General features: G+C 42.3%; 4 protein-coding genes across 6 annotated transcripts in view; 2 read left to right on the top strand and 2 right to left on the bottom strand.

The window, feature by feature from the left end:
* chst15 (carbohydrate sulfotransferase 15) overlaps window positions 1–43,105 on the top strand; it is a 66,611-nt gene extending 23,506 nt beyond the window's left edge. Inside the window, exons 2-9 of one of the 2 annotated variants that reach the window (XM_084078050.1) lie at window positions 8,550–8,656; window positions 11,515–12,192; window positions 15,101–15,440; window positions 21,805–21,948; window positions 27,436–27,595; window positions 32,028–32,184; window positions 37,590–37,737; window positions 42,436–43,105. In XM_084078050.1, the coding sequence (XP_083934176.1) occupies window positions 11,713–12,192; window positions 15,101–15,440; window positions 21,805–21,948; window positions 27,436–27,595; window positions 32,028–32,184; window positions 37,590–37,737; window positions 42,436–42,641 (1,635 nt within the window). In that variant the 5' untranslated portion in view covers window positions 8,550–8,656; window positions 11,515–11,712 and the 3' untranslated portion in view covers window positions 42,642–43,105. The remainder of the gene's footprint in view (window positions 1–8,549; window positions 8,657–11,514; window positions 12,193–15,100; window positions 15,441–21,804; window positions 21,949–27,435; window positions 27,596–32,027; window positions 32,185–37,589; window positions 37,738–42,435) is intronic. The other variant, XM_084078049.1, reaches the window with a different exon arrangement.
* Window positions 43,106–66,033: 22,928 nt separating this feature from the next.
* cpxm2 (carboxypeptidase X (M14 family), member 2) lies at window positions 66,034–116,134 on the top strand. Of its 2 annotated transcripts, none has more exons than XM_084079242.1 (14): window positions 66,034–66,857; window positions 70,474–70,575; window positions 77,401–77,510; window positions 84,319–84,458; window positions 90,160–90,244; window positions 93,237–93,387; window positions 93,981–94,069; window positions 102,968–103,091; window positions 103,562–103,758; window positions 105,619–105,798; window positions 108,276–108,573; window positions 109,269–109,408; window positions 112,850–112,949; window positions 115,563–116,134. In XM_084079242.1, exons 1-14 carry the CDS (start codon window positions 66,482–66,484, stop codon window positions 115,829–115,831), a joined length of 2,361 nt encoding a protein of 786 aa, XP_083935368.1. In that variant the 5' UTR covers window positions 66,034–66,481; the 3' UTR covers window positions 115,832–116,134. The 2 variants fall into 2 exon arrangements, with proteins under 2 accessions (XP_083935368.1, XP_083935367.1); XM_084079241.1 differs by having other exon boundaries at window positions 66,035–66,878.
* Window positions 69,556–69,711, bottom strand: LOC311060878 (mitochondrial import receptor subunit TOM5 homolog; the record flags this gene model as incomplete). The annotated part of the gene is made up of 1 exon (XM_084079244.1): window positions 69,556–69,711. The coding sequence occupies one exon, from the start codon at window positions 69,709–69,711 to the stop codon at window positions 69,556–69,558; it is 156 nt and encodes a 51-aa protein (XP_083935370.1).
* A 13,481-nt stretch (window positions 116,135–129,615) lies between the features above and the next one.
* On the bottom strand, window positions 129,616–142,383 carry LOC311059671 (G-protein coupled receptor 26-like; the record flags this gene model as incomplete). Its single annotated transcript, XM_084077689.1, has 3 exons — window positions 141,535–142,383; window positions 138,663–138,776; window positions 129,616–129,844 (listed from the first exon to the last, which is right to left on the bottom strand). The coding sequence occupies exons 1-3, from the start codon at window positions 142,203–142,205 to the stop codon at window positions 129,616–129,618; spliced, it is 1,014 nt and encodes a 337-aa protein (XP_083933815.1). The 5' UTR covers window positions 142,206–142,383.
* Between the last annotated feature and the right edge of the window lie 1,796 nt (window positions 142,384–144,179).

Below are 144,179 nucleotides of genomic sequence, written 5' to 3'. Positions count from 1 at the left end.
CAAATACCGCGGCCAACGATTCCCAAGCGGTGGGTCGCGAGGGTATTGCAAGTGCAAAAAAAAATATCAATTTGGACCTCCTCTGGTTCTGTATTCCTTTATCATATTCTTTTGGTGTAGCCTTAGGTTGAAGATTTAAAACACATGCTGCACGGCAACCTTTTTTAATGCATTTGACACAACAATATCACGGTCTAATAAATACTGTCTTAACTGACAAACAGTTTAATTACTGAAATGATCATCCGCGTCTGTCAACCTGCCGTCATCGTACTACAGCCCAAGACTATCAAAGCGGCTGAGATGCGGGTGGACCTTATTACTCCCATACGGCTTTGCGCATACCCATAATGCAGTTCGGGATGTCCAAGATGGCGGTATCCGCGAAACGGGTTATTACAATGTGTAACTACTGTAGGGCTCTGGTCATGGCATAATTTACTTTTGATTGATAATGCTTTGAGCCCGGTCAATATTTATCATCTGTATTTCACACCACTGTGCTCCATCTGTCATACACATTATCCACAATGTGTGACAGCTAGGCATATATGTGTTTACCGTTTACATCGTGTGAAAATAGTGAAAGCGTTTTTTTTTTTGCCTGATGAACACCTAGAAGGTCGAAACGTTGCATACATAAAAAGTTTGTTTTTTTGGAGCTTGAGAACAGTGTGCGGACTTTCTTCTTCTTATCCAAAATAGTGAAAATACCTGATCTAAAACCTTCAGTGCGACACTGCAAAGAGATTTTGTGTTGAGGGAAAAAAAGAAGTGGACCAAGTACAGACCCCTGGGGGACCCCGTTCAATGAAGTATATATAGGTTTTGAAGAGTCCCGGGTCAGAGGTCATGTTTCTAACACTGCAGTTGAGACGGGAGCATTCAAGGCCCATGTGGAGATAACTCACACTTGGCCAGGTCTTCAGTGGGTTCAAGGCTATAGGGGCTTCACCTGTTCCCCAGGGACGTGCGTCCAACTTCCTGCAGATTAGATTCTGATCCCTGGTCAACGGTGGCTGTGATCCAGCGGAAACATGATGGACGACCTCTCCCTGGGTAATATGAAGAATGAGTGTTCTCTGAGCCACAATGAATATTGATCCCTCGCCCGTCTTGCTTGTGTTACATGGATATGATTTACATTATTGGATTTGGTCTTGACAGAGTCCCCCGGTGGGGGTGGGGGTGAGGGGGGAAGGGGGGGGTAAGGGGGTGAAGGAAGTGACATATTTGAAGTAGAGCCTGACTGCTAAATCAGGTTGGTTTATATAATGGGCTATATATAATTTGACTTTGTTGATTACATTTGTATCAGCAATTATTGAGAGTGTGTGTAATACTCTCTAAGAAACACCCTGTTCATTTGTGGGATGCGTTTAGACTGAATTGTGGGCGTGCACTTCTGTTCATATATATATATATGGTGGGGGTGTGGCTGGGTAAAGGGGGCGTGTTTGGTAAATAAAAAAAGGCTCTGCAACGCGTCATGATTGGTTGTCATGTCTGCTTATTGTAAGCGACATTGCCCTTGTTTTTCTGTGAAGGTGCTTGTAAAGACTGGTGGTTGCGGTTTGTCCCTATTTCTAAAACGTTGTTGATATTTGGTATGAGTTGTTGGTTGAAATATTGATATATTTCACACACACTCTCACATTGGATATGTTATCCAATTAATTCTTGTTGCATTGTGCATCGAAATCTAAATGATATCAAAATGTTCCTTTTTCTTCTTTCTTTTTTTTTACAAAATATTGTCAAAACTTCAGTAATCGTTGGTCTAGGCGTCGGACCCAAAAATCTGATATTGGTCGCGCTCTAGACATATTTTAGAAGGGTCATAGGGTTCCTCACATGCCAGCTTTGTTATACTTTGGAGAGACGGCCCACTGCAATACCAGTTCCGGATGCTCTATGCGCGTTAATTTCATGCCTCGCTGCCTCTCTGCGGCCCTCCCTCTGGGGTGTATTTACTCCCACCAATGACAATTATTCATTAGATTTAGATCTAGTTTATTCTAATTATGTGGCCAAGATGTTGCTCCACATTGTGGAGGAACATCTTGGCCCTTTAAGATGCGCGCAGCAATTTAAAAGACGGACGTTAAATCGGCGGAGGAGGCAGCCAGTGCCCGAGGAAGCGCAACGTCGGTTTCTTGGCGAGGCTGGGCTGCTTATCACCTTGCTCGCTCAGCCAGTCTGTGTTTTAGCATGTGTCTCATGGCTTGTTCCACCCTTGCGGTGGCCTCAAGCTGATCTTTAATTACCACGAGTGGCCTTGCGGAAAAAACATTTTCAGTTTTTTTTTTCATATCTCAGGCTTGCAGTGCGGGTTCTATTTTTGCCCGGGGGAGGGGGCATGCTTCTGCTTTACATATCCCCCCTCCTCTTTTCATTCATTTTTATGGCTGGTGGGGATGTGTCTTATCCCTGCTTTTGGTCAGACTGAATTAAATACGTGCATTTCCTTTTGGGAAGTGTAGACTGCCTTGATTTATATTTGATTCGATATTATGTTTATACATACATCAGCGTACTGTTTAGTTGTAAGTACGTCCATCCAATGAGCTGCAATGTTTACATGGTAATTAAGCTTTGGAGGGCAAAGGGTTGGAAAAAAGTAGTCCATCATAATAATCATAACCACTCCCACCCTGTATGATTCTTCTCACACGTTTCACACAGGGAAAAACAGCAGAGTTTAGGAAAGTAATCAGAGTCGGCTGGGGTGTTGAGTGGTCCGATGTGACCAGGTGCACCATAAGTTATCGTACTTGTCTCCAGTAGGAGTTTGCAACCACGGAAACTGAGGGCATCCTCTCTTAGTTATTCAGCAATCCAATATTTCCACTGAAGAAAAGATGTAATGCATAGCCTGTTCATGAACCACAAAACGTCATTACGCAGTATCACAGGAAACTGTGGTAAGTTGCTGTCGTCTACAGCTTCGAAAAGATTTCTGTTCGCCACAATGTTGACCCACTTACAGAGGGAATCTCAATTGAAAATGATGCTGAAAAGACACTTTGCATATATGTCTTTCCTCAGCAGAGAAGGTCCTTTTATGCCGGCGAGTGCTACATCTTTTATTATTCAATGTGTGACAACTTAAACTTCACTTATCTGCAGGAGCAACAGGCAGATTAGAGGTTGCGCCAGCCAGCCGCCAGGCCACAAAGACGTGCTGGAATGCGATATGAGGTTTAGGTTTTGGACCGGGCTCAAGTCGATAAGCTCAAGCAAAACCTAATATTACCAAGAACGGAAAACGAAAAATGTTCACGTCCTTAACCCATTAAGACCTGGAATGCATCGGTGTCATATTTAGATTTATTTGGCTATTCAAAAATAGCAGATTTTCTGCTATTCTTTTTAAATCATGGAAAGTTTGTGCAAATCTTTGGATATATATATATTTTTTAAAGCATTTTTAACTCAAATCTTTGCTTCTAGGGTAATCTCTTCTAAATCCTAACAAAGATCCTAAGAAAAAACTTATGTTGCTATAATATCAATATGACTTTTTCATGTCAAGGACCCCAAAATTATATGTATTTGGCCACGGACCCCCATTTCAAAATATGTTGTTCCAGGGACCCCCAGAAGCAAAGATTTGAGTAAAAACAATTGCTTAAAAAAACTATATATTCAAAGATTTGCAGAATAAATGAAACGATTTTTCAAAAATAGCAGATCTACAAGCTCATAGCGCGGCACTCGGTGCCGTGCTATGAGCTTGTATATCTGCTATTTTTGAATAGCCAAAGGAATCTAAAAATGACTCACATATGCGTTCCCGGTCTTAATGGGTTAAAGACACTGATGACCGGCGCTGATGAAAAGATGTGGGGTTTAATCATATAGCTGAGGCTTTTTTCTCAAGCGACACACATTACAAGAGCTACACGTACTGTATAACCCATTATGAGCCACTTTTGGTTCTGAAGCAATTTACTCAATGTGGCCCAATGACTGATCCTTTGCTCCCCGAAGCTGATAGATAGGGAGCAGTTGTTTTATACGTATACAGACTGGGAATTTGAAACTTGAACTTGAATTTAATGTGTGCAATATAACCTAGAACTGCAGGAGAGGCTCGTGAAACCACAGTGGAAACATGACACAATACCAGGCATAAGCAGCCTTCTGTGCCTGTTCACATCCCTTTTCCATTTGCAGCATAAAGGAAATTAAAAGAGAAGAGTATGAAGTGATGGAGTGCACTGAGACATTGTGTTCAAGTGACTTGGGAGATATTGAAAATAGAGTAGTAGCACAGTCTCTGTGCGCGCGGTCGTACCGCGAGGCAGCTCTGCCCATGAGGACTCCTGACCTACTCTGTTCTGTACCGCCGCAGAAAGCCTGCTTTAACCCAGCCACCCCTCCATCAAATGGAACAAACTCGCCTTTGTTCAAAAGCAGGTCTGTGTCCGCGTATAGCATAATTGAGCCATTTCACCTTTAGAGCCACTTAACCCATTAAGACCGGGAACGCATCTGTGTGTCATTTTTTTTAAATTCTTTGGCTATTCAAAAATAACAGATATACAAGCTCATAGCGAGGCACCGAGTGCCGCGCTATGAGCTTGTAGATCTGCTATTTTAGAAAAATCCTGAAAATGCGTGCTCATCTTTGAATATATATTTTTTAAAGCGAACATTTGTAAAATATTTCGTTTCTGGGACCCCCAGAAGCAAAGATTTGACTTACAAATGTTTGATTTAAATATATATATATATATATATATATTCAAAGATTTGCAAAATAAAATCACAATTAAAAAAATTGTGCAGATCTACAAGCTTGTGTATGAGCTTGTATATCTGCTATTTTGAAAAGCCCAAGAAATCTAAAATGACACAGATTATTTCCCGGTCTAAATGGCTTAAGTCGTCTCTTGAAAACAAACAAAACAAACAGGAAGAATAGAGTGGGGCTGGCTAATGACCCACCGCTCAGACAGTAAGCAGAATGTCTGCAGACTCAGGCCGTTTCAGGTTATGGCTTTATCTTCTACAGCGTACAGAGTGATGAGTGAACCCGACTGTCCGACGCTGCTGGCGGAAGTGCTATAAACTGGAGTTGCTGTTCCAATCTGCAGTCCCTGCTTATCCTCCCGCAGCCTGACCTATTGACATTTTCCAGTGAAGGGAAGTGGATCTTGGTTTAGTTCCACCACAAACAGGAAGTGCTAGTGTGTGCTGTGCCGTAGGGGGCAACACGTGTGACAGGAGAGGGCTCAAAACAGCACAGAGAGCCTGACATCAGGGTTCGATTTGCAAGGACAACAGAGGGGAGGGGGGGGGGGGGTGGGACATTTGCTTAACTACTCAAGCACATGTACAACACATGGTGCAAATAGACGATCTGCAAGCTTGCTTGTGAATCTGTTATATATTATTAATTCATATTAATTGATAACAATGACACATTTGCCCAACACAGGGATGCCAGGGTTATTGTGGTTAACATATTTTTTAAATTAAATAGTTAAATTGGATGATGCAGTAACATAATCTTGATTTATATTCGATCAGCACTGCCCTCGTTTGACAGTTTGACCTGAGTTTCACGAGCTGGCCGTGTTGTGCTGGATGGAACTCATTTGCATAAAGTTGAGGTTGAGTCGTAATTATGTAGATTCATATAATGCCTTTTCCGGTTGGGCCATCAACTCGCTGTGCTGTATCCATCATGCACTATCATGCACCATAGCCAAGTGAATGTGTTCCATCGACTTGACATCCGCCTACAGACCCAGTGTGTCTGCACCATACAGTACCTTCCAGTGTGAGGAATGGTTTAGAACTTTTTTTTTTGTTGTCCAGAAGAAATTGCTCTGACATTCTCCACGTGACAAAGCAAGTATAGTATGGAGGATACTTTTCTGCTGGCTATGATAGAACTGCACTGTAAAGATGCATATTTGTCTTGGTCTTCACAGTCAGTGTCAAAGCAAAGCAGGTTTTTATTTTCACAGCACTACTGCCAGTGCAGGAGAGAGTTGGAATACACTCACACTTCTATTGCTTTGGCAGATGGCTTAAACGGCAAGATATAAAGAAAAGATTACCGCGATGGAAGTCAACCGCAGATTTCTCGCACAAATAGCAACAAGACTGCGATGGCAACGACAGCAACAAAGAAAATTGTTAAGTGAAGAAAAGGCACGCTAGAGAGTGGTAATTATCTCCCAATGATTGGGTTTGGATCCAAGCCCATCTTTTCCTGAAGGGAGATGGACAGCTAACTGCAGAGCGAAGGGCAGACTTGACACAAAGCTGCCTGATTGCCTTATTCCCCAATCAGCCCTGCTGTGAATGACTACACGGAGAGGACCCTCTAATGAATTATTAAGGCCATGGCAATCCTTTTGCGACGCACGGGGGGGGGGGGGGGGGCTCACAGCGTGCATGCCTACTCCGTTGATGTTAGTTTGTGCCTTTCATTATGGGCCTGTCTGTGAGGTTGTGGTTTTCTGATAAGCCTGACTTCCGGTTGTTTTCCGGACTCCCCTGGGTGAGTGGTAATTGTATAGGCCGGGGTGATGAGTTGTTAATTCATGTTCAAGATGCAGAGATTAGAGAGCATCACAAACAATCTCCAGTAATGGTAAAAAGTCACGTTTGTGTGTGTGTGTGTGTGTGTGTGTGTGTGTGTGTGTGTGTGTGTGTGTGTGTGTGTGTGTGTGTGTGTGTGTGTGTGTGTGTGTGTGTGTGCGCGCGCGCGCGTGCGTGCGTGCGTGGGTGCGCTAGTATTTTAGTCATCTGAAATGTTTTACTGTTAGTCTAGTTTTAGTTGACTAAATGTCATAAAATTATAGTCGATTTTACACTTGGTTGCATGCTGAAAATAGCAGATCTACAAGCTCGCTGCGACGCATTGTGAGCTTGTAGATCTGCTATTTTCAGAGCGCAACTCCCGAGCGCAACCAAACATAAAATTACTCGTCTTTTAGTTCTACTGGATCTCTTCCCCATTAGTCCCTCTCCCTCCGTAACATTTTAGTTAATATATTTAGTCCCAGTTTTAGTCATCATAGCTTAGTTTTTATTTAGTTTTCGTCAGTGAAAAAAGGTATTCGACGAACATTCTTCGTCATAGTTTTAGTCGACGAAAACAACGCTGGTGTGCGGCGCGAGTGGGTGTGTTTGTCTAGGGGAGATTTTGGTGACGTTTCCCTGGCGTTTCCTCCAGGCCAAAATCCTGTCGGAATTGAGTTATTTCATCACGGGCTGATGGACGAGGGATACATATAAATTGCTTTATGAATAGACCAAATCTGTCAAAGTGCCAGTCCCCTCCTTGCTGCTGTTACTAGCTGGATCCCCTGAAGGCTGACATCTCTTGCTCTCCCTCCATATCGCTCACTCTCTCTCTCCCCCTTTGTCTGTGTCTTGATGGTGCGTTTCTTGGCTTCTTCCCGTCCGCCTCTCTCTCTCTCCCCGTCTCGTCCCAGCACTGCCCACCTACCCACTTATCTCCCTTTCCCTCCTTATCTTCCTCTAAAACAGCCTGAGGCTCACGCGTGAGCCATTGACATCCTCCTTGATGAAGGACACAGGCCGGTCAATAAGTGCTGATGGAACGAGGACTGGGGTGTATGCATGTCTACTCATGCCTACTACCAATGTGCAGTCCTAAAAGTGCTGCTATAACTCCTCTGAGAGTGTACAAATGTAAATGTTAAATGGTGCATTTATATAGCGCTTTTATCCAAAGCGCTTTACATAGATTGTGCATTACATTCACACACACACACGGCAGAGGAAACCATGCAAGGCACAACCTGCTCATCGGGAGCAATTAGGGGGTTCAGTGTCTTGCTCAAGGACACTTCGACACTGACTCTAGGGGAGCCCGGGATCGAACTGGGAACCTCACGGTTGCCATCCGGCTGATCTACCGGCCACTGTACCCCTGAACAACTGCCCAATGTAAGATGAATGAAACCAAATGGACCCCTAAAATGTGTTCCAAGCTCAGATTTACAAATAGATAAATGAAAGGATTTCACGGTGTAGCTCTCTGATTACATGGCAACATTTCCATGACATTTACTGCTGCCATTGCAAGCTGTGTCTGCCTTGTATTCCATTAAACTTCAACAACTTCTAAGTCTTGCTGCAGTTGTCATCTGCCTTTGAGCAACAAAAGCTGTTAAATGTTGGCCACGCCCTCACACGTGCTGTCAAACATAATGGGGGGAAAAATAATGACAATGTGAAGTACCGACGCTGTAAAAGACATTTTTATTTTATCCATCTTAATTTTAAACGCGTTGCTCTCGCCCCTGCAGTTGTCATTCCCAGTAGCTGATCGTAATTATAATAAATAGATAAATAAATCACGCTGAGAGGAGGTATCAATGTAAGACAGAAATAGAAAACATAATCCTATCCGAATGCTGATTTCAATCCAGCATGACAGGTTCATGCAGCGAAGCCTTTATTCCGTCACTTGCCCCTTTTTTTTTTCTTTTCTGTTTTTTCATACCTTGTGAAGTTCCAGGCAGGCAAACTTTATTCTTTTTTTTTTTTCTTCGCAGGTTGAAAATCGGTCTCCCCGGCGAGTGGGGCTCATTATCTCGGTGACTGTCACCGGGTAAAGAATAGGGAAGCGTTGCTGTGGAAGCCACTGAGGGCCCAGCAGGAGGTAAATGACATTACTTGGGCAGGCAGGCACTCTCCAGCCCATCCTGTTATCGGGATGGGATGGGATGGTAGGGAGGGGCGGGGGGGTGCGCCCATCAGCAGTCATGAGAAGGAACAGTGACTCACTCTGTCGTCTTTATCTTATGAGGGGCAGTGGTGTAAAGTAACTGAGTACATTTACTCAGGTACTGTACTTAAGTACAGTTACTGGAGTATTTCCAATTTTCAGTAATTTTACTTCTACTCCACTACATCTCAGAGGCAAATATTCTACTTTTACTACAATTATTTGAAAACTTTAGTTACTAGTTAATTTGCAGATATACATTATTAAATTATAAAACATACACTAACCATTTTAGCCCTATTTTTTACCTAGGCTGTTTGAAAATAGCCAATCTACAAGCTCACAACGCGTCGCGATGCGACGCGTTGTGAGCTTGTAGATCTGCTATTTTCAAACATTTTTGTACTTTTACTTTTGGTACCTTAAGTACATTTGGTCTTGGATACCAATACTTTTGTACTTTGACGCAAGTGCATTTTGAATTCCGGACTTTTACTTTTAACAGAGTACATTGCAGGATCGATACTTTTACTTAAGTAAAACATTTGAGTAAATATTCCACTACTGATGAGGGGTGTGCTGGAGGGCCGGCTTTTCCACGTTACGATATATCTCACCCTCAATCTCCCCCTTATTGCTGCATACGGCGCACTATAGCCTGCATATGCGGATGTATGCAGATGTTTCCATGCAGCCTCGTTAGCCTAGTCTCCAAGGCTAGCCCGTGACCCCTTATAGTCGTGTTGGGGCTCGCTGTCATTGTGTCATAATGCATTCGCTGGCATGCTGTCGGGCCGAGATCCAGACAGTACAAAGAAATCCCCCAAGGATGAAACAGACATGGCTGGGAGCCCACCTGGCTCCTCACCTCTAAACCACTGCGGTCCTCCGTTTTTATCTATAGGGGGACAGTTGATCCAGGTGACTTCACGGCCAGGACTACCATTTTCCTGATAATATAAATCCCTCCTGGGTCTGGACCAGGTATCTCACATATCCCTGTCTCTCCCCGGGAGGTGTTGGCTGCCCGGTCGTCTCGCGGCTTAGTGCGTCGCTGTTCCCCTTATCGCTCGCTCCACATTGTGGGTGTGGGGGGCCATGGAGTGTGTCCGTGCCGTAAACATGGATTAATCCATTAAGACCTGAGGCGATTCTTAAAAAAAATCTAAATCCTAACAGTTTTTCGGAAAAAAATATTAAAAAAAATATTTTCACGATTTTTCAAAAATAGCAGATCTACAAGCTCATAGCGCGGCACATAGCCAAAGACATCTAAAGTGACACAGAAGCGTTCCAGGTATCAATGGGTTAAAACAGCGAGTGAGAGAGGGATGTCAAACAGACTGGAAAATGAGTTTAACCGCGCTTATCGCTCAACTTTGGTCAAACCCGGAACTGGGTTGGGCAGTCGTTTTAGGCATGTGATGTACTTTTAATTAACGTCTCTCTCAAATTGTCCCTTGATCTACTAGAGGCCCACCCTGATCTACTGGTAGATCAAAGAGACCTGGTCGTCCACCTCTGATTTAAACAAATTATGGGCAAATCCTGTGTACACAAAGTGTGGTTGTTGCAATGCTTACTATGTGACTCATAGTACCAAATAGGTCAGTGTTTACATTCTCTGTGATGCATAAAGCTGGTGGTGATGTACAGGCTTATCTTAAGCTAAAATGATTCCATTGTATTGATTCAAATCCTGGAATATAATTGATTATCTGTAAAACATGTTTTGTCAAAATGATCATTACAATCTATATTTCATATTAGAGTTATCTTTATAATTTCTCCACATCTGTCCTAATGATTGATTGATCTTTCCTGTAGACACAGACTGAGTTTCCATTCTCCACTCCATGGCCGTTGCAGCCCCATTGTCCCACAATGATTTGATTTCTCTCACAAAGCAGTGTTCACGTCATTTTGTGTAATGTAATGTCATCAAGATTTTCCCACGACCGAGAGATATGATTTCACTCCGCGACACTGACACTCTCTGCGTTAGAAAGTGTACGTCTAAGCTGAAACGTGCGGGAAATCTAATCGCCCGTCTCAGTGTCTCTTGCCACTGGTTGCAACCGAGTTCCTGAACAGATTTGACTCATAAATGCAAGTCAGCACTTGAAGAGGATGTGACTAACATTCTGATCATACCCCCCCAAAAATCCACTCTCATTGCATGAATTAAAACTCTGGGGATGACTTCTCTAACTTCTGAAAAGAATGACTTCTTAAAAATGTACTTTTATTTTAAAATTCCCTTGATGTTTTATTTCTCACTGTACTGTCTGAAGGTGGTAGCAATGACATTGTTTGAGAACCCGACGAAGCTGAACTGTGACTGCAGACACTGACTGAATCTGTATGGGGTTTTTCTTTTAGTTTAGTTTTCTAACTCATTAAGACCGGGAACGCATCTGTGTTATTTTAGATTTCTTTGGCTATTCAAAAATAGCAGATCTACAAGCTCATAGCACGCGCTACAAGCTTGTAAATCGGTTATTTAAAAAAAAAATGTGAACATTTGTGCAAATCTTTGAATATATATACATTTTTAAAGTGAACATTTGTAACTCAAATCTTTGCTTCTGGGGGGGGGTCCCTGGAACAAAATATTTTGAGATGGGGGGTCCGTGGTCAAATAAATTTTTTGGGGGGTCCTTAGCATGAAAAAGTTTGAGAACCACTGAGATAGAAACACATGTTTTTCAGAAAACTGTTGTAGACATTTTGTAGAATCGGAACCTCTGCAGATCTTAAAGGGTTAACCAATCACTTCGCTCTCTCTCCAGGGAGTCATCAGTGGATGAAGTGGGCTGCTCCGACAACACCACCCAGTATGGACCTGGACGGCTCCGGACCGCTCCACCAACTAACACGCCGCTCCTGTGTCACGGGCTGCCTGTCCGCCACATCACCTCCCAGCGCCTGAGCTCCCCATATCCCCCTCCCCTCCCCTCCAACCTCCCCCGGGAGCCCGCTGACGCGCCATGGACTACAAATACAGCCTGCTGGGCTCCCCGGGCTCTTTGGAGGACTACCGCAAGAGGCCGCTACTGCTGCAGGTGGACCACGACGCGACGGCGCCCATGAGCCTGTTCGCCGTGCTGGAGCTGAAGCGAGTGCCGGCGTCGTCGGCGAGGGCGGCGAGGCAGCGCTGGAGCACGCTGGGCTGCTTCCGCAAGGTCAAGCTCTACGGCTTCCTGTTCGGCCTGGCCGTCATGTTCCTCATCATGGCCTCCTACATCCTGACGGGGGACAAGAAGGGCCTCCTCCTCACGCCGTCCCCCTTCCACTTCGCCAGCGGAAGCCTGGTGGTCAGCAGCCCCGGGCCGTTCGCCTTCAACCTCTCGGCGGCCAAGGACTACGCCAACATCAAGCTGGTGGTGAAGACCATCGCCTCTAAGGTGGAGTTCAGCAGCAGCAGGCAGCTGCCCGACCTCAAGGCGCTGATCAACAGCGAACCACATGTGAGTTACAACACGTCACGATGTGGGTCTGGATTTATTACAGTCAGGTGGGGGGGGGGGGGGTGAGGGATTAGGCCAGGGGTCCGCAACCTTTTTTACATGAAGTGCCATGTTTTTATTTTCTTGATAGTCAGTGTGCCATATCAACATTTAAGTTGCTGCAACCTGATCTCACACAACACGGTGAAATAGCACAGATTGACATTACAGTCTATGCACGGCTTTTCAAGTTTTCTAGTCGTCTATTTACGGAATTTTCATTCCGTGCTATTTTACCGTGTTCTGTGAGATCAGGCTGGTTTAATTATGGCAACACATAAAAAAGTAATTCCAACAGATTTGGGCTGTCCATATACATAGGCTACAAACATTTTCTTTCACATCAGGACATTGTAATGATCGGAATAACCCCCACCTATCTCCCAGACCTCCACCCCATCTTATTCATCAGTCAGAGTTTGCATACCTGGACATATCACGTTTTATTGACTCTGCCTTGTCTGCTTGATCTTTGAAAGAAAGAGAAAGTCCTTTCTCTCACACTTATACCAGTGATTACCCTTCCCTGTGCTGTGCCAATGATGGCACCCGTGCCTTAGGTTGCCTTACCTACCCCTGGATTAGGCGTTTGGATTGTGCTGGCAAATTGTTTCGTAAAGGCACACTGTGGGGCAATGCACATCCGAGTGATTTCATAAAGGTTATCTTTAAAATGTAATTAGAATGCAAAATGTGGCCGGGCGTGATATCAACTCGGGTTTTAATTAACAGTCTCAGACGTCTTCAAAACCGGAATTGTTGGAGACGCCCGAGAGAGAGATTTAAATCAGTATTCTTGCCTACAGGTTGGCCTCACCATGTTCCATCTAGACTTTACTCTCACACGTTGCCATTTCTAATTTCATTTGCGCGCCGATAAAAGGGCTCTGAAAACCTTGTGTAACACTCCAGGTTACTCCAGATAATTGCATGTGTGCTTAGCACCTCGATTTGTCCGGCCTCCAAGTCCCCCCAAGGGATTTGAAGCTCAAAGTCGTCCCACAGTCATCCCACAGTTTGGCCCCTGTCTTCCTTGGACCGCCTGCTTCAATTAATTCCTAATCCTAATGATAATGGGCTTTTGCCATCTCTATTTGGCAACACACCTAATTTATTATTGAGTGGGCTAATGAATAAGGGAACATGGTTCGGGGGGCGATCGATATTGAATGACCCCGCAGATTGCGCAAGTACTTGTCCTTAACCCATTGAGACCGGGAAAAACTATGTGTCATTTTTAGATTTCTTTGGCTATTCAAAAATAGCAGAAATACAAGCTCATAGAGCGGCACCGAGAGTGCCGCGCTATGAGCTTGTAGATCTGCAATTTTTGAAAAATAGTGAAAATTTGTGTAAATCTTTAAATATATATTTTTAAAGCAAACAATTGTAACTCAAATCTTTGGGGATTCTATCAAATGTCTTCTAAATCCTAACAGTTTTCTGAAAAACGTATGTTGCTATAATATCAGTGCATGGTGCTCAAACGTTTTCATGCAAGGACCCCCAAAATGATATGTATTTGGCCTCAGACCCCGATTTAAAAAATATTTAGTTCCAGGGACCCCCATGAAGCAAAGATTTGAGTAAAAAAAAATAGTAGCAGATCTACTTCGTGCCACGCTACGATTTTGAATAGCCAAAGAATAAAAATAATGGTTAAAGTGGTTAAACAGATGTGTTCCCGGTTTGAATGGGTTAAATGCGCTCGGTCTCATCAAGCGACGACGGGCGAGTTGTTGCATAACGTCGGACCTTGTGGCATTTTCACATAATAGAGACAGGAGTTTTGAAATGCGTGGGAGTTTATGAAGAGTGAAATGGGAAGCTGCCTACAGCCTGTCAGGAGAACAGGGCCACCTCTAGACCTGTGTATGACTCAGTCTCACACCTCCGGGCTCCGGTGGGAGCCAAGCTCTACCGTACGAAGGAAAAACATCAACGTAAACGAGATACATAGAGGAGAGTGACAGACAAGCTAAGAGAGGTGAAGGGAGAGAAATGAAAGGGTGTTTGTGTGAGTCATTGTATGTGTCAGGTTCATTAGTGTGTTCATTTTTGATGCTCCAGAGACAAAGTCCTCCTGCCCGCATGTAATCATAACGCTGAACTCCCACACAGATGGTGTCAGCTTACTGTCTATATGTCTGATATAACACAGTCCACACACACACACACACACACAATAGACAATCAACCTCAGGGGTACCTAGTGGCTCAGTCAGTTAACCCATTATAAGGCCTATGTTCCGATTCTACAAAATGTCTTCTAAATTCAAACAGTTTTCTGAAAAACTTATGTTACTATATCAGTGAATGACTTTTTCATGTCAAGGACCTCCAAAATTATATGTATTTGGCCACCGATGAGCTCACGCTATGAGCTTGTATATCTGCTATTTTTGAATAGCCAACAACGTATAAAATAATGGTTTAAGTGGTTATGCAGATGCGTTCCCGGTCTTAATGGGTTAATGCGCAGACTATAATATTATGCCCCTATTAAGCACGAGGGTTTGAATGCGTCTTGTTGCCTCGCATGTCTTTCTCCTCTCTCTCAGCCCTTGGGTTTCCTGTCTCTCTAATCTGCACTAAAATGTCTGAAATAAAGCATAAGATGCCAAAAATAACTTTTCAAAAAGGAAAATCAGCCTCAATATTTGTCCGATCAACAAGTGGAACTAGTTTAATCCTCCATCACCTATAGTATCTGAAGCTGGCATAAATACTGATCAGCTCAAGGTTGTTTTTTTTGTGTTTTTTTTTATACAATTCCTCTGAAAATGGCCTCCTTTATCTGGGAATGTGTGTCGAGACTCACCCGCCTTTGGGAGCATTTAAAGAGCTGTTTTTCTTTTGTCTTTTACAGCTGTTTTCAGTCATCCCCCGCAAATTCCTGCCCGGCGCGAAGAACCCATGCTGGTACGAGGAGTGCACCGGGAATATCACTACGGACCCTTACAGGACAAACCTCTATGCGCGCTACTCACGGCGCTTCCGCACCGTGTTCGAATACCTGAGGAACACTTTCCGGGAACACTTGTTTCACCGCGGCGGGAAATACTACCGCATGCGGTGCCTGCCATATTTCTATATCATCGGCCAGCCAAAGTGCGGCACGACGGACCTGTACGACCGACTGCGGCTGCACCCCGACGTCAGGTTCACCACTTTCAAAGAGCCACACTGGTGGACCCGCAAGAGGTTTGGTGAGTTTTGGAAACACTCCTCGTCCACTGTGGATTCTGCACATGCTCCCATGGTAAATGTGTTCCCGGGACAGTACACAATAACGCATAGGTGTTCACAGTGGGGGGCTGTGGCCACCCGGGGTGCTGCCAGGGGCGCCAGGGGGCCAATTGGAAAGTTGAGGAAAATGAAAAACAAACCAAAAAAACGAACCTAAAAACTGTAAGAATATATTTAGAAAATATTCTTTAAATTCAAATTCAATTAATAAGATTATTGTGCCAGTTTAACCACTTTAAACCTGACGTCCCTATTTGGGGCATGTCATTATTGCCAAACGATCGGCTATTTTCATTATATATACTATACTATCTTCTCCTCCGCGTCATCAGTGCCCATACCCTGGGTGGGGTTGGCGAAAGGGCCTTTCTGTGTGGTGTTTGCATGTTCACCCCGTGTCTCCTAGGGTAGTTAATACCCTCACAAAAACATGCAGTAATCCTGGTCGCTATACCGCCTCCCCCATGACAGCCGGGGTGCCTGATGGAGGGGAAAGGAACTGGTTGGAATAATGTGATCCTTCCACGCGCTACGTCCTACCGGGGAAACTCCCCCCTGTCAGGTGACAAGAAGGTCAGTTGGCTCTCATGCATTGAAGGAGGCATGAGCTCGGCCCTGGGCTCCCTAGGCTGTGGGGGGAGTGTAGCACCCAGGATCACTTAGAAAATTGGCACCGGGTGAAAAAAGGGTTACAAAATCATGGGATAAAAATGTAAAGGGTAAAAATATATACTATCCTTTCTTTTTATATGCTTTTTTCGAGCCATTTCTTAATATTGGGGCCGCAGCCAGCGGCTATTTGGGAGTCCTTGGCATGGAATAGTTTTAGCGAAACCCTTTGCGGAAAGCCCACAGGAATGGGCATGAGCACGTATAAAATAAATATGGCGCTATTTGTCATAATCTCCAAAGCTGTGTTAAGGCCAGGGCCCTATATGTGTTGAATAATTAAATATCAGAATTGCATTTTGCAGACTCTAGTGCACGGCAATTGAAAATAGAGTCAGCAAAGTATGAGAAGTACGTTTCGGCGACGACGCAGCTTGTAGCAATTTGAAAGAGTCCTCTGAGCGTCAAGCGCAAGGTTGTTTGTCAACATCATTGACTTGAATACCTTATGGACTTCCATTGTTAGCATCCTTCCAACAGATGCTTATATCCACCATATGTGTGAATGGTTGGCTAATTTACATTTCTATAGCACCGAGAGGGCTGTGTGTGGATAGGGGTTGATTAATGACCTCACAATCAGTCAAACTGCCATTTTCTTCTCAGCCATGCTACTAAGAACGATTTCAAAATCATTGATTTTGCTCACGTCTCGCCACTTAGTAACAAAGATTGGACGAAAATGTAATTTCTTATTTTGACACGGGAAATGGGATGAGCGGTTGCTACTTGGAGGGGAGATTGTGAATGTGATTCGAATGAGTTTGCAACAGAAGATTAGAAGCATGAGTATTACTGATGCAGTGCTTGCATGCACTGCAGTTAACCCTTTAAGACCAGGAAAGCATCTGTCTATATATCTATATATATATATATTTTTTTCTTCTTTTTTTTTGCAAATCTTTGAATATATATATTTTTAAAGCGAACATTTTTAACTCAAATCTTTGCTTCTGGGGATTCTACTGTACCTAATGTCTTCTAAATCCTAACAGTTAAAAAACAATAATGTTGCTAAAATATCAGTGGTTCTCAAACTGTTTTCATGTCAAAACATGTCATTATGGGGGTCCATAATGATATGGTTTTTTTTCGGCGGACCCCTCACCATCTCAAAATAGTTTGTTCCAGGGACCCCCAGAAGCAAAGACTTGAGTTAAAAAAATGTTATATAAATATATATATATTCAAATATTTGCACAAATGTTCACGATTTTTCAAAAAGAAATAGCAGATCTGCGTTATGAGCTTGTAGATCTGCTATTTTTTGAATAGTCAAAGAAATCTTAAAATGATACAGATGCGTTCCCGGTCTTAACAGGTTAAAACTAAAGGGTTAAAAACTCCCACGGCCTGCCTCGCGCACCGCGCAGGCGGAATCAACTTAAAAATGCTAATGTTCTACCTGAGAGTTGTTAGTTCCAATGTTACAGCTTTAATTGGGTGTTAACAAGGTTTAATGCTGTGGGTATTTTCCCACTTTGAATGCTAATCGTCTTGGTTTTTGTTTCTCTGCCTCTGCATGATTTTTTCCGTCATCATTAGCTGCCTCCTTTGTGCAAGGTCCCTATCTCGTAGATACACAGAGTTGTTCACATAGTGAGTGTGGCTCATTATGGGTTTGTCTATTGCACACGTACATCGTGCAGCATATTTCACCATTCTTTGTGACACACAGCGTCAATGCTGTGGTGGATAAATACCACTTGAAACGCATGAATGAGGCCTCACGTCATTTCCAAGCCTCTTCATGCACCACATTAAATCAGTGCACGGTTTCCTGTTTTCACTGTGCTGCCACACAATGTTGAGTTGTGTTGTTACTTGTAACTGTTTCTGTCCTCACGCACAGAGGTCATCATTTACTTCCTTGTTAGCCCTTGCTGTGCTTGCAGTAGAAATGCTTTTCAATCACGTCCTTTTAAAATACTGGATAATAAGTTGAAAGATTGTGTTCTGTTGAATGCCTGAGAATAATTTTGACACTGCCCTCAATTATTATCTTGTTCTTCAACCTTTTTGACTCGTATCTTCATGGCATCCTACTGGTCATTTCGAACCAAGTTCCATGAAAATTCTGCAATCTAGTCTCAAGTTATTTTGCAGTTTGTCCATGACCTTAGACCCAACAGATAATAATTCTCTTCAGAATAGATCAATCAATCTGACCATCATTTTTTTTTTTTATATTTCGCTATAACATACAGCCTGGGACCACCAGACCCTTGACTCTGTCCTCTCCAACGAAAACAGAACCCCCTCCCAACTTAATTATAAGAGTGCTATGCTAATTTTAGAGAGCAAAAGAGTACTCGACTTGATAGCAAATCGCTTTGCCTTACGAGGGGGACTACTCCATAGTTAACTTTACACCTTTTTAATTGAAGAGAAATCATTATTCTTGGCTCTTCATTGGAATTTCTTTTACTTGGAAGATCAACTGCTTCAAAGTCACTTTTTATTGCCCTCCATCAAACTGCTGTCGGGTTTCAAAGTGGAGTTATCAGAGGGACCCCAGCCGAACTGCCAACACGCTACCTCACACAGCTGGGCTTTCATGGAGCCTCAACAGCAGTGGTGGAAAGCAACTAAGTACTGTACATTTACTGAAGTACTGTACTGTACTGTACTGTAAGTACAATTTTGAGGTACTTTTACTTTACTGGAGTATTTCCAATTGTCTATACTTTTAGTTCTACTCCACTGCATCTCAGAGTAAAATATTGTACTTTTACTCCACTACAATTATTTGAAGACTTTATAGTTACTAGTTACTTTGCAGTTATAAAGTATTACATTATAAAACATACATTAACCACTTTAGCCCTATTTTATACCCAGGCTATTTGAAAATAGCCGATCTACAAGCTCACAACGCTTCGCATCGCGATGCGTTGTGAAATTGTAGATCTTATATTTTCAAACATTTTTGTACTTTTACTTTTGGTACTTTAAGCACATTTTGATACCAATACTTTTGTACTTTTACTCAAGTAAATTTTGAATTTCAGACTTTTACTTGTAACAGAGTACTTCTACATTGCAGTATTGATACTTTTACTTAAAGTAAAACATTTGAGTACTTTTTCCACCACTGCTCAACAGGCTGGAATTTGTCATCCACCCCTAGTGGAGAGATAAACTCAGAAACGGGATGTTTTTGAGCTAGAAAAGTGAGGAACACACAGTGGGGCCTTTGATGGTTTGGCTCCGCTCCCTCTCTCTCTCTCCGGCTCCCTTCTGGGAACTGTGAATGTGTGGGTGCTCTCATAGCGCTCCTCTCTCTGCGTGCCCGTCTGTGATGTTGAAAGGAGTGTGGTCATCAGAGAGGGGACCACGTTGTATAAGTGTAAAGTTGTCGGGGAGTGAAGCCTAATTTAAATTTGTCACAGAGCGCTCGTGTGGGATCTCAGGATCCACATGGGGACGGCATGGCTCCGATGTGGATCTCGGACTTCCATGTCACGAACCTGCTATGTCAGACATCTGTGACGTCAGTTGTCTATGTCTATGTCACATGTTTAAACATATGGCTTATGAGACCCAAAGGCAAAGTTTAGGATTAGGTCTCGGCCTCATCAGAGCCCCATTGACATCCATTATAAAATGAAAGAATATTTCAAAACGTATTGTGAAAAATATTAGTGGAGGTACCAGACACACAGACCCTGTTCTAGAAGGCTAGACTCTAGTCCAGAGGTCTTCAACAGGGGGTCCGGGACCCCTAGGGGGTTCTCAGAGTTACTACAGGGGGGCCGCCAAATCTTTGTGTGATAGGAACTTTTTTTTCTTCGTTTTCTTACATTAACCACTTGAACCCTAGCATCCCTACCCAGAGGGGAACATTAGAGTTGTGGGCTGATCTACAAGCCCACAACGCCTACCACAAGCCCCACGTTGTGGGCTTGTAGTACTGCTATTTTTGGCAAAGAGGGGGGAAAAGAGCAGACCAAGTACATGTTTTTTACAAGTATTGGGGGTTTAAGTGGTTAACTGTCTGAAAATATACATTAACATGAATCCAACACAAAGTTACACAATGATAGTGCTGTCAAACAAGTCTATGAAACTATTATATGAAATCTATGAAAAAGTTTAAAAACACGGTTTTATACAATATATAGTGGGGGTCCCTGCTTCATCTCGCTCTCAGCTAGGGGTCCTTGGCCTGAAAAACGTTGAAGACCCCTGCTCTGGTCAGTATGCTGTGAAAACGTAATGCAATAAATTAGCCCTGAGATAGACTCCATTTGATAAGAAAGAACCCAGAAACCTCACCCGAACCTCACCTCGGCACGCATGCTACAGTGCTCGCTGAGGCCCAGTTTTCCCAGAGACGCGGTTATTTGAATTGGATTATAGAGTTCAGTTCATTATTAGAACGCACCCAGAGGGTTCAGGCTGCAAAGCAGGCAAAACATTCTCTTCGTTTTTTGTTGTTTTTTTGGCAAGCCTTCCGCAGCACAGTGCAACGCCTCAGTACCATTTCCCAATAACTACTACAGGCACGGCTTTTGTTTTCACCCTTTAACTGAAACAGTAATTTGGATTCATGAATAATGGAGAGCCTTCGGCAGCGCGAGAGGCTTTCAGCTATCAGCTGTAACTCAGAACTTTTATCGACGTGTTTTAGGGAGATTATAGTGCAGATAGACAGTAAATCAGGAGATGGGGCTATGCGGAACAACAACACAAATAAGCAAACAACAGGGTAAAAAACATGTTGGTTTAGGTTTACTTATATACATTCCTTAACTTTTTCACGTTTACATACTGTACATACACTGTACACTGTTATATTTATACCTGTTAAGGCTCATACTGTACAACATGCAAATCCTGGGCAGTCTAAGTGCTGAGGGCCAAGTGAGGCCTGCGGTACTGAATTTCCTTCGTGGGATCAATGAAGCTCTATCTACATTCCACACCCAGAAACATATACGTATTATGAGTGGTCAGATTTATCTAAAATGAGGGGGCACGGTGGCACAGTCGGCAGTGCTGTCGCCTCACAGCTAGAAGGTCCTGGGTTCGATTCCCGCCGGGGACGCTGTGGGCGCTGGGGTCGTGTCCTCTCCTCCGCTTCATCAGAGCCCATACCCTAGGTGGGGTTGGCGAGAGGGCAGGTTCCCTCACAAAAAAACATGCGGTAATCCTGGTATCTATACTGCCTCCCAAGGACCCCAATGGAAACAAGACCGCAAGGACTTTTTAGACAAAGTGGTATAAATGTAATTGTGCTGTTTACATTTTTTGCCTAATAAAATATTCAATCAATCAATCCCCCTCAGCCGGGGCGCCCCTGATGGAGGGAAAAGGAACTGGTTGGAATAACGTGTTCCTTCCACGTGCTCCGTCCTACCGGGGAAACTCCCCCCTGTCAGGTGATAAGAAGCGGCCTGCTAGCTCCTCATGCATTGAAGGAGGCATTAGCTCAGTTCTGGGCTCTCCCTAGGCTGGCAGAGGGAGAGTAGCGCCCAGGATTACATAGCCCATTGGCACTGGGTGAAAAAATGGGTTACAAAATCGTGGGATAAAAAAAGAGAAGATATATCTAAAATGTATTTAAAATGTATTTCTAGGTTACACGCATATTTTGAGTATGCAGTATGTATTTGCATATGGAATCATAGTCTTCTCTCCATCCTCTTGTAGGTATCATCCGTCTTAGCGAAGGCTTCCATGATCGCTATCCAGTGGAAGACTACCTGGACTTATTCGACCTGGCAGCTTACCAAATCCAGGACCACCTGAACGCAAACTCTAGTGCAGCCTCCAGCCAACGTAACATCATCATAGGTAAATCTCGTTGTGATGTAATGATGGCCTAAATGTATTTCTATCAATTTATTTATCAAATCACCATCTTGGATTCTTTATTGTGTTTATCATAAACGTTTTTTTTTTTGTTTCTATGCGCTCTGTCAGAACCATAGACAGTAAAAAGTATGGACAACATTACGCCCATAGACTCTACAGACCGTAAATGAAGACTATTTTTCAACGATTTCAAATTCGCCATCTTTCTATATCCTATGCACTCTGAAGTAAATGCTATTGGTTGGGACCCGAGCGGGGGTGGGGAATGAATGCTATTGGTTGTGTAGCTTGTCAATCCAAATCATCACAAGGCCACCACAGTCCTCCTACAGCATACCCTACTTTATCATCAATTTTAAAATAATTGGGACCATAATTTACCAAAACGCATATCATGGTGATTAAAAGAAGACTTTAAACTAGCGACTGGAAGCATATAGTATTTATGACAATGTTTATTAACTCTTTGCCTGCCACCGACGAGATTTCTCATCGGATTCTGCTAAGGCTCAGCTTGCCATCGCAGAGAAAGACGAGATGTTGTGTTTTCAGTGGTTTTCCACCAGATGGCGCTGTTGTCAGCCGTATGAATGATGCTTTCACTGCCAGATGACATCCGACCCGGAATTGTCCCGGATGTAAAAAAGAAAATGGCTTGTTTACTTCCTGAGAGCATAGCCCTCTACAAGTGTATAAATGCAACAATGTTAATATGCTGCTCTCAGGCCACTTTCTCAATGCTGCTCTCAGGGCAGTTTCTCAATGCTGCTCTCAGGCCACTTTCTCAATGCTGCTCTCAGGGCAGTTTCTCAATGCTGCTCTCAGGGCAGTTTCTCAATGCTGGTCTCAGGGCAGTTTCTCAATGCTGCTCTCAGGGCAGTTTCTCAATGCTGCTCTCAGGGCAGTTTCTCAATGCTGCTCTCAGGGCAGTTTCTCAATGCTGGTCTCAGGGCAGTTTCTCAATGCTGCTCTCAGGGCAGTTTCTCAATGTTGCTCTCAGGGCAGTTTCTCAATGCTGGTCACAGGGCAGCTTATAGCCTTCTACAGGTATATAGATGCAAGAATGTTAATTTGCTGCTCTCAGGGCAGTTTCTCAATGCTGCTCTCAGGGCAGTTTCTCAATGCTGCTCTCAGGGCAGTTTCTCAATGCTGCTCTCAGGGCAGTTTCTCAATGCTGGTCACAGGGCAGCTTATAGCCTTCTACAGGTATATAGATGCAAGAATGTTAATTTGCTGCTCTCAGGGCAGTTTCTCAATGCTGCTCTCAGGGCAGTTTCTCAATGCTGCTCTCAGGCCACTTTCTCAATGCTGCTCTCAGGGCAGTTTCTCAATGCTGCTCTCAGGGCAGTTTCTCAATGCTGCTCTCAGGGCAGTTTCTCAATGCTGCTCTCAGGGCAGTTTCTCAATGTTGCTCTCAGGGCAGTTTCTCAATGCTGCTCTCAGGGCAGTTTCTCAATGCTGGTCACAGGGCAGCTTATAGCCTTCTACAGGTATATAGATGCAAGAATGTTAATTTGCTGCTCTCAGGGCAGTTTCTCAATGCTGCTCTCAGGGCAGCTTAAATGATATACATACAACAACATTAATTTGCTGATCTGAGGGCATTTTCTCAATGCTAGTCTCAGGGCAGCTTAGATCCCTCTACAGGTATATGTATGCAACAATGTTAATTTGCTGCTCTCAGGGCAGTTTCTCAATGCTGGTCTCAGAACTGCTAAACAGAACTGAAGACAGCTTTATAACCGCCTTATCATAAATACTGGACCTTGCTCTGTCTCACTCAGCCACTTATCCACTCCTCTGCGGCGAATAATGGAAGCATTGTTTTTAGCATTTCAGCGGACAGCGATAATATCCATGGCGGGGCGGAGGAGTCTCACAAACTTCCTTCCTGTATATCTTCATATCCTGCTCTCCTCGGCCCCCGCTAGCCCTTCCATCTGTCTCCTTTCCCTTCATTCGAAAACGCAATCTTAACCCATTAAGACTGGGAAAGCATAGACTGTGTCCTTTCTTTGGGATATTCAAAAATAGCAGATCTAAAAGCTTGTAGATCTGCTATTTTTTTTAAATCGTGAAAATGTGTAAATCTTTCAATATATTTTTTAAAGCTAACATTTGTAAAATATTTAGTTCCAGGGACCTCCCCAGAAGAAAAGATTTGAGTTAAAAATGTTATGTATATATATATATATATATATTATATATATGTTATATATATATATATATATGTATATATAAATATATGTACAAAATTCAAAGATCTACAAGCTCATTGCGCGGCACTCTGTGCCGCGCAAAGAGCTTTTTTTTAAATAGCAATCTGCTATTTTTGAATAGCCCAAACAAAGTATAAAATAATGGTTATGGCTAAAAAAAATAAAAAAAAAAGCTAAAAAAGCTAAAAATCGAAAATGACATAGATGCGTTCCCGGTCTTAATGGGTTAAAGAATTGCCCGGCCGGAGAGAGCGAGGGAGGGAGGGGGAGAGAGAGAGAGAGAGAGAGAGAGAGAGAGAGAGAGAGAGAGAGAGAGAGAGAACAAAAGTGATTTAGAGTTTGCAACAGTATAGCCTTTTCACGCTGGACGGAGCCGGTGCATTGAGCGCGACTTAGCATACCGCCCTGTTTTTGTTTCCCCTCTTTAAATAAATAATCCATGTGAGGGGAGGGGAGGGGAGTGTGCCAAAGCCCCTCTTAGTATTCACACCGTGCCCTGGGAGAGCCCAGCAAGGTGCAGGCCTACGGCCCAGAATCCTTTGGCTTTCAACGACCAAGCCAAAACCGTAGTTGGTGGGAAATGCCAGAGGCACGGCACGCCGGCCTCGCTGGCTGGCTCTAGCCATTTGTTTTGCCCTATTACAGCCTCTCTCCCCCCCCCCCCGTGGAGCAAAAATGAGCCCCGTTAATGGACACGGATGCTTGTTAATAGACTTGATCACAGCAAACAGATCCCCCCAGGCAGGGCCCCCCCACGGGCGAAGATTCATATTATAGCCCATTCAATCCGGGAACGCAGTCATTTCTTTGGCTATTCAAAAATAGCAGATATACAAGCTCATAGAGCGGCACCGAGTGGTTGCATTTGGTTCCATTTGTACACTCTCAGAGTTACAGACCCATAAGGGCCCATTTGGTTCCTAACTAGCCATCATTTAGCTGGGGAACCCCTGGAACTCCCTCAAGGACCCCTGGGGGTCCCGGGACCCCACTTTGAGAACCAATGCATTACATCTATGAGCTTGTAGATCTGCTATTTTTGAAAAATCGTGACAATTTGTGCAAATCTTTGAATATATATATTTTTAAAAGCGAACATTTGTGACTCAAATCTTTGCAAAATATTTTACAAATGTTCGCTTTAAAAAATATTAAAAGATTTTCACGAGTGCCACGCTATGAGCTTGTAGATCTGCTATTTTTGAATAGCCACAGAAATCTATAAAATAACACAGATGCATTCCCGGATTGAATGGGTTAAGCGTGATAGTGTGATATTATTTATGTGTTCGTTGTCTTAACGGTCATCACAGAAAAGTGGATCCCCGTGTACATGTGATCCCTTTTCCTCAAAGGAACTGGGGGGGGGGGGGGGGGGGGGGACACACCGATATAAAGGCTTGTTGTTGCGTTTCATCCCTTAATACATCACAGCACCACTTCAGAGATGGGAGGATGATAATGAAGGCAGACGCAGCACTAATGAGTCATGGATATCATTCCTCTCTCTGTCTGGAAAAATGTTCAGCTCTTCAAGTCGTTTGAGAAATGACCTCCTTTGACTCATTACAGGCTAGTGGTTCTCAAACTTTTTTTTTTGTGCCAAGGACCCCCGAATTGACACTTATTAGCCTGCGGACCCCCATTTGAAAAGCTATGCCAGGAACCCCCCCATAAGAGAAGATTTTTACGGATTTTTGCGGCAGTGATTCTCAATCATTATAATTTCAAGGACCCCCAGTTTGACATGCATTAGGCTACGGACCCACATTTAATGGCATTTCTATCTCTGGGACCCCAATTTATATTGTACAATCAATGCTAATGTAACTCTGAGAGTGTACAAATGGAACCAAATGGACCCTGACGGGTCCATTTGGTTCCATTTGTACACTCTCAGAGTTACAGACCCATAAGGGTCCATATGGTTCCTAACTATCCATCACTTAGCTCCCTCAAGGACCCCTGGGGGTCCCCAGACCCCACTTCGAGAACCAATGCATTACAGGCTATAGAAGCATCGCCACGCGATGGACACGGCTGCAGCCCCCCTTCCATAATTGTTTTACTCACAGCCGGTGGGCGTTTACTGTTTTGTCTTTCTGCCGAATTTGTGTTCAAAACGTGTTGTCCTGTGATCAGCGTTGTGTTCCTGCCACGGAGTCTCTGTCCTCTTCATTCTACAGTAACGTGGCCTGTCTCCCACGTTCCTGTTTGCATTCCAGAGGCTTTTTTTTGTGGCGAGCTGCTGAAAAAATGTTGTGTTTTCCAAATCAAGCGGAGCGCCAAGAGAGTGGGCGAGGTGCACCGTCGTTAAAATGATGTCTGTGTTATGTTGAATGCATAATAGATTATGAACACATGTGCCTGCACACACATGTCTGTATGTATTTGTATGAGCTAGGCTACAGATTTTTGGTAGCCTAGGGCATTGGTTCTCAAAGTGGGTCCTTGAGGGGGTACCAGGGGGTCCCCAGCAAAATTAGTTAATATAGCGTCACAATAATTTTAACCTTTTATACTTTGGCTATTCAAAAATAGCAGATATACAAGCTCATAAGAATTGCTTTTTTTTTTTAAACGTGAACATTTGTGCAAACCTTTGAATATATATTTTATAAAGCGAACATTTGTGACTCAAAATCTTTGCTTCTGGAGGGTCCCTTGAACAAAATATTTGAGAAGGGGGTCCGTGGCCAAATACATATCATTTTGGGGGTACTTGACATGAAAAAGTTTGAGAACCACTGGCCTAGGGCACGTGCACAAGTTGGTTGTGAGGGGCCTTCAAATGGCCAGCCTCTCCAAAAGGAGGGCCAAACAGTTAGCAAGGTACTGCTCAGTATCAGCTATTATAGGAAGCCGCTCAATTTGGAGGAGGCGTTGTTTCCTTTACCCATGATTGTTGTCTGCTGTGTTTGACAAGTATGCCAACATTATTGTATGTAACAATGTTCTGCCTTACATGCACTTTGTAACTAACTGGCTGTTTTCCCATTATCTGACTACACTGGCAGTGATTATGTCCTTTGTATAAGGCATTCTTGTACTTGTTTATGTGGACATAAATCAATATTTCAAGTGTGTGTGCGTGTGTGTGTGTGTGTGTGTGTGTGTGTGTGTGTGTGTGTGTGTGTGTGTGTGTGTGTGTGTGTGTGTGTGTGTGTGTGTGTGTGTGTGTGTGTGTGTGTGTGTGTGTGTGTGCGTGTGTGTGTGTGCGTGTGCGTGCGCGTGTGCATTCCCGCAGGAGAAGCCAGTGCGTCCACCATGTGGGACAACAACGCCTGGGTCTATTTCTATGACAACACAACCGAGGGGGTGGAGCCCCCGTTCCTCATCCAGGACTTTGTCCACGCCCTGCAGCCGGACGCCAGGTTCATCGTCATGCTCAGGGACCCGGTGGAGAGGTGGGGAAAATCCCTTTTTCCTTCTGCCATGACCCTTTTCACCACAACCAACCAGGCCAAATGAGTCCACTGTGCCACTGTTGGGAGTTGTGTGTGAAGGGTTATCATTTGGGTTTTTCCACTACAGTGGACCTGGAATCAGAACATCCCTTCAAAAAGCTACTGTACAGTGACTGGGGTGTCTGGTGGCTCAACCAGTTACTGTAGGCCTGTCCCCGACCAAGAATTGATATAGTCGAATCTGATTGGCCAAATAGTTGCCTATAGTCGACAGCCAATCTCTCAGTCGAATCATGCAAAAACAAAAAAGAAAGAAAAGGCAATAGAGGATCATTCCATTTGGGGGGTGCTTAATGTCTGATTTAACATTACTTGCTTGATTTCTCCCAATAAATCATGATATATATCCTATTTTTGGCAAACTATTAGTTAATTTATATAACAAATTATGCCAATCTCTCAGTAGAATCATGTTGTTGTTTTTTTACATTACTCGACAAAGTCATTGGCAGTCGAATCAGATTCCCTCGATCGATTAGTCGACTAATCCGACTAATCGAGGTCAAGCCTATAGTACACATTATGCTCCTTGTGAGTGCGAGGACCTGAGTTCGAATCCAACACCCATCTAGTCTTGACTGTCTCTCTACACTGACCTATCTGAAATAAAGCCGAAATGCCGAAAAGAAAATCTTGAAAAAGACAAAAAAAAACAACAGTAACCTCGCTGTATTTTCAGTAATGAGACAACAGCCTATTACTAAGGTCATGAGGGCTACAGCTACACGAGTTGACAGTCAATTGTGCATAAAACTGAAAGGTAATGACATGTAGGATTACACAGCTACACAACTGTGTATCTGAAAGCCGGCAGACCATGCCAGTTTTCTTTTTTCTTAACCCATTCAATCCGGGGATGCATCTCTGTCATTTTAGATTTATTTGGCTATTTTTGAAAAGTCTTAAACATTTGTGCATATTTGAAAATATATATATTTTTTAGAGGGAACATTTGTAACTCAAATCTTTGCTTCATGGGGGGTCCCTGGAACAAAATATTTTGAGATGGGGGTCCGCGGCCAAATACATAGCATTTTGGGGGTCCTTGACATGAAAAAGTTTGAGAACCAATGATTATAGCAACATAAGTTTTTCAGAAAACTGTTAGGATTTTAGAAGACATTTGTAGAATCCCCCAGAAGCAAAGATTCGAGTTCAAAATGTTCGCTTTTAAAAATATATATATTCAAAGATTTGCAAACATTTTCACTATTTTTGAAAATCTTAAAATTACACAGATGCGTTCCCGCATTCAATGGATTAAACCTGGGTTTTTTGGAATTACAAAATCAGCCCCAGGACAGAGACCTGTGTGTGCGTGTGTGACAATCCCGATGAGATGTGGAGAGAGGGAGAAAAGAGAGAGATTAGTCTCAACCTTTATTAAACACGCCCCCGGCAAAAAGCAATCAACTGAAAAGTTCGGATGCCTTTTTTCCAGTCTTGTCAAGGGAACATGGTTGGGCACATAACGTTAAATTAAGTATGCATGTCCTCCTCCTGATCTAATCTAGCATGCTCACATGGCACCTCTACAATTCTTCAAGACGGTGCACTAATATATGTAGTTTTGATTGATTGAAAGAGCACGATAGCACTTTCACAAACATACACACAGTGGAGGGAAAAGTACTCACATTTCTTACTTAAGTAAAAGTATCAATACTGCAATGTAGAAATACTCTGTTTCAAGTAAAAGTACAGCATTCAAATTTTACTTGAGTAAAAGTACAAAAGTTTTGGCAACAAAATGTACTCAAAGTACCAAAAGTAGAAAGTAGTCATGCAGAATGCCCCATTTCATAAGTTTTCAAATGTATAACATGTATAAAAAAACTTTTGAAAATGGCAGATCTACAAGCTCACAATGTGTCGCATCGCGACGCATCGTGAGCTTGTAGATCGGCTATTTTCAAATGGCCGAAATGTATATAGGGCTGAAGTGGTTCATGTGTGTTTTGCAATAATAATTGTAGTGGAGTATAAGTATTACATTTGTCTCTAAGATGTAGTGGAGTTGAAGTAAAAGTACTGAAAACTGGAAATACTCCAGTAAAGTAAGAAACACCTCAAAATTGTAAAATGTGCTTAGTTACTTTATACCACTGCATACACACAGAGGATAAAAATACAAGAAAGCCCCTAAGGCTTATTTCCATCGTGGATTGGTGCCAGCTTTGCCAATCATTGGCAATCTTTAACTGTAACATTTGATTAGAGTTTGGTCAAAAGATAGGGGAATGAGGCCCAGTGCAGCGTTTTAGCCTGTGAATGTGAACACATTTCTGCCTTGCTGTCGCTAGTCCGTGTCTCGAAGAACAAATTCGACCAGTGACAAACATAATGGATGTGCATAACAATTTAATTTGAGTTAGATATGACAGCAATAGGGTCAAATATACAAATTCATCAGAAATTGATTGGGCTCATTATAGCCTTTAACAATCAAAATTAAAATCTGCCTGGCTTCATGCCAAACTGTGCAGATGGAAATGCAATTGGAACCGTTATTAACCATTCTCAGAACCGTTCTATCGTGCCATGGTAAAGCCTCAATAGACTGTGCGTGTGTGTGTGCGTGTGCGTGTGCGTGTGTGCGTGCGAGTGAGTGCGAGTGAGTGCGTGTGTGTGTGGCCGCGGGGTGGCTTATTGCGAAAGCCTGCAAGGGATTCCCTTAAATGGGGATTCATTTTTCAGCCCAACCTTGATTCTTTGCTATGGTGGATGTCTGAACATGCACACCTTAATTGCTCTTTGTCAAATCACAGTCTGTGCAACCAAGCCCAACAAAAGAGTTCCAGAGGAAATGAATTGTATGCTCAATTAGTTTGACTGTGTAGTGTTTATTACATGAGACTTATTTACAACCAAGGCATTTTTTTTAACAATCTCTTGCATTGGAATGCTTGTTTATGTTTGTATTTCAACAATTCCTTTTCATACAATCAGTTCTGGATCAAATACTATGTTATCTGAACAAAAAAAAGTTTGCACTCATTATAGCGCATATCTACACCAATATACAATCAACAATCAAACAGTAAAGTTATGCCATTTCCCACTTAAATATGACCAATTATGTCTTTTTGACCTTGACCTCGATTGTGGCCAGAAAGTTAAATAATCTCAAAAGTTAACCACATAAGCCCAATATACTACTTCATCAAACGATGAATAGTGAAAAAAATTGGCAATCTACAAGCTCACATCGCTTGTGTTATGATAGATCTATCGTCGCAATTTTTAAATGTATTTTTAAACAATGTTTTAGCCTACAGTTTTGCCTATAATGACATGCCCAAAAGAGGGATAAAAACCCATGCATTCTCCAGCTTGACCTTGATTGTGACCTCGATTTCCACTTAATGTCATGAAAATACAAGTGATTTGGCTGACTGACAGACAGACAGTGTGAAAACATAACCCCCATCCAACTAAGACATTGATCTGAGAGATGATGATGTGTTATCTGAAATAACATCTGAGATGTAATCTTGAGTGTTTATTTTCTCCTCCTTGAAACATTTGACAGGTTTTACAACATCAGAGCATTTCTGATGTTGCCAGGTAATTCAATCCAGTCACAGATCACATAAAAAAATAATTAATTTAAAAATACTTTTATTTAATATTATGCCATATGGCAAACCTCACCCACCTTGTATCCACACAAATGAAAACAAGCACAAAGAATGATACTCTAAAGTAGGATTTGACACAGTTCAGTTGCAACTAGATGGCTTTGTGCAATATCTAATCCTGTGGGCTTTTAAACTACGATCAAATGTTTCAACACAAAACCTTTTGCTTATGTAGATGATTTTTTTTTCTTGTTTGAGCTCCTTTCTCCCTTACCCCTCCCCGCCTCCCCTCTTCTTCTTCCTCCCTTTCTTTTTTCTATGGAAATAACGGGACGTGCACAGATAGACTCTAGGTGGCGCTAGAGCACCTGCCCTTTGCCCTCTTGACCAGAAGTGCCCTTTTTTCCCAGTTTACAGCAGGGGTCTTCAACAGGGGGTCCGGGACCCTTAGGGGGTCCTCAGAGTTACTACAGGGGGTCCGCCAAATCTTTATGTGATATGATTTTTCTTTTTACCATAACCACTCGAAACCTAGCATCCCTTTTCTGAGGAGAACTTTGGCCAAAAATAGTAGATCTACAAGCCCACAACGCCTCGCGCTGCGAGGCGTTGTGGGCTTGTAGATCGGCTATTTTTGGCAAAGAGGTACAGGTGTAGAGGGAAAAAGAGCAGACCAAGTAAACAAAAAAAAGTATAATTTACTTGAGCACCTGCCCCTCAAAATGTCTGTGCACGCCACTGTCTGTAAACCTGTGACAATAAAGCCGAATTCTGATTCTGCTGTCTTGCAGGCTCTACTCTGATTACCTATACTTCGGTATCGCCAATAAGTCTGCGGAGGATTTCCACGAGAAGGTGTCAGAGTCTCTGCAGCTGTTCGAGGGATGCCTTACGGAGTACACCATGCGCTCCTGTGTCTACAACACTACTCTCAACAACGCCATGCCAGTGAGTGTGCACGCACCCACACACACCCCCTCGCTTTTGTCTCACAAAGCTGCATAGGGCCACCGTTCACCAAGAAGTGCTTAACCCATTGAGACCTGAAGCCGATTCTACATGTCTCCTAAATCTCAACAGTTTTCTGAAAAACGTATGTTTCTATATCAGTGGTGCTCAAACCTTTTCATGTCAAGGACCCCCAAAATTATATGTATTTGGCCACGGACCCCCATCAAAATATGTTGTTCTAGGGACCCCCCAGAAGCAAAGATTTGAGTTAAAAATGTTCGCTTTAAAAATATATATATTCAAAGATTCTCACACATTTTCACGATTTTTCAAAAATAGCAGATCTACAAGCTCATAGCGCGGCACTCGGTGCCGCGCTATGAGCTTGTAGATCTGCTATTTTTTAATAGCCCAAAGTGTAAAATAATGCTTTTTAGCTCAAATCTAAAAATGACACAGTTCCAGGTCTTAACGGGTTCGGGAACGCATCTGTGTCACTTTCTTTGGATTTCTTTGGACATCTCAAAAATATGTTGTTCCAGGGACCCCCAGAAGCACAGATCGGAGTTATCACATCGTGTGCCAGAGGTTTATTAAAATAGGGTACGTTCAGTGCCAGCGTATCTTCCATCCACGTACGCAGATATGTTTCGTGCTGTAGAAGCCCCGACGCGGATGTGCATGTGAACAAAGCGTGCGTGCGAGACAGCAGAGGGTCCCGACTAACGCCTGGAACAATAATATTTCTAATGTGATCCTCCATTGCAGAGTGATCGCCGATCGATCGAAAACGTCTCACTTCCACCACGTTAAAAATAAATAGGAGATATTAAGCTTTTAGTCAAGGAGTTAACATTGGAGCGGACGAACGGAAGCATTTTTGACATGGATCCACATCCGGCCTCTCCTTCTCAGAGACTCCTTGGATGATCCCAAAGTTTCATTAGAGCGCCCCACGTGGGAAAAATATATAAAAAGAAAAATGGGCCAAAAACGTTCCGGACCGTTTATGGCACATAACGCATAGCTTCTCAAAAACGGTCCGTTTTTTGTCACACAATGTGTTAAAAATGTTTGCTTTAAAACATGTATATAAGCTGCTCAAAAAAATAAAGGGAACACTTTGATCCCTTAATTCTTTTGAGCAGTTTTCGTTAGCATTATGTACACAGTTCATGAAAAAACTCAAAAGAATTAAGGGATCAAAGTGTTCCCTTTATTTTTTTGAGCAGTGTATATATATTCAAAGATTTGCACAAATTTTCCACGATTTTTCAAAAAATAGCAGATCTAGCTTTGTATATCTGCTAATTTTGAATAGCCAAAAAAATCTTAAAATGACACAGATGTGTTCTCGGTCTTAATGGATTAAGCGCAGTCAGAGAGAGAGAGAGAGAGAGAGAGAGAGAGAGTCAAGATAGAAGAGGTGGACAGAAGTGAAAAACCCCCTGTCTTTGTTAGCGGCACGCTAAAGCTTGTACTACTATGAAAAGAGTTGGCTGCTCTGTTAAAATCACAAGTCACACAGTCAACCCCCAAAGAACCAGTCTCTTTGCACAAAAAGAAAGCCTGGACTGATCTGCATCATGGAGCTGGTGGTAGACTCTGCTTCTCATGGTCATTCTCACACAGTCCCACACACTCAGTACCACCAGTCAGTATCTGGGCCTTAGGCCAGCGTTTTCCACAGTTGTCCTCAGGCAAAGTGGCTGAGCGAGGGAAGAGGGGGTGGGAGGGTGCCAACCCCTCCCCTCCCCACCCCACCCAGTGTTGAAAAAGCACTCAAATGTTTTACTTAAGTAAAAGTATCGATACTGCAATGTAGAAATACTCTGTAACAAGTAAAAGCCTGGAAATCAAATTTTACTTGAGTAAAAGTACAAAAGTATTGGTATCAAAATGTACTTAACTCATTCAGTGCCACTGGACGTCTAAGACGTCCAATGGAAAAAAATGTTCAGAACCCAAGATATGATGATTTGAAGATTTGCTGCTCCATTCACTCTTTGTTTAGTCTGGGAGGGTTAGCGTCGGAGCTTGGACAGCAGGGGCGCGGCCACTGCGTTGTGATTCAAATCAACAGCCAATGAAGAAAAGGGGGCAGGATCCACATGCAGTAGGTGTTGCATCTAAATAGGATCGACGGGAAGCAATTTCCCCTTGAGAAATTTCGGCCGCCATTGTTGTGTACTGCTGTTTGCCTCTCGTCGGACTTTTTAGACGAGTTGCACAGCTCTCAGACCGGTAAGAGGCGTGTCCGCTCAGATTCAGAGCGTAAGATACATCCCGCCCACAAATACCAGGGCTCTGGCCCAGAAGTTCCTCGCCAGAGCTGGCGAAAACTTCTGGGAACTCAGATTACTCTTTGTTTAACTTCTTACTGAAAAAGGCTGCATCTCGGCTCCTAAGCACTTTTTTTTTTACAATGAATTTTGGCTGTGGCACTCAGAGCCAAAATTCCATAAATAAGCTGGGCACTGAATGAGTTAAAGTACCAAAAGTAAAAGTACTAAGATGTTTGAAAATAGCAGATCTACAAGCTTGTAAATCGGCTATTTTCAAATGTCCTAGGTATAAAATAGGGCTAAAGTGGTTAATGTATGTTTTATAATGTAATAATTTGTATCTGCAAAGTAACCAAAGTTTTCAAATAATTGTAGTGGAGTAAAAGTACAATATTTGCCTATTGAGATGTAGTGGAGCAGAAGCAAAAGTACTGAAAATTGGTAATACTCCAGTGAAGTAAAAGTACCTAAAAATTGTACTTAACCCATTAAGACCTGGAACCTTGTCATTTTTAGATTTGAGCTAAAAAGTATTATTTTACTAATTATTCACTTTGGGCTATTCAAAAATAGCAGGTATACAAGCTCATAGCGCGGCACCGAGTGCCGCGCTACGAGCTTGTAGATCTGCTATTTTTGAAAAATCGTGAAAATGTGTGCAAAATCAAATCTTTTAATATATTTATATGTTTTAAGCGAACATTTTTTACTCAAATCTTTGCTTCTGGGGGGTCCCTGGAACAACATATTTTGATGGGGGTCCGCGGCCAAATACATATAATTCTGGGGGTCCTTGACATGAAAAAGATTGAGCACCACTGATATAGAAACATACGTTTTTGAGAATACTGTTGAGATTTAGGAGACATGTAGAATCGGCTTCAGGTCTCAATGGGTACTTGAGTAAACGTACTTAGTTACTTTACACCACTGCCCACCACCACCGCCATCTCCTCCTCCCCCTCCTCCTCCTTCTCTTCCTCTTCCAGGCAGTGCTTTTTCTCTCTGCTGGCCTCTCTCTCTCTCTCTCCGCCTGCCAGTGGAGGATGTTTATTGTCCCTTGGGGAGTATGCTCATTCTCCCTTCCTGGCTTAATTGTCCATCCACTAATATCTCCTCTGACTTATTAGACCATGTGAGATGCATTACACTACAGCCTTTCTCTGTGGAGCTGTGCGTCTAATGCACCGCCGCGGACCCTCCATAGAGGGTTTAACCCATTAAGACCGGGAACGCATCTGTGTAACCACTTTAACCATTATTTTATACTTTTTTGCTATTCAAAAAGAGCAGATATACAAGCTCATAGCGCGGCACGAGCTTGTAGATCTGCTATTTTTTTGAAAAATCTTGAAAATATGAAAATATCTTTGAATATATATATTTTTAAAGCGAACATTTGTAACTCAAATCTTATCTTCTGGGGGTCCCTGGAACAAAATATTTTGAGATATGGGTCCGCGGCCAAATACATATAATTTTGGGGGTCCTTGACATGAAAAGGTTTGAGAACCAATGATATATTATAGCAACAAAACATTTTTTTTTTTTTTTAACTGTTAGGATTTAGAAGACATTTGAAGCAAAGATTTGGGTTACAAATGTTAAAAAATATAAAAATATGTATATTTAAAGATTCACACACATTTTCAAGATTTTTCAAAAAAATTGCAGAACTACAAGTTGATAGCGCGGCACTCGGTGCCGCGCTATGAACTTGTAGATCTGCATTTTTTTTGAATAGCCCAAAGGAATCTTAAAATGACTGAGATGCGTTCCCGGTCTTAATGGGTTAATACAGAGATGAGAGGCGAGGTCGAACAAGACAAATCAACAGCGGCGAGAGAGCGCGTGATTGGCCTTTAGCGTTGCGTGCCATATTGTTACCGCAAAAAGGGAGGAGAGTTGTTTAGCTGTCTGGTCCATCGTATATTCTGAAGAATAGCACTTATAGTTTTAAGCCAAGACAGCAAGAGAGGCTGCAAAAGAAAAGGCCCAACACGCAGTGTTTCATCCTAATTACAGTCAATTACACTTACAGTCTCTGCAGATGCATGCTGCGGGCGTCTTAGTGCTCATGCCGCTACGCAGCTTATAGAGAAATCTATATAAACCGTTCCAACAGCCTCGGATTCTCATAATGCCTCAGCTTTATGGACAATCAGGCGGTCTCCAGACGACATGGCAGAGATCAATGGTTAATTTAGAATGAAATTGGAAAATTTAGAATCAAGTCTTGCCAACGCCGGGGGTGCCTTGCTCAAGGGGCACCATGCTCAAAAGCCTGAGATCTATTGCGGCTTTCTTATACAGCCGACAGCCAAGCTGACTAAACAGTTAAGGATCGGGACTTCTAAAGGTCAATTCTTTACACATTATGATTAAAGGGATAGTTCACCCCAAAAAAATACATTTTTTCTATCGATTAGTCACCCCATGGAGACTTGAATTCATGGATATTTTTTTTGTTTTTGTTGCTTTCCTAAGCCAATAATTTGATGACCAGTGGACCGGTAGGCAGCGGTTCCGGTAGGAGACACAAATTGATTGTACTGTGTGGAGATGATTTCTTTTTTTTGCTATTTGTCGTACGTCTGACAAAGTATATTGGGCTTAACTCATTCATTCACTGCCATTGTACGTGTTTGACGTGTTTTATCCCAAAAGGCCCAAACTGCCATTTTGGTGTTTTCAGTGTTTTTCCACTAGATGGCGCTGTTCGCTGACACACGAGTGACCATTTCATCCTCAGACACACAGAGATCACGTGATCTCCAAGATTAACTCCTCCATTCACTTCCTTGTTAATCGATTTAGGAAAAAGCCTGTATCTCGCCTCTCTGGTTTTACTTTGCATTTTTGACGAGACATGCTATATAATATAACAAGCGAACAGGGGGTCGCGATGACTTTTTTTCCCTCACAGACACGCCAATGATTTAGCAAACAATGTTTTATTTCTGGCAGTCAATGAGGTAAGTGGTTAAAAGCGGTGCAGGTTAGCCATTGCATGTATTGAATTTGTACTTTGTGTCTTTCTTTCCGCTTTAGGGGAGGAAATTGCCCGGACATAAATGGCAGTATCTCATATCGATTCTCTCATTATGTGTCTTGCAGGTCAGACTGCAGGTTGGCCTGTACATTGTGTACATAATGGACTGGCTGACGGTCTTTAGCCGGGATCAGATTCTGGTGCTGCGCCTGGAAGACCACGCCTCCAACAGGAAATACACAATGCACAAAGTCTTCAATTTCCTCAACCTGGGTGAGTGTGCAAAAAAAACATCCCGAGATCCATCATCGATAGTAGACCAAGAAGCCTCAATTGGCACGGTTAATACACTGATGTGGACACAGAAATATTGATTAATGTGATGTGTATTGTCCCTGGTAAATGAATGAATGAATGAATCTCCTTTTGGCCAATGATTCTACTCAGTGGCGTGCACAGACATTTTGAGGGGCAGGTTCTCAAGTAAATTATACTTTTTTTTGTTTACTTGGTCTGCTCTTTTTTCCCTCTACACCTATACCTCTTTGCCAAAAATAGCCGATCTACAAGCCCACAACGCCTCGCGCTGCGAGGCGTTGTGGGCTTGTAGATCTGCTATGTTTGGCTAAAGTTCTCCTCAGAAAAGGGATGCTAGGTTTCGAGTGGTTATGGTAAAAAGAAAAATCATATCACATAAAGATTTGGCGGACCCCCTGTAGTAACTCTGAGGACCCCCTAGGGGTCCCGGACCCCCTGTTGAAGACCCCTGCTGTAAACTGAAAAAAAACAACTTTGTTTTTATTTTTTTCAACACCTTTCAGCACCACCTACAGTCTATCTGTGCACGTCCCTGATTCTACTTTGCAGTGGTGGAATGTAACTTACTCAAGTACTGTACGAGTATTTCCAATTGTCTGTACTTTTACTTCTACTCCACTACATCTTAGAGGCAAATATTGTACTTTTAATCCACTACAATGATTTGAAAACATTAGTTACTACTACAGTAGTTACTTTGTAGATTTCGATTATTATTACAAAACATAACCACTTCTGCCCTATACACATTTCGGCCATATGAAAATAGACGATCTACAAGCTCACAATGTGAGCTTGTAGATCCGCTAAAACATTTTCCTGCATAATAAGTACTTTCCACTTTTGGTACTTTAAGTACATTTTGATGCCAATACTTTTGTACTTTTTTTTAAATTTCGAACTTTTATTTCTACTTTGCGGTATTGGTACTTTTACTTACGTACAAAATGTGAGTACTTCTTCCACCACTGCTATACTTTGTATGAGCCATAGAAGTTCTAGCTTCCTACAGTACAGTATATGCGGGAGAGACTGTGGTTAGAGAGCAGCAGTCATTCTTTCATCTGTGCACCGATCAATACGAGGCCAGGCGGTAACAGGCATACAGTAGGTAATGATGCCTCTCTAAGTCTATGTATGTGCAATATAGTCGAGGAATACACAATAAATGATTTGTAATGATTTGTTTTTCGCTGCTTGTCCCCTTGGGCTCTCCAAGGAGCATGATCTGAATCTCTCAGCTCCCACAGCAGATCAATTGGCAAACCATTATGCTGTCTTTAGTGTTTAACCCATGTGCCATCCCCGTTGAACCTATAGCTAAAGTCTGCTTCGTCTGCACTCAAAAAGCCACTCTCACTATAACCTCCACACACTTTGGCCTGGCTCAGCAGAAAAGGCTCCACCTTAAACTGGTGAAGGAAATAGCTTTTTAGTTAGGGGTCTGGGGAGGGAGAGAGGGATGGAGGGGGGTGGGGGGAGAGAGAGAGAGAGAGAGAGAGAGAGAGAGAGAGAGAGAGAGAGAGAGAGAGAGAGTTTACATCAGGGGTGGGCATCCATGTCTTTACGATCGATCGGTCGATCCCGAGGGGCCTTTTGGTCGATCGTGTGTGTGTGTGTGTGTGTGTGTGTGTGTGTGTGTGTGTGTGTGTGTGTGTGTGTGTGTGTGTGTGTGTGTATGTGCGCGCGCGTGTGTGTGTTGGCAGTGCCCTCTGCCTGTGCTGTGACAGCCGCTCACTCCGGAGGTTGAATTGCCCTAAAGCTCAGTTCTTCAGAGCCGTTGGTGTGATTATCTCCCTGCAAGTCTGAAATGAATCGGAAGTGAACAGATGCTGATGCTGTGTACTACTATGGAACAGTCCGTTGGACTCTGTTGCACTTTATTCTGAGCTACATCCATGGACCAGCTCTGAATGATCAATACAAGTGAAAATGTGAAAAGAAAAGAAGGAAGAAACATATTTTTCATTAATGTTTGTATACATTTTTGCAGATGGACTATTTCCACCGCGCTATACCACTGTACGATGAAATATAAATCAGGCTTAAGTGCTTAATGTGCTTTGAGAGAGCACTCGAAGGGGTGGGATGTCTCTTGGGCCTGTGTGTGTGTGTGTGTGTGTGTGTGTGTGTGTGTGTGTGTGTGTGTGTGTGTGTGTGTGTGTGTGTGTGAGATAGAGTTATAAAGAACGGTGTGTGTGTGCGTGTGTGCGTGTGCGTGTGCGTGTGCGTGTGCGTGTGTGTGTGTGTGTGTGTGCGTGCGTGCGTGCGTGCGTGCGTGCGTGCGTGCGTGCGTGCGTGCGTGCGTGCGTGCGTGCGTGCGTGTGTGTGTGTGGTTGTAAATAAATGGCAGTATAAGGAAATGCTATTAAGCAGTCAGGAAGGCGTTATTATGGATCCCACCGCAGTTCTAGGCAAAACCCGCTGTGATTGGCCAGTATTCATAATCACGCGTCAGGAAGCCTCCTCACTTCACCCATGCATAAACGCAGAGCTTCAATCCATAACTTTGATGTGCTACCTGGCAGTGTTGATTTCGTCGACTAAAACCTTTTTCACTGACGAAAACCAAACAAAAACTAAGCTATGATGACTAAAACTAAGACTAAATATATTGACAATTTCGTCAACTGATAAAAACTAGACTAAAATGTTAGCGAGGGACTAGTGGAGAAGAGATCCTGTAGGACTAAAAGACAAGTCATTTTATGTTTGGTTGCGACGGGTGTTGCGCTCTGAAAATAGCAGATCTACAAGCTCACAACGCGTCGCAGCGCGACGCGTTGTGAGCTTGTAGATCTGCTATTTTCAGCATGCAACCAAGTGTGAAATCAGCCATTATGACGCCATCAATTCCTGCCAAAATAAGTTTTAGTCGACCAAATCAACTGTAGATTTAGTTGACTATAATCTTCATGATATTTAGGCGACTAAAACTAGACTAAAACTAAAACATTTCAGATGACTAAAATATGACTAAAACTAAATGGAATTTTATTCAAAAGACTATGACTAAAACTAAAACAACATTTTCTGTCAAAATCAACACTCCTACCTGGTCTCCCACATGAGAGACCAAAATCGCTGCACCTCTGCCAATAAAGCTTCCCTGCTTGGTCAGGGTAGATATTGCACTATGAGCTTCAGGAAGAATAGTTGTCAACCTGCAGGTGTCCTTCCCAACACCAGGGTCTAAATGTCTCAATGGAGGGAGTGGGGAGACCCACCTCTAACCACTGCAGATGTACCGGTATACTTGTATACTGCAGTGGTTCTCAACCTGGGGGTCGCCAAATGATTTGGGGGGGTCGCCATATTTTTTGGTGAATTTGAAAAAAAAAAAGTTTTTTTTTTTTTTTTTTTAACAAAATATGTTATCTTTAATTCATGTTTTATCAGTTAATTTACTCAATTTACCCACTTTTTGCAAAAATGTTTTGATAATAAACAATTATCAAATAACCTATTATAATTAAATAACCTTTGCGCGCGCGAACGGGACCGCGCGCGTGCACGCGGGGGGTCGCGGGAAATAATATCATTATTTTGGGGGTCGCGGCCTGAAAAGGTTGAGAACCCCTGGTATACTGTATACTTGTATACTTTATATTCAATATTATTATAGTATTTATTGGCCTTCTCGTATTGTGGTGTGTCTACTAATGGCTGTAGCGTGTTCAACCCCTTGCAGGTCTCTTTATAAGGAAAGGTGCGTCATGCTAGGTGCGTCATGCTAGGGGCGTGACAGACTGAGAAGAGAAACACACAGTCTTTAGACCTTGTTTGCGTGCGGGAGATTTATTTTTGTCTTATTGTATTCTATTGCAAGTTCAGTTCAACCTGCAACAAGCGTCTATTATTCCAGTCTGTCCAAGAGTGACTCACACATAAAGATTGGTTAATGTTTTATTCAAATAAGTTCCAGATGGCAGCTTTAACAACTTTCAACATGGCATTCCTATTTTGGGCATGTCATTATATTGGCCAAAAATAGTCAAATAGTCAGATCTTTTGACTAAACAATAACTACATCGGATCCATGGGAGCTCCGGTTCTTTTTTCCATAACAGTTTTGGACATACAAGGTTTCTATCCGACAGCCAGTGGTGGAAAAAGTACTCAAATTCTTTACTTAAGTAAAAGTACCAATACTGCAATATAAAAATACTCTGTTACAAGTAAAAGTCCAGAATAAAAACATTACTTGAGTAAAAGTACAAAAGTATTGGCATCAAAATGTACTTAAAGTATCAAAAGTAAAAGTACTAAATATTTGAAAATAGCCGATCTACAAGCTCACAACGCGTCGCGATGCGACGCGTTGTGAGCTTGTAGATCTGCTATTTTCAAATAGCCTAGGTATAAAATAGGTTTAAAGTGGTTAATGTATGTTTCATTATATCATAGTTTATATCTGAAAAGTAACTAGTAACTAAAGTTTTCAAATAAATGTAGTGGAGTAAAAGTACAATATTTGCCTCTGAGATGTAGTGGAGTAGAAGTAAAAGTATTGGAAATTGGAAATACTCAAGTAAAGTACAAATACCTCAAAATTGTACTCAAGTACAGTACTCAAGTAAATGTACTTAGTTACTTTCCATCACTGCCAACAGCAAACAAATATAAACTGATATGTTGTGTGTGTTCTACCAGGGCCAGTGACGGAGCAGAAGGAGGCAGAGATCACCCACAGCCCGGCCTCCAACACCAGGCGTCCGGCCGACAAGAACCTGGGCCCCATGCTGCCCATCACCAAGGAGATCCTGAGGGACTTCTACACGCCCTTCAACGAGAAGCTGGCCAAAGTTCTGCGGAACGACTCCTTCCGCTGGGAGAAGGACCATTCGAAGCATATTTAAATGCCTGATTTTTATACCGTGGTTGTGTCACGCAACTAAGTATAAAATCATCCTTATAAACGACTGTCTCTATCGCTCAGAACGAGGAGGAAGAGGAAGGCGATGAAGAAGAAGGGGGTAAAAAAAAGAAACCACTGACACATCAACCGGCGATCATTATTTTTTTGGTTATTTTTGTTTCATCTCTATAAAGTGCCCATGAAAAATCGATGTTATTTAAATTATTTTTTTAAGTTATAAAAAAAAGTGGAGATGAATCAAATCAAGAACAAAGAACAAAATAGCACAACTGGGTTTGTTCCAATGATTTCCTTTGTGTTTGAGTGTGTGAGTGTGTGAGTGCGTGTGTGCGTGTGTGCGTGTGTGCGTGCGTGCGTGTGTGTGTGTGTGTGTGTGCGTGCGTGCGTGCGATATTGATCCTTTTTTGTGACCAGATGTACAAAATAAAACAGTGGACTCAAAGAGTTAAGACTCCTGTGTTGTCTGGCTTGGTTTGATGTGTTTTGTTTCAAATACAGTAATAAGGAGGTCAAACTGTGTTCCAGAGTCCAAACCACTTTACTTGGTGAATAGTTTTTCTCTTCATTTCTACTTAAATTTCTAATTAAAAACAAAAAAGTCTGGCTCAGGGCCTAAGTGGTCTCTCTCTCTCTCTCTCTCTCTCTCTCTCTCTCTCTCTCTCTCTCTCTCTCTCTCTCTCTCTCTCTCTCTCTCTCTCTCTCTCTCTCTCTCTCTCTCTCTCTCTCTCTCTCTCTCTCTCTCTCTCTCTCTCTCTCTCTCTCTCTCTCTCTCTCTCTCTCTCTCTCTCTCTCTCTCTCTCTCTCTCTCTCTCTCTCTCTCTCTCTGAACTGAATCTGAAGTATATAAACAAGGCTATGTCTCAAAATAGCCAAGTGAATAGATAACTTCTATAAGTAAATACAAAGAGTGAGAAGAAAGACACATTGAATATGGTATAAACAGAGTACACACTGGCACTGGACAAAGACCTAAGGGGAAGCACAGCTCTGATAATAAGGGTAGCAGTATTTTGTATACCAACACTGCCATCTACTGGTGGATGTAAAAATGGCATCGCACACGCTGACATCAATAGCCCATCTATGGCAAGGGTTCCCAAACTTTTCAGGCCACGACCCCCGAAAACAATCATATTTGAACTGGGGACCCCCCACCCTGACAAGCAGTCAAGCACTTGGAATTGTAGGCAATACACATTTAGTTTGACTCAGTTCCACAGAAAATGAAAATAAACATAGCCGAACATAAAGCTCACAAGGCTATTTTCACAATGTTTGCCTCTTACTTACGTAATGTTTGACAATTTGGCCAATTTGGTATTAAAAAAGGTCTTAAAAGTCATTAAATTGTACCCTGTATACACTTATACTGTAGCCTATATGTTGGTTTGTTGCACAAACAAATGTTGCACATTAAGCTAATCATCTGGGGACCCTCCAAAATAATTTGGGGACCCCCCAGTTTGGGGACAATTGGCCTATGGGATATATGCATACATAGGCTATATTACCCACTTCACCCCTATACATTTTATACATTTGATATACCTTGTGCATAATGCATAATGAGTACTTTAAGTATATTTGAATACTTTTGTAAGCTACTTTTACTCAAATAAACTTTGCATCACACCTATTTTTTTTTATTATTTCCAAAAAAAAATATCCCACGATTTAGATTTTTTTTCACCCAGTACCAATTGTCTAAACTGTAATCCAGCTTGGGGAGCATGGGGAGAGCACCGAACAGGCCGGCTTCTTATCATCTGACAGGGGGGGAGGGGGGGGGGGGGGAGTGGGGGGGGGTTCCCCGGTAGGACGTAGGACGTGGAAGGAACACGTCATTCCAACCAGTTCCTTTCCCCTCCATCGGGCGCCCCGGCTGACCAGGGGGAGGCAGTATAGAGACCAGGATTACTGCATGTTTTTGTGAGGGTACATACCTACAGGGGACACGGGGAGAACATGCAAACTCCACACAGAAAGGCCCTTTCGCCAACCCCACCTAGGGTATGGGCACTGATGATGCGGAGGAGAGAACATTCAGTGCCCACAGCGTCCCCGGCGGGAATCCAACCCAGGACCTTCTAGCTGTGAGACGACAGCGTTACAGATTGTGTCACCATGCAGAAGAAGCACTGAAGCAGGGATGGCTCAGGCAAAGCCTATAGGCTAATTGATACTTGAAAATCGTTTTTTTTTTTTTACAAGCGACACGGTAGGCTACATTTAAGTGAAAATGTTCAAGTGGCGATGTGAACATGCTCCCAATGTTGTATTTTCCTCATAATGCGGTAAGTGACCCTGATATTAAAGTTGTATTGAGGGCTGTGAGGCAATAACCGCGTAATTACCAGGATCAAGTCTGTGTAATGACTTCCTTTCCTCTGGTGAACGTCTTTCATAAGCGGCCAACAATTGCCAATTAAGAAACCGGATGGATTAAAAGTTTTGTAATTTGATTTTGAGGCTATTAGGGCTGGCAAATGAATTGTGTAATTAAAATTAAGACTTTCCTGACACCTCAGGCTGAAAAGACTTTCCCCCTGGAGCGTGAGGAAATTCTAATCTGAGGACAAATTCAACAACACACTTTAAATCACTTTCACAGTGTGTTGGTCGGAGAACAGGCCCTTGCCAGTGATTCAAATTGCCACCATTTCGTGTTCAAAGAACTCAAATTAAACTCAATCATTGTCATTTGGAGACTACTGCACCCTTCTAGAACATTGCTCAACGAACAGTGGTGTAAAGCAACTAAGTACATTTACTCAAGTGCTGTACTTTAATGTTGAGGTGTTTCTACTTCACTGGAGTACTGTATGTCCAATTTTCAATACTTCACTACATCTGAGGAAAATATTGTACTTACAGTGCACTACAATTATTTGAAAAGTAGTTTCTAGCTACTTTTTAGATTTGTATTACTAAACATACATTAACCACTTAAGCTCTATATATATTCCGGCTATTAACACAATATTTGTATACATTTTGAATACTTGAAGTGGGACATTCTGCATAACAAGTACTTTAACTTTTTGTACTTTAAGTATATTTTGATGCCAAACGTACTTTTACTAAAGTCAAATCTGAATACCAGACTTTTACTTGTAACAGAGTATTTCTACACTGTGGTATTGATACTTTCACTCAAGTAAAACATTTGAGTACTTTTTCCACCACTGTCACCGAATGCCATTAGGAGAGTAAAGTGCTTTTTCTTCTCCTCCCCAACAACAGCTTGTATTAGTAAACAGAGATATAGCCTGTTGGCTGATTTGATTGATGACTGTTTATGTTTTGTCAGAGCGCTATCCATGGTGCTGAATTCTTCTACCTTTCTCTTTAGCCTCTGGAGCCAGTCTCTGCTTTCTCTTTGACCTCTCTACAGTACTTTGCCAATACTATAGCCTAAAGTCACTTCCAACTTGCTAAAGTACAACTAGGGCAGGAGTTTCATGGAGGCCATGTGGTCCCTCAGTTTGGCACTGATGGGAAGTAACTAAGTATATTTACTCAAGTACAATGTTGAGGTATTATATATACAATTTTCAGTACTTTTACTTTTACTCCACTACATCTCAGAGGCAAATATTGTACTTTTTACTCCACTCCACTACATTATTTAAAAACTTTAGTTACTAGTTTGAAGATTTTGAGTATTATTACATACATTAACCACTTCAGCCCTATACTGTACTTTGGCTATTTGAAAATAGCCGATCTACAAGCGCACAACGTGTCGCTTTGCGACACGTTGTGAGCTTGTAGATCTGCTATTCAATCTGCTATTTAATACATTTTAAAACTCGTGAAATGGGACATTCTGCATAATACGTTCTACTTTTGGTACTTTAAGTACATTTTGATGCCAATACTTTTGTACTTTTACTCAAGTAAATGTTTTATTCCTAATTTTTACCTGTAACAAGAGTATTTCTACATTGTAAAACATTTTAGTACTTTTTCCACCACCCGCCCTACACGCTCTAGAGTCTAGGGGGCTCCCACCTCGTAGTGCTTTAGTGAAGCCTGTGAACAGTTGCACTTGTCAACAAGCAGTTCCACGTCCTGTGGGCCATTTGGCCAGTATATAGGACCACAATAGACCAGAATGGAAATAAGCTGTCAAAGCTTTTTGGTATTTATTGTTTTGACAGATGTGTGCAGTTGTGTGTTTATGCATATGATCTTGGTCAATAAAGATGACAAATCAAATCAGTCAAATCAAATTATTCCAGGGCCTGGAGTCATTTACAGGGTCTTCTTGGCCGGCCCTCACCGAGCCAGCATGGACCAGATGGAATACTTGAGTGTGGTGGCCGGAGGGACACCGTGAGTTGTTGTACTTTTACTTTCCTTCCTCATGGTGCCTGCCTGCTGCGGTACAACAGGCTGTTGATGACAGAGGGACTGGGCCAATGCATAAAATAAAATGCCTTGCTGTCTTTGCCCAGTGCGGCCGACGCCATTCGGAGTAATGACCTGCTGCACGCCAACCCTGGAACAGGGGTTGCCAGATCTGCTTATTATAATTTCCCCGCACAATTATATTTGAAAGTAGCCGATCTACAAGCTCACAACGCGTCGCGATGCGACGCGTTGTGAGCTTGTAGATCTGCTAATTTCAAATAGCTGATGGTGCTCATGTGGCCATGTGGCCCATAGTCGCTTCTTTTGGGCTGGTTTTCCTAGACCTGGTTGCTTGTTTCTCTCAATAGAATCTGGCAACACTGCCCTGGAACCGGCTGAGGATAACATCACTGCCCTGCCACCGGATGCTGTCAATGCACTGAATGGGACATTTTCAAGTTTAATCAGACTATTGATTGGTCTAAGTGGGTGAGATACTGACCTATACCGACGGGGCTCAGTAGGTGTTTTGGACTGCGACGGAGGCGCGTTGTCTCAAGCCAATTTTTTTTTTTTTGCGTCTTTCTTATATTATTTGACCATTTGGCCAATGTTTGACCAGTTGATGCAGTAATGGGCTTTTCTTCTTTTTTTCCTTTTTTGGGGGGGTGGATTTAAAAGGTCTTAAAAGGACGACTTCACTCATTTTCAACCTGTCTTCATACAATAAGTCCTCACTAATGCACATGATAATATGGCACCATTTTTGCCTTCTCAGTCTGTGTCTCAGAGGAGGGCTGTGGACAGTTCAGAAACCTGCCTACCAGTGACATCATCGATGGGGAATCCAAGCTAATAGAAAACTACAGGCTTTCTATTCCTGGAAAGTTAAAGGCATTTAAATCTTGAAAAATACAAAAACATTCCTAACGATGATGTCACTGGTAGGCGGGTTTCTGAAGTATCCACATATATCATATCTCCTCGTATGAGACACAGACGAGTAGAAAGAATTACACAAATTTATCAGGAGCATTAGTGACCTATTATATGAAGATTGTTTGAAAATGGATGAAGTGGTCCTTTAAATTGTCACTTCACTGTCATCTGATAACCCCCCCCCCCCCACTCCCCCAAAATCACGTGGGGACCCCCGACCCACTGATCTACCCGAGCAAGAGAGCTTGGCGGAATGTAGGCTACTGAAGTGCTTTATCCATTTTCTACACCAGAGGGCAGAAAGCAATCACTTACAAATACCATAGTCTCTGCCTGTTTGCTTTTCAATCCTATGCTCCATAATAACAGCAGTTGCACTCCAGTCCTGTGATATCTATTCTACCAGGCAATTTGCCAAATTGCATTCATGTCTCCAGGTGTCCGAGGTATGAAAAACAAATCTGCGATTAGAAAATTGGAATGAAAAGCTGCAGTCCTTAGGCCATTGAGACCTGAAGCCGATTCTACATGTCTCCTAAATCTCAACAGTATTCTGAAAAACTTATGTTTCTATATCAGTGGTGCTCAAACTTTTTCATGTCAAGGACCCCCTAAATTATATGCATTTGGCCGCGGACCCCCATCAAAATATTTTGTTCCAGGGACCCCCCAGAAGCAAATATTTGAGTTAAAAATGTTCGCTTAAAAATATACATATTCAAAGTTTGCACACATTTTCACGAATTTTCAAAAATAGCAGATCTACAAGCTCGTAGCGCGGCACTCGGTGCCGCGCTATGAGCTTGTATATCTGCTATTTTTGAATAGCCCAAAGTGTAAAATAATGCTTTTTAGCTCAAATCTAAAAATTACATAGTTCCAGGTCTTAATGGGTTAAGGTCCCCAGGCACACAAATTACATTTTCATGTGAATTTTTTTGGGAAGGGTTACAGTACATTAGTTAAGGATTTATTTTATTTTAAATATATTTTAGCTCTGTGCCTCGTCTCTTGACAGAACGTAGTAGAATGCCGTGTATAAATCTGAATTCTGCAATCTGTTCTTCTCACAACAGAGTGTAATTTAATGAAAATATTATTGGGAAAAAGTGATCTCAACTTATTTGCATATTTTGTTTTGGCGTGAAAGAGCCAGTTGGCTTCGCCGAAGACGTTCTGCCCCAATTAGTGCTCCAACCACCTTCAAATCCCCTTGTAATTCACAACTTACCACAGAACTCAATTTATGTCTGTCAGAACATATAGAATGATATGAAAAGCGACACACACACTGTTTGAGAAGCTTCAGCCATTTGTTTGAAATTAGGCATTCATGCTCTATGTTTTCGTGCAACACTGAATTGCCAATCTTTTCGTGTGTGGGAAATTCATATGGTCCTTAGTACGCTGGCGAGTTCTTCGGTGTGCTGTTAACTGTCTCACAGACCGGAGAATGATTATCTTTGTCACTCAGGCATGCGGAGAAACCAAAGTTTGCAGCTTGCAAAACAAGGAAAAAAAGGGAAATTTATATCTTTGTTATGTCTGTGTTTTAGCCAGTTTTAATGTTTTGTTTTTATATAACTCTATGAGCCTATAAGTGGACCCAGTGAACAAAGAGACCCTGAATCAAGTACAAATCCTCTGTATTCCTCTCAGAGCAGTGTAGGATATACCCTGCTGTGGGCTTTCTGCATGATGACACGGCTGTTCAGGGAGCTTAGGGACTAGAAAACACACAAGGCATTCTCTTACAATGCAATAGATCAAACACCTGCCCTTGCCAGTAGTCTCCTCTCTCTCTCTCTCTCTCTCTCTCCCCCCCTCTCACTTTCACTCTCTCTCACTCTCTCTCTCTGTGTCTCTCCCAGTACCTGGTACCATGGTGCCTCCTTACATAATAGGGAGGAGTGGTTCAGATGGAAGCAGTGTTTGTGAGCCAGTGAGGCGCAGTGGAGGAAAGTAACTAAGCACTCTACTTACTGTAAGTACTGCACTTAAGTACAATTTTGTAATTGGATTTTCCAATTTCCAATACTTTAACTTCTACTCCACTACTACATCTCGGATCCAAATATTGTGCTTTTACTCGACTACATTTGAAAACTTTAGTCAGATATAAATGATTACATTAGAAAACATACATTAACCACTTTAGCCCTATTTTATATCTAGGCTATTTGAAAATAGACGATCTACAAGCTCACACCGTGTCGCATCTGTCGCGTTGTGAGCTTGTAGATCTGCTATTTCCCCAAAAATGTTACTTTTACTTTTGGGACTTCAAGTTCGTTTTGATACCAATACTTTTGTACTTTTACTCAAGTACATTTTTACTTACAGACTTTTACTTGTAACGGACTATTTCTACATTTCAGTATTGATACTTTTACTTAAACATTTGAGTACTTTTTCCACCACTGAGTGTTTGTGAGCCAGTGAGGTGAAGACGCTGGCTGGCCATTTTCAGGTTTGATTTGTGGGAATCACAGCAGGGTGCTAGATGTGGCTTGCGGACATCTTCTCCCCAGTTTAATTTTTCCCTTGTCAGGTTGGATAAGCTTTGAGGCCGAGGGCTTCAGCTAAACAAGCTGTCGTTCCTCCTACCACTCAGACGTTTTTTTTCGTTAGTTTTTTTAACGTTCTCTGTTTTTACCCATATCTCTCATCCTATCGCCTATCCAAGCGAGCACACCCTCTGTCTCTCTCAGTCCCTCTCAGAGGTGGAAGAAGTACGCAAATATTTAATATATATATTTAATATTTAAATAATAAGTATCAATGCCACAATATAAAGACCCTGGACTGTGTCCAAAATGTTACTTGAGTAAAAGTAAAAAGGTATTGACATCAAAATATACTTAAAGTACCAAAAGTAAAAGTACTAAAATTTTGAAAATAGCAGATCTACAAGCTCACAACGCGTCGCGAAGAAGTAGAAGTATTGAAAATTGGAAATACCTCAAAATGGTACTTAAGTACAGTGCTTGAGTACATGTACTTAATTACTTTACACCATTGGTCTCTCTATTGCCGTTGGTCCCTCTATTGCCGTTTCTTGAATTGCTCTCTCAATTCAATTCAATTCTCTCTCTCTCTTTTGTTTTGCTGTCTCTCTCTCTCCCTGGTGCTGTCGCTCTGTTCAGTGTCTCTCTGTTGTTCTCTTTTGTAGAATCTCTCTCACTCTGTGTTGAGGTCTCTCTCCGTTTGCTGTCACCCTTTCTCGATATCTCATTCTCTGTCTGCAGCTCTCTCTCTCTCTTCTCCTGTCCTCATGGAGTCAGTGAATTAAACTTGAATGAATCACCGTAGTTGTAAGGACTTCACAGTGTGATAGAGGACAGCCGTTATGCAATAGACTATACCCTATGTCTCACAGTTCCTAACTAAAGCAGTGCATTGTGCATTGAAAAAAAAATATATATATTTAATTAAACAATCCTCATGAAACAGTAGCCTTGATTGTGGTACACTGTATGGGTTTATGGTACTGGCAAACCCCAAAAGTACAAACCTGACCATCCCTTTTTAGTAGTCTACCATCAGTGGTGTAAAGTTACTAAGCACATTTACTCAAGTACTGTACTTAAGTAAAATGTTGAGGTACTTTTACTTGTCTATACCTTTACTTCTAATCCACTACATCTCAGAGGCAAATATTGAAAACTTCAGTTACTTTGCAAATATAAATTATTACATTATAAAACATACATTAACCACTTTAGCACTATTTTATACCTAAGCTATTTGAAAATAGACGATCTACAAGCTCACAACGCGTCGCAACGCAATGCTTTTACTCAAGTACATTTTGAATTCCAGACTTTTACTTGTAACAGAGTATTTCTACAGTGCAGTATTGATACTTTTACTTAGGTAAAACATTTGAGTACATTTTCCACCACTGCCCTTAACCCCTTAGCACTTAAAACAGTTTTCCTGAGGATCGGTTTCGCTTGCTCTTTCTATGCACGACAGCTGACTCCATCATCATAGTGGGCATGACTGAGGCTCACGCAGCGCCTTTGAGTATCTAAAGATTCCATCACCATAATGCCATGCAAAATGCTTGCGGCAAAATGGTTTATTCAAGGAACTTTGTTTGATAGCTCGAGAAAATTCCCCATTAATCAATGTCTCAACTGGGAGACACCAGGGTGGTGTTTGGATGAAGGCTGTCCTCTATCGCTCCGTGAAATCCTTTATGACTATGGTGTTTCATTAAATTTAATTTGCCAGCTCCATGAGGACGGGATAATCGAGAAAGTTGCAGAAAGACACAGAAAAGACAGAAAGACATAGAGAGTGAGACACATTTTGATATAGTTTTAGTCATAGTCTTTTCAATAAAATTCCATTTAGTTTAAGTCATATTTTAGTCATCTGAAATGTTTGTTTTTGTCTAGTTTTAGTTGACAAATTATCACAAGATTATAGTCGACTAAATCTACAGTTGATTTAGTCGACTAAAATGTATTTTGGCGGGCCTTGATGGCGTTGTAATGGCTGATTTTACACTTGGTTGCATGCTGAAAATAGCCGGTCTATAAGCTCACAACGCGTCGCAGCACAACGCGTTGTGAGCTTGTATCTGCTATTTTCAGAGCGCAACACCCGAGCGCAACCAAACATAAAATGACTTGTCTTTTAGTTCTACTGGATCTCTTCTCCACTAGTCCCTCCCTAACGTTTTTTTATTTGTTCGAAGTGGTCAATATATTTAGTCATAGTTTTAGTCATCATAGCTTAGTTTTATTTAGTTTTTATGTAGTTTTCGTCGGTGAAAAAAGGTAGTCGACGAAATCAACACTGGAGCGAGAGACATTTCTCACTAACCGTAATGCCAATTTAAAATAATGGTTTATTTGAAAAGAACCTCAACCTTGAGATGTTCAATGTGAGGCCCCATCCCCGGTCAGGTGGTGCTTTCTCTCCGTCCAACATTTGTGGTAGTTAAACAGTTCCGCCCAGAGCATCTGTTTGTGATATAACCTACTATATGCAATGTTATCCCTTTTGGACACATACTGTACTGTAGAAATGGGCCCTATAGAAGATTCTGATTTACAGAATATTTCTGAGCATAATTGTGGTGCTCAAAAGGCTGTTATGTGGGTTTCACTTCAATTGCAAAGGAAATAAATAAAACGAAACTTTACAAAACGTACACGGATAAATCACAATCAACCAACCCACAAAGCAAAGCAATAGCTGACTGTAGTAACCTTGGAACATTCCGAGTGCTCTTTGATTGGCTTCCTACTATTTATTTGTGCAAACACATGGTTTTGTCTAGTCGTTGGGAGAGGTCTCCTGTGGCTGGATATTGATTGTACTGTACTGTTTCTATTGGACCAGATCTCTATCTGTGGAAGGATGTTCTAATCCAGATGTGAACTTGTACTTTTTTCGTCTTTCCCCAGGACTCTTGTCCTCCTGCAGTTGTGTGTGTGTTCTGTTTCTGTTACTGCTACGTGAGGTGAGCTGTGTGTGTGTGTGTGTGTGTGTGTGTGTGTGTGTGTGTGTGTGTGTGTGTGTGTGTGTGTGTGTGTGTGTGTGCGTTGTGCGTATGTGTGTGTTCCAGGGTCAATGCTCTTCATCCGCTCGCATCTCAGACTTCAGCCAAGTGTTTCACAACAAGCGCTGCACAGAATTCTGATGCGACTCCATCTGTGCCTGGGTGAATAATTTCCTCCCGAAACAACTCGATGTCCAGATGTACTTCAGGGTGCCCGTGGGTACAGTAACCTATACAGCCCGTGGATGTCAGCAGTGTCCAACTCCCGGCATAAACCTCGCTCTTCCTGTCGTGCCCAGTATAGCACTTAACTCATACTGGAAAACTATATATTTAATTCATATATATTTTGGTATTACATGATAAAAGAATCCGGAGAAAAATTGAGATCCCGCACACCGTCTTCACTTAAAGCAAAAAAGTATGTTATTACATCGTTTCGGTCTGCTCCTACACACCTGTCCCAGTAGGTGTCCAAAATGACCTTTTTTTCGCAATGATAAAAGATTCCAAAACACCCGAACACGGTCATCACTTGCTCAATAAAGAAAAAGTTTAATAGCGCAGCGTTTCGATCAAGGACCTTCTTAAAGCTCTAAAGTCGGCCAGGACACCCATGACCCTTTCAAATTGCATTATAAAACAAAATGTGAGACGCCAGAGGGTTAAGTCATTCAGATGCCTGAACAAGGTCCTTGACCGAGGGTTTTGTGCTATTAAACTTTTTATGATGATGCCTGACAAAGGTCCTTGACCAGAACGTTGTCTATGAAACTTTTTCTTTATTGAGTAAGTGATGACTGTGTGGTGTGCAGGTGTTTTTAACTATTTTATCTGTACATAACAGTATACTCCACCGATGCACCTGTCGCAAGGATTTTATCCAGATTTTCTTTTATCCAAGACTTTTGATTACCAGCATTATATTTATAACGTTTTAAACTTTCCAATAACATTTTCTTTGGGGATTCTAGACAGTTATTTCTTATAATGAAGATGTACAATATTTGTTTCCCTGGCACAACAGGGGGAAATATTAACACCAAAAACTAAATAAACAAATATCGGTATCAGGTCAAGAATTTCCATATCGTTGCATCCCTAGTTTCAGTCATAACGCATTTCGCTATCCCAATTAGTCACTGTCTTTTCACTGACACGCACATAAGGGTTGGTTTAGGTCACTTCCAACTGGAGCTCATCCCAGCTATCAGTGAAGAATTCAGAGAAACGCAGGTGTCCAGGAGAAGAGGAAACTGTAGCACACCGAGACGCAGGCCGCCACTTAGCGTAACGTTAAAGTGACCACCTCCAACAGCGTGACGAATAGAGGGAGAGCCATAGCTGTCGGTCACCTGCTGTACGGTAACTGAAGATGTACGTATGGTGTCCGGATGTCCTCGACATCCTCTCCTATCAGCAGGGCAGCTTATAGTAATAGTTTTCCAGATACGTTGACAGCTGCAGCATCGCTTTTGCCAGGGAGGGCGTCTAGGGAAGCCATAATAACTCGACAGAGATATGATGTTGTCATTGGAGGGTTATCAGAGCAGTTTTGCAGCCATGTGCAGAAACGCAGAAGTTCATAATAGCTTTGTGTCAACAGGTCTCTCTGCACACGGTCTTTGAATCAACAAATCGTTGTCGACAATTTATATGCTTAAAGGGATAATTCACCGCAAAAAAAAAAATCTATCGATTAGTCACCCCATGGAGACTTGAATTCATGGATATTTTTTGTTATTCTCGCATTCCTAAGTCAATTATTTGATGACCAGTGGACCGGTAGGCAGCGGTTCCGGTAGGACACACAAAGGAGATTAGTGGCTTAGGAATGCGACAAAAACAAAAAAATATCCAGGGGCGCCCACTGGCCTAGTGGTCCAGGCGCATACCACTTACGCTGGAAATCCAGCTTGACAGCGTGTCGCGGGTTAGACTCCCGATTCCCGACGACCTTTGCTGTGTGTCAAGTGAATTCAAGTCTCCATGGGGTGACTAATCGATAGAAAAAAAGTCATTTTGGGGGTGAACTATCCCTTTAACCCATTTAGACCTGAGACCATTTCTAAAAACGCCTTCTAAAAGCCAGTTTTCTGAAAATGTTCAAATTCTTACTAAAAAAATAAATAAATAATGGTGTTACTATATATATAGCAACAACTAATGAGACACAGAGGTGGCTCTCGGATTTAAGGTATAACAACGTATAGGTAGCAACAGGTCTCAATGGGTTAAATTGTGTTCCGTCAGGGATCGAACAGCCATCCCACCTCGCATTGGAGGAATGTCCTTACATTTCCCCTTTAGATCTCACACGTACTCAGCCGTTTTTTTGTACATCATCTGCAGCCTGAGAAATACCAGCCCACAGGCCAGCTGGCTGTTAACTCTCCTCGTATTGATTAGCTCGCTCTTAAGCCCCGAGCTCAGACTTCTAAACTCTCCACGTCTCACTCCATCACCGGGCCCGTAAGCTTTAGCCTACATTTCTCTATTCACTTCAACTGCCAAAAGGCAGGAGTAATTCAAGAAAACATGCAATCGGAAACTAGCGGCTTATGTTTCGGTACCTGGTCAGTCCAATAACAAAGGGAGGGGGGGAAAGCCGTGCGGCACTATTGTGCCGCACTCATCAGTATCTAGGGATATGAGACCTCCAGAACACACCGTCGGATGAAACAAGATAAGCCGACCGCCCTGTTTATGAACCTGCTCCACCGATCAAATAAAGTGCGCCTCAACTCAATTTCATATCCTCCCCATGACCTTTATTGGCAAATAAAGCAAAAAACACACTTCTGCATTACACAAGATCGAACGAATACCAGCAGCATCTGCATCCCAAGCGTTGGTTCACCCGGTCTCGTTCCAGCATTGGAACTATGTAGACACAGTAATCAAGCTAATTAAAACCACCACCGAACCAAAATGCTAGGGTTTATGTGGTTAACCGATTTAGACCGGGAACGCATCTGTGTGTCATTTTAGATTGCTTTGGGCTATTCAAAAATAGCAGATATACAAGCTCATAGCACGGCACCGAGTGTGCTATGAGCTTGTAGATCTGCTATTTTTGAAAAGAATCGTGAAAATGTGTGCAAATCTTTGAATATATATATATATTTTTAAAGCGAACATTTGTAACTCAAATCTTTGCTTCTGGGGATTCTACAAATGTCTTCTAAATCCTAACTCGTTTTTCAAAGACTTATGTTGCTATAATCAGTGCTTCTAAATTTTTTTTTTTGATGTCAAGGACCCCCAAAATAATATGGTCGCAGACCCCTATCTCGCGGCACTCGGTGCCGCGCTATGAACTTAACTTAAAATGACACACAGATGCGTTCCCGGTCTTAAAGGCTTAAAACAGTTTCGCGGTCATAGCATTAACTTGATGCATGAATAACACTGCTGATACGGACTGTAATATGCTTGTGTTTTCAGAGCGGCTGTGCAGAATCAGGCTACAGTGTTACATTTATTGGGCTGGCTGACAGTGCACCTTGGGACTCTTGCTGCTGTGTTCCAAGCCCGGACATCGGCCAAAAGCTGCATGGCCAACAGAGCTAACAAGACTCCAAGCGCACTGCTTTGCACGTGTGTCTGTCTGGAGGAGAACGAAACAAACCGCCGCCACGTCTAACATGGTTTTCCATAGACACATGGGAGCAATATCAATACTTCCAATGCAATCCCATGCTTTTATTATGCTACTTGGGGCGGCTGGAGGTTAAGAGGCCTTCTGAGGCCTTCCGAGGCTGGTAATCAGAGGGTCACCGGTTGGCTTCGAACCCTTGGCTCGAAGTGTCCCTGAGCAAAACATTTTAACCCCCTAACATCACCCCAACTGAGCAATCCGAGCATCTACTGGGTGAATGAAGAAAAGTAATTTCCAGTTGACAGTACCAGCCTGGTGAGGGCTGGTGATGAGGCCTTGTTCAACAGTCTGATGGTAGCCGAGTGGAAGCTGTTCAAATCTGGTGGTCTTGCCATTGATACTACGGTAGGGGTAGGCCTGCTTGCCTGGCCGTGGTCGTAGTAGGGGTGTGAACAGTTTGTGGCTGGGGTGGTGCATTCATTCAGTTGGATGGTGGGGGGGGGGGGGGTTGTATAGGAATACAAGAATCTCAACCAAGTACATCTACTTAAGTACTGTACTTAAGTACAATGTTGAGGTATTTTACTGGAGTATTTCAAGTTTTCAATACTTTTACTTCTACTCCACTACATCTCAGAGGCAAATATTGTACTTTTACTCCACTACAATTTTTTTACAACTTTATTACTAGTTACTTTGTAGATTTTGATTATTATTACAAAACACACCTTAACCACTTCAGCCATATATACATTTCGGCCATTTGAAAATAGCAGATCTACAAGCTCACAATGTTTCGCGATGCGACGCATTGAAAATAGCTTATAGATCTGCTATTTTCAAAACATTTTTATACATTAGAAGAAAAAAAGAGGTAATGGGTAATGGGACATTCTGCATAATGAGTACTTTTACTTTTGGTACTTTAAGTACATTAGTACTTTTTCCACCACTGATCTTAGCCCCTCAACCTGACTCTAATCCTATAGCCTTAAATCGTTATTCAACATACTGTACGTGTTGAATCTTCTCAGGCCTCCCAGCCTGTTCTCTGTATCTGAGAGAACAGAACAGTCAGAGACAGAGAGGGTCTGAGAAGCCTGCCTCCTCAATTCATGTCTGAAAAACAGTGCTGCTGCTTTGCTTTCCCCCTCTGGCTTTACTTGTCAACTGTAGTGAGTGGAAGCGGAGTTATGGAGCGGGGTGGGGGGGGGTGGGGTGGGGGTTCCGGGGGTGGCTGGCTGCAGACCTGGAGCACGAGCACACATACGGCCCAGTAGGCAGTTTGACGAGTCACGACCACCAGGCAAGCTTGAATCACGACCCATGCAGGGCCCAGCTTAGACCAGCTTAAGTTGACAATAAACCAAGGGCCGTCAGTTCTCTATCTATCTATTCATCTCTATTTCACCTGTGTAGCACGACACAAAGTGATTTCTGATAACATTTTGAGAGTGCAGCCACGCTGGAATCAGTTGTAATATTTTCAAAAGGTCACATATAGTACTTGACCATGCAATTAAATGAGACTATGTTGAGTTGACAACATCAGCATCTAGAAATGTTGGTATTTTATATTTTAACTATATACAGTATATAGCAACATCATACCTTTTTCAGAAAACTCTGAGGATCTAGAACAGTGGCTGGTTCTCAAAAATAGCAGATAAACAAGGCAAATACATATCATTTTGGGTGTCCTAATTGGCACGAAAAAGTAGCACGATTCCACTATTTGTAGAATCGGCCTCAGGTCTTAATTAATGGGTTAAACTAGCCTTTGCTGAATGTGAAATTAATCAATATTGAGCAACTTGCGTGGCTTATTATTACTGAAGCTAGAGTGTTATCAGAAAGTACTTTCAGAAAACACAAGAAAATACATTCTGATAATAACCGACGTCGGGTTCAGAAAGGTCGTGACACTGCATGCATGGGCTTTATATCTGCCAAGCAGTGCTCCAGGTTCTACTGCAAACTCCCCCGTCTCCATTTAGCGTGCACGGTGTGCAGGTACAGCCCACGAGGGCAACGAGGTTCCCTTGTGCCTAATTAAACCTTTAAGACCGGGAACTCATCTGTCATTTTTTAGATTTCTTTGGGCTATTAAAAAAAATCAGATATACAAGCATAGCGTGGCACTCATTTTTTTGAAAAATCGTGAAAATGTGTGCAAATCTTTGAATATATATTTTTTTAAAGCGAACATTGGGGGGTCCCTGGAACAAAACATTTTACAAATATTCGCTTTAAAAAAAGTGTATACAAATATTTTCAAGATTAAAAAAAACAGATCTACAAGCTCATAGCACGGCACAGAGTGCCGCGCTGAGCTTGTAGATGTGTTTTTTTTCTTGTAGATCTGTTTTTTTAAATCATGAAAATATTTTGATACACTTTTTTAAAGCAAATATTTGTAAAATGTTTTGTTCCAGGGACCCACAGAAGCAAAGATTTGAGTTACAAATGTTCGCATTCAAAATACATACAGTATATTCAAAGATTTGCACACATGATGCACACACGATGTTTCACAAATAGCAGATCTACAAGCTCCAAGCTGCCGCGCTATGAGCTTGTTTTTTGAATAGCTATTGTTGAATAGCCCAAAATAAATCTTAAAATGACAGATAGAGATGGTTCCCGGTCTCAATGGGTTAAACTTTTGTCTGTTTGAGTAGTAGTAGGGTTTCAACAAGGAAGCCCTGAAGTCAAACCAGAGAGGCATCTCTGATTATGTTTGCTTGGAAAGGATGTGAACTTTTTAATAAGCTCATTTACAGAAGTTTTGCATTTTATGTACAAGTTTCCGACTTGTTTTTTATCGTTATTATTCTGAGAGAGGAATAAAAATGAAGTCAAGTTGGCACTCTGCCCTGTAGTCCTTTCACAGAGAGCACAGGCTGTTACCAGTCAGAACGACAAACATTGTCTCTAAAATGTATGCACAGTGACAGTTTTAAATTTGAGTACACACCCTGTGTGTCACCCTTGAGGGATCATCCGGCACGCTGTGTGCGGTTGAAGCCATTCTTCAGCGGATTTCGTTTTTAAGTTTTTTTTTTATTGCCTGCCCAGATGTCGATAATGCCAGTAGTTTGAGATCCACCCCTCCTAATGAAATGCACATGCCTGGAGGAGACTCGCAAGGCAGATTCCAAGGTCGTAATATGGAAAATTACTTGTTATGGATCCATGAATATGTCACATTGCTTCTTTTTTTTTTTTGTTGGACATGTAAATAACAAATGATACGAGGTAGCGTGTCCTGGCTGTCGGGGCGGGGAAGGGATCTGTTTGTCCTCTGTCAACTCCCAACATCCGAATTCGTTAGACAGATGGGCTGCGAGCCAGTTTGACACACACAAACACACACACACACACAACCACACACACGGTTGCATTTGATGGATGATCGCAAAATATGTGTGCGTGCACGTGAGCGCATAATGTCTGACTTATACGTTGTTGCACGCTGGTGTCGCGCACAAGAAGTAGCAGATCTACAAGCTCACAACGTGTGATGCTGTGATGGGTCTGTGAGCTTGTGGATCGCTCATTTCCGGTGTCTGTGCCAAGCGCAACCAAGTATAAGTCAGGCTTAGGAGTGTGTGTGTGTGTGTGTGTGTGTGTGTGTGTGTGTGTGTGTGTGTGTGTGTGTGTGTGTGTGTGTGTGTGTGTGTGTGTGTGTACATAATGTTAGCATGTGAGTGAATCGGGGAAGCGTCAAGGAGAGAGCGGGGTTACCATCACTCTCCTCATGCAAATATTCGTTGGCCTGTACCCAGCGTTTCGAGAGGAACTCTGGGTTCATTACAGTCTACTTCAGCTGCACATTTCTCACAGGCACCAGCTTAAGTCAAAATCTGGGACACTGAGGTCGCATTGTTTCACAGTCAGGTTTTCCTCTCATCCTAAATTACCAGTAGCTCCACTCCAGAAAAAGGGGGAGGAAAAAAAAGACACACACCTCACTTTTCTTATAATCAGCTGCGTGGTAAAACATCTTAATTTAAACCCTGAGTCCACCAATCTACTATTCTGGGCTCAGAACAGTGAGCTCCATTTTGGTGCCCCATCTCATTTCCCCAACCCGTGACTTATTTCATCTGGTGAACCTCTCTCTCCACCTCCTAGATTTATATCGGTGCTGAATGTACCGAAAGCCAATCCCTCGTGAATCAAAGCAGATTCCCTATTCATTAATTATAAAAGGTGGCAACGCATGCAGAGGCAAACTGAGGGATTTTTAAAGTACGACTGCAGCTCTAACCCTGTCACTTCACTCCCTGACACCCAATTAATGAGAATCCAGCCGGGGATTTTCTCCTCTCTAAAAGAGATTATGGAGGGAGCAAGAAGCTGTCACTCCGCTGCCCTGGGTGCTCTTTTGTGAGAAAGACAGCCATTGTCACAACATCCCAGCTGGCTGGCTTTGTAGCTCGAAATGCGTGCCTTTGATATATGCCTGTTTGTTACCTTGACTTATTATTTTTTTCCCCAGCAATACAGTTTACAGTTACTGTACTTATTTTAATCATTGCTAAAGAGTGTTTGTTCAGTAACACGGGTCTGTCTCCCTGTCCCTCTAGCTCTTTAGTAAACCGAAAATGCATTTTCAGGTCGAGATACCAATTTAATCCAATCAGGAGAGAGAACCCATACAGGATACAGGATAAACAAGTGAAGACAGAAAGAAATGAGCAGACACATTTTAAACTGGAAGACTATAAAATTGAAGCTGATAAGTGGGTACTCTTAGTTTCGTTTTAACCCAAAAAATTTAACTTAGGCCTACTCTAATTTTTTTTCCAAAATAGTTCTAAAACAGCTAAAATAACAGATCTACAAGCTTGTAGACCGGGAATTATATAGCTATGTTTGCAAAGTACTGTATAAAGGTTTCTCCCAGCAGGATGGTATGATAGACAGTGAGGCGTGACCTTGACCTTTTTGATCCAAACGTTCTTCATGTCCTCAGGGCAGGCTACAGATCACTCCCACCTAGTTTCATGAAAATCGAGCCATCCCCTCCCAAGTGGTATTGCTTGCAGACCGATTGTGACTTTGATCTTTGACAAAAAAAATGTGTGTCATCTCCTTGGGCAGCCTACTGATCATTCCCAAAAAGTTTAATGAAAATCTGTACATTTGGTCTCGAGCTATTTTGCTAACAGACAAATGGACAATAAACGTTTTCAACTTTTCATGATTTTTTTAAATACATTAATGCCCTACATCATCATACAAGAGTGTCACACAACAGTAGTGAAAATATGAGATATACAAGTTCACAATGTGTCACGATGCTACGTATTGTGAGCTTGCTTGTAAAGAAGTTTTATACAAAGCTATACGGTTTTGGATGTATGAGGTTCTATATTCAATACTCCCAAAGCGAGACCTCTCGCTTCGCATTTCATAGAACTGGGGTTATGGTAGTAACCTATAGTTTTCACCCGACAGCGATGCTTTGTCGCTGAAGATCAGTATCCTTCTGTTGATGCCACAGCCAATATTATAGAGGACGGACGAACACACCTCCTCATTTAAAGTGGAATATAAGTATTGGAAGTAAAGATGCATTCAGTCAGCATACGGTACACTACAGGGGGAACTGAGAGAAGTCGTATAGTGAACTGCAAAGTCAGCCCAAATCTCCATATGTCTAACTTTTAATTGACTATAAGCACAGAGAGGGGGATTCTTGTGTTTCTGGATGGTGTTCGTGGTCGTCTTTAAGCGCGCACTGGGCAGCCATCCTAATTGCTCCAGTAATACAGGCTTTCTTGCAGGGAGGCCTTGCCAGTATGTCATGCATTGGGAGCAGGCTGACATTCTGCAAAGCCGTAGTTATTTTAAGGTGTGCAGAGTGGGAGGATGTATCTTGTCTCGACGCCTCTGTGTCAAAATCACAAAGCGCCCGCCCCCCCCCCATTCTCCTCCCCACCCCACCCACCCCTCCGCTATGGCTGCTGTCCTCTCATATCTCAGCCCCCCTGATTTTCTCGCACCCTCTGCTTCCTCCCTCCCTCCCTCCCTCGACAGTTTAGCTCAGCCGAGGGGAGCTTCACAGGCGTGGTGGTGTAAATGAGGAGTGGGTGAGGTGGTGGTGAATGCCTGCCTGGTTGGTTATAGGGGATTGTGTGCCAGCTGAGCAGTCCTCCAGCTGTCCGCCCCCGCACACCCAAAGACCCTGTTCCACTCTGCTCGCCGTGCCCGTGCCCACGCCATGAAGCCCCTCTCGTGCCCCCCAGCTTCCCCCATCCATGCCTCTATTCAGAACCCGTCCGCCCGTCTTGATCACACCGGGGCGTAAAAAGAAAAACCCAGTTTCCATGCGACCTTTTGTGAGCAGAAACGTCCACCCCCCCACCTCTTCCCAGCACACTGTGCCCCCCCCTACCCAGTGGTGGAAAAAAGTACTCAAATGTTTTACTTAAGTAAAAGTATCAATACTGCAATGTAGAAATACTCTGTTAGGGCACGGTCACACTGCACTTTTATTCTACCTCTGGGGCGGAATCTGCCAATGCTTTGTCAATGTAAATGTGTCGATTCATGGTCTTGCGATGTTTTGACCATGAATCCACGCATTTGCCTTGACAAAGCATTGGCAGATTCGGCCCCAGAGGTAAAATAAAAGTGCGGTGCGGTACTTAAGGGTAAAAGTCCGGAATTCTAAATGTACTTGAGTAAAAGTATAAAAGTATTGGCATCAAAATGTACTTAAAAGTACCAAAAGTAAAAGTACTCATTATGCAGAATGTCCTATTACAAATCCTATACAAATCTTTTAAAAAATTGCAGATCTACAAGCTTGTAGATCGGCTATTTTCAAATGGCTGAAATATATATAGGGTTGAAGTGGTTAATGTATGTTTTGTAATAATAATCAAAATCTACGAAGTAACTAGTAAGTTACTAAAGTTTTCAAATAATTGTAGTGGAGTAAAAGTACAATATTTGCCTCGGAGATGTATAGTGGAGTAGAAGTAAAAGTATAGACAATTGGAAATACTCCAGTAAAGTAAAAGTACCTCAACATTGTTTACACCACTGCCCTACCCTAACCACCACCCCCCCCCCCCCAAAAGAAAGAAATAGGTGTAATAATGAACCAATGGGCTCAAAGTGTTCAGTGCAGAGGCTCAGAGGCGAGCAGAAAGCCCACTGAGCCTGTGTGCCATGAGGCCACGCTGCACCGCATGATCTCCCCCTTAATTTGTTTTGCCTCAGGTTGATGAAATGTCAAAGCGCCACATAGTTATTTGGTCGTTGTGCGAGTTGCTCCGTGGAATCCCTGTACTCCCGATGACTTAATTCTTTGACGCCTGCGAGGCAAGCCGCTCCAACGCGCTCCGTTAAAAAGAGATGCCAGGTGTTTCAATAATAATACCCAGGTATATCCTGGTGTCTCTAGTGTTCCCACGATTAAATGCATGATTAGATTGCATGATTAAATGCATGATTAGCCTTTGTTCAGTGGTGGAAAAAGTACTAAATTCTTTTACTTACAGTACTGTAAGTAAAAGTATCAATACTGCAATTTAGAATTTAGTATTGGTATCAAAATGTATTTAAAGTACCAACAAAGAAAGTACTCATTATGCAGAAGGTCCCATTTCACAAGTTTTCAAATGTATAAAAGTCCTTTGAAAATAGCCGATCTACAAGCTCACAACGCGTCGCAAAGCGACGCGTTGTGAGCTTGTAGATCGGCTATTTTCAAATTGCCACAGTATATATACAGGTAGGTCTGAAGTGGTTCTGTAATAATAATCAAAATCTACAAAGTAACTTGTAACTACATTTTTCAAATAATTATAGTGGAGTAAAAGTACAATATTTGCCTAAAAAGTATTTGGAAATACTCAAGTAAAGTACAAATACCTCAAAATTGTACTTAAGTACAGTACTGGAGTACATGTACTTAGTTACTTTCCACCACTGCCTTTGTTATTGTTATCTTTGTGCGGTATGACTATGAATTACATGTTGAAACGATACAGTATAGTGTATACTGTATATGGTACATACAGTACTGCTGCTGGCATGCGGAATAATTTGTGTGTGTGTGTGCGCGTGCGTGTGTGTGTGTGTGCTCGCGTGCATGCGTCTATAAGAACGAGAGGGATAGAATAGAGAGAAACCAACAGAGACAGTGGGAGAAAGAGCCCGTATTATGCCAGCATGATCGGGTGTTTGTGTGCTGCATGAGTAAGAGAGAGAGGGAGAGAGGGAGAGAGGGAGAGAGAGGGAGAGGGAGAGAGAGGGAGAGGGAGAGCCAGCAGAGAGCGAGGCACGATGAGAAACAGACAGCGATGATGTGATGAGCTTTGACATACGGGGCATAGTTCCATCTCTGTGTTGCAGCATGCCTGGATGCTGCACACTGAGAAGAGAGTCACTCCGTTTTACTTAAGACTGCTCATTAATGTGTAAATCACTAAGTCCAAACAGGTCTGGGCATCACACACACACACACACACAAGAAGAACAGACACAGAAATGAAGCCGTGATCATGTATTTTTTGACATTTCTGAGTACACCGTGTTGTAAATTATAATTGCTATGCACCCTTATATGTGTGTCTCAGCGTTCAAAACCAGAGTCATGCGGAACTGGCAGCGTTGGTGACAACCAACGGTTTTCACAGCAGTCTTTAGCTTTTTTTTGGGGGGGGGGGAATCCAGGCTCATCTGTCACCGCAAAAAAAAGGTATAAATTGACATGCCTCCTTTTTGGCTGAAGTAAAGCCCTCTGGGGCGCTTTACTGAATTGCAAATGGGTAAAGAAACCTTTAACTCCCCCCCTCCCCCCCCCCCCCCACCCTCCCAGGAAAATAGCAAACTTTACTCCGGTTCCAAAAGTCAGTCCCTGCCCCAGACAGAGTGGGAGGAGATGTAGATGAAAGCAGATCCCGTGGAGCAAAGTGTCAAATGTGCACTACAACCCCAGACAGCCTCTCATATGCCTACAGTGTCTCACTTGTACCCACTCACTCCACAAAACGACTGTGTGGTCTTCTCCTTAGAACCAACATTTGTTTTAAGACTTGAGAAAAAGAAACGACACAAAACTTTTTTTTTTCTTTTTTTTGCTCGAGCCACCTGACATCATTTAAAGAAGAAAATCACTTTTATCTCTTGCTTTTCTCTCAGTCAGTCCGTCCGCCTCATCCGTCTTCCTCTCTCCTCTCTCTCTGTATCGCTCCCGTCCCACCCATCTCCCACCCATCTCTCCCTCCCTCCCCCCCAACACCCCCTCCCTGCATTTTTCCCCCAGTCTGAGGCTTCCATGGACCCTCTGGCTCCGCTCACTGCTGCCTAAGGAGAGCTCTGAGAGAACTTTGTGAACTCCCCGTGTCGGCAGTGGGAAGAGGGGAGAGAGGCAGTTGATGGGATGCAGCCTGTCAGCAGCAGCAACATCAACAGCAGGCTCCTGTGCAGACGACGACCACGCCGGGACCCGACGATGCCCGATGAGATGATGATGACCCCCAGGGCCACAATGAGACACTGCTGGCGCCTCAGCCCCTTCTCCCTCGCTCTCCTGGTGCTGCTGGGGATCCTCTTGGGGCCCGTGGGTCACGGCCACGCCGCAGACGATGAGGATTACTACATACAGGAGCTGCTTTCCAGAGATCTGTACAACCGCGTCGTTCAAGAGCCAGAGGAGCCGCAGCCTCCTGTGGCCTCGGTGTCCCTGGACAGCCAGGAGGGGCCCGTGAAGAAAGCGCCGGCGCCCAAGAGCAAGGCAGTCAGCAGTGAGAAGACGGGTAAAACGCCCTTTAAGCCAGGTAAAGGCACTTTCCACACAGCAAAATCCTCAGTGTTGTTTGTTCAACTGTGAGAGTAAAGTTTTGACCCTTCCGGTCCATTTGAGTTAAATTAACACTGAGGATTGTTGATGTGCAGTGCTGATGAAATGTGTTTCTTTTCACTCCACGTTTCAGCCTTAAGGTCTTGTGTGTACTAAAAGCCTAATCACCCCCTGTGCAATGCTGTACAAAAAGCATAGTCATACAAAAAAGATTGTGTTTCTAGTACTCTAGTCTAAACCATGGGAATCAATCATAAGAGAAATAGTCTGTGACAAGGAAGTTGTGTGTGGGCACAACTTCCAGGTTAATAAAACTCTTACCAGTTGACTGCGATGTCAAATGTATCAAATGCTGTAGCAATAAAGTAAACTTTATTTGTATAGCACTCTTTAAAACAGAGTTACGACACGTTTCACACAGCATCAAATATAAAAACAAAGGAAATATTGTGCTAAAAACAAAAACAAGCATAGAATGATCAAAAGAGTGTGAGAAGCCTAATAAAAGAACAAGAACAGATGACTAATTGTATAGTAAAAGCAAGTCTATAAAAGTAGAACTCAAAGTTCTCACTTAATTTCTCAAGCTATCAAACTTTGAAAGTGTATCGCTAATCCTCAAAGCATTTTGTTTTTTAAAGTAATTCTGCTCATATAACGTTAAATATAGAGATTAATTGGAGAGAAAACGGTTGATTAATCGTTAATGTTTCTGCTGCAGACTAATGGCCATGTCTGTCAACACTGAACGGTAACAGACAGTCAAAAGGAATGCCTGCTGGCATTGTGTATTGTGTTTTTAGTTAGCACTTGCGCAGGCAGATCAGGACACATTTGAAAAATGATTTGAAGAGGATAAAGTTGTTCCAAGTCAAAAGCAAAAAGCAAATCAAAGAACAGCTTTTCATTTCATTAAAAGGCAAGAAGACGACCTACTTTTATCCCCAAAAGTCAACTGACATGCCCCAGACACCCTTCCCGCTACTTGATGAATTGAAATGGAAAATGTAAGACAGAACCCTGGTGTCTAGGAGTTAAGAGGACCAGCTGAATTCAATTCAACCGGTGATGGATGTGAGGAAGAAAAAAAAACAATAATACCGTCCCTCACAGGTAGTCGTATAGCTCACCCCTCCTCATAGACAGCGATCAGAGCCAGAGGGTTCTGTGTGGCCTCCACAGTAATAAGCCTATCCAACTGCCTGCAGCTCAGTGGCGGTAAGGATCGCATTAGCGCAAACCGTGTTGCCGCGGAACACACGTGAGCTCCATAATTCCCCCCCTAAAGACAGCTATAAGGAATGGCAGGAGCCTGTCATGAGCCACGGGGCTTGTGCAGCCAGCATGTGCAATGGCAGGTCTGGAGGCAGGTTTCCCGTCCTGCCCGCTGATTGGCGGTTGTTGCTAACAGGCATGAAGGTAGTAGAGGTTGGTCTGCAAGTTGATGGCAGATAACTTGAAGCAGCTGCAAGGACAGTGACTTAATGGTTCAGGCATCCATCAGCCTCAGGGTCACCTGCTTGCTGCAAGTGTGACTGGAGAAGGAAGACGGTTAATCATCTTCCTTGTCATTGTTGTTGTGAGTTGTTCAAGTACACGCGTCATATTATATCAACAGAAGGGGGATGTTTTAGTCCTGCAGGCCCACTAATCTGCACTGTACCATACTGTATCTTGTACATTCATTTGTATAATGTGAAACCTGGCAACGCTTGGCCAACCCTGACATTTCCAGGTTGGCCTGATTTTGTCAGCATTAACGCCATCCATTATCACGTCGCCGCTGCTCCCGTACAGCACAATCGAAATCCATTAGCTTAAATCACATGCGGCTTTATAAGGCATTGTTCGGGGTGTGTAACCTGCATGCAGAGTAGGTCTGACGATAAGGGCTTTCAGATGTGTAAAAGATTGTTATCGCATGGGGCCTATCATGACCTGACACTCCGTCAAGTAAAAATGCACATTCCTCGCTCCCATATACTGTAGTTCCTCCACACCTCCTGGAAAAACCTTCCACACCTCCCCGGGTTCATGCTGGGTATTTATCGCTTTGAACCCCTCAGGTAGTCGGTTTGATAAATGGGATCAGTTAAAAGTTAACACTAGGTACAAGTGCTGAATGACAACATGTTGGGGTTAGCAGGACACAGGCGTCATCAATATGTCCGTACACGGACGAATGTGTCCGTGGCAAATACTTGGTCTTGTCCGTGGCAGATCCTTCGATTTTCTTTTTTTTTAAACATTATAATGTTCTTATTTTGATCATAAGACCCAATTCAGAATATGACACGTATTTACTACGACACTATGGCATATTAGGAGTCCTAGTACTAGTGGTCCTCAAATGTTTTATTTGCCAGGAGGACCACCTTAACTCTGAGAGTGTACAAATGGAACCAAATGAACCCTTACGGGTCCATTTGGTTCCATTTGTACACTCTCAGAGAGGGCTAGAGGAATATGTGTTTCTGGTAATATTATTGACAGAAATGTCCACCACAACCCAGCATGGCGATGACCCCTGGCAGGACAGCAGTGGAGTTTTGTGTTGTGGTGTGTTGGTTCTGGTCCATGTGAACAATGGCTCTGGGGTTCTGTCTCATTCTCCACGCTGCACTGAAAAGGTCAGTGGACACACGCTGGTCCGGTCAGATGCTGTCCAGCATCTTTAAGACGTAAGGAATGGCTCGGAGAAAAGCAACGTAAATAATGAAGCTTTTGAGAGAAGAGACGACGTCTTCCCTCATCATCCCCTTCATCTCTTCAGGATCCATTTTAGGACCCAGACCTTCCAGTTTAAACATTACAGATCTGTTATTTGGAGTCTTGGATTACAAGGTTGAATCAGCGTTGATGTCCAAAAGCACTGGTTACCAGTGACTGAGTGAATGTGCTTAAATTATAGCCTGCCTAATGCCTATTAAGCCACTTAGCGTGCCAAATGAAATCCATGTTTTGATATGTCTAACCCATATCCTTATCTGGAGTACTAATGTCAGTCATGCCCAAATATGGAGTCCACAATGTGTCAGTTAGCTCCATATATGGAGTTCCTGGTGGTCACTTGTACCCAAATATGGAGTCTGTGACTCACAGTGGTAACCATAACGACTAGGACTCACACATACAGTATTTAGTGAGTAACTATGGCAACCTATCCAACAAATATATATTGATTGATTGATTGAAAACTTTAATCAGAAATGTCAGAACATTTCAAAATACTTTTTCAAATAGTGAAAATAGCAGATCTACAAGCTCACAATGCATCATGGTACAACGCGTTGTGAGCTTGTAGATCAGCTATTTTTGCTATATTTTAAATAGGGATTAAGTGGTTAATTCATCATATATTTTATATAAGTTTGGGTCCTAAGAGTCCCTTCCCAGAAAGGTAATGGAGTTAGAAGTACAATATTTCTATTTGAAATGCAGCAGACTGAAAGTCATGAGCTTGAGAAAGAAAAGAAACTGTCCACTACTGCCTGAATGCAAAGAGGTGAGAAAGCATTGAACTTATTTGAATTATGCACCTCCATGACACAAGTGTCCTTCCCTTTCTGCAGGGAAAACGACAAACAGAAAGGCGGAAAAGAGCAAGAAGGGCGCCCTGAAAAGCCCCAACAGCATTTCAGAAGGCGAGGGGCAGTACGGTGCCGTCAAGGAGGGTGAGTAAACAACCACACCTGGGATAGTCATGATCCCCCTCGTAAAGTTATCTTTCAGCAAAGCTGTCTTCCCCTCCCTCAGAATAATGACAAACACTTTGGAAAAGGGGGTTAAATGCTTATTTTTCCTTGAGAGGAAAATATTGGCAATAACAAAAGATGATGCTCTCAGAAGCGGAGTCGGAGATGAAGCCTTCCGTTTGCCATGGATCGCCGTGTAATTGCCACAGTGTTGCCAGCGGTGCTACGGTAGCCTCCTCTCGGGCTCACTGGGCTGCTGTCGGTGTTTTGAGTCTGTTTTTTACTGCCTCGCACTTCTGGTCCAAGTGAAAGGACAAAACAGACTGAATGAGGACTTGATTTTGAACGTAAGCATCTCTACCTCAAACCTTCCGGGACTGTGATTGAACCCATATACTCAATTTAGTAGCCTATATTTGTATAGTAAAAGAATCGCTGCGTTTAACAACCCAGGAAGGTAAACACACGACGGGGTCTAACAACGGTGTGGCTTCCATGTGGATCTCAGACTTCATGTGACATACAGTACAGTATCTATGACATAATATGTCATAGGATCAGGCTGAAAGGTGCCCATATGGAGTCATATTATGATTCCATATGGGCACCTTTCAGCCTGATCCGACCAACATTGACTGCCATTATAAAATGTAAGTTAAATATGTAAAAAAAAAAACGCATTGAGGAAATACATGCATTGAGGTACTTCCATGGCCTTCAGGCAGCATGCACAAGACATTTGGCACTGATAGGTTCAGCAGTTCGCGAGATTTGACTAGACGCACACACACACGCACACACACAAACACACGCAGGCACACGCGCATGCACTTGGCCCCTAGGAGCCATGCCGTAAAAACACACAAAACAGAGCCATGCCGTAAAAACACACAAAACAGGGAGTGAGGGCCAGTGGTTAATTTATGTCGAGGCTGTTGCAATGCCCAATCTATGCTCTGTTGTACGACAGTATAGCACACTAAAATAGCCACTCTCCAAGCTCACAATTCGTTGCAGATGTGACGCATTATGAGCTTGTAGATTTGCTATTTTGACACCGGCGTACAACAAAGTATAAATTGAGCTTAAGAATGATGCTCGGGCCAGACAGGTGGAAACGATGCCATTTGAATTTGCATTTGGAAGATGATTGGAGATGTTGAGCCCTCTGCTCACAATCTCCAATCATCTTCCAAATGCATGTTGGACGGCACGGCACGGCACGGCACAGCACGGCACAACACAATACAGCACAGCACAGCATGTGCAGTTCTAATAGGCCCAGCAAACATCCAGAATCTGGAGCGCCACGGACCCTACATCATGTTTTTGTGTCAGAAATGATGACTACTGACCTGTTATCTGAATTATGCCGTTTGTTTAATGCCTCCGTACCTTGGGAACAGCTGCTATATCATCTGGACTACACTAGTGGGCTTAAGTTTTATGGTGAAAAAGTGCAGAAGGCCGTAAAACACTTGGACTGGAGTCCACCACAGTGTGTTTTTTTTTGTTCAGGCTTCTTCAAGATTCCAATAAAATGTGCACCCAAGCAGCAAAAACAAAATGCAGTATAAAAAACAAACGGATGTAAATTATTCCATTGACATCCGATTTTGTATATTTCCAAACCGAAATATAAACCAAAATATTTTGAAGCACGGTGGAATTGTCATTTGCCAGCATACAGCAGAACAAGAGCACATTCATTAAAAGATGGACTCAGCCGCAGAAAGGGATTTGCATGTTCACTTTGCCAGTCAACCATAACGCCGTACAGAAGAACACCGTCATAACAAGATGTTTCTATAGAAGGGCCAGCAGTAAGCTCACGTATGGACAGTGCGGTTGCAGGGGATGAGTTGTGGTATATGACAGCACGTCTTCCATGGTTATGACGGTCTGGACCACTGACAAGGGAAATCAGAAAGTTCATAGAGTCTTATACAGGCTTTTTTGATATGCAGCTGTCTGGCCGTGTGTGCTGGGAGCTGCTGTGATTCAGAGCGGAGTCACACTCATTTAGTCAATTATGTGGGCACAGCACTTTGTCCTCGATTCAGAGAGGTTACGCTCTCTTCTCCGACTTCTTTTCCACTCGGCTTGACAAGTTTTCCAGGGCGCCTCCGTCCGTGCGCGAACCGATTGACGTCACGCTCTCGCAGCATAACAACAGTCGAATCAAACGATGCGTCGATATCGATTAGTCGAAGGCCAAAGTGTTCTTGAGATTGGAAGTTGTTTGTTTGCATGTTACGTAAGCATCACAGAGAGTGAAGGAACGGATCATAAAATCTACCATATGACTGTGATGCACCACAAGGGGATGGGAATTAAGAGCTTGTGACACACACAGCCTGACTAATCTTCAATCTCATGTTTTGGATATTGGCCCTCGGCATTGATGTGGTCAGTGGCGGAAAAAGTACTCCATTTTTAAACCTAAGTAAAAGTACTGATACTGCAACGTAGAAATACTCTGTTGATTCAAAATGTACTTGAGTAAAAGTACATACGCATTACCAAAAGTAAAAGTATTCATTAATCGGAAGGTCCCATTTCACAGAGTTTTCAAATGTATGCATACAAATCTTTTGAAAATAGCAGATCTACAGTACAAGCTCACAATGCGTCGCAAAATACCTTGGAATTGTACTTAAGTACAGTGCTTGAGTGCATGTACTTAATTACTTTACACCACTGGTGGCCATGTGGCCTAGTTAGCAACACATGATCGACACTTGTGTATTTGCATAGTACTACATTATTGTCAAAGTCGGATGGTTTTCAGCACCTCCCTGCAGAGAAACTGCATACAGATGGTGATAGAGAGATTTATGGTCGATAGGAAAGCACGCGGCTGTTTACGCCTGTTAACCTTGTTCCTTTCGGACATCTGTGAGAGTCAGGTTGACCCTAATGAGTTGTTTAACACCCCCCCCCCCTTCTCGGGGCCCAGGGGATCGTGTAGAATTCCCCAGGGTAGGGTTAAGGGCTGATCCGAAATATATAGGCTATACAGGGCTTTTCAGCTCAGGGTCACAAGTGGGGCAACACGTGTGGTTTCGTTGCTGTATAGGGTTACTGTAAATATTTTACTAATTGGTCACACAAGCGGCCTTGCGCCTGCTGGCTTATTCATCAAAACTTTTCACACCACAACTTCTCAGTGCGAAGTCTGCCTGGTTGTAGACAGCCCTGCGGTTAATCCGCCAAGCATAAATTAGATCCCGGTTATGGTATGTGGACTTTGGATCGAAGAGAAGATTACCGTGGGTTTTTTCTCTCTCCCTTTTCAACACGTCAATGTACTTGGTCTTTTCTGTTGAAAGGATGATGGACACTTCTCTACACGGCAAAATCCTGCGTGTTAATTTAACTCTCTCTGAGAGTAAAACTATCGCCCTCGTGTCTATATGTTTACACTCACTGCAGGGTTAAACTAGCAATTGGGAATTTGTTGTGTAGAATCCCTCAATCCCCCCCCCCATTTGATGGATAACATCCTGTGGGCCCTATTTTCTCCGGTGCCTTACCCATTATTATCCCTAAACTTCTTTGCCATTTTTTACTATTTTTAGAAACATTTTCAAATAGTTCAAATAGCCAATCTACAAGCTCACCACATGTCAATGTAGAACTATTTGAAAATGTTTTTAAAAATAGTTAAAAATGGCAAAGAAGTTTAGGGTTAATGGGTAAGGCGCCGGCGAAAATGGAGCCCTGTGTCTCAAACGCATAAAACCAACACATTTTTTGTGTTGATTTGTTTATACTGTAGCCTGTACTGTAACCGTTCAACTACAAACTCTGACCCGAGGTCATCAGTCGGGCTGAGTGCCCGCGTCGAGTTGGTCAGAAAGGCGGTTGTCCAGAACCACCGATCCGAATGATACGCCTATATTATTGGCATATATGGAGATCCATTTGTCCGTAACTGGCGAGATGACTGCTATGCCCATATATGGAAATGCCCATATGTGGGACCGGCCGATTTCAAACTGGGTTTACATGTGTATAAAATATAAATACAAGGGATTAAGAACTTACAGTACTGAACTTTGCATTTCTAGAGTCTTCTTTCATCTGAAGCAGTTCATGGTGTTCCTCTGTGGACAGTGACATCTGCAGCACATGCTGCATGGACAAACAGACCCATAATGCCCAGTCGGAAATACTTGCTTTGAAATTCCATAGCTCTGGTCCAGAGAGAAGTCTGCAAACATTATGATCTGACCCAGGGAGCTGCTGGGCTGGCCGGCCAGCCAAGGATCTCACAAGTCAATCATCGCGTTGCCTGTTGTTTAGCCTCTCACCGGGTGATGGTCATTTTAGTGTATAAAAGATGAGCTGATCGCACACAATGAGCTTGGTTTGGTGGTGAACAGCATTTCACTTTTCTGTAATCACTTAATCCATTAAGACCGGGAACGCATCTGTGTCATTTTAGATTTCTTTGGCTATTCAAAAAATAGCAGATCTACAAGCTCATAGCGCGCTATGAGCTTGTAGATCTGCTATTTTGGGGGAAAATCGTGAACATTTGTGTTTTAAAGCGAACATTTTTAACTCCGATCTGTGCTTCTGGGGGGTTGAAAAGTTGGAGCACCACTGATATAGCAACATACTGTTAGGATTTAGAAAACATTTTTAGATATGTATTTGGCCGCGGACCCCATCTCAAAATGTTTCGTTCCAGGGACCCCCAGGAGCAAAGATTTGACTTACAAATGATTGCGTTAAAAATATATATATATTCAGAAGATTTGCACAAATTTTCATGATTTTTCTAAAATAGCCAAAGAAATCTAATAATGACACACAGATTGACACAGAAGTTCCCGGTCTTAATGGGTTAAAGATGGTCAAACAAACTGCACATGGTCTCTAGCGCAAAAATGAAAACATCATGAAGTGATGCACGGGCCTCGCTTCACAGTCCATGACTCCTGGATTCTGTTTTTCAACGCCAGCCCACATCTTTTGCCAAGGCATTTCTGTAGCCTCAACAACGTGCATGGCTGTGTAATTACGCTCAAACAGTAGGTCATTACGGAGAGCGAGCACTGTTGCTAAATCAATAGAAGCATTGTGAGGGTGAAGTGGAAACTGTGGGAGTCCATTCCGTAAGACGTTGTTGCCCTTGACGGGTTTTAGGGCTGTATCACGGATGATGGGCATCATTGTGCATGACTGATCATGGATCTACAGTACAGGACAAAAGCCTTCAGCAAGATGTCAAGGACAAGCTGTCACACTGTAGTCTGTGGTTCTTGGGGTCTGGGAACACCCTCAATCGAGTCCTTGAGGGGGTTCCAGGGGGTGCGATGATTGATAGCAATTGATTGATTCCAAACGGACCCTTAAGGTTTGTAACGCAGAGAGTAGTACAAATTGTACTACTTTGTATCTTTCATGTCGCTGGCTTCCATTGAAAATGAATGGTGACCGACAGCTTTGAAGCGGACAGTGTGAACGTGGCATAATGCTGCAACTGGTTTCAACTGCAGTTACAATGCTATACCAGCCAGTTCGGTGTTATGTTTAACCCCAGACTTTTCCTGGCTCGCCAGGCGCATGTTTGACGTCAACGAGCACAATTCAACAGTGACACGGCAACAGATACGCTGCGTCTCTTTGCAGCTTTGAATCTTTTGTATCGGCCAGTGTGAACGCAGTGTTAATTTTGACAGCACATTTTTATTCATCTGAAATGTTTTACTTTTAGTCTAGTGTTAGTTGACTTAATATCATAAGATTTTATTCGACTAAATCTACAGTTGTTTTAGGCGACAACAATTTATTGTGGTACTGTATGCTTTGATGGTGTCGTAATGCCTGATTTATACGAAAATATGCAGACAATGCTCACAACGCGTCTGCGACAGACATTTTTCGTCATAGTTTTAGTCTACGAAATCACCGCTGGTGTGAACGCAGCGTTTGACCCCACATGCAGCACTGTGCTGCGTAATGCCCCAGGAAATAGCTCCATTTATTAGGGTCCATGGTTTGCTTCTTGGGTGCCAAGTTATGTTATTATAAATTATTATAAATATAGCCGTTTCAACCTGCTCTAAAATAGCTCTCATATATTATACTGTACAGTTTGAAAGCGGTGACAGGTGTGCATATTTGATTTCAGAAATGCAAAAAAAAAAAAAGGAGAGAGCGAAAGAGGCAGCTTCACGGCAAGTGCATTTATCAATGACATGGGTAGCTTTGGCCCGATTTGAAATTTATAGCTGTGTCATGAGAATAAAGCACACAATTACTTTCCATTTGCTTCATTTGGGTCCATGCACCTTTTCTGTTTTGATTTGCCAAGAAAATGAGATGTTTAGCCGTTTGGGAAAGGGAGAGGGGAATGTTGAAATGTGATGCGGGTGACCTGAGGATCTCTTCACATCTCTCTCCATCTCTCTCTCTCTCTGTAGGCTTTGTACTGGCTTTAAGACAGTCTTGTTTGATGCATCTGTTATGACTTAGTTTCACTGGCAAGTTGACAGGTTCTAAATAAAGTGTGAATAGAAACTTTGACACTGATGGATCAGCCATTTTAAAAAATACTAAAAGATTAAAAAAATTCAAAACAATGTCAAAGAAATTGTCTAAAATAACAGATCTACATGTTCACAACATGTCGCATTGTGAGCTTGTAGATATGCTATTTTTTTCATTTATTTACATGTAAGTGATTAAGTGTCCTGGTTGTGCATGAAAGCATATTTCTGTAACCAGTGGCAGACGTTATGAGAAATTACCACACGAATAACAGGTCAATTTGTCCTTCTTCTCAACTAGAATGCCCTCCAATGGGACTGGAGACGTTGAAGATTGACGACTTCCAACTTCATGCCTCGACCACGAAACGATATGGACTTGGAGCACATAGAGGTCGTCTCAACATCCAGGTAAGGTATTATTTTTGTTATCTCAATCAAGTACTGTAAGCAAAACTTAAAAATGACCCCCAATCTTGGCATAGAAAAACTACCATTCCAATGCCTGATTATGTGCTCAAAATGTGCAAACTGATCTATGGAGATGAGGTTGAAAAGTTACAAAAAAAGATGCTTTGCCATGATTTTGGTAATTCTTCAGTTTTTACTCCTCTCTAAACCATTGGTTCTCAAAGTGGGGCCCGGGGACCCCGAGGGGTCCATGGGGGGGTTCCAGGGGGTCCCCAGCAAAAGGTGTTAATATACAGAATCACAATAATTTTAACCACTTTATCCATATTTTATACGTTGGCTATTTAAAAATAGCTGATACAAGCTCACAGCACATTCGTGCCATACTGAGAGCTTGTACATCTGCCATTTTTAAAAATATTTGAAAAATATGAAAACATGTTTTGAAAATGTTTAAACATTTTGATTTTTGAATAAAAGATTTACACAAATCTTATCTTCTGGGGGTCCCTGGCACAAACCATTTTCAGATAGGAGGTCCTCGGCCAAATACATATCAATTTGGGGGTCCTTGACTTGAGAAACACTGCTCAGTACCTGGTGTGGCTAAATGTGCAAATTAATAATTTCTTGACTGTGTCAGTTTCACAGTCGCAAGCTTCTCTGTCAAACAGGCGAATGGGAACACACTGTACTCCTGTTGTATCAGGACCATATACCTCCCATAACATTTAATTACTAACGAATTGTTTTAATAATAATAATCCCCTGATGTGAATGAACTTCAACAACAAGTGTATAGTTAAGAAAATGTGGAACTTCTTGATAATCTACAGTATGTAATCCACGCATTTAAAAAAATAATAATAATAATTGTAGCTAATGCCTTAGATACAACATTGTTCTTGTGAAGACATTTTTACTAATAGGAGTGTTTCAAAAGATCAATAGTTCCATTTAGCAATAGAGACAGACAGGTAGAGAGAGTAATGCTTCTGTGAGACTACAAGTGGGCGGTGAAACAGTGGAATCCAGTACAGGGCTGTTGGATGTGTCTGCATGAATACAGATTTCTAACACTTTGTACAGTTTTTGGAGAAAATAAAAATTGGGATGTATAACAGAAATATCCAGTGATCATTATTTATGAGAACATAGGCCTGTGGCTCACCATCTTTAAGCCCTAGGCATGGATTGGGACAGACAACGAGTTTACACAAAACCTGATGCAAGCATTACACCACAGGCAATGCCACCTGCATATTTAAGACAGCTTGCATGTGAACGAACATAGTCCGAACATAGTCCTCAGACCTTCTGTGTACAAATTGAACCAATAGGATCTATTTGGTTCCATTTGTAGGACCTGTAAAGGTCCATTTTGATTCCTAACTCCTGATTCCTAATTCCTAATAGATGCTATGAATGGAATTAATAATAAACAGCATTAGAAGCATACATGGTAATTCACTGAATGAATCAATAATTGAACTGACTTTGACCTACAGTATAACTATAAAACAGCATAGCTCCCTGGGTTGTGGTGGCGGCAGAGACAGCTTCCCTAGATGGAGCTGCAGTCTACAGGCCACTTTGGCCCTTCTCCTCTTTTCAAGTCGAATCATATCTTTTTGGTCTGAGTTTCAAATCAATGATTTGACATGACAACAGGGACTCACATAATGATGTTAAGCTAACTGCATGGCACAATGTCAGTTGTGATAAAACATTTGAATGATGTGGATCTTGGAATCCACACATGAGAACGTTGTGGGCTCCAATGTGGATCTCAGACTTAATGTGGCCAGACTGTCAGTTAGTTATCTAAGGCGTCAGTCGTCTATGACATATCTATATTCCATCATAAAATGAAAGTTAAATACTTCAAAACGTATAAAACATAATTATGTGAAACTGTTCTTTTGTGGCCGACTGGCAGTGTGCAGAAGAAATCCATTGATTGAAAAGAGAGACAGATACACAGACCGACAGACCAACACACAGACAGACCCTCTTATTGACAGCTAGCCTCCTACAGAGCCTGTAGGAACGCCTAGAGTCAGCGCACTTCAGTGTGGGTGACATGAATATGCTTCAGTTTGTGTCACAGTGTTAACGGGAGGGAGGTAAGCAGAGAGAAAACAACACTGCTGCCATCAAACCGAAGGGCAGATCCCCAAACCTAATAAAGAGGATCAGGCATATGGGAGGAGAAGGAGGTATTTCCTGTTACTGTAGGCTCTGCCTTGAGGACATGAAGCCGAGAGCGATGTCTGGTTCGCCTCAATCGCTACTCCCAATCGGAGCATTATGATTAATGAAACACACACACATGTAATTCACTCAAGAAGTGCAATGCGTTATCGAAAACCAGTGAAACAAAGCCATTGTTGTTCAGTGATTTGTTTACTCCTCTACGAGTACTGAAGGGTGTGTGTGTTTTTGGGTGTGTGTTTTCTGCGGGTGCACATGTGCAGATCGGGGAGCATCGGGGGACAGAGATAATGCACCCCAGTCTTGAGGAAAATTATCTGCAAATCTGGAGGAACACAGGGGGAGCAGATGTGGCTTGTTGAACCAGGCCTGTCTCCAATAGGCTTGGTTTATTTCCATTTCTATGGCGGGTACACTTAAAAATCCTGAGTGTTCATTTAAAACTGCGACGGATCCATTTCTACACTCGGCAAAGTTACATTAACACAGAGGCTTTTGCCGTGTATGATTTCATTCCAGACACCAATGGCATTCTAATAACATTCTGATAATTAGGGACATATAATATGATCAGATGATTCATTTGTCTTTACAAACTTACAGTAAAGGTTGCTGAAGTAGGAGACTTGAGACAAACTATGCACTTTTAAGCCTGATTCATACATAGTTGAACACCTGTATCACACATTGAAAATAACCGATCCATAAGCTCACAATGCATTGCGGTGCGACCCGTTGCGAGCTTGTAGATCGGTTTGACATGCCCTCCCAAGTCACTTCAGCCAGCTGGCAGCCTGGCACACATCATTTCCCCCTTTCCCCATTTTGCGCTGCACTTATCTGATCCTAGGTCAGAATAATCATCACTTTATGCTTTTTGCAGTATGGTTCTTCTCGGATCCACTCAGGCTTTACACATAATGATAAATGGACACGGAACCCGAGGTAATAGAATCTGAATCGACCCAGACCAGTTTGGCCAAAATAAGACAGGGACCCAAACCCGTATGGCTCTCAGGCATTGTTGGGTATTTTCGGTTCGGGTAGACCCGTGAAGACCTCTATATGGATAGCAAGTTACTAGGTGTGCAGTTTGTGAATGAAGCACCAATGTCATCATGCTAACCTGGATATTAGCAGTGTGAGGTGAGCTGTGTGGTTCACTGTGATTGGTCTACTTCTGTGTGGACTGTGATGGTGCAACAGTGTCAGTTGAGCTGTGTAGTTCACCGTGATTGATTGACTATTTTGGGGACATAATGCAGATGTACTGTAGCCCACCTGTTCAATTCTAACCCCTTAGCATTTGGATGTGAATAAGTGAGGGTATACCAAAATGTATTAGGATGTGTCTACAGTAGCTAACAAAAATTGGCATATGATTCTGACTACTGAGATGCAGAGAGGCCTGGTTAGCTCATCAAACATCGAACACCTATACTGTTATTGCAAGCTTAAAACTATCTGCATCATACTTAACTATAACCGTTATAGTTTTAGCACATGAACCACATTATTATCAGACGCATATCAAATCACAAGGATTGAACGTAATACCAGAAAAGTATGTATTACAAAACCATGCGAGTCACCCCTATAAAATGTCCTGATGGCCCCAAAGAAAACAAAACAAAATAATACCCGGGGCTTTGAAACGCAGTTTATGGTACCATTATCGTTGGCACGGTCCTTGGAGCTCATTTGAAATCCCCAAGGGATGTAATGTCCGTACTCACAGTTCCTTTGAAAAACAGAAAGCTGTTGCAACCAGTTTTCCAACTTCTCTGTCCAAGATGAGCATTGCGTTGGAAGAACCCAGTACCGAACCTCTGTCTGTGTGCACATGCACAAATGGACTCTCTGGCGTCAAGTCCTGAGCAACTTGTGTAGCAGCCAGCCTTTGAAGCACACTATCCCGAAAACCATAACACTAAATAAACTAACCTCTAACTATAAATGTCCATATCTCTACAGTTCTCAGATAGCGTCCATACTCACTCAGATTACGGAACTTACAACCAGCTCTTTAAAGGAGACACACCATGAATTTCACTTTTTTTTATTTTTTTTGTATTTTTTTGGCTCCCCAGTGTCTCTTGTACCCCAAAAAATATTTTCTTTTAACATTCAGTCATTCATTCTCATTTCAGAGATTTTCAGAATGGGCGTGTCTGAACAGGCCATCTCAGAATGGCAAGTTTGCTTACCTCACCAAACTTTCTGCCCATGTATTTTGACAGACAGAATTGCTCAGTACCGCAGTACAGCACCCCCCTAGCCAACTGGACGTTTTGGTATTGCAGCTGAAAGTGCTTTATAAGCCTGAGAGAATTGACTTGGGATGAGTATATCTGAGTGTTGATTTAGGCTCAAACCTTTTGAAAATGGTTTGAGGGACATACACCATATGATATTAAATATCAAATATTTTTTTTTAATTCATGGTGTGTCTCCTTTAAGTCTCTCTGTTTTCATCCTCTCTCTCAGTCTGTCTCTCTATCCTTCTAGACCCACCCCCTCTAAGACCCCGCTATAGGTTGGCTATAACAGGTTAACACCTGCTTCCCCAATAAACAACAGAAGGGACCTGAGACGTTCAGGGAATACTGCAATTTTCAATACCTTACCAAACTGTACATTTATAATTTTTAATGCGACACCAGCAATAATTTAACGTGCGCATATTTTGAGATATACAGTATATTTTGCAACTGAAATACATATAAGCAAAATGTAGCAGGGTACTACAGTACATACATTACAGATGGTCTACTTTTGTGGGGACATAGACATACTGCACACACACACACATGCGCGCGCGCACACACACACACACACAATGTTCTAAGTGGCTGGCCCCCCTTTTACACTGTAAAAATCTGAATCAGAATGAACTTCATTCAACGTTTACAGGTGTTAAGAGCTCTATCGTTTTTGTTATTTTCAGAAAGAGAAAAGAAAAGAAGAGGGGGGGGCAGGGAAAGCAAGGAGAAAAATAAATCAAAAGACATCTACATATATACACATAGCATATCCAGCTGGTGCAGTATGTATAGGTTAGACATATGGTGTATGAACACAGCAGCAGGTACTGGTATATGCACATATTAGACATTAAGGTGCAAAAAGAGTATCAGCACATTCATTGTACATGAGATTAATGTGAGCGTATCAGCGCACTGTCAGGTACAGATGGCGGTGACTTTCACAGGTACAATCCACATGGTAGATCCACAAGGAAAAATAAAATCCACGGCCAAAAGAAAGTCTCTATAGCTTCTTCCATACTATAATTTTTGGTGGGCTTTGTGCAAAGACACAATGAGAGTGGCGTAACTCAAAGTAACTCGACAGCTGACTTGACAGTGATTAAGATATAGTGCTAAAATGCACTTATACAACTCATGCTGTCATAACTGGGGATGAACGCGGCCTGTCAGCATATTCTGAAGGTTGCGTAACGAAACGCACCGCGTTGTAAGCCAACAAGCCCAATTCATCATAGCACTATACTTAGTTGTTCTGGCCTTTTTGGATGGAGGAGGTGCTTGATACATTATAATTGGGTTAACATTTTTAGCTGCTAATAGCTGACGCCAAGTAAGTGTCACCGGGATGTATCCGCGAGACACATCGAGAAAATGTACTGTATCCGCATATTGCTGGAGAAAATTCAGAGATGCAGTCAGCTGTATCAGAGAGGAGCGGCAGGGGGTTTTCAGCAGCACTCTGCTTGTCTGGTAAATTTGGCCTGCACGCAGACCTATATCTCATCTTTCCCTGCTCCCAGTCACTCCCTGTTCACTCCCTATTACAGCGCTGGCATGATCCTGCCAATCCAAATAACCTCGCCTACATTCATACAGTAGCACTTTTGTAGTCTCAGCCAAGATGCAGCACAATAATCTGCCCGTACTCATTATAAATGTGAAAGATGCAAAGGTGGGTTTTAAGTGCTGTAGGCGTGTAACATGTTAGCGAGTATAAACTCATCTCCTACTCATAGATTACCACATGCAAACCACAAATCTAAACATTTATTTAGTGTATATATGATTACGCATGTTGATTTTTTTTACACATTTTGTCCAATACGCAAAATAAGATTAAGTTTCAAGTCTCCGCCTCCGTCCATCCCCATAATTTAATATCCATGTTTGGCAATGCCAAGACAGTTACCATACCAACGTTACTCCAAATAAACACCACAGAAAGGCAGAACTGTGCGCAAGGCAGTTTACTAAACTACAGAAAGCATATGATGGTGATTGGTGACACAGTTAAAGTTGTATTGTTCTTTGGATATAGGGTTATTGCTTCAGCTCCTATTCATACGTCTTGAGTGAAGTTTTAAAGCAGTCAAAGCGGTCAAGTCTCACAACAGAGGAGTACGGGTCAAGTCACAAGAGCTGTTTTTCGGACTCAAATCTCAAGTCTGCAGCGCTGCCCTTTGAGCACCTGCACAGTCCTTGTGGGCGTGTGCGTTCATGCACGTGCGTGTGTGTGTGTGTGCATGTGTATATGTGCGTGCTTGTGTGCATGCGTATGAGTCTGACACAGAATCTCAGCTGCTGCTTCTTTCTCTCCCTGGCAGGCTGGCATTTATGAAGATGACCTGTATGACGGGGGCTGGTGTGCCGGGAGAGACGACCCACTTCAGTGGTTTGAGGTGGATGGCAGGAGGCTCACCAAGTTCACCGGGGTCATTACACAAGGCAGGAGCTCGCTGTGGTCGTGAGTATAAAAAACAACACTCCTACAGACATGCGCCGGTGCGTTGGCTGTTAGGCTAATAGGCTACACCGTTTGAATGAGATGTTTCTCTCCCCCAAGCTAGAGCAGAACACTGCAGGCCCACCAGCTATGACTATGAAAGGGATAGATACAGTACTACAAAACTTTTTCTACACCATGTACAACAGCCCCTGCCTGGCCTTTGGCCCTTTAATAACTTTTGTTTTGTTTTGTTTTGATACCACTCTCTGGGATTAATTAAGGATATTGGATATATGTGTTTGATTGAGTTGAGTGCCTCATGCACAGAGAATCCTGGCCTTACTGGTCTCTGAGACCCTAAATTATCACTCAGGATTTGACTGTACATCTCCGTGAAAAGTAATTAAACTCCAGAGGAAATAAAATGGAACACAGATGTTACCAATGCTACCAATTAATGCTGTGTTCCATTCAAGGTCAAACCGAGTCAGGGTGCTGCTATTGTACTGTACATATCGGCTCAGTGAGGGTGAAATTTGAGGGTGTGGATATTGATTTATCCTGGATCACAACTCATGAGGTGCATGCACCATTCGAGGCTGAGTCAACATGCTGTTTCCACTCTTTTTTTCTTTCTCTTGTTTCTCTCTTTTTCCCCCTTTGCTTCTTTTTATCTCTCTCTTTCCTCTTTTTCCTTTTCCCTTGTCTTCTTTTTGGGCTTTTTAGGGGTAAGTAGGTGGGTGGGAAGGTGGGAAGGGGCGTATTTGGGGAGTAGGGGGATAACAGGAGGGGATGTTTTAAAAATAAATAAAAAAAACACAAGAAAGCACTGATCAACTTGAGGTTGCTGATAATCCTACCGGTTGATGTATTTATGCGAGGTAATATATACTCATTTGGATGTATGTGTTGTGTCACTGCAAAATGTGGAATAAAATGTATTTATGAAAAATAAAAACATATCGGCTCAGTGGAAAGGCTATTCTTCATTAAGTGGGACGAAACTTTAATTAGTATCATTGATAACACCTGTGTTTACCGTACTATCTTCATGTCTAATATGGCTGCCGTGAAAAAGGTACGCTAACGTCACGTGTTCATGGCATCTTTCTCTCATGCCCTTGGCTCCCAGAAGAGAGAGATTGGGCGTCATCTGTCCTCCTCCCACCAACTTTACTCACTCGCTATTCCGTCTTTCACTGCCAGCCCTCTTATCTTCCTCACAGAATAATTGTTCCATTAGAGTTCTGCCATTGTGAAAGTGGTGGATATAAATCTCTTGGTCTATTTGCATGCAGGTATGCACACAGACTAACATTCAGAAGCACACACACACAAGCACACAGACTCACTCACCCACACCCAAACACCTCTCTCCCACACACACATACGCACGTACGCATTTACTCACTCACTCTCTCTCTCTCTCTCTGTCACACACACACACACACACACACACGCACGCACGCACGCACGCACGCACACGCACACGCACACACACACACACACACACACACACACACACACACACACAATAAGTACATGTATTCAAGTACAGTACTTACTGTAAGTACACTTTTGAGGTACGTTTACTTGAGTATTTACTGTAAATCTCTACTCCAGTACATCTCAGAGGCAAATATTAAAATGATTTGACAGCTTTAGATATTGCCTACAGATGTATTTCATGTATTAACCCAGACCTGAAGCCGATTCTACATGTCTCCAGTCCTAAATCTCAACAGTTTTCTGAAAAACGTATGTTTCTATATCAGTGGTTCTCAAACTTTTTCATGTCAAGGACCCCCAAAATAATATGTATTTGGCCGTGGACCCCCATCAAAATATTTTGTTCCAGGGACCCCCAGAAGCAAAGATTTGAGTTAAAAATGTTCGCTTTAAAACAATATATATTCAAAGATTTGCAAACATTTTCACGATTTTTCAAAAATAGCAGATCTACAAGCTCGTAGCGCGGCACTCGGTGCCGCGCTATGAGCTTGTATATCTGCTATTTTTGAATAGCCCAAAGTGTAAAATAATGCTTTTTAGCTCAAATCTAAAAATGAGACAGTTCCAGGTCTTAATGGGTTAATACAAAACAAACATTGAGTGATAAATGATGATGATTATTATTTTAGGTCAAGTTACCCAGCAGCAGCATTTAAAGTAATTAAAATCAGCTCTTTTACCAGTTGCAACATTAAAGTGATGAACACATTAATACACTACTACAATCCAATAATATGACCTTTCTGTATAATGAGTATCTTTATGTTTGTTCACGTTTATAAGTACTGTGTATATATTACTTGATACTTGATGAAGTAAAGTTTTGAATACAGGCCTTTTGCTTGTATAACAGAGTATTTCTACATTGTGATATTACTACTTTTACTAAGTAAAAATAAGAGTATGTCTGCCAGTGCCCAGACACCTCTCTCCCACACACACACACACACACATACGCATTTACTCACTCACTCACTCCCTCTCTGTCTCACTCACACACACACACACACACACACACACACACACACACACACACACACACACACACACACACACACACACACACACACACACACACACACACACACACACACACACACACAGTGTATGCTGCAGCTATGCTATACGACTGTATACCGTATGCCATGCAATCTGACTCATCTAAGCCCTTACTGACCCATGGGACAATACAGATAATTGCTTGCCAACAACACTAGTTATGATAGCTCTTCTGCATTACAATGAAGCAGTAGTCTCTATAGGCTCACTGAATACATTTGCTGAAATATTATTTCAACAGTTCAGAAATCTGAACCCTGTCATCTCTAATTTGGGCATGCATAGCTGACATTCTTCAAAAATAGAAAAAATAACAGTTCTAGCTCCCAAACAACGTATCGCATCACAACGCTTTATGAGCTTATGGATCGACTATTTTATCGCAATTATAAAATAGGGCTTAAGGTCTCTTTACACACAGAAGCTATGACAAATAAACAAAAAATAAAATCACCGGCGAGTATTTTGCATCACAATTATTTGCTGTAGTTGATTGTTCATTCATACAGGTTGTTGTCTTTATTTGCAGTGAAAAACTCGTTCTGAATACAAATCGCGTCGCTTCATCAGCGTGAAAGACTGATTTTCAGGCAAATTAATTGCACGGAAAAAATCATTCCCATTTGATTGTGTAGGGACCCTTTAAGTGGCTAAAAAATGTAAGGAGAAGGAGACACCAGCTTGCTCAATAATTAAACAGTTTTATTAAATTTGCAACGTTTCGGTCAAAAGACCTTCCCTTCCTCAGGCATCTGGTGGTTAAAAAAACAAAACAAATTTAGCTGCATCTGGGGGAAGAATGGAACAAGAAGGCCCTCAGTTCACCAAGCAAACCATTTACTTTCTGCTGATTATCACATTTTTCCTAGAAGCTACGTTCACTCTGCGTCTGACCTCTAATAATATTTGACACATTCTGGCCTTTGTACTCCTTAATTGGAAAGGGTGGCACAGACCTCTGGAAACTGCTGTGTGGCTACAGTGCTGCGCGTGTGTGTGTGTGTGTGTGTGTGTGTGTGTGTGTGTGTGTGTGTGTGTGTGTGTGTGTGTGTGTGTGTGTGCATGCATGCGCATGTCTCTGTGCGTGCTCGTGCATGTGCGTGTGCATTTGTGTATGTGTTGCGAGCATGCGTGCGTGCGTAATTTCCCTTCAAGTTCTGCACTATCTCCGTGCACAGAAGAGCACAGCCTGGGCAGAAGGGACAGAATTTCCCAGCAATTAGCCGTCTAGGGCTGGGTTAGCTGTCTGCAGTTCCCAGCTCTGGGACTTCTGATCATAACAGAGCTTTATAATTAGCAGGCCGGGGAATTCTTACCAGAATATCCCACTGACCGTGATGCCTTTATCTGTCATCTTATACACCCTACTGTATAACCCAGAACATCAGGTACAGTAGCGCTGTGTTCTAATAAAAAGTGCAATGGAAGGCGTCCCATCGTTTGTGTGTTCCAATTATGGGCATGAGAGAGAGAGTGTTCTGAAGTTGGAGGTGTCATGTCTCTGTGCCTTGAATAAGTTGCTCTCGATTAATCCATTAAGACCGGGAACGCATCTGTGTCATTTTAAGATTTGTTTGACTATTCAAAAATAGCAGATATACAAGCTCATAGCGCGGCACCGAGTGCCGCACTATGAGCTTGTAGATCTGCTATTATTTTTCAAATCGTAGAAACTTTGAGCAAGATCTGTGCTTCTGGGGGTCCCTGGAACAACATATTTTGAGATGGGGGTCCGCGGCCAAATACATATAATTTTGGGTGGTCCTTGACCTTAAAAGTTTGAGAACCACTCATATAGCAATGTTTTTCAGAAAACTGTTAGGATTTAGAAGACATTTGTAGAATCCCCAGGAGCAATGATTTGAGTCACAAAATATGACTCAAGGCACAATTTGAGTCAAAAAATATATATATATTCAAAGACTTGCACACATTTTCACGATTTTTCAACAATTGCAGATCTACAAGCTCTTTGCGCTATGAGCTTGTATATCTGCTATTCTTGAATACCCAAGGAAATCTAAATATGACACACAGATGCGTTCCCGGTCTAAATGGATTAATATTCTAAGGTTGCTACTACTGTAAGGAACAGAGTCTGGGGCAGAATCAGAAACAATTTGTTGCCATGTATGAGGTTCACTCAAGGAATGTGGCTTGGCGCGGTGACAACCCCAAAGTGAGGCAATTAACTCAGACTTGATGTACTAAACTACATCCAGGATTCACTGAACAGTGCATTTGCTGAACACAGCCTGCATGCATTCAGACAGAAGCCTATTCATTACACGGCCAATCCACTTTATACTGTCTTTCATATTGTTATCCTATCTTTTTACTAGTGTTCCTACTTATCCGGTACTTGTTCTCTATACCCTTACCTGTCTCTTTGTTTCATCCTTACTGTGGTGCTACAATACTATGAACTGAATTTCCTTAATTGTTCCTCCTTCAATAAAAGTGTATCTACTGTAAATCATTGTTTCTCAAAGTGGGGTCCGGGGACCCCCAGCCGTCCTTGGGGGGGGTACCAGGGGTCCCCAGCAAAATTGGTTAATAAAGCGTCACAATCATTTTAACCCCTTTATCCATATTTTATATTTTGGCTATTCAAAAATAGCAGATATACAAGCTCATAGCGCAGCACAGAGCGCCGTGCAATGAGCTTATAGATCTGCTATTTTTAATACATATCATTTTGGGGGTCCTTGACATGAAAAAGTTTCATAATCACTGCTGTAAATAACTCCTGCAATTCAAATAATTAAATTTAAATATTGATTTGACTACATACAGTATAACTGACATTTGGTCTTACTATACAAGTCTTACTTGTGCTGTAGTGTACGGTATATATGCTCAGCAGAATTCTCTTTTCACAGTCAGTGCACAGCTAGTTCATAAGTATCTAGATAGAATCCACTAAAGGTGCACTAGACATATTGCTCTCGTCTAGTTTGAAACTGAAACATGGCAGATCGTTACGAATGTTCTAAGGGGTCACAGTTTGACCTCCTAACTTGTTTCTAAAGCGACATTCATCAGAAGAGACATGTGTGCTCATATGTCTGGATGCGTGCCGAGCCATATTGTCACGGACACCTCAGCCTAATAAGACATTTCTCTTCCTCTCCCCTCATTACACCAGGAGTGATTGGGTGACATCATACAAAGTCCTGGTGAGCAATGACAGCCACACCTGGGTTACGCTGAAGAACAGAACGGACGACTTGGTGAGTGATGGACATTACAAAAGGCTAATTGGATTTCGGGGGAAATCCAATTAAAGTATAGCCCTGACGTACATATATCTCTCTGCAATACTGACACTTTATTTTCAGCAGCAAAGAATCCTTTGAATAGATCCTTTTAGTCGCCGTCATACCTTCCCCTTGTTAACTTGCTGCAACCAGTCAAATACTGCATAAGTGGATGGCAAAAAAAAGAACAGGATTCAGTTTCTCAGCTCTCACTGGGAAGTGAGTTTAACTAGACTAAACACAAAAGACAGATGTCAGAGGCAACACAAGAGAGGGATAATGAACGACACGGTAATACAGGACCCCGCTGTGGAATGGCGGGGGGTTGCATCACCCTGAAGGAGTTAATTGGTGCAATGATCTATTTTAACTGAAAGTCCATTTTTGGCCATGCTACTGTATATATGGTGGAAGCAAAACCAAAACAATCCCTCTATAATTGTGATGTAGCCTAAATGTGCACATTCTGGTTAATGATGCCAAATATGGTATTTGGGATACTTCTCCTCCTCTAGTCTGACCTACTGTAACAACCTCCCACGTCACCCCGCTCTTCCAACTTTTGTGACAAATACCCGTTTGATCTTTCAAAATGCCAAAGGTGGTGAAAAAACATCCCACTTAGAGGATTTAATAAGCTGTCATGAAGTTCTACTTGGGTTGTTCCAAAAGGAAGACATATATTTTACTCACATACTTTCTTGCGTGTTGAAGATGAAGCTGACCAAGACAATAGAACCACAATTAAAATTATAATTAGACTAGGTCCAGAACTAGAGCAGTATATGGCTGGACCACAATTATTTATCTATTTTAACGATTTTTGGCATGTTATTATGCTTTATCTTAGATTGGTCAGTGTAGAGAGACAGGAGACCAAGGGGGGAGAGACATGCAAGAAAGATAAGGGCCGGATTCGAACCATGGGTCATCAATGCTCCTCGTGCTCTGAAGGAGCATTATGCTCTGTGTACCAACTGGCCAAACTATCAGGCATTTCAAAATATCCCTTTTATTTTTTTGTACTTTATTGTGTTATCCTCATCATTGTCAATTAATGTGTATTTGTTGCAGTAATACATACAGTATTTTTTTTCAAAATATGTTATTTACAAAATAAATCACATACAAATCAAAAGACTGTACAAAACGGAGGGCTTAGAGGAATGAATCAAAGGCAGCATAGCTGGACCACCGCCTGCTTCAACCTGTGTTAAAGCACTCAAACATGAATGCTCCCAAACACTGACATACTAGACATCCGGGACTAATAAACTTCAAAATAACATTTACTGTTGTTAAAATAAAGAAAGGCACAACGGATCGTTTCTCTCTTGCATTTAGCTTATGTTTCAGCACTAACTAAACTAAGTGATGTTTTCATCAGGCATAGTGTTTTTTCTTTACCTATTTTGTATTAAATACATTTGGCCAATCACCTGATAGATACACTTGTATTAAAGGGATAGTTCACCCCCAAAATTACTTTTTTTGTATCAATTTCACCCCCAAAATGACTTTTTTTTTAATCAATTAGTGACCCCATGGAGACCGGTAGGCAGCGGTTCCGTTCATGAATTCAGGTCTCCATGGGGTGACTAATTGATAGGACAAAAAGTCATTTTGGGGGTGAACTATCCCTTTAACGTTGACCTGCACAGCGCCAAAGTCACCGAATTACACCAGTGAGTGAACATTACATTACAAGACGTCCCCCGGTAACAATAATCCCGTCTGGATATGTCTTTATGATACAATGACATTATACCGGAACCATGATAAATACACAAACAGGCCTGTGAAATTGCAATAACTCAAGAGTAAAAGTGAACGTTTCACGACCGGAGACAAATATGCTCTTTCAGGTTAGTTTACGAGGAATTGAACTGAATATTGCCGACTCATCATACGTCTTCAGTCCCAACAGCCGTTAGTTAAATGACTACTGTATTTCATACAGTTAGTTACATCACAAATGTGTATTATCTGAATAACTAACATATCTAGCTGAAGTTTTCTGGTCAACACTTTTTTTCCCCTCTCAGTTCTGTTGCGATCAGCACTGACCAAGAGCTATCCGTGCATATAAACAAAGCTGTACTCCTGTACTTGGCAGACAACCAATCTGCACGTTCACAAGCAAGAGATCATACGGTACATAGCCTATAGGCTTGTATTCTGCTCATAGCTGATCGCAGTATTGATACTTTTACTTAAGTACGATACTGCCCATAGCCTAGAGGGAAAATGTATCTCAGATTGGCTAGTTTGTTGTTAAGCCAACCCAGCGTAGACCACAATAGCCAGGGGGAATGATTGCTCTGCAATTGCGTAATCCGTTGTTAGGCCAACCGACTAACCAATGCTGTAAACTTCATCACAGTCCGTGACATTCACAGGTGTAGGGGCCGGCCTGCTGGTCCAGACAAAAATAGCTCCACTCTCAACTGTTTATTCCGGAGGTGGAAAGTAACTAAGTAAATTTACACAAGTACTGTACTTAAGTACAATGTTTAGGTATTTTTAGTAGGTATTTCCAATTGTCTGCACTTTTACTTCAACTCCACTACATCTTAGAGACAAATATTGTACTTTTATTCCACTACAATTACTTGAAAACTTTAGTTACTTTGTAGATTTTGTTATTATTACAAAACATACATTACCCACTTCAGCCCTATATACATTTCGGCTATTTTCAAAAGATTTTTATACATTTTAAAATTTGTGAAATGGGGCATTCTGCATAATGAGTGCCGGTACTTTCTACTTTTGGTACTTTAAGTACATTTTGATACCAAACCTTTTGCCCTTTTACTCAAGTCAATTTTGAATTCCAGACTTTTATTTGTAACAGAGTATTTCTACATTGCAGTATTGATACTTTTACTTAAGAAAAACATTTTTAGTACTTTTTCCACCACTGGTTTATTCACTATGGATTGAATGTGCTTTGCCTCAGTAGATCTTCGTTGGCAACAAGGAAAAGGAGATCCCGGTCAAGAACCGATTCCTGAAGCCAGTGGTCGCCCGGTACATTCGAGTGAATCCTCGTTCCTGGTTTAAGAGTGGCAACATCTGCATGAGAGCAGAGATCCTTGGCTGTCCCATGCCAGGTGACGGGTTTGTATGGGCCTTGTATAAACCCATTATAAAGACATGAGGCCGATTGAACGAATGTCTTCTAAATCAGTAGTTCCCCCAGGACCCCCAAAATGAGAAATGACATGTATTTGGCCATGGACCCCCATCTGACAATGTTTTGTGCCATCAGGAACCCTCCCAGAAGAGAAGATTTGTGTAAACAGATTCAAAATGTTTCAAAAAATATTCAAAAATATCAGACGTACAAGTTTGCAGTGTGGCACGAAGTGACGTGCTGTGAGCTTGTATATCTGCTATTTACAGAAGAAACCATGTATCTCCATATTTAAACTTTTTATGTTTTTTCATAAATGAATGCCCTACTTCGTCACACAAGAGTGTCACACAAAAGTAGCGGAGAAAAAACAGATCTACAGGCTCACAACGTGTCGCAATGAGACGCGTTGTGAGCTTGTAGATCGGCTATTCTTACGATAATATATATTTTTAAACAGTCATCAAAAGGGAAGGGGGGCGCCTATACAGATCCCTGGGGAACCCAGGTCAATAGGGTTTAAGTGGTTAATCTCTGGATATCATAATGTGTTTTTCTGATCCTCTGCAGACCCCAACAATTATTACCACAGACGCAATGAAGTCACAACTACAGACAACTTAGACTTCAGACATCACAGCTACAAAGAAATGAGGCAGGTAAGTTGCAATAAAGCCGGCAATATCCGATTTCGATTCTGCCCCTTTTTTGCCATGTTTTATTCATGAAAGGTTCAGCTATAGATTATTCCTGCACAGCACCAGAACATGTCAGCGATACAATATTTTTTGTGTGTTTGCTGCTCAAACGATGCGTGCGCTTCATCCATCAAAGCCGCGTGCCCTCTGCGAGAGCAGATTGATGGGAACGTACACCGTGCCAAGCCAGTGAAAATGCATCAAGCATCTGGACGGGTCGAGGCATTTCTTATTCATGGCGTTGTCGCCACACGGTAGCCTGTTTGTACTGCGCACAAAGACGGCTGTATTTGCCAGCGTGCGAACACTGTAACTGAATGGCTATGAAGGTACGAGAGTTGTGAATCATAATCTCCTCTAAGCAGCTCCTCCTAAACAGCCTGCTGCTAGGCCAGCATCCCGAACTTCTGTTGAGTGAACCTCAATGAGACAAACTCACGCAAACCCTTAAACGGTACGGGTGACTATGCAACTGCGGGCATTGCTGGAGTGAAAAAGAAAAAGATATCAATTCAGTGTTTGAAGTAGGAACGTTTTTTGCGGCTAATGTGCATCATTAGTCATAGGTCTTTAATACCTCTTTGACCTTGACATGTTGCTCTATGTGCAGGTGGCTAATACTCGCAAGTACCCCAGGTTTTCCTTCAGCACACTTTAAACTTTCCGGTACCATAACCTCACAGGCTGCAAGTGGAAATAGCTCACGGTATCTACTCCATTAAAGTAAATGCCTCCTCGGGGAGTAAAAGTCTTCAATATGGCTTTGACGGAGTCCCGAGGTGAAGCTTTTTGACAGGTTTTTGGAAACGCTTTTTACATCGTTTTAACTTTCCAGTAGTCCCCCCTGGTTATGTTTAAAAGCCATGGGTCGTGCCGAAGGGGTTGAAACTGGGTTCTAAAAGCATGTGAGGACAAGTTTAACATGGAGTCCCTCCAGACAATGATGTGGCACTTTATCAAGGCAGGATTCCCCTCAAACCGTCGTTTTAATGACACCATTCACCTAGAGACTATGACCTGATAAGTACATCATGTGCTTCATTAACCCATTCAGACCGGGAATGCGTTTGTGTCATTTTAGATTTCTTTGGCTATTTAAAAATAGCAGATCTACAAGCTCATGAGCTTGTAGAAAAATCGTGGAAATGTTGTGCAAATCTTTGCTTTAAGTGCTTTTTAACTCAAATCTTTGCTTCTGGGGAATGTCTTCAAAATCCTAACAGTTTTTTGGAAAAAAAGGTATGTTGCTATATATCAGTGGTTCTCAAAATGTTTCATGTCAAGGACCCCCAAAATGATATATATTTGGCCGTGGACCCCCATCTCAAAATATGTTGTTCCAGGGACCCCCCAGAAGTTGTAAGATGAGTTAAAAATGTTCGCTTCAAAAAATATATATTCAAAGATTTGTTCTTGATTTTTCAAAAATAGCAGATCTACAAGCTCATAGCGCGGCACTCGGTGCCGAGCTATGAGCTTGTATATCTGCTATTTTTGAACAGTCAAAGAAATCTTAAAATGACACACACAGATGCGTTCCCGGTCTTAATGGGTTAAGTTGATTGTACTTCCCAAAGATAGAGCAGCCTATATGAGTGGTGATTAAGTGGATAGTAGTACTGTAGGTAAAAACTGATAATGCTGGAACAAGTCATGCATTGTTCCAGGCGATATGGGCCAGGTGTAATTGTTGAGGGAATAGCAGGCTATTATAGCCGAGAACGTGGCAAGAATTTCACACATCTTCCCTTGTTTTGTGTACCGAAAAAAAACAGATGTTTGTTTAATGATTTACTCGGTAAAAATCTAGGTTCAACACGCCTTAATTAAAACCTGATCACTCCCGACTGATTAATGATGTCCCCACAGCAGCTGGTGCATGTGGGAGCATGTAAACAAAAATGTCTAACATTAATGCTGCTTGTCGTGTTAGCCTTCTCCCCGCTGTAATTCCTCTTCTCTGTCACTGCTCTCTCCCGCGCGCACACGCACACACACACACACACACACACACACACAGTATACGTGGTAGGTGTTATTGTTATATTTGGCTCACAGTCACCATGCAATTGCTGTGGTCCATCTGTTCCCCAATTCCATCCTCATGCAGTACATCATCATGCCTTGACCCGCGTCTCCTCGCTCGGCACCTTTTATTGCTCAGAACATTATTAACCCAAGACGCCTTTTTGTTATTGTTTTCATTGCCATGGTGTTTCAGCGACACGATATGCACAACACCGTGCTAACGTTATGAGGCAGCGCTTTCCACTTGAGTGCCAAGGGAACTGTCTGTACTTTGTTAGGCGTTTGTTTTGGTAAAATCATATCCAGACTGACTAGAAGAATCGGATCTAGGGGAATGCGATGCTGGATATACTTCGATTTCTTTTCTTTTTTTTTAAGTTTAAAGAATAGTGCTGAATTGATTAACTAACCATTTCAGCAAATTATTCTCTCGTCTCTGGTGGTCTTTGTTTAGGCCATACATGGGCAACTGGCGGCCCCGGGGCCACATGTGGCCCCCACCTTCACTTAATGTGGCCCGCAGGTTAATATCGGAATACTGATATATTATTGATTTCAGCTGTTACAATTCCAAACATGCAAACATGACCCACTTTGATTACTTATTAGTAGCTTAATGACTAGTATTTTATTGTCTTTTTTATGTCCAATGTATTTGTATTTAAGTTCATAAAGTTGACATAAGTATAACTAAATGCATTTGAAATTCCAATAAAATAATATTAGAAAATAGCAGATCTACAAGCTCAACGTATCGCACTGCGACGTGTTTGGGCTTGTAGATCGGCTATTTTTTCTACTTTTGTGTGACATAGAATGACGAAGTAGAGCATTAATTACGAAAAAAATCACACCCAGTGTGAAGTGAGCGGTGCTATTTATGAGTTATTAATTTCATCATGCGTCTCGCTAGCCAATCACAGTATACGTCACAGCCAATCAGCCAATCAGAGTACAGCGAAAGACACATTTTCACGACGGAAAGAAAAACTTTCGCCACGGATGGGTCCTAAACCCTTTTATAGGAGCGGTTGCACCGCTCAAAAAGTACAGAGATAAGAGGTTTCTGTATGCAATGTGGCCCTCTGCAGTGAGAGTGGAAATATAGTGGCCCTCTCCAATATCAAAGTTGCCCACCCCTGCTTTAGGCTCTTCAGATCTTTGGTAGCCTACTGGCTGTCCAGAGTGTTATTTGAAAGAGATTAGATCCAATGTGTGTATTCAGACACCGTCAACCTATCCGCAATGGTTGCTGTGGTAACGACGCTTTGCCTTGTAGGTGAGAAAGAATGCTGTCTATCGCTAATAAAATGGGCAACTGTTTCATCCTGCCTCGCATTTGTTGTTGTTACCGTCTTTTATCTCCTTATATTTAGACTATAAATGTTTTATTTCCCTCTTCAGTCTTGATATATTGTCTTGTTCCTTCAAGCCTCTACTGGGGCATTCCCTCCCCCAAAGTGCTAGCAGACAGGTAATTTCTTCCTCCGATTGGAATCAGATTGTTTTTATTAAAGCTTCAATCTGTAAGTTTTATGTCCTTTCCTGACAGAGAGAGGTAATTGCAACCGTAACACCAGGGATCGAACTCGGGTCTCCCGCACATAGGAAACCAAATCTGTTTCCAGAGGGAGATTGGGGATTATGAGCTTCAGGAGGGGCTACTTGTCAAATAGTGACACCATATTCATTGAAATATCTCCAGGATTGAGCAAAGAAATACCAACTTGGAAGAGTTCAGGTCAGGAATGGACGACGTCATCCGTTTTTACATGGAACATCATTCTCAGATGTGAGCGCCCTCACTGTTTCACACTTCTTTATTTTATTTTTATGTTTTCACCTAAAAACTTTGGCTTGCTCTAGCTCCATCATACTTTCACTTAGAAGCTCCATTCAGACTTGAAAATGTTCATCTCTGGGCTTTTAAATGTGTTTTAATCTTATCCTTTTTGAAATATTTCTTGTTCTTGCTTTTCTTTCGGCTAATTCCCATCAGGGGTCGCCACTGCGGATCATCTGTTTCCATCTGCTTCTGTTTTCGGGATCTTCCTCGCACACTCCAGCCACCTGCATGTCCTCTCTCACCGCATCCATAAACCTCCTCTTTGGCCTTCCCTCTTCTCCTCTTGCCTGGCAGCTACATCTTCAGCCTCCTTCTCCCAGTGTACCCCTCATCACTCCTCAGCACACGTCCATATATACCATATATATATATACCTTTTTAGTCCCCAAACTTTCCAACCTGGGCGGATCCTGTAGTCATTTCTGATCGTGTACCATCCTTGTCACTCCTGGGAATCAGGAGTGACAGTTCTGCCACCTGGAGCTCTGCGTTCTGTCTTTTCGTCAGTGCCGCCGTTTCCAAGCCGTACAGCATAACTGGTCTCAATACCATCTTATACATCTTCCCTCTCACTCTTGCTGGTACCCTTGTGTCACAAATCACTCTCCTCCATCCTGCCTGCACTCTTCTTCACCACTATTCCACACTCCCTATTACTTTGGATGGTTGATACCAGGTATTTATCCTCACCTCACTAAATATTTAACTTTAAAAATGTGTATTTTACGCTTTAAGAACATCTTGTGTCGTACGTCAAGAGATTGAGCCTACACTGTTTCTCCAGGAACAGAACCCATCTAGTGTATAATTTCTTCTCAAAACTTTGGCGTTTCGACTCTTTTTTTAACCTATATACTTTTTGAAATATTCCACTTTTTATTAACTGTACTTTTATACTGGAAGTCAATGGATGATTCTTTATATTGAGCCCACACGGATTCTTCAGGAACAGTAACAGTCAGGGACACCTACTCACACTGACACGAATTAAACGAAGTATGTACCAAAACACGCATACACACACACACACACAAGCATGCACACGCACGCTGGGAGTCCGTACCGTGCTCCATCGTTCAGTGCCGAGCGTTGACGCTCAAGAATAGAACCGAGCTCTGAAAGACGCGGCAACAGGTTTTGACCCTTCGCACACGCCTGACGCTCGCAGTGTGTCAGGGACTTTACTCTGACCTTCGCTGGTAACATCTTCAGAGGGAGACTATGATCAGTGAACATGTATGGAAAGAGTGTGTCAGTAAAAGTGTGCGTGAAGGTGTGTATGTGCGTATTAGAATCAGGATCGGAGAATGTGAGCTTTCCTTTGTCACAGTCCAGCTGGACACTGATCCTCCGGAGATGCCGCTGCACCGGGAGATCAATGGCTTTCCCTGGTGAGTATTTGGCTGTGTATTTACCATTATGGAACTCTATAATCCAGAATTTACCCCCCCTGTTTCCTTTCCTCTGAAAAGACTCCGGTAACACACCCACTGTCCAGTGTGCATTGTCTCCAACCTCAACATCCCAGCTGTGAGTCCCTGAGTTGAAGCCCTCAGAACCCAGGACATTTCCATAGTAGTCATACCTCTCTGGGTTGTCGGGAAGCTGCTGTGCCTCACCACGTCTCACACTGGTCAGATCATCAGACAGGATGTACAATGGATGGGCAGCGTTGGGGTCCAAAATCACCGGAGTGTAGGGGGCAATGTCCTTCATCTTGTCCCAGACTCTGAAGGTCAGGTTACCCAGGTGTTTGCCAACGTCCATCAGTGCTCCTGAAACCAGTTGTTGGTCCTGCAGTGTGAGCTGGACTCCTTCCATTGTGGCCTTGTGGTTGTGCAGGAATGAGATGTGTTCAGCTCTCAGCTCCTCCTCCATGGCTTTGATGACGTATGAAAGGATTGACACCTCTCTGTTCAGACCCTCAATCTTCTCTTTCATCACCTGAGTCTTCTTCAACTCTTCCTCCCTCAATGCAGCAATCCTAGCCTCCTCTTCCTCGTGCAAAAACTGATGAAGCTTCTTAAACTGCTCCATAATATTCCTCTCCGTGTTCTGGGTCTGGACCTTAATGTGTTCTGCTGCTTGGTCACAGTTTGTTTTAACTTTATTAAAGACCATCAGTTTATTCTGTAAGATCTTCAGAGATTTCTGGACTTCTTCCTTGAGAACCATTTTCTGACATTTCTCTTGAGTGGTATCACACAGGTTCTTCAGAGCCAGGTTACAGGGTGGATCATTTACTGAAGATGTTTTATAACAAAGTGGACATTTCTTATTTTTCGTATGTGTCCACCATTTCTGCAGACAGTCTTTACAGAAGCTGTGGCTACATGACAGGAGAACAGGATGTTGAAATATGTCATGACACACGGGACAGGACAAATCCTCCACTGAAAAAGCAAATTGGGAAGCCATTTAGTCTCGGAGTGAACCTACTGTACAGTACAAACACTGTTCAAGACAGCAAATTAGCCAGTCAGTTGTGGTAACAAGTCCTCCTCTAGAACGTTCCCTAAAAGTTCACGGTTACTTTGGATAGTGGTTCTTGTTATAGTCCGATTCAGCAGCTGGTTAACACACGTTTGAATGAATACAATACTTATTCTTGTATATGTGGAATAGACCAATTTAGAGTGGACATCACTGTGATGTCACTGCAGTTACGAGTGCATCGTGGTGCGGATCAGGCCAGTGCTATCTCCATGTCTGCTGATTACATTCCTTTATGGATTCAAGTAGTGCCCTTTATGCATTACGTCACAAACTACCTCTGTGTGCAAGCCTGTGAGTCAAGCCCAATGGTCGAACCCGTTTTCATTCGTTAATAGTGGGCACCACCAACCGGCCCAAATTTGCAATACCTCGGGGCCTCGTCCCCGTCATGCTGCGCCACCGTCTCACACCTCCGCCCGAGGAGACCTACTCCCTCCACCGCAAGATGGCCGGCTCCTTCCTCATATGCTCTAAGCTCGGGGCTAAGATCGCGTGCAAGGATATGTTCCTGGACATCTACAAAGCCTACACCCAGAGGAGACAGGCCGGCGAGGCAGGCTAGGTCATGCAGGCGTAGTAGGGGGCCGAACTGAACTACCCAGTCCTCTCTCTGCCTTGTAGAGCTGTAAAGAACATTCAGGGCATATTTGCCAGTATTAGCCATAGATGGATAACACCGCAAGGTGGATCATGACAGGATGCCCAGAAACCTATGTAAGGGGATGAATGACCCATTCAGTCCCAACCTTTAGTGACCCAGTCGATCCCAACCTTCCCATATCTGGAGATCCCCATAGATGGGGACAATCAACCTCCCCAAGTCTGACATCATAGACTCTCTCTTAGACGGCTATATATGGAGATAACCGAAACGTCCAGGACTGTCCCAAATTTGGGCATAGCGATATATATGGGGATGCCTGACACTACCTGACATCATCGTAGTGACATTAGGGCCGCAGCCAACAGCATATAAAGGCTCGATATGCCTTGGTTGAGTTGAGTTACAGCAGCGACCCAAAGAGACATTAACTCGTTACAGAGAGAGAAGAGATGAGAATCCGGCAGTATAGTTGATTCCCACAGCCTAAAGCACCACATATCAGTTTCCCTACTTTGCATAACGGCTTTCGAATCAGTCGATTATCAGTGCTATACCTGGCTATTTTCAAACATTTTAGTACTTTTGATACTTTAAACATACTTTGATGCCAATACTTTTGCACTTTTACTCAAGTAACATTTTACTTGTAATGGAGTATTTTTATATTTTGGTTATATAGAGGATATGCGTGTGACATCATCATCAAACCCGGAAGTTATGCAGGAATGCCTACTGAGTGTCAAAAAAATACTTTCTGGCCTTGACAGCCCATGCATCCAAACAGAAAAGTCATATCTGATTGCATTAAACAACATTAAACAATGTTAAACTCATTTTGCATGTTTCTTTGCCACTCGATTTGCCACTCGATGTGCCATTCACTTTAAGCATGCGCATATCCTCTATAGTATAAGTAAAACATGTGATTACTTCTTCCATCACTGCACCTAGGCCTGTCACAATTATTACATAATCGTCTAATCGCAATGATTTTAGATAATGGCAATTATTTTAGCATAATCGTTTCGTTTTCAAAAATAAAAAAGCAGAAATACCAGATCTACAAGCTTACAACGTGTTAGTTCCTGATGCGTTGTGAGCTTGTAGATCAGCAATTTTCTAGATCAGCTGTATACATTTATTAAATATGTCAATAATTTCTTTATATATTTAAGTTATTTGTCATATCTGCCCTGTGCAATTTTTTATTACGAACAGAAATACAATTGTTATTCCTATGTTCCAATGTTCAATGCCAAAAACACAATTAAATTGTTCATCGCAATTATTTGGGTGACAATTAATCGTCAACTTAAATTTGTAATCGTGACAGCCAGTGGCGGAGCGTCCGGGTAGGCCAGGTAGGCGGCCGCCTACGGGCCCGGGACTCCGGGGGCCCAGGCCGTCAGATCACATGGACCTTTATTTTATTAGAATTAGACGCAATTTGCGTGCTCCGCCTCTCCGCAACTTTCCCAGAGATTCACCAGCTTACATGGAACTGCAAATATATTCGAGGCACCCCAAAACACTGTTGGAAGCTCACCCTAACCCTAAAACCAAAAAACACACTCCGCCCAAAACCCGCAAATTTTGGCGCGCACGGGCTGGGCACACACCACACGTGTGTGCGCAGGGGGAGGCCTGATCAGTGTCTTTCAGTTGTTCCGCCACTGGTGACAGCCCTAACTGCACCTTCGTCGTTACATCAATACCATAGCAACCAATGCAGATACAACATCCAAACTGATCACTTGCAAATGACGGCGTGGACAGCCAGTCCTAAAGATTGTGTTTGATACTTTCCTGCAGTTTGAACAATGGCTTTGGGTCGAGTTTTACATCACATACTAAGAGCTAATTGCCAACTGTTCTTCTCTCACAGCTTATGAAGGTGGTCAATGACATGTGCCCCAATATCACACGGATCTATAACATAGGGAAGAGCTACAACGGTCTCAAGCTCTATGCTATAGAGATCTCGGACAACCCAGGAGAACACGAAGTTGGTAAGAATATCAACAAAACTGTATCATAAAATAAAAGGACCATCGATCAATATCATGTAAATGACATCAGAGCACGTCAGAGTTTTCTGACAGTGAAAATGGAGCCGGGTCCATTAAATGAGCCAAATATGCCTTATACATTATAATTGCCCGCTATAACAAAAAAAAAAAATTAAATATTGTAAACATTCCATAGGGCTGGAACACATGGACAAATGACATCATCAACTTGTGATGGGCGTTGTCCCCCTTTAAGTAAAGGATGAACTATTTCTAAAATAACTAAAATATTTAGTAATTTTACACGTTAGTTATAGATGGTAATTATAATGTATTAAGGCATACAGTATGTGTCTTATTAGCCAGGGATCCTTGTAACACTCTCAATTTTTACTGGAGTGGGTTCAGTTGCACACTTAATCTTTCTCCTTCATTCCCTAATCTCTCTTCATCCCCATACATGAAACAAGGCGAGCCAGAGTTTCGCTACACAGCGGGTTCCCATGGTAATGAGGTCCTGGGCCGGGAGCTGCTGCTGCTGCTGATGCAGTTCATGTGCCTGGAGTATCTGTCCGGAAACCCGCGGGTACGCCACCTGGTGGAGGAGACCAGGATCCACCTGGTACCGTCCGTCAACCCCGATGGGTACGAGAAAGCCTTTGAAGTGGTAGGTCTGAGAGACCCTTACAGACCACACTGCATCATGCACTGACCTACTTGGGGCAAACACACCCCTCGGTCCTCACTGTTACTCACTGAATTTATAGGTAGCTATATTTACTGTATATGGCAGGTGTCTGCATGAAAATGGATTCTATTGAAGATATACTGTGTGTTAAATAATACAATATAAAGTCAAGGTCAGTTTTTTTTTGTTAGATGCCTGACATAAGGTCTGGGGTTTACATGAGTTTCAGAAATGTTCACGTTTTGTTCTAGGACATAAAATATGTCAGTGAAAACCCCACTCGTGAATTTTGAAGTTTTCAATTTCTCAAAAACGGCAATTGCTAACAAGTGGCTAAATGAGGCTACTTGTCGGGGACATTAAATGTCATCACATCAAACATGGGAGCATTAGTGGTGATGATGTTGAGGTCATGCAGCCTGTAGTTAGTTTAAAGCCCAATATTAGCTTTTTACTTTTGCATTTTGCAGACGCATTTATGCTTCAAACATCTTGAAAGTGGTGTTCATTTGTGAAGATTATCTTACTGAACAAGTGTAAGTGTTACCTTTATTTGCCACAGAGCTTATGTTCGGCAATGTTTATACACTCACGCACGCATATATAAAACTAAAGAATGCTGCCATACAATCAGTGCATTCATTTGCACACATTTTAATGGAATCGTGCTGAAAACTATCTGGACGTGAACCGATATAAAATATCACTGAGACGCACGTAGGCTTGGATGCATAAATTAACTAAATTAACCTCATCACTGTGTGATGAAAAAGGCTCAGTGCAGTAATGAAGAATGAGCAACCCAGATGAAAAGCATGTCTGCACATTGAAAGACAGCCACGGTCATTTTAAGGCCTGGTGTGTGTAAACAGTAAATTCATCCATCTGTTACTCAGAGGGGGTACGAATGTAGCCAAATGATTTGACTTGATTTGATTATATTAGACGTCATTAAAGAAATACACATGTTACATGTTTATCGGAGAAACGTCAAGGATATAAACACAACAAAGTTGTGAGACTTATTTCCATTGTGGTCCTTGGTCTGAGACAACAATGCATAACAAATACAGGCAGTACAACACTAAATAAAAGAGCTACACTACTTACAGCATAAATAAAAAAGGATCTCATTATAAATATAAGTGTCCATACTATTCTGCAACATCGCATGCTTTGACCTTCTTCTTAAAAAAGGAGACGGCTGCTGCTGGTGCTCTTTATCGTCGAGGGTAGCGAGTTCCAGTTTACTGCTCCTCCAAATCTAAATGAGCCTTTTCCCCATTTCGGTGGTGAACGTGGGGCATGGAGAGGTCTGCAATGCTGCAAAAGGACCCATAACATACACCATTGGTTCTTAAAATGGGGGACACCAAGGGGTCCTTGGGGAGGGTACCACGGGGTACGAGGGGGTCCCCAGCAGAAGCAGTTAATATAGCGTCACAATCATTTTAACCACTTTAACTATTATTTTATACTTAAGCTATTAAAAAAACAGCATATACGTACAAGCTCTCTCTCTATGAGCTTGAAAATGTGTGCAAATCTATATATATTATATATATATATTTTTAAGCGAATATTTTTAACTCAAATCTTTGCTTCTGGGGGTCCTTGGAACAATATTTTTGAGATTGGGGGGTCCGCGGCCAAATACATATAATTTTGGGTGGTCCCTGACACAAGTTTGAGAACCACTGCCACATACACTAAGGATTTTTACAGTGTACTGTGTACACATGTGGCACAGTTGCTTCTCATTTCCCCATCCCTCTTGGATGTTGTTGTTGTCAACATGTGTCTGCATGCTGCTGCTGTGGTCCCCCCTCCTCCCCTCAGGGTTCGGAGCTCAGCGGTTGGTCTCTGGGGCGATGGAGCCAGGATGGAATGGATATCCACCACAACTTCCCAGACCTCAACTCCCTACTGTGGGAGGCTGAGGCCAAGAAGTGGATACCGCGCAAGATGCGGAACCACCACGTGCCCATCCCCGAGTGGTACCAGAACAAGAACGCCACGGTCAGTCACATGCTGTGTACAAGTTTTTATTTTTTAAACTTTTTATTAAAGCTAGTTGTTCACATCACTGTAAGATGTTGATAGCCCGTCAAGCTGTGGTTTGTAATTTCACATTTTGCTTTGATGACAGCTAGACAAATTGATCATCTGTACCAGACGTGTATCCACACGACAGGGCCAGCAAATAAAAAGGGCCAAACCAGAATTACAACCTTGAATACACAATCTCAATGCTAGGCCAGAGCACATTGCTCAAATTAAAAGATTACAGCTTTATATGTCTCTAATCAACACACATGAAAGTTGCAACCACTTCAGTTTTCATTCATGTCTGTCCAGACTCATATAGTTATTTGTTTATTTAAAACAATGGATCCTCATTAGCTGACGCCTTAACGTCAGCTAGTCTTCCTGAGGTCCAAGGACGACTTACGAAAAACGTATGTTGCTATATCAGTCACTACTGATATATAAAAAATATATAGTTGAAATATGTAGTGAAGACTTTGCAGGAATTTCATGTTCATGTTGGGTGGTCGCAGTGACCTTGACCGTTGCGTTAACCACCAAATTCTAATCACTTCATCCTCGAGTCCAAAAGGACGTTTGTGAGGCATATAATCAAATTCCCTCTCAGTGTTCCCGAGACATTGCGTTCAATGGGACATACGGACGGACGGACCATAAAGATGGACAGACAATCCAAAAACATAATGGCCAGGGCTGTCTCGGGCAGAGCCATAAAGAATACGATTGTACAAAAATGACAATAAACCACGGCAATAAAGTAAAAAGTGAATGCCATTTCCGTCACCGTGCAAAGACACAGGTGTGGTAATTGATAAGCGCTCATGTTTTAATTGACAATCATCCTTTTTATAAACGCAACAAAACAGATCAGACAGTGACGCCTCTCTGAAGGGAAGGACAAAGCAGCCGCGCGTTGTTGAGTCATTCAAGCGAGATCTATTTCTGGAGAGATGGGGGTATTTTCGACGAAGCGGCTGTGAACTAATTCAAGCCCGGAGGCCTATAAAAAGACTCTGCCTCGCGGGTGTTTTTGACGTTCGCCGAGAGCACCAGCGAGTCACGCGCCAGCCTCAGGAATAGCTGCTGCTGCTGCTGCTGCAGCTGCGGGGACATGAAAAGCTCTGGGATGCTCATCTGTGCTCAGGAAGCTGTGAAAAAAACGTCCTCATTCTTCTTGCCAGCCAGGGCTTTAGAGATAGTACAGCTGGTAAACAATGTGAGCGCACACAGAGAGCGGGGCAATATCCCTCCTGTTCTCTAATTATAGCTTGCATATAAATGCAAATATGAGCTGTTGGTTCGATGCAGGGCTTGCCAACTGCTGGAGATTATTTGTTCTCTTTTTAGATTAAACAGCAGGGATTTTTCCTTCATGGGGGGTCTTTAACTTTTGAGGCCTTTTTTATTTTTAAACTGTGCTGTTAAATTATGGCTGCATTGCCTTGTTTGATACCATAATATTATATGTCACTGCACTGACTCCCACCCACCCCTGCCTCCCCTTGAGATCACAATGCAAGGAAATTGGAATTTGTCACTGTCGAGTGCGAAACCTTGTATGTACAAAAAACTTTACTTTTCAAGAAATGAACAAAATAACCTGTGTTCCAATGTAGTTATTCTTTAGTCATATAGGCTCATGTTAATACTTTTTCATTGGTTCAATATATCAATAGTTCAATACACAGGCAGTTAAAACACTTTCACTTTCAAACATGTTCGAAAATGTTGAAAATAGCTACAAGTTGATGCGTTATGAGCTTGAAGATCGGCTACTTTTGTGTGAGACCGTATATAGTATGATGAAGTAGGGCATTAGTTTATGAAACCACAGTCATGTTAATTGGGAACATAAAAATGTGAAATATGGAGATACAAGGTTTCTGCCCGACAGCAACAAATTGTTTTCAATGTCCCAGAGTTAATTAAACCAGTCTTGGTACTCACACGATTTCACAAATGAATCCCCCCCCCCCCCCCAAACGCGCGCGCGTGCGCACACACACACACACACACACACACACACACACACACACACACACACACACACACACACACACACACACACACACACACACACACACACACACACACACACACACACACACACACACACACACACACACACACACACACACACACACACACACACCCCTATAGGCAGTGGTGGAAAGTAACTAAGTACATTTACACACGTACTGCACTTAAGTACAATTTTGAGGAACGCGTCGCGATGTGACACGTTGTGAGCTTGTAGATCTGTTATAACATTTTAGTACTTTTACTTTTGGTACTCTAAGTGCATTTTGATACCAATACTTTTGTGCTTTTACTCAAGTAAAATTTGAATTCTAGTCTTTTACCTGTAACAGAGTACTTCTACATTGCAGTGTTGATACTTTTACCTAAGTGAAAATTGTGAGTACTTTTTCCACCACCGCCTTTAGGTTGCCATGGAGACGCGAGCGCTGGTGGCATGGATGGAGAAGATACCCTTCGTGCTGGGGGGCAACCTCCAGGGAGGCGAGCTGGTGGTGACCTTCCCCTATGACCGCACGCGCTCGCAGGGGGTGACCCGGGAGCAGACCCCCACGCCAGACGACCACGTCTTCCGCTGGCTGGCCTTCTCGTACGCCTCCACCCACCGGCTGATGACCGACGCCAGCCGACGCGTCTGCCACACCGAGGACTTCGCCAAGGAGGACGGCACCATCAACGGGGCGTCCTGGCACACGGCGGCAGGCAGTTAGTGTCCGTTTTCCGCCGCCCTGGGTTTCTGGCTCGCTTCCAGCTAACATGGTGTTAATTAACAAGCATTTCTCAGCAGGGTTCAGTTTTGTTTGAAAATAAAATAAAACAGAGGCAGGGATTTTTTTCTTAACCACGTATAGTTCTGCGTATGACAAATAGCTAGGAAATTCTAAATGTAAACTTCCTTATTAAAACCAGTTTTAATTGGGAAATGTTGCCCTATTTGGTAACCATTGTATAGAAGCAATAACTCACTACAAGCAAGCATTGGTATACAGTAATGTCATAATATATCACACCTAATATGGGGCATCATTAGCCCCTTGTGATACAATGACAATATACCATACCATGGCATCTTGTGAGTTATTGCTTGAACCACATGAACCCTAGTGTCCCTATTCTGGGGCGAACATTTGGCAAAACTAGCCAATCAACATGTTGCATTGTTATGACTCGGCTTGGCTTGAGCTCGGCTTGCAAGCTCAGCTATTTTCGGCAAAGACATTTGGTATAGAGGGAAAAAAGGAGCGGACAAATTATAGGGCCCTGGGGGAACCGCTCAAGTATATATGATTAAAGTGGTTAAATATAGGTCTATATCTTCTAACTCTTAACTAATTTAATCTTACCTATTAACTCATTATATCTACTATATCTGAACTTGGTCATTGTCTTTTTCTCGGCAGGTATAAATGATTTCAGCTACTTGCACACCAACTGTTTTGAGTTGTCGATGTACGTGGGCTGTGACAAATTCCCTCATGAGAGTGAACTTCCGGAGGAGTGGGAAAACAATCGTGAATCACTGCTTGTGTTCATGGAGCAGGTACACGACACACACACACACACACACACACACACACACACACACACACACACACACACACACACACACACACACACACACACACACACACACACACACACACACACACACACACACACACACACACACACACACACACACACACACACACACACACACACACACTTTGTGTCGTGTGTCACTTTGGAACTATATTTAGGAAGTGTGACTTCACTTTTTGACCTGCCATGGAGTCTTGTTTTGTGCAAAAATGCTGTATTCACAGCACTCCAACTTCTTACACTGATGATATTCTTATCTGTGGAGTGCTCAAGCATCTTTCCTTGAAGCCTCACAATGATGATTTATTGTAAACTAATGTCTTTCTTGACATTTGGGAGTAAATCCCTGAAGTTAATGGCAGTAGGTAAAGTGCCTTTGACTTATATGATATCAAACAAGGCAGCTCACTCAGTGTTTGCTGGATGAGGGATGATGTTCTGCTGAAATGTACAGATAAATCACAAGTCTTCATCATACTTTGCATACACATCATATATATGTCAAAGTAAAAGATACTGGTCTGCTGAGAAATGCGGAAAATAATGACACTGACAGAATGCTCTGAGGCGGTTAGTGCTAGATTGGATGGGCCGGAAGGGATGGGGCGCTCACTTTGTTTCACTCTCAACTGAATAAATGCATGCCTTTCTACACTTGAAGACAAGGCATGTGCGCCAACATCGAGGCCACGAAGCTTGTGAGGCACGCCCGAGTGGGCAGCTAGGACGAGTGAGTGCATGCCCGTGCCGAGCAGCCGATAGCCTCGCACATCGGCGAACACGCTGTCAGTGTCCGGATGTTACCGTTTCAAAATTGCACACAGGACGTTGAGCGAAACAAGACAAGTGCTCCCCCAGGCCCAACATGACCAGATTCCTCCCTGCGTTGTTGTCTCCGCCAGGCCGAAAGGCATGGCGAGAGAGTATGTTTTACCCTCCGTCCGTCCGTCCGTCCGTGTGTGTGTGTGTGTGTGTGTCCTGTCTGTGTGTTAACAGCTAATCTCCGGCACCGTTGGCCCGGTCGCTGCGAAACTGTGCACACCCACTCCCTGGATGCCAATTCAGAACCTCTGCCACACATTTTTCACATGGGCCTGTTATAGCGCCACCAGGAGGCCGATTTGTGCAAAACCCATTTTTTCTCATTACACCTACAGCTTTTAACCAAACGTCATGCAAATCGGTACACAGTATCTCTATAGTCATGTGATCAACCCGGATCTGTCTGATTTCCCATATTGCATCCTCATTGGCTAAGGTTGGCTTCCAAAGTTTGCAGGATTGGTCCGTTTTGAACAAACTGCCTCCAATCATGAATGCAGCTTGCCATTTCCATAAAATTGCACACGCACATTCCCACTAGGCCGAGGAAGAAATGCCACTTGAACATTTTCAAATCAGCCTCATGGTAGCGCTATAACTGGCCGATTTGCATTTTTAACTATAACTGCACCGATCTGCGTGAAACTTTGCACGCACACTCCCTAGAGGCCAAGGAAAAACATTGGACTGCATTTTTCACATCTGCTTTTCACAGCGCCACCAGGAGGCCGATTTATGTAAAATACATTTTTGGAGATTATTCCTTCAGATTATGTCCAAAAAACACGCAAATTGGTACACTGCATCTCCATAGTCATGTGATTCTGATGGATCTGTCCGATATTTCATATTCCATCCTATTTGGCTTACAGTGGCTTCCAAAGTTTGCAGGATTGGTCAGTTTTAAACAAAATGCCTCAAAACATGAATGCAGTGTGCAATTTCCGTGAAAGTTTGCATGCAGATTCCCACTAGGCCGAGGAAGAAATGCCCCCCTTTTCACATTCACATTGGCCTTTATATCGCCACCAGCAGGTCTAATTTAGCAAAACACATTTTTGGAACAAAATGCCTCAAATCATGAGTGCAGTGTCATCCCATTGAAAGGCCTAAGAAGAAATGCCACCCTTTTCACATTGGCCTATTATAGCGCCACCAGGAGGCCACAATAACCTACCTGACCTGGCGGAGACCTGTGCTCCGAGGAGCACTTTTTCTAGTTTTGTTTGTTTTTCCTCTGCTTTGACAGCATGCTGCTGGTGATTCCAGCTCAAGTGTCAATCAACACTTTACTACTTTAGTTTCTACTGGCCCCGCCCACCTCTGTTTTCGCTTCTCTTCTCTTCTCAAAATAATGTAGAGAAAAGGTGACATCACTATCATGTCCAATATTAAACTTGCAGTGCCATGATTTTTGTACTTTCTGTTTGTCATTTGTCTAGGGAATCCACATTACTCCTGCCCAATGTGGTTAAAATGTGCAAGGATGTCTTGCCTGTGTATTTTAGCTTTTAGCTTCTCTGGCAAATGGGTGAATAGGAACACTTTGCACTCCTGACATACAGTATCAGCACCATGCACCTCCCATCACATTGACTTAATTGTCTCCGCCAGGCCGAAGGCATGGCGAGAGAGTATGTTTTACCCTCCGTCCGTCCGTCCGTCCGTCCGTGTGTGTGTGTGTCCCTCCTGTCTGTGTGTTACCAGCTAATCTCCGGCACCGTTGGCCCGTTCGCTCCGAAACTGTGCACACACACTCCCTGGATGCCAATTCAGAACCTCTGCCCCAATGTTTTCACATGAGCCTGTTATAGCGCCACCAGGAGGTTGATTTGTGCATTTTTACATTACTCCTACAGATTTTATCCAAACGTCATGCAAATCAGTACACAGTATCTCTATAGTCATGTGATCAACACGGATCTGTCCGATTTCCCATATTCCATCCTCATTGCCTATGGTTGGCTTCCAAAGTTTGCAGGATCGGTCCGTTTTGACCAAAAAGCCTCAAACTATGCACGCAGCTTGCGATTTCCGTGAAATTTCACACGCACATTCCCACTAGGCCGAGGAAGAAATGCCACCCTTTTCACATTGGCCTGTTATAGCGCCACCAGCAGGTCTAATTTAGCAAAACACATTTTTGGAACAAAATGCCTCAAATCATGAATGCAGTGTCTGATTGCCGTGAAAGACCTAAGAATAAATGACACCCTTTTCACACTGGCCTATTATAGCGCCACCAGGAGGCCAGAATAACGTACCTGACCTGGCGGAGACCTGTGCTCCGAGGAGCACTTTTTCTAGTTTTAAACATGATTCAGAACAAGAGAGACCTGAAAGTTAGCCACTTCGCTTGTTGACAAAAAGTGTAAACACCATTTGACCATTTATCTTGAGATCGTAGCATATTGATTTTCCTTCATTTCCAAGCAGATCGGGAAATGTGTGAAATCTCCCACATTTTCTACATTTACCATAACATACCATACTGTACGCTCTTATGCATCTCCACTGAGCAGAAGTTATGTTAAAGAGCTTGTTGATAACTAAGAGGCATAACGCTTTTCATGTGCAGGCGCACCGTGGGATCAAAGGCGTTGTGAGGGACCTGCAGGGGCGTGCTGTTCCCAATGCCATCATCTCTGTTGAGGGAATCAACCATGATATACGCACAGGTACTTCACTTCATCACATATTAGCTATACACCGTTATTAAACCTGAACCTGTTATAACTTCAGCCAGGTTCACGGCTTAATGACTACCCAGTGAATCTCTGACATCATATTGATGACATTGATGAAGGATGACAGTTTAAAAAAAAGAAATTTGGCGCTAGTCTGTGTAGTGGTTTGCGTGATTAACTGTGGACAAACATGGAAGGATGGATTTACAGAAATCTGAAGGACATACTGTACATACGGGGGACATACGTCTAGATGGCTCCCCCCTTAGGCGCCACACCATAAGAATTTATTTATTTAATTCATGCAAAGAACAGCAAAACAAACACAATTAATGTGTTCACAGCAAAAAAAACAGTGTCCAGTTTGCAGAATGCGGATGTTATTTGTCTTGTGTTCGTGAAAAGGTATGTGAGTAAGCTTATATTTTTGCAATGAAAGCAGCGGGAGCTACAGTACCCCGGGGCGTAAGTGATTCCCACGACTCTTCATTTGAGCTTATTTCCTCTGGATGAGTCACTTTCAAGCAACCAACAGAGCATTCCGAGCCCCTAGGATACAGGAAGGAGCAGCATAGAGCACTTAACAACACTTAACAGTTGATGCAAATACATTGCTCGTTCAGTTTTAATCACCCTACAACGTCAGACTGAATTAAACATGTGCATTTCTTTTTGGGAAATGTAGACTATCCAATGTTTGGAATTTATGTTTGATCATCACAATTTAACAATAATATATATATATATATTTTTTTAAAGCTTGTTAACCATTAACCTGGTGTCCCTATTTTGGTCAAATTTGTCAATATTTGGTATTTGTTAGCATCTTTTAATTACAATTTTGAAAATAGCAGTTAGCTTGCAGATCAGCAATTTTGGTATGAAAAAGTATATAACATTGATTGAATACTTTATTTAAAAGTTTGCACAAGAAAGTACAGTTCAAATACAAGGTCAATACAAGGAAATGTGACCCCGCCACCCCAGTTTTTTGTTAGTTTTCTTTTACAAATCAAACTCTACTATATACATTCAGAGCATTCCTAGGATACTGTAAGGAACAGCATAGAACACTTAACAACACTTAGAAGTTGTTGGTATCACACTGACTTTACGGGCAAACCCTCTGAGGTCTCACTCGCACACTGAATTTTGCCATCAAAAGGTGCAGCCTCGAGGTTGTCTTTGCCAATTCATGAAAAATAAATAAATGCTGCCTTCAACGTCAAAATGGTTTTGTACTTAGAGCGTGAAATCGAATGGCCAGCAGGACTTCCAGCCAATAATATTCCTGGAACTTTGCGCGAACCACCGTTTCCTCGGGGAGATCATTATAGCCCCCCCTTCGGCCATCAAGAAAACATGTTGAACTTTTAGAACTTAAAACTCTTAGAACTCTTTCCAACTACCTCCCTACAATAAAACGGGGTCTTGGCTTTGTGTGGGATGGTACCCACACAGCATGACTGTGTACCTTCGTACCTCCAGAAACGACCCCAGCCGCACATAAAAAGATATGACTGGTCCCTCACTCCAAATGAATCATCAGCAGTCGCGGAGCAAAGAGGAGACGGCGAGGGAGTGCGGTGAGATGCACATCAATATGTGAAGGATGTTTACCCAGACTCTGCTCCTGGAATTACAACTCATTAGCATTTTATATTGGCTCGTTTACAGCAACCAATTAGCTTTGCCCTTCTGCTGCACCGGAAAGCGACTGATGCAAATGCAGATGTGCACGTGTCGCCGTCAGGGGCCAGCCGTACATCAACGGCACTGACATGACATGACTTGCCATCATATTTCATTGGGCTCAGCGGTTGTACTGAGGCGCGGTGTGGGCACTGGGTGAACCGATGATCGGGAGGAGGTAAAGCTGTCATTTTTATGACTGAATCGATGGATCACAGTTCACAAGTTCGCTCACACCAACGCCCACGTACCATGCTGGGCAGAGATAAGCCACGTCAACCCAATGACACGATGCAGAGCTATCTTTAAAATAAAAAACTTCTGTGAAATATAGAACTCAAATAGGCCTCTAGGTGCAACCTTTTGTGTACGTTTAGAAGGTAAACCTTTGTATGTACAAGACTAGGCTATAGCTCTGGGTTATTTGTAGATCATATTGTGTGTTTGTTTTGTCATCTGATTATCTCTCACTCGATACTTCTTTGCAGGAAATACTGTAGAGTAGAACCATGTTTCCTTTTTACCATGACTTCAGTTTGTACTAGAGGCTGAAAAAAACCCAGGGGAACAGTCCGACTAAATAATACACTTCAAGCCTATGTGATTATTAGCGCATACAGTACATGTAGGCTTAGTCACCTATAAACAACGAATAAATCAACTCATACACACACACACACACACGCAGGCACACACCCCCGGTCTCTTTCTCATGCACTTGCTCTGATACTGTGTGTGTGTGTGTGTGTGTGTGTGTGTGTGTGTGTGTGTGTGTGTGTGTGTGTGTGTGTGTGTGTGTGTGTGTGTGTGTGTGTGTGTGTGTGTGTGTGTGTGTGTGTGTGTGTGCGTGTGCGTGTGTTCGGGTGTGCGTGTGTTCGGGTGTGCGTGTGTGTGTGTGTGTGTCTGTCTCAGCGGCTGATGGTGACTACTGGCGCCTGCTAAACCCCGGAGAGTACCGAGTCACGGCCAGGGCAGATGGCTACAGCTCTTCCATTAGGAAGTGTGATGTAGGCTACGAGATGGGGGCCACACGGTGCGACTTCGCCATCAGTCGGACGAACCTATCGCGTATCAAGGAGATCATGGAGAGATTCAACAAGCAGCCTCTCAGGTTCTCCGGGAGGCAGCAGCCTCAGCACCAAACCGGCGGGCCCAGACAAAGACGACGCGCGGGGACATAGGGACCTCGTGGGAGGGAGCAGGAGGTAGACGAGGATTCTCTGCTCTCACCATATTGGGCTGTGATCAAGACTCATATAGCCTGGGATTGGAGCCGATTCATACAGACTGTTGATGGAGTTGCTGTTTACGGGCAGGCAACGCGTTGAGATTGGCTGCTGCTTAAAAACCACTTAAACCAGAGGTCTTCAACAGGGGGTCCGGGACCCCTAGGGGGTCCTCAGAGCTACTATAGGGGGTCCGCCAAACCTTTGTGTTTTTTTTAATTAAGCACTTGAACCCTGGCATCCTTATTCTGAGGAGAACTTTAGCCAAAAATAGCCGATCTACAAGCTCACAACGCCTCGCGCTGCGAGGCGTTGTGAGCTTGTAGATCGGCTATTTTTGGTGTAGAGTTTGGTGTAGAGGGAAAAAAGATCAGACCAAGTAAAACAAAAAAAGAGTTTAATCTGCAACACAATTTTATACAATATAGAGGAGGTCCCTGCTTCATCTCTCTCTCAGCTAGGGGGTCCTTGGCCTGAAAACGTTGAAGACCCCTGACTTAAACCCTGTATGCTTTGTTGACTGGGGTCCCCCCATTGGGTCTGTTCTAGGCCCACTCCTTTTTTTTCCCTCTAAACCCCAAATCTCTTTGCCGAAAGTAGCTGATCTACAAGCTTGTAAGCTTGTAGATTCGCTATTTTCGGCGAATGTTCACCTGTTATGACATACCCAGAACAGGGACTCTAGGTCTAGGGTTCATGTGGTTAAAAATGTAATGCTTGTTTTTTGGTTTGGTTTTGCCATGGCATAAGCTCTGTGTAAGTACCTGGTTTTCTTCTCATTTGCTGTCTGACTTTGTTTCACTCAAGGACCATACAGTATACAAAATGTATTAATAATGTGTCCATTGATTCATTCCATTGATCTCATATTCAAGTACACCCTGGGCCCGTCCACTGAATTCAGATACTATACCATACTCTTTGAACTGAACTCTTTGAATATCCAAGTAAAAGTTCCTCTCAAAAACGTTATTTGGTAACCAGAAGAGGAATGACCTTTATATAATAACCCTTACAAGGCGTTACAAAACCTTTTTTACCAGCAGAACTTATACAGTAAAAGCTTCATCCTTACAAGCAGTCCTTTATATTGTTACTTATTGACTCAGTGACATTTTGTCTCTGATTTGTGGTTTTTATACAACACATTACTTTTTGAAAATTATTTAATAAACTATAATGTTTGTCTGAATGGACTTCTTTAACTGACAGCCAAGACTCTCTTTACAAAATGAAGTGCTGCATAAACAGAATTATATCCCTGCCTGCAGCCATGGCACGGTATTGTATAAGTCCTCTGTGTGTGTGTGTGTGTGTGTTTGTGTTTGTGTGTGTGTGTGCGTGCGTGCGTGCGTGCGTGCGTGCGTGCGTGCGTGCGTGTAAAATAACTCGAACAGATGAGAGGGTTTTAATGAGGCTTGGTGAGTAACTTTTGGGTCAAATATGCAACCTAAAATTTACATAAATAACATCTAAGTATGTTTTCACAAGCAAAATTATGCCATCACCATTGAATCAACATCCAGCACACCAGTCTCTATGGTGGCACATTGACCAGAATGACCACCCACAGAACCCATTTAGAACAGAGCAGAACATAATAATTCCCTACGGTAACATAACAACTTGAAACAATAAATTGCTGTTATTGTATATAGTGTGAACGTTTGGTCCATCAGAAATGTTACTACCCTCTGAGAAGTTCAAAAGTACTTTCAATACTCAGGTATTAATGTTCAGTGCAATAAAAATTGTATATACAATCAAGTCCTTGCGCTAAGAAAGAAATGCAGACAAGATTTCATCAGTGTCACAAACATAGAATAGATTTTAAGCTAATTATTTGATTCAATGGTTAAGTCCACATAACCTTATGAGTCTTACTGGCTGTACTTCAGACGTGTAAAGTTCTCAAGTTTAATAGAATACTAATCTAATATGAACAACAGTTACATTGCTTGATTTCAAAGGATAGTTGACTTAATATAAGCCTGTTATATTAACCCTGCAATATACAAATTATTTGTTTTAAATGAAAACTAACCTTTTAATGTAAAGCTGAGGATTAATCTAATCAGTGTGATTGAGAGGAGAGATGATCAGAGGATCAAAGTTTTCACCATCATTATTAAGGCCGGGATTGAACAATGTAACGGTGCAGTCAGTGGAAAAAGTAGATATTAAATCCTCTCTCAACATTATAAAATATGACCTGACACTTCTCAACAAACACTGAAGCTTTTCTCTTACAGGGAGGAGGGTCGAAGGGCTATCAAGAGCCCTGTACTCATTATCATTCCACAACCTTATAGTCCAGTAACCGTTGTTGGGTTTCTGTGTGATTGATCCCTTCCGGTTGATGGATTCTCTAGCCACTCCTATAATAGCCCAGACAGTCTTCCAAACACAGCCAAGGCCAAGCACACCGTCAATATGGAAGGCATAGATGTACCACGCACCGCAAACGACGTCAACAACACAGTGCGTACGTCACTGACGTTCTCTTGGGGAACAGAAACCATTTTTATATATAGGTCTATGACAGCAACAGTTCTGAAAAGCTACATTTACCCTTTGTTTCACTCAAAGATGGGTCAATATATGACACAGCAAAGAAAAAACAAGGTTCCTATCCAGAGAGAGAGCGAGAGAGAGAAAGAAAGAAAAGTAGAAATGGCCATGAGGAATAGGCTTACATAGACAGAGGTGTTTCCCCCATGAACCACTACAGCCACTCTGCCACATATCACAACTTTCAACAGCAGCTTTATGTCTAAGCCCAAAACCTCTAGCTTCAACTTACAACAGAAATAGCAACCTCACAATAATTGAAGTGACCAAGAGCCACAGTATACTGTACACACATACTGCTCCCTGTTACAACTCACTACCTTCAATGGCAGACTCCAACACAACATACAAACAGATTCACATCAGCATTCAATTCCAGAGCCAGAAACAGCCACTGCATGTTTCATTGCCACCCATTCGTTGGGTCCAAAAATGACAGCAAATAGTACAACAGCTGGAATCACATACAGCATACAACACAAGCAGCAGCAGCAGCGAATCAAAAAGTTCCTACCTTGAGCCGTCTTCTATTTGACTTCATCAGTTGTGTAAGTGATGGCCAGGGTCAAACTTTGGAACCCATGGATGGAGAGATACAGTAGAGCCCTCTTCACTCTAGTTCATCCCCGGATGAACCCAGCTCCAGCAGCGTCTGCAGTCTCGTCGATCCTCAATACATCTGGCTAGCTCGCCCGTACTTTCCTCCCCTGCTGGGAGTTACTGGTGTCAATGGCAGTAATAATAATAATAATAATACCTGGAATTTGTATAGCGCTTTTCAAAGTCGCTTTACGTGTGTGTGTGTGGGGGGGGGAAAAAAAAAACAGAGAACAACCTTATTAGGAAAAGACTGTATTCTGTCACAACATACTGAGTATTCCAGAGCCAGATACAGTCACTGAACAGGCCGCACGGCAAAGTCAGTTTTAATTTGGATAGTTGTCAGATATTCAACCACCGTCTAGTACATTTGTGATTTGTATTTTCAATTGCTTCAAAACAAATGAGATATTTACTTTACTTTACTTTATTATGGATCCCAATTAGCTCTTGCCTAAGCATGGTTATTCTTCCTGGGCTCCGTCACACCCAAATACACAACATTATCAGATATTGACGCTCAACAAACTCTAAATTGTGCAGGGGGTTGTATGAGCAGTGAGCACAGACACCCTTTGGATTTCTCATAAAATATTTTGAATATTTTACATGAATATAGTATTTTTACATTTTATGCTTTTATTACTATAAATTGTGTAATAATTACTGCCATACCAGTAGAACTGCACTTACAAAAGAAAACAATAATGCCTAGATTGAGCAGAGTAGCCTACTTTTTATACAGCTACAGTAGACATAGGCTATGTAGATAGATATGTATATGACCTTTCTTTCAATGGTCAAGTGACAAGGGTTGTAAAATCATGCTTCTTCCAGCTCAGAAACATTGCTAAAATCGAGTCCTTCTTTTTTGTTATGATAATTTGCAGCTTGAAAAAGTCATTCATGCATACTTTAATTTCATCAAACAAATAAAAAGTAGAATAGGAAAAATGTGTCTCTTCTCTCTTCCCTTCACATTATATTTTACACATTATAAAAGGGAGCTACACCTACAAATCTGACAACTAGGGCAGTGGTTCTCAACCTTTTAAGGCTGTGACCCCCCCAAAATAATCATATTTGAACTGGGGACGCCCCCAAAATATTCATATTTGAACTGGGGACCCCCACCCTGACAAGCACTTGGAATTGTAGGAGTTGAGGCATTACATTTAGTTTGACTAGTTTGATAAATATTGTGAAAGTAGCAGATCTACAAGCTCACCATTGTGAGCTTGTAGATCTGCTATTTTCACAATTGGTGCCTCTTCCTTACATTATTTGACAATTTGCCCAATGTTTGACCCGTTTTTATAGGATAGTATTGAAAAGGTCTTAAAATTCCTCAAATTGTCACTTCACTGTCATCCCGCCCAAAAAAAAATCATGTGGGGACCACCCTGGGGGTCCCGAACCCACAGGTTGAGAACCACTCAACTAGGGTATGCCTTAAAATAAATTGAGAGATTAAATATAAAGCGACATTACACAGAGTTCTGTTCTATTGCATGTAAATTAACTCACCTGTGGTGAATAGTTGGAAAGCCCATAGAAGCCCGCTTTGCGGCGAGATCAAAGCGCCGTCTTCTACACTCTGGTTGGAAACAAAACAAAACGACCAACGCAGTTTGTCACAACGAGTCTCTCAGCTGTCACAGGTGTGTGACTCAGCAGTATTAACTTCCTGACAACACTGACAGCTCCATTCAACTTCCCTGAGGTGGAACGTTACATTACAAGTTGTTTATTTCACTTTATTTACCTCAAACATAACAGAGCTTGTGAGTTGTTGTGACAGTCAGCCTGTTTGCAGCAGGTGTTGGGGTAAGGGGGGCGGGGCTACCGGAGGAGTTTAAAGAGCCCGCGTGAAGAGGGAGTGTTGCCAGATTTTGTGAGAGAAATAAGCAACATCTGTCTAGGAAGCCCACAAGAAGCGACTATATGCACTTTAAACCTATATACTGTACGCATCGGCTATTTCAAAAATACATAAAATGTGGAATATTTGGAAGATTTTTGAAACATTCTAACAACACAAATGGTAAAGGGCTGCCTGCTGGCACAAAACATTTTCAGATGGGGGTTAGAGACAAATACAGATTAATTTGGGGGTCCATGACATGAAAATATTTGAGAACCACTGCTTTAAATAATAGTTAAAAGAAATTGGAAGCAAGCCCAAAGAAGCAACTACACTTTAGAAACAAGCCCCAAAAAACGCAACCAGCTACTTTTTTTATTTTTATATTTGAACTGTTTGGTGCTACTATATATAACTATTAATTGAATACCAAGGACCTCAATGGAAACAAGACCACAAGGACTTTTTTGGACGGACCTTTTAGTCAAAGTATTTTAACTGTAATTGTAATGTTTTTAAAAATGTTGCCTAATAAAATATTCAAACCAATATTTACACGCAACTTAACTGAAAAAGAAGCCCAAAGTCGCTTATAATAATCAGACATGGCAACACAATAACCTGCTTTCACAGAGTGTTTACTTTCTAGGGAGTATCTGACAATAAACACATTATTTTGTGTCTCATCTCACCGTTTTGCTTTTTTTGTTTAGTTTGGAAGACTATATTGCCCTTCCGGATGTTGCCTCCAGATGTCAAGCAAGCACATTTTAGATTAAAGGCAGGGTAAGGGATTTTCTTTGGTTAAAATAAGCGTTAAATAACTATGTATTCTGATAGTAAGTAAGCCTTGCCGAGCCCTGAGGCCCATAGGGCAGGAGCCTATCTCCTGTTTCCTTATCGTGAGGCAGCTTGAGCTTGATGTACAAGTACACCCCCTGGTCATGACGCTAGTATGTCGCAGGGACTTACCCCCAATCCAACCCTTGATGCTGAGTGCCAAGCAGGGAGGCATTGGGTCCCATTTTTTGGAGTCTTTGGTATGACCCGGCTAGGGATCGAACCCTGACCTCCCAGTCTCAGTGTGGACACTCTCACCACAAGGCCACTGAGCTGATAGTACTCAATGCTATAAAGTGTTTGTTCAGAAACAGGAGTCTTCATTTCCCTCCAGCTCTTTATTAAACAGAAAATGCATTTTCAGGTCGGGATACCAATTTTATCCAATCAGGATAGAGGAAACAGATTAACTGAAAAGGTTGCATGACACCACTTCAACCTAGGTGACATAGATAACTTTATTATGTCATATTCATGGTCAGATTATTAGAACCCCACATCCCCCCCTTAGTGGAGTAAGCCTGACACAAGTATAGTAAAGTGTAATGCATTGGTTTAAATGATTCACAAACGTGCATCTTCTTTTTCGTACATGTTTGTTTCAATTTGAAGACAGTGAAACTCATTCTGACCCATACCCAAGGGCTGTGAAAGAGGCCGAATGTGACATTACACTGCATGTGTGTGGCATTGCATCAACTGTAGCCTACAAGGCATTTGTGTATACGTGTTGATAATGTGTTTTTAGATAACTCTGTGTTTCACAATGCGTTATTAGTATGCCCATCTTTGCCAGGTTATTGCGTTGACAACGGAGCAAATGTAAAGTCCATATATTATATGGGCATATCTGCACGCCCGCCACAGATGTGCCACTTTATAATTGTAGATATACTTGCAACCCAGATTATGAGTCTAAACTTGGTGTTAAACTTTCTGGCATGTTGTTTTATTCTAGGATCTAGGTCAGGGGTTTTCAACCAGTGGTCCGGGGACCACCAGTGGTCCTTGAGGGGGTTCCATAGTTAGCAATCAAATTGACCCTTATATGTCTGTAACTCTGAGAGTGTACAAATGGAACCAAATGGACCCGTTAGGGTCCATTTGGTTCCATTTGTACACTCTCAGAGTTAAATACTGATGATGGTGATACAGTGTAGATTGGGACCCCCAAGAAATCAAAATGGTTGAGTCCCTGGCATATCTTTTCAAATGGGGGTCCCTGGGCTAATATTTGTCAATTTGGGGGTCCTTGACGCGAAAAAGGTTGAAAACCACTGATCTAGGTGGCCACACACACACACACACACACACACACACACACACACACACACACACACACACGCACACGCACCGCACACATGCGCGCACACGCACACGCACACGCACACGCACCCACACACACACACACACAGTCACACAGTGATTTTCCAAAACTTTTCAACCCAAGTCTCATCATGGTACCAGGTCGGCAGCAGGAATCTCTTATGCTCCAGTTTGAGCTCCAGCCCATATTATCTCCCATATGGGTTGCATAAGATTCCTGGAAGGAGGTGGGGCGTGCCGTGGAGGATGCTGGTGGCGGAGGATGAGCGCTGAAACCCCTGTCTGCTGGTGTAGCTGTGCAAAAAAAGACACTGCAGGGAACAGCTGACCCCTGCGCCTGCATGCAGTTCAAAGGCCAGCGCTTCCTTCAGAAGTCTGTCCAACCTTTGAAGTGTGGTGCATGGTTCTGTCTGGATATCACAGGAGCGGAGTGGCAAGAAGCAGCGTTCAACCAGCTCTTAACCTCCCTCTCAACCAGCGCTGCTGAGCTGCTAAAGCAGATTAGGCTCATGGTGGGCTCGAGCAGACTTGAAGGACATCAAAGGGGACAGATCAACAAACAGAGGGAGGACGCTCTTGGGGGAAAACGTTGTGTAATTATATCCTACATGGTATATTGCAAGCGTAATAATCCATATTATGTGCATGCTGCGTGCGTGCTGTCCTTTAGGCCCAAGGGAGTATTATTATATTAATGTAAAAAGTAACGATGTCTGCATGTATAATAAACTTGGTCTCCTTTGCTGAAAATAGCCGATCTAGAAGCTCACAACGTTTCGTGTGCAAGTTTGTAAATCTGCTGTTTTGTCCAAATGTTTGCGTATTATCACTGAATGTGTCACATTATGACATTTCCAAAATACGGATGTTAGGGTTCATGTGGTTAACATGTTCTTTGAATGGCAGCTGTGATGATATATAACACCTCAGAGAACTAATGAAGCACCACCATTTGTGTGATTACAATGTGCATTTAAGGATACTTCAGCACAACTTGAGGACAACATGATGAACCATGCAGGTCCACGCAGCAACCACTACAATCACTCTGATTGCTTGACCATTGCTTGTCCAAGCAATCAGGGAGACGGAAAACTCTGCTGAGGGGAAGAGGGAATGTTTGGTGATCAGTATGCTACTGTGGTCTGTTAATGGTGGTGGTTGGTGAGTCATTAAACATTTACTTTCAAAGTTCTTCTTTGAAAAGTACTTTTACTTTGAAAGCGCTTGTGAAAGGTGCGCATCACGTCTTATAGCATAGACTCAAGGGCATGACTTTTTTTCCTATCGATTAGTCACCCCATGGAGACTTGAATTCATGGATATGTTTTTGTTTTATGTCGCATTCCTAAGCCAATATATTTGATGACCGGCAGCGGTTCCGGTAGGAGACACAAAGAGTCTCCTACAGGAACCACTGCCTACCGGTCCGCTGGTCATCAAATTCTTGGCTTAGGAATGCAACAAAAACAAAAAGATATCCATGAATTCATCCATGAAGTCACCCTTGAATATTCCTATTCAAGGGTGACTAATCAATAGAGAAAAAAAGGCATTTTGGGGGTGAACTATCCCTTTAAGTGTGTTCTGTGCTGGAACGTCTCAAAATTGGAATCTCAAGAGCCATAAAATATGGAATTGTCCATGTCATTTAAATGCATGAGTTGTTGGAGCTTTGTCAAGCCCTGAAGATATTTGTTGGGAGATGCTGAGGGAGAATTCACATTAACATTTCGAAAACATGTTTATCTGAGCAAAACAGTTTGTTACAGTTTGTCTCTGTGGGCAGTTCAATTTGTTGTTTTTGCTGAATGCCAACTGCCAAAAGAGAAAACTTTTCTCCATCGAATGTATCCCCCATTGTTGTATGTGTCTGGTTATTTCATACTTAATAGTTTATATATAAGCCTTTCCATGTGTCTCAAAAGAATTGTATTCTTAAACTATGGCGCATGAAATCACCTCACAACAGAAAGCACAAGTGTGAACCAAATCATTTGGCCATGACTTTCCTGCAGGGAGTATGTGTCTCATCTTGCAATGGAAAATTGATCTGTTTAACCACTTTCATCCTGGCGTCCCTGTTTGGGCATATCAACTAATTATAGGCATTTTTCAATTGTTTTCTTTTCTTTCATTCTTTTCTTATTAAAAGAAAGACAAACAAAATCCAAGGTTTTTCAAAGATAGCGTGTTTACAAGTTCACAATGCATTACAACGTGATGCAATACGAGCTTGGAGATCTTATATGTTTGCTGTTCGTTATACGACAAAGTGGTTAAAACTTAAGTATAAAGAAATAATGAAAAGCACTCATCGTTTTTAAGAACGTGGACTTTTGTTGTTTTGAATTCCATACAAGTCGTTGCTCCTATAGTCACAAAGGGTTTATTTTTAAGGCGACGGTGACATTTGCTTTCCTCTCTGAGGTGTAGTTGTTTCACACCTGAGGGGCCGGGTCAGTCGACCCTGCAGGTTGAAAAACAACAACTGCTCCAGCCACACAGGTAGCATCTAAGTGATGATTAAGCCATTCTATCCGGGAACGCATCTGTGTAACTTTAGATTTCTTTGGCTATATGTGTTTAAAGCGAACATTTTTAACTCCCATCTGTGCTTCTGGGGGGGGGGGGGTCCCTGGAACAACATATTTTGAGATGGGGGTCCGCGGCCAAATACATATTTTGGGGGTCCTTGACATTGAAAAGTTGGAACACCACTGATATAGCAACATACTCTTAAGTTTTAGAAAACATTTTAGATTATAGCACTCGGTGCCGCACTATGAGCTTGTATATCTGCTATTTTTTAATAGCCAAAGAAATCTAAAATCTAAAAGAGAGATGTGTTCACGTATTGAATGGGTTAAGTCATGTCTTGTGGCCAGTGGCCCCTGAAGGGGAATCTCCAGCCTCTGTGGTGAGAATCTGTGTTCAAAATCACAGTCATTTGCAGCCAAGCCTTCCTAAGCCAGCCACAGTCACAGGTTTCATTACCACCTGCATTGTGGTGTGAACCGGGGGAGGGAGAAAAAAGAAAGAAAAAGCTTTTCCTTTGCACAAAGCATGTCTAGAAAATACCACCTGAATGGCTGCGAAAGGCCGAAGCTCTCATGTCTCCCACCCACACTCTTCACTTTCCATTCCACATATATTCCCTGAACCTGAAAGGGGAAAAAGAATGGAGGTAAAAGACATAATTATGCTTTCTCCTGTGTGTCACCATGGATACACTGCAGAGGTGAATTCTGGGCTATCAAACATAACAAACAAAATGTTTTAGGGGCTTTTATTACAGAGAGTAATAAGAAGCAGCTTTGAATGTTAAGTATTTACATATGTAGTAAAGACAGCATTGGACTACTCAGATAAAAGCACAAAAACGGTCTATTTTAATAATCATCATCACCTTTCCTCCTTCATAATCACTCTTACAATCACCATGAGAATTACCCTCTCCATTGCTTCATAGTACCATCAGCGGGATTATGATTATCATCATCCTTATAATTGCCATTGTCACCCCAACTCAGTTGGAACACCATAGTCCTCATCATCGTAGCAGCATCGGCAGCAGTATCAAGCCAACCAGGTAGAATAAATAAAGATGTACCAGTACATAAATAAATTAAACCAAAATGAAAATAAAAAATAAAAAATCAACCTCTGTGAAGCATAAAGTCAACATCTGTAATAAAATGAGGTATATACCACTCAATCCAGTGTCAACTATATCAACAATAATCAAAGTGTAATACTGTAATGCATTAGAAGCAGCACATTCTTTAACACCTTAACAAATACAGTATTGTCATAAATTACATGTATATCAAAAGACACAAAAATACTTTAATCACATATTTGACATAAATCTGTCTCCATTTGTTTTTTTGTGTGTGTGTTTGTTTGTCTTAGTTTTCATATATTGTATTCGTATTCACCAACTATTGACACATTAGTAACCATATTTATCATTAATGAGAAAAATAACTCTATTCTATATCAGTGCAAAACATCAGCAAGAAATTGCCATGGTAAAGCAGAATGGGAAAAGAGAAAACAGATTCTGTTCAATGCTAATGAAGGGAAATTAATAAGGCAATGACAGGCTCTATCTACTGTAATCTCTCAACTCAATGTCTGTAAGGATTTCAATATAGATTTCTCCTCCATTTCTCCCCATTTCTATTCATCTCTGAATGAAAATGGTACAGCTATATATATAACATAATTTAAGGCATTTTCTTTGTCTTGGATGGTTATACTGTACACAGTAGTACTGTGGAACTCATCCCTATAACTATAGTACAATTACATATGGGCCATGAGGATAAAAACTAATGTAAGACAGATACCATTATGTGGATTTATTATCAAGTAATGTGAATTTCAGTTTTTCGAGCACTGTGGAAATCATTATGATGCCACATTCCATGATATATAGCCTGTATTGTAGCTACTGATCCTTGCCTCACTGGGCATTAGGGTTGTGTAAATTACTTTGGCACGTTGCATGTTTAAGTAGCTCCATAAAAAACAATTGACTGTCTTGACCATTTGAATGCATTCTGTATTACCATACTATTATCCCAATGCCACTCAATTTGTGTCTAAACTGAAAACCAGGTAGGTGAGAAATGAAAATATTGGCAGATATATTCTGCATATTGATTTCTCAAGGCTTAAAGGCTGTGAATATTCTAAACACCCACTCTATTTAAATCAACTCTTTAACAATCAAAGCCCAATCACAAAGCCCTTTGATACGGAGACATACGGAGACACTCCTCTGGCACGGAAAAATGAAAGAGTAAATAAAACAGAAGTGGCATGATGGCGGGTAGGATTAAACCTTGTCAATCATCAGATGCCTAGGACTTAGCTGTCTCCGAGGAATGTTTGTAAAGTACTGTACAACTAATTGAGCTAAATAAATATGTACAAAGTCTGCGTTCATTATGAGAATTAGAGTTGAGAGGCGGCATCGGAGGCTACGTCTAATTAAAAGCTGCATAATGACCAGATTATGCATAAAACTAATAACGCTACAGTAATGATAGCAAACATGTTAGTTTTGATTGAAGTTTCCGTTGCGGGGAGCCACCTGGCTCCATTAAGCTTGATTCATAATTCATCGCACGGCGGTGGCGCACAAGACCGCGATTCCTAATCAATGCTCCATCGTATGTAAGGTGGCACGCGCCGAAAATAGCCGATCCACAAGCTCACAACAAGTCGCATCCGACACAGTCGTACATGTGGTTGCCCATGGAGGCAAAGAAGACCGCGAATGAGAACAAATAGTACATTTTTCTTTTAAAGTCAGTGTAGCCAAGATGGCGAGAAATAGAGGAGTCGTTCTTCTCGATCTGTCCTCCCTGTGGAGCAGAAGCACAAGGCGAGTGCTGTCAATTAAACTCCACTTGACCATACAACCTGAGGGGCACACGTCAGTGAAGACAGCATGGCAGAGCTGGTTTGATGGACCATTTTCCCATTAAAAGTGCACTGGACCAATAAGACCTTCAGCTGGACATTGAGAGCGCACACGTGTGCACGCACACGCACACGCAAGCACACACACACACACACACACACACACACACACACACACACAGACACACACGGCTCATTGACGAAAGACTTTGTTCGCAAAGAATCACTTCCATGCTCCACGGTTAGGCCTTGTGTAAAATAGTTGACATACCACAAAATTATGAAACCGACTGAACAGTTCTGAGGCATGCTCTTCAGCAGCGTGCCTCAAATACCAGATTTCTGCATTATATAATTAATGGACTGACTTCAAGTTTGTATCAAGTTGGGAGTTATGCTACTTTTCAATGCTACTTTTTTCAGTACATCACACTTAAACTATTTATCCGGCATCATGAACAGTGCTCTGTGATGAAACAGCACCTGTTCCTTTTCAGATGTACTAAGAACACACGTCGGTGCATTGAAATAACTATCGAGGTAACCACAACACAAACAGACTGCTACAAACCTGAAGAGCTACCCTAATTACAATAATGAGCTCATAAGTTTGTTGTTCTTCAATGGGTGACACCATCTGTCTCTCCAAGTGGAGGTGAAACATAGCAGGTTTCCTGTATAACCACCTCACAACAAGTTCACTGCACCAATTCTGTTCTGCGCACGCGCCACAGACAAGCACAAGTTAATATTCCTTCATGTAGGAGTCGAACAGTGCTGTCCAAATCTTGTATGAGAGTCACGACATTAGCATAGACTCCCATTGCAAGAATGGAATGCGGAAATGCTCTGTCTATCTCAATGAGGAAGTTCCAATGTTTGGAACTACAGCCCATGGCAGCCCGCTTTGCGGCGAGATCAAAGCGTGACGGAACTCTCTCTGTCTATGGGTCTGGTCCAAACAAAGTTGTTGTGGGATTTGCTGTGGGAACAGCTCATATTTATCCCCTCCTTCGCCGGAGATACATCAGTCACACGCCCCCGTCATCATGACAGCTGCCATGTTCAACCCTCAGACCATATCCCACCGCTGAGCGCTCTGTCACTCCACTGCCTGTATGCTGTTCCCTGGGTTCTCGTGGCCTCGTCCGGAGGCGTTCAAAGAGCTACGCTTCAGTACCCTGTTGATGATGTCGCTGCACGTCTTCCTGTACTGGTGTCGGAGCAGGGAGTACACGAAGGGGTCACACGCTGCCTTGCTGTAGGCCAAACACTTGGAGACGATTCCCCAGTGAGGGTTGATAGGCACGGACGGAAATAACTCCACAATCCTGCAGGCAAAGCAGAAAGCAGAGAGACAAAATGAAAATGCATGTAAAAGACAAGAATGGCTCTGGCAGTGGACATAATGTGAGAATAGAAATACTAATGCAAGTAGACTAAAACGTGAATTAATGATCTATAGCGTGAGTAGTTCATCCAAAAAAAACAGTTATTTTCTATCAATTACACATCCCGTGAAGCATTGAATTCATGGAGATGTTTTAGTTTTTGTCGCATTCCTAAATCAATAATTTGATGATCGGCGAAAAGATCAAGTCTCCTACCGGAGAGAAAACAAAAAAAAATCACTATTAATTCAATGCTTCATGGGGTGTGTAATTGATAGGAAATAAGTATTTTTTAAGGTGAACTACTCCTTTCACATGTGTGATTGTTGCACCTCTTTCCTTCCTTATTCCTTTACTCTTGTTTTAATTAAAGATGTCTAAGATGTCTATCCTCAGAGGCAAGTGTTATCAACTAGCCCCTGAAGGCATCTCGATATCTCACCCTACAAAAATGTCTCTATAAACAATTGACTGTACGCTAAACATGACACTCCAAAAGCTCTCTCTCTCCACCAAAAGGCCCCGGGCTGGGGGAACCAAGAGGGCTCACACAAGAATGAAAGAGCGTCTGGCGGCCGACCTCCGCTGTCAGGCACGCTTCTTCTCTCATTTTAATGGCGCAGTTCAATGTTCTGCTTCTTTGTCTGGTATTTTAATTTAAGTTCTTCTAGGGGGCAATTCATTTCTTCAATCCTTTTGTTTGCAATGATGTGTTTAATGGGCTGCTTTTGCAATTTAACTACGAATGCAGCGTGAATGTTTTAAGTGTATGCTTGAATGAATGACACTTGCATTTGTATTGCGCTTTTCCCCTTCAGTACCCTAAGCATGCACGATGTCTGAAGTGTTTTATCACCCACTCTGCTGTGTAGCAATGAAAGATAATTATTTTCTGTTTCCAGGGCTTAAAGCCACAATCCATATGTTTTATTTCCATTGTCTCCTCTCCCAACGGATAGAGGTAATTGCAACGACGTCCGAAGTGCGATAAAGATGGTGGTGCGTCTGATCCGGCGAGCTGTGTTTTTCAAATAACTTTATCGACATTGTCAACCAGTAGGCGTAGGCTACTACAAGACACTACACTCATTACATACATTTCTCAATGGGCAGGGAGGCCACTTCCAACCACTACAGATGTGATAGATATCATATTTTAATAACGTACTCTAGCATACAGATTTATGTTAAAATAAGATTTTATTCATTGAAATAAATCCTGGATTGTAGGCTATATTCAGTACATTTCACACTGTGTCCATATAGAACAACAAGTTGTATTAAAATAGAATAGCAGAAGCCTTGAGATCAGTCTTGAATATAGGTAAGTAATGTGAAAAAGACATTTATTGTGTGCTGGCTGTTTTCTCAGTTTCACGATATTGTTGAGCCGTGCACCTTGAGAGTTTTGTTTAGTCTGGAGTGTTGCGGGCGTTCTGCTTTGCAGCGCTTTCTCTCAATCGGTCTTGAATATAAAATATGACTTGAAACAATACAATCATAAAATAGTCTTCTAATAACTTTTAATGGCACAAGAACAATGACTTTATTTTACAGGAGGTCATTGTTATCATTATTCCATGGCAATCTAATGACGCCTATGCACTTGATACGACTTACATCTTGTTGTTGTCAATACATCATGTTAATTATTGATACGAGATGCAGCTGTCTACAGTAAGGTCATCCTTATTCTTATCCTATGACGTTCTGTTCTTTCTATATCTCATAGCTTCTGGTCACGTCATGTGTCCAGCCCTATATATGCATTTCCTTGTGTGTAATAAACTTGTGAACCTGTCGCGTGATACTGCCTACGTGTGATCTTGTTCTCCACCGTGGAGAACAAACATGTTAATTATACATGTTGACTACAAATGCGTGCATTCACTACAAATGCATTCAAAACAACTTTACATCAGGGGTGTAAATGCTGTGCAAACGTTGAATTTATTTACTTTTCCTTTACTAGGCCTCAATGCTGTAAGAGTTAATCATCTGAGTAATTACCTAATTGTATGAATGGAAATCAAAGTCATCATGTCACAACATTGCAATGTCAAAGTCCTGCTCAGATTATAACACATAGTTGGGAGAGCAAGCATGTTTCAATGAACCCAAGCTAAAAAAAAGACTGGCTTGTGAACGTATAGAAGTATACACCAACTTATGTCTGCAGTGATGTTTGTTTAGCAACTTCAACAAACAAAAATTCAGAAAGTTGAAGGCATAAACAAAACCAGTCTGCCTTGCAAGAGGACAAAGTGCTTCAACAGCTATGACAGACGGTGTGGAAACTTGAGGAGAGAAAAACAACAACATAACTGACAATAACAATTAAGCAATTCATTTGTCAGAACATAAAGGGTGCACCGTGCACATATTAAGGATTTTGTGTTCACCCATTGCAAGTCAATTACAGTAGGGTGCTGTTTTCAAACTTCTATGATTTGTTTAATGCAGCTACAACAACATTTTGTTTCGACTGTTACCCACTCATTTTCTTGACTGTTGTACTGATCCAGAGGTTTGCAAGACTAGCTCCAGACACACACACACACACACACACACGCACACGCACGCACACGCACGCACACGCACGCACGCACGCACACGCACGTACGCACACACAGACACACACAGACACACAGACACACAGAGAGAGAAACAGAGACCCTCTCATAGACGGCTAGACTCTTTCTTGCTGAGCCACACCGTAAAAAAAGATGCTCTGCCATGCACCTGACAATTCAATTGTTGTGAACTTCTTGCCTATTGATATCATGCTCATTCAAAAGGGTATGTGACACCGTTAGCGGTCACTTGGCCACCGTGGTAACTGGTAAAGGCAGTTAAAAGACATCAAGTAAATGTCTCAGCCAGCAGATAAGCTCTATAAGCTCACAATGCATTGCATCATGACACATTATGAGCGTGTAGATATGCTATTTTCTGTGTGCAACACTGGCACACAACTTAGTATGAATAATCTGTATCCCTAATACTATGACAGGACCCTGTCTACTACTATTTATTTAAGAATATCACCATTTGTAATGTCACTATAATTCTTCTTGGAAATGGCAAGATTACACCACTTACCTTGTCTTTAGTTTACCCTCCAACTGTGAAAAATGTCCTTAGTGACGAGTATTTCTGGATTCCATTTCTAGGACTAAGAGTCAAAAATAACAGACAAAGAAGAGACCTAATAGGTGAGCTCAGCTGGAGGGCTACCGTTAATCTTGGTGCTTTAGCTTGGTGCAATTTCCAAAATCATCATAAAATGATTGACTGTACAGTAACTTAACTTGCCACCATACAATTAAAAGTATTCTAACACATATAGCCTTTTTACTTATGAGGTCAAGTATCATAACACTTCATAATTACTGGTCACTCACAGACTTTTACTTTTATCCAGGATCATTTACTATAATCTTCATAGCTGTAATACATTATAATGCATCATTGTGTGATTATAAGTCACTATAAGTGATCATCATCACTTTAATTTAAGTGAAACAATAGCATAAAATCTATGCAAGAACAAATAATATTTCTGCCTAAGAATGTCATTACTTAAAGCACCCAATGACAACGTTATTTATAATCACACTATATTGCACCAAGCTGAGACTGCCAGAGCTGCGTCCTGTCTACCCTGCTATATGGTTCTGAATGTTGGAGAACAACAGAAAATGATCTCCACAAACTGTCAACCTTACACACCAAAGGCCTACGGGAAATACAGCGAATATTGTGGCCCAAAACCATCTCCAATCAACACCTTCTTAGATTGTGTACCCAGGAAAACATAGCTACCATCCTTATGAGAAGGCGGTGGAAATGGATTGGGCATGTAATCCAGAAAGCAGGACAACATCACCCTAACTGCCCTTCACTGGACACCAGACGGTAAACGTAAAAGAGACCGACCCAAGAACACCTGGTGTAGGACAGTGGAGAGAGAGCTGAAGACCCTGCATCACACCTGGGGTTCTATAAAGATGCTGGCCCAGAACAGACAGGAGTGGAGATCCTTTGTTGCGGCCCTACATGCCAGCCGGCATAAAGGGCAGTAAGTAAGTAAGTAGTATATTGCAACACTGAAAATAATACATTTATATGATTATTATAAATGCATTACAACTAAAGAAATTATAATACACCATGATCATTGCCCAAATGTCTGTGAGTGTCCAGCAATTTTTAAGTTTTTCAATACTTGACCTTATAAGTCATTATAAAATGTTTATAATAAGCATGAGTATTTATGAGCATTATAATCTGATCATAATGCACAGAGCTTCATAGGAAGTGTTACGTGGATATTCTACACTGCTATACTCAGTGTAAGTGGATTGATTCATTGGTTTTAGTTTGTGGTGATGAGGTTGGTCAGAAGGGCCATATGGGACTTTCTGTATCCCCCCAGTCCCCAGTCCCTATAGAATCAGTTCTGTCCTTCCTCATTTAATATCCTGAAAAGACTATCCCTTTAAACCACTGGAGCTTTAGGTTGCATCAATCCCCTTTGGACAGAAGGTAGGCAGCTGTCCACAGTGGGCACTGTCTCCTCCCTGTCTGATGTATACATTTTTTTGGCTTATGAGGCTGTTCTTCATCTGCACTGAAGCTCCCCTGCTCCCATTTCTCCGGTTGCAGCCATTTCTGCCGCAGCAGAACTTTTTCTCTCAGAAAAGAACGAGTCAGTCCCACCGGGAGAACTAGAACAAACACATCTAAGCAGTGGAGGGTGTCTAGAAAGCAACCAATTATCATTTAACACAGTGCGTGACTCAGGAATAAAAGCCATATCTTTTCAGATGAAGACAATGAGGCCAACAACGAGACATGCATATTCATGATGTGCCCAACAGTGACAAAATTACTTGCTACATTCATCTGACTTTTATCTGCTTACTGTCTAATCAAATTAAATAAGACGCCTACAGCGCCTTTCACACATACTGTACTTGCAGTAGACTAAACTTGTGAAACTAGTCAACACAGTTGTGTCTTGATCAACAAGAGACAGTTAAAAATCTTTATGATTATTGCAAATAAATAATGCTACCAATTCCCTACATTCCCTCCTACTTCCCTATTATAAGCCTCATTAACATAGCACTACTAGTCATGGAAGCGGTAAAATCTGTCCATTACCTTTCCTCTATCCACTCTGTGTGATTACACTGACTGCAATCAAGCTGTGTCAGCATGAAGGTCGGCTACGCAGCCCCAGCAGCAGCCGTCACCCTCGGCTGAACGCGCATACAGTAGCCTCATACACACTCACTCTCACACACACAGCGCCAGAGGTTAATAAGTCAGCTCCTTCGCCACGCAGTGGAGCTTTTACTATACATGACCACACACTGTGACTCTGAAAACAGGCCAGCCAACTGGAGAGAGGCCCTACGGGGAGAGCTTTTAGTGTATTACAGTAAATCCAGTAAGAAACTGGCAAACTGCCTCCATATTAGTACATTGGTCAAAATGCATAACGAGTAGGATTTGTCACTTGTGGTTTGCATAAACGCAACATACAAGGTTGGACCCTCCTTCCCGGCTCAATCACAACTACTGCCCACAGGTTGATGCCAAATGAAACGCACCGATCAAAGTAGGATAAGAAAATAAGGGTATAGATAGTATAGGAAGGGTCTCAGCAGATACACACACATACATTTTCTAGTGGATCATAAGTAATGGAAATTCTCACTCCCAACACGGCACATACTGACGCTTGGTCAGGACCCCCTTGCGTCACGGATCAACGCACTGGGTAACCCCTTAAGTGTCACTTTTAAACGTTTAGAGTAGCCTGACACTCATCGTTGAAAACACCATCAAAGGTCTGGACCACTGGCGTAGTGGTCCAGTCACCTATAGGCTCAGTGTAGCCTGACAGCGCGTCGCGGGTTCGAGTTCCGATCCCAGACAGCCTTTGCTGCATGTCACTCACCACATCTCTCTCTCCCCATTTCCTGTCAGCCTACTGTCCTGTCAATAAAAGCCCAAAAATAAATCTTTAAAAAAAAGAAAAGAAAACACCATCAATACATTGAAAACAAACACCAAATCGAATCTTAAAACAAGTCAGAGTCGCTCGGCTTGGCTTGCACTTGCTTGGCTGGCGCCTCTCTTGGGCACGCCTCAAAGGGCTCGAGGCAGCTTCTGCCGACACAGCGCCGTTTGAGTTGCATACCGATATATAGGCAGAGTATATTAAACGATCGCATCTGGGAATGCAAAAAGTATGTTGACCAAGCATCAATATTAAGATGACTTGTGAGTGCGAATGCTTTGAATTGAGAGGGCTTACTGTTGTATGATTTGTTTTTCAGGAAATTAACCTACTGGTTATAGGCTACCTTTAATGTCTGGCGTTGCTATGGAGTTGAACTGTAATTCCGTGAATAAGGAAATTAGCTACTTATTACAATACTGTAGGAATGAGGCATGAGGCCAAAACACATCAAATTGAGCTGTTGATATTGTATTTAAGAACGTTTTTGGTTTTATTCTTGCTGTAGAACATACAGTACATGGGCAAATGGCGGCCCGGGGGCCACATGCGGCCCCCACCTTCACTTAATGCAGCCCACAGGTTAATATTGTAATACTGATATTATTGATTTCAGCTGTTCCAATTCCAAATATGCAAACATGACCCGCTTTAATTACTTCAGTCTATGTTAGCAGTTTAATGAATAGTATTAAAATGATATTGTCTGTTTTTTATGTCCAACATATTTGTATTTAAGTTCATTAAGTTAACGTGTAACTAAATGCATTTGAAATTAAATACAAATGTTACTTCTAGGATTCCAATTAAAAAGTAGCAATAACGAATTCAAGATTCCAATTCAAAAGTAACTTCAATTAAAAACTTTTGTTTTGTTTTTAGCTTGCAGATCTGCTATTTTTGCAACTTTTGTGCGACATACTAGAATGACTAAGTAAGGCATTCATTTACGAAAAAGGTGAAAATATGGAGATAAGAGGTTTCTGCCCGACAGTATGCAACACTATGCAATGTGGCCCCCTGGAATGAGTTTGGAAATATAGTGTCCCTCTCCATCATCAAAGCTATAGCACTTGTGTGTCAGCTTTGGGCGGTCGTCTCTCTCAGATCAGAGATAGATTGATGGGAGGTGAGGAGCGCCAACTGACTGATTGGCCGATTTATACTCAGTGGTGGAAAGTAACTACTAGTACATGTACTCAAGTACTGTACTTAAGTACAATTTTGAGGTATTTGTACTTTACTTGAGTATTTCCAATTTTCAATACTGTTACTTCTACTCCACTACGTCTCAGAGGCAAATATTGTACTTTTATTCCATTACTGTTATTTGACCACTTTAGTTACTAGTTACTTTGTAGATTTAGCTTACAAAACATACACAGAACTTCAGCCCTTAAACTGTGGCTATTTAAAAAATAGACGATCTACAAGCTCACAACGTGACGCGTTGTGAGCTTGTAGATGTGCTATTTTCAAAGGATCTTTGTACATTTTATGTACTCTAGAAAACTTGGGACCTTCTGCCTGATGAGTACTTATACTTTTGGTACTTCAAGTACATTTTGATGCCAATCATTTTGCACTTTTACTCAAGTAGGCCTACATTTTGAATTCCGAACTTTTACTTGTAACAGAGTATTTCTAGGTTGCAGTATTGATACTTTTACTCAAGTAAAAAAGTACTTTTTCCACCAAAACTAGCCGATCTACAAGCTCACAACACGCCCGCATCGCGTGCGCTTCTGGATCAGCTATTTTCGGTGCGTGACATCATGCAGCGTGCGACTGAGTATGAATCAGGCTTTAACAGTGGTGCGTCTCTCGGACCAGAGGGGGGCAAAAGTGCTAATGCAGCAGCAACAGCAGAGTGGCGGCATATTACTTATCACAAGGTCAGCCAATCTCATCTCTCCTCACTCTGTACTGTGTGGAGCGAGCAAAAGGGGAGGCAGAGGGGTTATGGGGTTCTAGTGTGTGTGTGTGTGTGTGTGTGTGTGTGTGTGTGTGTGTGTGTGTGTGTGTGTGTGTGTGTGTGTGTGTGTGTGTGTGTGTGTGTGTGTGTGTAAAAGTATCAATACTGCAATGTAGAAATACAGAGAGACTGTTACTCTCTCTGTTATATAAAAGTCAGAAATTCAGAATTTACTTGAGTAAAAGTACAAGTATTGGTATCAAAATGTACTAAAAGTACCAAAGTAGTAAGTACTCATTAGGTAGAATGTCCCATTTCACAAGTTTTCAAATGTATAAAAAGCTTTTGAAAATAGCAGATCTACAAGCTCGCCTATTTTCAAATGGCAGAAACAAATGTATATAGTGCTGAAGTGGGTAATGTATGTTTTGTAATAATAATCAAAATCTACAAAGTAACTAGTAACTAAAGTTCTCAAATAATTGTAGTGGAGTAAAAGTATAATATTTGCCTCTGAGATGTAGTGGAGTAGAAGTAAAAGTACTGAAAATTGGAAATACTCCAGTAAAGTAAAAAATACCTCAAAATTGTACAGTACTTGAGTAAATGCATTTAGTGCGTGTGTGTGTGTGCTGGGGGGAGGGTTGGGGATACCAGCAACAAAAGGACTTGCCGCAGTGTGCCACTGAGGTCTCTCTTTCTCTCTCTCTCTCTCTCTCTCTCTCTCTCTCTCCCCCTCTCTCCATCTCCCCCTTTCTTTCTTCCTCTCTTCCTCCCCAGAGGGCCGAGCTCTTCTCTTCTCCACTCACCTCGTGATCACGTACGGAGCAAAGCAGAGCATGAAGGTCCCGATGAAGGTACTGATCTTCCTCGTCGCCCTCTGCCGTCTCCTCTTCTGTTCCTCCAGGCAGCGCTGTCGAACACTGACAAGGCACAGCAGAAAGTACAGTACAGTACAGTACAGTACAGTACAGTACAGTACAGTACAGTACAGTACAGTACAGTACAGTACAGTACAGTACAGTACAGTAGTGGTTCTCAACCTTTTCAGGACATGACACCCAAAATAATCATATTTGAACTGGGGACCCCCCATTTTATTTGACTCTGTTCCACAGATAAATATTGTGAAAATAGCAGATCTACAAGCACACAACGCCTTGCGTTGTGAGGCGTTATGAGCTTGTATTATTTGACAATTTGGCTAATGTTTTATAGCAGTTTTTTATTACTTTTGTTGCTGTAATGGTCTTTTTCTTTCTTTTTTTTAGGTACTAAAAGGTCTTAAAAGTAACTTAAATTGTCACTTCACTATCGTCTGGGGACCCCCCCAAAATCTGGTGGGGTCCCCACCCAGAGGTTGAGAACCACTGCAGTACAGTACAGTACAGTACAGTACAGTACAGTACAGTACAGTACAGTACAGTACAGTACATTACAGTACAGTACAGTACAGTATACAGCAGCCCTGCTGTCTTTGTGATAGGCTGGTTTTGACAACCACAAAGATCACAGGAGCCTCTGCACTCACTGTGTGTGTGTGTGTGTGTGTGTGTGTGTGTGTGTGTGTGTGTGTGTGTGTGTGTGTGTGTGTGTGTGTGTGTGTGTGTGTGTGTGTGTGTGTGTGTGTGTGTGTGTGTGTGTGTGTGTGTGTGTGTGTGTGTGTGTGAAAGGCTATGTGTGCTGGGGGTAAATTAGGAAGGACCTGGTACAGTAGGAGCTGATTTCTGAGGTCTATACAGAACTATATGCTGGGTAGAATTAATTAATGCCAAAGACTTTGATCTGATGAAAGCTGCCACCCACCTTCCAGGATTACAACTTAAACCCTGCGTGTGTGTGTGTGTGTGTGTGTGTGTGTGTGTGTGTGTGTGTGTGTGTGTGTGTGTGTGTGAGAGAGAGAGAGAGAGAGAGAGAGATGTGCATGTGTGTCTATCATTATTTGTGCCTGTGTATAAAGTATGTGCGCATGCATACATTTGTGTGAGTGAGTGCGTGCGTGCGTGTGTGTTTCTGTGAGGGAGAGAAAGAGAGAGCGAGAGATAGAAGATGCTGCGCATTTGTCTATCAATATTTGTGTCTTTGAACGTGTGTGCATGCATACATTTGTCTGTGTGTGTGCGTGTGTGAGTCTGTATGTGTGCGTGTGTGTACGTGCATGCGTGCGTGAGTGCGTGCATCCATTTCAGTGTGAAAACGGTTAACCACTTAAACCCCTGCCGAAAATAGCAGATCAACAAGCTCACAACGCGACGCCACGCGTCGCGTTGTGAGCTTGTCGATCTGCTATTTTCAGCAAAAGCTTTCCCAGAAAAGAAAACAGAAAATACACTAGTAGGCCCTGAGGGACTCCACTCAACCATATGGGGTGAAGTGGTTCAAATGTCATGTCTGTAATGACTAAGTAACATGTCACTTCTTATGTCGTGGTACGAAATTGATGGTCGACAGTTTGTGCAAGATTGAAGTATAGCTTACTTCACCAAAATGTAGAGGCAAATATTGTAATGGCTTTGTTCTGTTTATATTACAGCTAATATAATATAACTTGCCAAATCCCAAATGCTTCCCAATGTAAGACATTTGCAAAATGCAAACCAACACATATTTTTTTCTCAGCAATGTTAATCTTGGTCTTTATTGAATTAGGTGTAATGTGGTAATCAGGAAGCTTTTACTGCGTGGCACAGCATACATTTCAACAGAATCAGATTCAGGAATCCCTGGCGAATACTGAGCATGAGTGCTATTCAAATGTCAAACATGGCACTGCATTCTGAACTGCTCAGCTGGATCCTAGAGCATTGGTCAAAGTGGGGTCCAGGGACCCCCAGGGGTCCTTGGCGGGGTACCAGGGGGTCCCCAGCAAAAGTAGTTAATACAGTGTCACAATAGTTTTAACCCTTTTATCCATATTTTATACTTTGGCCATTCAAAATCTGCTATTTTTGAAAATTCGTGAAAATCTTTGAATATATATATTTTTTTAAGCGAACATTTGTAACTCAAATCTTCCGCGGCCAATATCATTTTGGGGATCCTTGACATGAAAAGGCCTCTTTGATATTCAGAATCAGATTCAGGAATCCCTTGCGAATACTGAGCAAGATGCTATTCAAATGTCTACATGGTACTGCATTCTGAACTGCTCAGATGGATCCTATAGAGAGAGAGAGAGCAGGGGCAAAGCCTCTTTGATATTCCTAGTGAATGTTCAGGGTGATGGCATTCAATAGACTACATGTTTGTGGTTGTTTCCTGTGAATATATTTGCCTATTGATCCGTTTTTGAGGTTTGTTGTTTACATGATTATCCATTCTGTGGTTTTATGAAGGTATGTGGCACAGTATGCTAATTAGAACTAAACTATAGGAGGCAGGTGTATACTTTTATTTTAGGTTATATTTACTGTATATTGTAGTTTATTGTAGAACAGAACTGTTTGTAGATCTGCTATTTTTGAAAAATCCCTGGCACAAAATATTTTTGAGATGAGGGTCCACAGTCAAATACATATCATTTTGGGGGTCCTTCACATGAAAAAGTTTGAGAACCACTGCCTTACATGTTATGGGGGTCCTTGAACCACTGAGATGGACAGACAGACAGACAGACAGACAGACAGACAGACAGACAGACAGACAGACAGACAGACAGACAGACATATCAATGATACTCACCTCGGGTGAATGTCCACCAGCAGCACTAACGTCTGCATGGTGATAACGTCTATCCTCTTACAGTGGAACCTCGCCACTTTGAGCACTTTGAGGTACGTGACGCACAGCACCACGAAAGACAGGAGAAACGTGAAGGAGTGGAAAAAGACGGTGAAGATCACAAACTGAGTCCGGCTGGTGGTTTTAACGTTGGCCAGGGTGCAGGACGCGTACAGCCGGTGGTACCCGACCCAGGACAGGGCCGTGGCCACCGCGGAGAACGACACAGAGTGCGCCCACGTGTAGCCGAGCACGAACGCCGCGTCGCGGTGGCGCATCTTGGAGTGGTAGCGCAGCGGGAACACCACGGCGATCCACCGGTCGATGCTCAGCGCCGCCATGCTCAGCATGGAGTTGGTGGACAGGAAAGTCTCCAGGAAGCCCACCACCTGGCAGAAGCCGTCCCCTCCGGGGGGCTGGCCCCGGCCCACGAGTCCCACCAGAGTTAAGGGCATGTTGGACACGGTCAGCAACAGGTTGCAGAAGGTGAGGTTGAGGGTGAAGAGACCCGGCACCTGCCGCCTGATCTCCGCGTTGTAGAGGAAGCAGATCAGCACCAGCACGTTGGACAGCAGCGACACCACGATGATCACGACCACCAGCACGCAGAGAAACACCTCCGCAGTGTCCATAGTGTGTCCCACTCCCCCCACCAAAAAAAACTCAGTTATTCCCACTTTCCGTGCCTATAAAGGCTATATCCAGTCTCTTTTTGCAGTTGCAAAAATGACATTATTTCAGCTGTCACATTTCGCCCGGCGTCACCATTATGTCCACGCATGATCCCCCCACGAAGATCCACTGAAGCTGCGTGCATCCGCGCTCCTCCTCGATCTCCTCCGCCAAAGCAGGAGCCAACATTAATAATGACGTTATGTGAGAGTTATACAACGATTCCCATGATAAGAAGAAGGATCGGGGTGCGTGGGAGAGAGATCAGAAAGAAGTCACCTTCTAGCCCCCCCTCAAAGTGCGAGAGAACAGACAAACCCCCCTCTCCTCTCCTCTGCTCTGCTATCCCGACGCTGCGTCTTGCTGTGAGATGTAAAGCCTTTGTGATGCGCTCTCTCCTCTCCACTCTGTTGGGCTGCTTGCTTTGTCCCGCTCCTTGTGAGAAATGTGAAGAGCATATTAATAGGAGTTAAGATGATGGGCTTTCATTGGATTTGATAGTTGACCAGGGTGTTAAAAGACCTGTGCGCTGGACGGGTCTCCCCCTCCCCCGAGTTTACCTATCACATTATCCGGCTGTGGCTGCTTTAAGTCCACGCTTTCATCAGAGCAAATTGGTATCAATTAGGCTACTGATGTAATGTAACACAATGCTACTTTTGGAAACGAGCCTATTTCTCTAACATTCAATTTCAACTCACCACTTATAACCATAAGTGGTTATAAGACTACACTTATGGCCTATATAGGCTAGTTCAGTGGTTCTAAACCTGTGGGTCGGTACACCCAGGGGGGTCCCCACATGATTTTTTTTTTTTGGGGGGGGGTCCCCATGCAGATGACATAGTGAAGTGACAATTTAAGGACTTTTAAGACCTTTTTAATACCTATTAAAAAAGAAAACAAAAAGACCACTCAAAAGTCATCCACACAGAAAAACTGGCCAAATTGTCAAATACTATAAGAAAGAGGCAAACATTGTGAAAATAGCTGATCTACATGCTCACAACGCCTGGCGTTGCGAGGCGTTGTGAGCTTGTAGATCAGCTATTTTCACAATATTTATGTAGAACAGAGTCAAACTAAATGTATAGCCTAATGCCTCAACTCAAATATATGATTATTTTGGGGGGTCCCCAGTTCAAATATGATTATTTTGGGCGGTCCCCAGTTCAAATATTATTATTTTTGGGGGCCTGAAAAGGTCTGAAAAAGTTGAGAACCAATTGGCTAGTTTATAAAGTGATGACTGATGATGGAAATAATGCCACTGCTTGCATTATTTGCAAATTGACTTTTGTTTTTCTGATTGCCTGCTGGTGCTAATATACTGTCAATTTAACTGAGTGATGCTTCCTGTTCTTACTTCAAACTGTAGACAGAAGTGCTTTTCTCTTTTTCATGCAATGATGCTTGACTTGGATGTTTGCATTAGGCAGTGGTGGAAAGTAACTAAGTACATGTACTCAACTACTGTAGGAGGTATTTTTTTTACTTTACTGGAGTATTTCCAATTTTCTGTACTTTTACTCTATTCCATTACATCTCAGAGGCAAATATTGTACTTTTACTAAACTACAATTATTTGTAAAGTTAGGCCTACTTTGTAGTTTTTGATTAATATTACGAAACATACATTTGAAAATAGCCAATCTACAAGCCCACAGCGACGCGTTGTGAGCTTTTAGATCTGCTATTTTCAAAGCATCTATCTATACAATTGGAGACCGCGCGCATGCGCGACGGTGGTGTACTGTGCCACCCACACACACACACACACACACACACACACACACACACACACACACACACACACACACACACACACACACACACACACACACACACACACACACACAGGTAGAGAGAGAGGTAGAGAGAGAGGTAGAGAGAGAAAGAGAGAGAGAGAGAGAGAGGGGTAGAGAGAGAGGGGT

This window comes from Gymnoscopelus microlampas, assembly GCF_963454915.1.
Source record: "Gymnoscopelus microlampas genome assembly, chromosome: 14".
NCBI classification, from domain to species: domain Eukaryota; kingdom Metazoa; phylum Chordata; class Actinopteri; order Myctophiformes; family Myctophidae; genus Gymnoscopelus; species Gymnoscopelus microlampas.
The sequence above is the reverse complement of the archived record's forward strand: the minus strand, read 5'-3'. Positions and strand labels throughout refer to the sequence as shown.

Coding starts and splice junctions, on each gene's coding strand:
- cpxm2 (XM_084079241.1), top strand. CDS start 66,482: ATGCAGCCTGTCAGCAGCAGCAACATCAACAGCAGGCTCCTGTGCAGA. Junction 70,576..77,400: donor GTACGGTGCCGTCAAGGAGG/GTGAGTAAACAA, acceptor CTTCTCAACTAG/AATGCCCTCCAATGGGACTG. Junction 90,245..93,236: donor AGAACAGAACGGACGACTTG/GTGAGTGATGGA, acceptor TTGCCTCAGTAG/ATCTTCGTTGGCAACAAGGA.